The sequence below is a fragment of the Phaseolus vulgaris genome, chromosome 9 (assembly GCF_051622355.1).
Source record: "Phaseolus vulgaris cultivar YP4 chromosome 9, ASM5162235v1, whole genome shotgun sequence".
NCBI lineage: Eukaryota > Viridiplantae > Streptophyta > Magnoliopsida > Fabales > Fabaceae > Phaseolus > Phaseolus vulgaris.
This window is the reverse complement of record NC_143506.1, coordinates 37,832,985-37,974,593: the sequence shown is the minus strand read 5'-3', so window position 1 is coordinate 37,974,593 and position 141,609 is coordinate 37,832,985. Positions and strand designations below refer to the sequence as shown.

Below are 141,609 nucleotides of genomic sequence, written 5' to 3'. Positions count from 1 at the left end.
AAATTTTTCAGCAATGGCACCACCTGTCTTTGATGGAGACAGTTATCAAATGTGGGCTGTTCGTATGGAGACCTATCTAGAAGCATTGGATTTATGGGAAGCTGTAGAAGAGGACTATGAAATTCAGTCCCTTCCAGAAAACCCTACGGTGGCACAAATAAAATCACAGAAAGATAAAAAGATGAAGAGATCAAAGGCAAAAGCATGCCTATTTGCAGCTGTATCTCCTATGGTATTCACAAGGATAATGACCTTGAAGTCAGCAAAAGAAATCTGGGATTACCTCAAGGCAGAATATGAAGGTGATGAGAGGATTCGGGGAATGCAAGCCCTGAATCTAATCAGAGAGTTTGAATTGCAGAAAATGAAGGAGTCGGAATCCATAAAAGAGTACTCAGACAGACTTCTAACCATTGCCAACAAAGTGAGGTTGCTTGGATCTGTGTTTAAAGATTCAAAAATTGTGGAAAAACTGTTTGTAACAGTTCCAGAGAGGTTTGAAGCCACCATAACAACCCTGGAGAACACAAAGGACCTATCAAAGATTTCTCTTGCAGAGCTCTTAAATGCTTTACAAGCACAAGAACAAAGGAGAGCCATGAGACAAGATGGAGCAATAGAAGGAGCCTTACTAGTCAAACATGAAGGTGGCTGGAGAAACAAAGGTAGAAATTATCCTCCTTGTAAGCATTGCAACAAGTTAGGTCATCCACCGTTTAAGTGTTGGAGAAGACCCTGATACTAAGTGCAACAAGTGCAATCAACTTGGACATGAAGCAATTATTTGTAGAAACCAAAGTGAGCAACAAGATGTAGATGCTCAAATTGAAAATGAGGAGGAGGATGTGCTTTTCGTTGCAACTGGTTTTTGCAGCAATATTTCAAGTGCATCTTGGTTAATTGACAGTGGCTGCACCAACCACATGACACATGACAAGGAACTCTTCAAGGAATTGAGAACTACTGATGTTAAAAGGGTGAGGATTGGAAATGGTGAACACCTGGCAGTAAAAGGAAAAGGCACAATAGCTATCACAAGCTATAAAGGTATAAAAATCATTACAGATGTTCTTTTTGTGCCAGAGATTGATCAAAATCTTTTGAGTGTTGGTCAATTGTTGGAAAAAGGCAATAAGGTGATGTTTGAAAATAAACATTGTTTAATCAAAGATGTTGATGGCAGAGATTTGTTTAAAGTTGAAATGAAGGGAAAAAGTTTTGCTCTCAATCCAATGGAGGAGGAGCACATTGCCTTTAAATCCAAAGAAAATGTCACAGAAATTTATGTACCTGACTTGAAGAATAATATTCTCAGTATGGGAAAATTATTGGAGAGTGTTGAAGCAAAATTTGATAACTTGGAAAAAAGGTTTACAAAATTGGAAGAAAAATATGTTGATATGGAGAAAGACAAGGAAAGTAGAGTCAATCAAGTTGAAGAACTCCATTTGTTGCTTTTGGCACAAAAAGAAAAGGTGAATGAATTACAATTCAAATTAAAAGCCCCTTTTGGTTCATGTGTTTTACTTGAAAATAATGATTTTGACTTAGGAGAAGACCATAAATGGAATGGTGTTAAGACATCATCTGAAAGAGAAATATGGTATAATCATTATCTTCGAAGCTCATTGAAGTCAAAGTCTTTCTTAAATCCTTTTAATTCAAAGGGTGAAAGTGGAGAAGATTTTGTTTGGAAAATTAAAAGTAATTCAATTCAAAATTCTGCACGGATTGATGCAGTGAAAGAAAATATTGGAGGCAGTGTGAGCGATGACAATCAGAAAAGCAACAATCTGAGTGAATAATATGGAAGGTTTGAGTTTAAGGGGGAATTTGTTAGCATTAAACTCAAAGCCTTCAGCCGTCATCAGTTTTATTTTAGCATCTGAATAGACAATAATTATTATCTTTAATTCTAGTTTTGAAAATCATTTATACTATGATTTAAATGTAAATTATAGTATAGGTTTTATGAGAGAGAAGGTAGAATTTGAGAAGTCTATTGTAAGACTATTTAGAGATATTGTATTCTTATTTGAAAAAGAACAGTGAAATAAAATATATATTTTCTGTTCACAAATATCTTGCTCTGTTTTATTCCCTCAACACCAACAAGAAGAACTTGTGACAAAACTTGAATGCAAAGAGAAATATGGACAGATTGTGATCCCTGTGTTCTACAATGTAGAACTTACACGTGTGCGACATCAATCCACAGAGAGTTACAAAAATGCATTTGCTAAGTACAAAAAAGGAGACTAAGGTGCAATTCTGGAGAAACGCTATGAGAAAATCTGCTGGTATATCAGGAATTGAGTCATCAAAATTTCAAAACCAAAATGAAAATTCACACTCTAGCTAATCACCTAGGATGAATAGTATTTACCTAATTTCCTCAACGAGCAAATACACCAGCTCCATATGTACAAGAGATTGTATCAACAAGAAGAGGAAACTGTAAAAAGGCAAACAATATTGCTGGGATACATGCAACAAGGGTTATTGGAATGACAATCCATGCCAATTGATGGCCAAGTACGATGAAAAAGGTTGCACCAAAAGCTATGAGCATTGTAATGATGGAGAAGAAAAGGGTCGCAATGCCAACACTCAACCTTTTTGGCAGTGACACAAGGAAATCCTCCTGTGCATACCTTGAGGTGAGTATTGACAAAAACATCAATATAGATACTACTGAGGAGAATAATCCAAGAGCATCTGAGAGAGCAAAAACTTTGAAGGATGTAGTGCGCATAAAAATAGGATATCCATTACTGTTGTTGTTCCCACCTGGTACCGTAAATAATGCTGCAAACATCACAGTGGTAATAAGAGTTGAAACTAGCATGCATGATGACGCAGTGTTCTTCAGCCATTTTTCTCCTTCTTTGGCCAACCCCTTGTGTTCCTCGGTAAATAGCATTTGAGGCGTTCTACCTTCAGAATCCTTAATCTCCTTCAATAGAGGCTGTATGATCTTTTCCACCTCCTGAAAATTTAAGAAATGAAATGTTTCAAAACAACCTTAAGTACTCAATGAGCAACCAAACTGAGAAAGCAGAATCCAGAATGAGGATTCAACAATGACCTTGAACCACAATAATTCCCTTTGCATCTGCAGTGCTGCACCAGATACAACATGAAGTTGATCTGAAGGTGCCAATTTTCCAGCCAAATGCAGTATGTTGTGATTGTTATTGTCTCTATAAGAAGTTATCAGATCCCTATGTGCCCCTATGTTATAAATCAGGTTAAATATTTTTTCCTGGCGATACATGATTGCAATGTGAAAAAGACTTCTATTTTGGCTGTCAACTTTCCAAAGTAGATCGGGATATGAGTAAAGAAGCTCAGTTACAATCTCAGGTATTCCAAATTCAGCAGCAATAAATAGGGGCCGTGACAAAGGGCTTTTAATTAAGTCTCCATAGTGCATTTCGTCTGATGACTCTACTAGTTCCCAAAGATGTTGCACTAACTTTAAAGCCTGAGAGTTCAATATCTTTTTCTTCTGAACGGTTTCAAATCCTGGCACTATAAGTACAGCAAATTAGCTCAAGTAAAAACAACTATAGTGAGACAATCAGGCTGGCAGCATACCAAGATATTTTACAGCACGACAGAGTCCATTCACCAATAGGTCTGCAACTTCAATCCAATAATACATAGTTTAATAATGAATCACAAGACAAATATCCTGGTTACATAGACATAATGGAGAAGCAATATATCATTTATGTTGAATATTCATGTTTGTTGGTGACCACGGAAATACCATTGTTGATGTCTTTATATTGATCATATTAATCCATTCCCTGCAAGATTTTGGTTTTGTTTTTTAATGTCATTACTGAAAGAGGTTTGAGAATGATTGTGTCAGATCATTGTTAAATTAATGGGCTGCAAAAATCTTCTTTTTTTACTATTTTAATTATGTTTACTTATTTCAGTGAGTTTGTTTGTAAGTGGTAATGTTTTGGCATACATTTACTTTGATTTTGGACAGATTTGTACTCTAAATGCAGTGGGTATATGATATTTTGCTGACAGCATGTATGAGAATGATGATGGACTGTCATTTCTAATGTATGTGGCCTTAAATATAATTTAGAGTATGAAATACGATGTGGTTAGGCAGAAAATAAAAAAATTGTTTTGTTTCTCTTCATCACTCTTCTCTTTTCATGTTATGGTTTTTTTCTATGTTTATATGTTTTAAGCTATCTTAATTTAACAATCATCTTTCTAATGATGTATCATAAATGTGATAAAAAAAAACTTAACGAAGTCTAAAGCTTCCTCTGAATGTGAAAGCTCATTTCTTTATGGATGATGCTCCTTATATTTTGCAGCAGAAAAAATTAACATACCTTGAAAAGTTGAAGGAGCCTGGGATAGCGAGTTGTTTGACTGGCATTTGTACTCAGTTGCTAGTTTGACTTGGATCCCTTCAAAAAGAAATTTCAACAAGTCATCCTTTGAAAAAAAAAAATGAACTTCTTATTGGTCTCATTTTCTTTTATAGGTATTAACACTTCATCTAGATGTATAGTGTTTAGCCAGACCTAACAATCTTTCTATATAAGGACTTTATAAAGATGACATTCAAAGCATAAGGTAAGAAGATCTCATAAAATGTAACAATTTCACAATTTCATGCTGTGATACCTACATGGATAGATGCATCTTTCCCAGATGCCCAGTTGAGTGCCACTCCTAAATGATGAAGTCTTTTTTGCCAACACATGTAAAGCTGTCTCCCCATTCAAGCCATGATAAGTTGCTAATTGTGGTCGACACTCCAGAACATGTAAGGCAAAATCTGAGAAACCAAGTTCATGAATGACTAACTACAACTTCTAAGTCTCTTAAAAGGACTCATAACCAGTTTTCGAAATTTACCATATAAATCTGTGGATATAGCAGCAATTAGTAGACTAAAATAGTCTTCTGTTTTTAGAATCTCTTTATCGGTCACTGAATAGAGATACCAAACCATGTCCCTTTGGCCCAGCAATGTAGCTATATAAAGTGGTGTCACCCCTTCACTACCTCGTATTCTAGGTAAGTTTCCATTCCTTTCCACCATTAGCTTAGCTATCTTGGTAACCCCAGACGCAGCAGCAAAACAAAGTGCAGTGTTCTTATCTTTATTTTGAATTTCCAAGTCTCTAGTTTCCATTCTTTTGACAAGTTCCTCCACAAATTTGGTGCCTCGAGCCCCGGCTGAAATATGAAGAGCTGTTTCCCACCCTCTTGAAATCCTGGCATTCTCCGCACCAGGATGCAAATTTAGGAACTCATTGGCCTTCTCCCAGTCTCCTTTCAAAGCAGCTCTATATAAGGGCAAATACATCCGAAGACTCATTGGCATTTTATCTCCTGTCATGCAAACATTGAATATCAACACATTTTAACCACTAATTCCTTACCACAGCTGGCAGAGTTCTACAATATTCTTATAAATCTATACTAGAAACAATGAGTACCTAAGATGCTTAAGTAATGGATCATGGAGCACAAAACTTCTAATAATGTACAGCCAGCATGATGAACTTACGAAAGGCAGGAAATGAACTTGAGGGGGCTTCCGAAGAACAAATGTGGTCAATATCCAATTGGTAATCAACTTGATGAGATGAAATTGGTGAAGTAGCTGAGCGATCAACTAGTTGATGCATAGGTACAGTATGTTCAAGGGCATTGGAAACAGAAGATATGGAATTTCTGGGGCTAGGAGCCACATCTTTTAACAGAAGTGGTTTTGAACCATAGCATTGATGGGTTCTGGTTTCTTGCGTGTTACATTGATGATTGAAGGACTGACCAGAGCATATGACACATCCATTACTTTCCTCAAGATTTTGTGGTGGAAACAGCTGTCGAATGCTTGGTGCTCGATCGAACTTTTTACTTGAGATTTGCATTGTCATGATCTTCTTCAATGTCCAGGTAAGCTAAGCAGCAAAGCTAACATAAATCTAAAATAACATCAGTGACATTGTGTTTTCCTCTGTTACAAACAAATAGTATATTGTTTGTTAGCGCCATGGGGACCTAACTCAGTGGACTAGAAATAGTTAAACTTGATACATAAGTCAAGAACACAGTTGCAAAAGAAGATATATGAATAATGGATAAGAAAATAATTTCATTTTCATACTTCTTACAGAACATCTCAAACATACCTCCCATATCAATTGAAAAAAGAAAATCAGTTATGAAACTTTGCAGTACTATCATTCAGAAAATAAGGAATTGCTAAATAACTAGTAATGAAGCTGGATCCAAAAGCAGAAAAGGGGTTGACTAGTCTAGGCAAAAAATTAGTCTTTGACTTCTAAATACTCAAGGTTCCACATTCTTTGTACATTTTCAAGGGAAACAAAACAACAACTTTCACCCTCAGCACACGAGTTAAACAAGTTCCAGTAGCAAAGCAGATTGAGCATTAGAATATGCTCAAGAACACACTTAGTAAAGTTAGTTTATGTACTACTCAAGAACAAGAAAATTTGTATGTTGGAAATCCCACAATTAGAGATTAACATTTCATATTATATAATTCAATGCAAACCTCTCACCTTATAAGTTGGTTTTGGTTTTACGAGGTTGAATTAAGATTTGAAACAAGATAGTTTCTCCCAAAACAGTTTTGTTATCTTCATAATTGGTTATGTACTAAAAAGTATGAAAGTCATGTTTCTAATTATGCTTATCCAATAATTCATAACTTTTACTTTATCTTGGGAAATGAATCATATTTAAACAATTAAAATCAAAGTTTTTTTTTTTTGCAACAATGTAGAGTCTAACAACATCTGTTAAACCCTATGCAGAAAGGATTTAGGAAACTTACATGAACAAGTACCACAAAAGGGCCAGAGACCAAACGAACTTGCCAAATTGTGGAGTTCAGATGGCCCCTATTTCGTGATCCAGCAGATTACAGGAAATGTTGCCAAACACCGTTGAAAGGTCACTAAGTTTCTACTTTAGAAGTGGAAAATGAAAATAAAGTACCTTGATTTGAAGCAAATAGAAAAATAAAAATTGCACTTGGAAGTAAGCTAAGCTTCATGTTGAAAAAAAATCATTTGTGATCATGGTGATGAGGATCGTGAGACTCTTTTAGTGAGCAAACAGAAGATTCTAGACGTCTCAGGAGAAGCCTTTTGTAATTAGTTGCATGAGAAGTGATAGTGCTTGGCCACTTTTTTATGTGGAAATAGTAAAGGTGAATGAATGATGATGAAGAAGAAGAACGAGAAACAGTATTGTTGAGACAAGGAAAGAGGAAACTGCTTAAGCAGGTTGTAAAGTAAGACGCGGTTTCATGTGGCCAAAGTCTTGTCTATGCCACTGGTAATAATAATCTTGAGTCACAAAACATACTTGTAGGAAGAATGGGTTATAAATGAAAGGAAAAGATTTTGTTCACATCCAAAATTTAAAAGACATAAACTTGAGAAACCATTATAATAATATTTTAAATTAAAAAATAAATCAAATGTAATTAAAATGTTAATTTATTCGTTTGTCAACGGCAGGTAATAGGTAATAAAAAGTTTTTTGGAATTTTTTTCAAAAATTGGTACATTCAAAGAATTTTCTCTTGTATGATTTGTAAAATTTTGCTTTAATTTCTGCAAATTTATTCTAAATTTATATTACTTTAAAAAATTTCAAAAATAATATTTATACAAGTAATTTTATAAGTTGTTTGTGTCCAATTAAGAAAACACTTAAAATAAAAACACAAAAATATAAGTAAGAAAATGATATCAATAAAAAATAGAGTTTGATCTTTCTCATTGTCATACCTCTCTCTACATTATTTTATAAAATCAGAGAAAAAGAGGGGGTATAAGCTAAAAAAGAAGAGAAAGCGTAAGAAAGTAATATTTCTTTTTGAAAAGGTTATAACTAAAACTCTTAGATATCAAAGGAAAAAAATTCCATAATTTTTTTTCTATTTTTAAGGTTTAAATGCGAAGGTTTTCTTTAGAGTCAACAAAGCAAATATGAAAAAGTCATTCAGCGCGTTAGAATTTATTTTGAGAAAATTAATGATTGAAGAATTGATTTTCAGTCAGAAAAGGCAGCTAGCTGTTTTGAAAAATTGATTTTAAACCATTAGAATAAATATATATACAAAAACATAAAGTTCAGGTCTTTCTCAATAAAGTTAAGAAAGAATAACAATTTGGAAATGCCTTCATGTTGATAATAAAGTAACTGCACTTACTACTTTCTCACGGATCACCTCCCAAATTTCACAAACCATAACTAATTTTAACCATAAATTCTAAATTTATTTTTATACTTCATAATAACTTCACGTTAATTTCACAGTATTTGAGAACAACGAATAATAGGAACAAAAGAAAAATTACAAATATAGAGTAAATTAAAACCTTTTTATTAGAAGTTCCAAATTAAAAAATGCGACATGTATAGCACCAAAATTATTTTTAACTTAAAATTGTTTAAGAAAAAGTTTCCTACTTCAAAATGAGATTTCGAGACATAAAAAGGTTGGGTTTTCCTAGTAAAAACTAACGAGTATTTCACCATTTCTATTTAATTGCAGATAAGCTTCCGCTGAATAATCAGTTAACCAGAAACTGAAGGATTACTTGTTCCTATATTATTTATAAGTGGGTCAGAAATTACAACTCTAGGAGTAGAAATATCCAAGAGATTCATCAGAAATTTTCAAAGTTATAATTTACAAGAATTCAACCCGGTGGCCAATTCATCTGTCTCCCACCTAATACATGCAAGTGCAGATGATACACAGATTGACCTAATCAAAAAAAAAATGTGAGAAGAGGAAGTTAGTAGGTTGTTGCACCACTATAAGCAAGTGAAAATAATCAGACATTGTTAACCAGAAACTAGCTTACAGGCACTTGGACCATTGTTGATGACAACGCGAAATCCATCAACGATGCCTTCTTTCTCAGCTACTATTTTTGCAGCATAGAGAAGTTGACCCAATATTTCCCCGTGTCTACTATCAGCCTGTAAAAGGAGATTTTATATATCACGTAAAAAGAACTCAATTTTTCCTTGCTGCAAAGAGAGAGATCGGGAAATATCCTACAGTGGTGGAGTGGCCTTAAAGAAAAATTTGCTCCTTTGTTGGCATATAAACACTAGAGGTTCTTTAAAATCGTCAAATCAGATCATAAAAAAAACAGTGTAATATTGCCATCTAATGAGACATCCAAATAACTCAATGATCAAAATTAACCAAAAACCCGACAACCAGCAAGAAAATAATATTAATTAAAGATTGAAAATAAGAAAATTTGAATCAAAATGTAACTTTTAGGGGCTCTATAATGTGAAAGTATATTCAAAATTAGACTACCATGAGACAAATAGGAAAATAAGGCAATCTGGTCATTATGGATGAGATGCTTCACAAATTCAAAACCAACATATTCAGAGTACCTAAAATCAGTATTTGTTCTGTTTAAATTCATATTAGTTTTCCTCCTAGACAAGCATGTGAAATTACTGAATTTCAATTCATCAAGACTTGTCATGGGATCTCACTTATAAGTTCTATATTCAGCTATTTTCAATGATGCTTCTTATCTTCCATTTGCAAGTCTCCGCAAAAACATCTTAAAAGACATTACAATTTCAGTAAACTAACTTTCATGAGAAATTAGATTTTTTTCCAAAAATCTATTCACCTAAATACTATACAGGAAGTTATATATATAATAAATCCTTGTAATTTTTCTTGATGTTAGTAGCCAGAACAGGGGGAAAAGCAAAAGAACCACTGAAAAGAATAATCGTGTAAAACTTTTTGTCAGTGTACACATAGAAAAAGGGCGATTATTGACCTTCCCAAGTTGTGTTAATCCATCTCTAAATTTTGGAATGACTAGAACATGAACTGGAGCCTGTGGATTAATATCTCGAAATGCTAGAACCTTTTCATCCTCGTATACAATACTCGAAGGGATTTCCTTATTTATGATCTTATCAAATCTGGAAAGGAAATGGAGATCACAAAATTACACAAAAACAAGAAACACAACAAAAAGATTAAGCAATTATAAGTTTGCATGCATCTGTGCATGTATGTGTGCCAGTGAGTCCAGAAATATCAAGAAATGCAGATCTCGAATATAGTATGAAGCCCAAAAGGGTTCCAGCCATACTTCACTGATTATAATTACCAGTTCCTGAAATTCATATTGACTATCACAGTTATCATTTGCAAGGGAAACCTGCATTATTGAGATTTAAAATCTTTACATCCCAGTGAACTCCTTGAATGTAAAACCAATGTCATCTTTAACATGATTCTTAGAGTAAGACGAAGGGATAAAAGTTCAATATTAGTGGAATCTTTTTGGAAAATTAATATCATGCAGTGAAATTTGCATTCAGTTGTATTTGAGTTTAATCAATAATCATGACAATATAAACTATACATCCATGAATAAGGGGAAAACCATAATAAAAAAATTATGCTACAGGTGAAAAGGCTGTTACATTGTAGGAGCTTCACTGTCAAAATTAACAGCAGCTGCTTTTGCAGCAGCCTCTTCATTGTTCGTGGCATGAGTACTAAAGCCCAACCTGTAACAACTAAGCAAGATGTCAAAAAACACCTATAGATCACAGAGCAAGTACACACCCAGAGTACAGTCACTAATAAGATGAAATCGAGATTTTGCATAAGATGAAATCAAACATGTATATTTCAAATCAACAGAAACACTCGATTTTAAGTCTTACTAATAACAGATGAATCCCAAACATTTGTAACAATGCCAATCATAACATATATATATATATATCCTTTAAAAAAACTGTTAAGACTTAGTACAAGAGGAGAGTTCAACACAAATAACTAGTCCATTAGGTGGGAGAACCTCAACCCGTAAGTATCACATCACATCAAATACTTTATCCGACTCCACATATTCTTTTCTGTATTGCAAGAGTCATTCCAAAAAGTCTTAATTCTCTTTTTGTAGCTCTTATAATATCATATCATATTTAAGATCTCCTCGCAATTTTTAGCAAGAATCTTTAAGACTCAGACTTTTAATAATCTTATATTTGACTGTTGACAAAAATAAATATTTTTAAGGCAAAAAAAAAACTTTTTTAGGTTTTATAAGATCCAGATATTAAACTTATGATTATGGGGCTAAGAGGCTAGTCAAATTATAACAATAATTAGGTCCGTAGGCCTTCTTCTAAAGGTTTAGTTTCACAAAACATTTTTTAAACTTTTAATTCCTATTTTCATAAATGACTAATGCAGTCACATTCTTTCTCTGTTAAGATTTGAAAAAAATTGCAAACTACAATTTAAGATGGGTAAATGAGAAGTAGATAATTATAAAAATTGAAAGTTCGTTCAGCGATAAGCCTTTGCTGTCATTTCAGAAATTAAGAGAAGGTGCTTAAACGATCAGAAAAGTGAGGAAAGAAACTGAAACCTGCGTTGTTGAAGAGGGAGAAGGAGATTGAAGTTGGAGGCTTTGCGAGCGAAAGGTGTTGCTAGTTTCAGTGGCGCGCAGCTCCTGCAACGAATTCGAAGAGAAACCAAAGGGATTACACGAAAATGAGAGAAAATGAAAGCGAAAGAGGAAGCGTACCTTAGCAGAGAGAAAGAACTGGTCGCTGCCATGGCTTCGCTGAGATGAGGATTTTCTCCTCTCTTCTCTGTTCATGTAAACTCATTTTTTTAAATATTAAATTTAATTTTAATAATTTTATTCTTTTCAATAATTCATATTATTAATTTGATATGAAAAAAATTCAGAGAGTATTCATAACTTTTAAAATAGTTAAAGAATAAAATAGTCTAACAAATTGTTATAAAAGTAAAAATTACCATAATGAAAACTTAAAGGACAACCAATCTCTCATATATACTTACTATTATTCAATAAATAACTTTATATAACTTATATAATTATCAACATTAATAATTATACATTGATAATATTATTACTATATATTATATAATAGTCATGTAAGTTGTGAAAGTATAAGGTATTGTAATGGCTAGTTGTTTTAAATAAAAAAAATAAGATAAAGGAATAAGTTTTTACTTTAGGTATAAAAGCAATCTTGATAGTAAGACAAAAAAAAATAAATATATATATATATATTTAATAGTAGTTATTTAAGGTTTTTTCACTTAAATAAATTTATTCCTTTAGTTACAATAACCATTTCTAGTGCTCTCTTCATATTAATTAAATGAAGAATATAATTTTAAAATCATGTGATTTTAAAATTTAGAAAGAAAAAAAGTTAAATCAATAATTAAAACAAAATATAAGAAATATGATGGAGTCACTGCAAATTTTAAAATAAAACACTAAAAAAAAATCTGTACATATACACACTTTTACTTACATATACTATTAAGTTGATAAAATCAAAAATATATTTACCCACATATGATCATGTAAGTAAAATTCAAAACTTTTTATTTACATATTACTTGTTAGTGAAACCTATTAATATTAGTATCTACCTCTACTCTCACTTTTTTTCAGCAACCTACATCATCTACTTAATATAAGTAAAATTTCAAAAAGAAAAAGATACTTAAAATTATATAAATTTATTAAAACTATTAAATATTAAAATTATTGGGTGGATATTAATAATTTTTTTTCATAAAAAAAGTGTGATTTTTTTTATATTTTTTGTGTTTCTAATACATTTTATTTTCTTAAATGTTATATAAGCTTTTTTTAGTTCACTATTCATAGCAATATTTAAATTGCTTTTTGGAAAGGAAATGAATAAATTATTAAAAATGAAAAAACATTAAAAAAAATTACACTTCCGTACTTTTTTCTAGCTTTTACCATTTTTTAAATTTGAGTACTCTTATTCTTTCTTGAGTGGCAAAAATTTACTAAATTTAGTAAATTTGTAGTTTTTATTAGACGCTTAGAAATTTGATTTTTCTTAATTTTAATTAAAATATCTCCTAAAGTAGAATATTAATTTCGTATATCTTTATGGACGAGCAAGTACCAACGAAAGAAAATCAATTAATCAAGTTAAGAAAAAAGAAAATTTGAAAAATAATGAAAAAACATAGCAAGTTACTTTTTGCATGGTTACTGAAAAAATTGAATAATAAAATTCAATAATTATAAAAGAATTGAATATAAATTGAGAATAAAAAAAATTCTATTATATAAAACATTAAACCTCAATATTCTTTTCTTCTATTTCAATCAAACATAGTAAAACATCAAAAATTCAATTAAAATAAAATATCAAACATCAATTTTTGTCCATTTCAAAACTTATCCAAACATTAAACATCAATATTTGTCCATTTCAAAACCTATCCAAACATCAAACAACTACACCACTACATTAAACATAACCAATTCAAAAACATCAATACTTGGAAAATTGTGTTTGGAAATGCATGTGGATTTCTATTATTTGGGGAATTTGGAATCATAGGAATAGGATAATTTTCAATAATGCAGTGTTGGATCCTGTTGAAATTTTTGCTTTGGCCCAAGTAAAGGCGTGGGCATGGGTAAGTTATAAATTTCCAAAGTCAAATTTCTCTTATTCTGATTGGTGTATTAATGTATATGAATGTTTAAAATCAATACATTGATGATTAACACCCTTTCTTTGCTTTTTGTTGGATTCTTGATTTGCATGAGAGTAATGTTCTTGGGGTACAACTTTAATCATAATGGATGCTTGGAAAATGCAGTAGATAGCAAGGAGGCAAAGTCTTTCTTTTGAGCTGATACGCCTATAGTCTGGAATTGGATTAAGTTGCAGGATTCCTTGATAGCTATTTTGGTTTATGTATTGACATCTTGTTGTTTTTAAAGAGGTTAAGATTAGCAGATATATGTGTAGAATATGTCTATGTTTAGGCATGTTATCTCGAAACCTCCTTTCTCTAGTATAAGGAATTGTGTAAATGGGTTGGAGTACTCCTAGTACTTCTATTTATTAACTCTTTATTGCTGATTAAAAAAAAAAATTCTTCCATTTCAATAATATTGAATGCATACATGACTCATCCATTCCAATCCAATTTGCAAATTAAAATCCTTTAAAAAAATATAGTGTAAACATATTATTAAAATTAATGACTTGACCTGGTTATCATACCAAATAAGTGATCATCGTACAAAATAAAATATGATGCTACTCACATAATAAACAAGAAACTAGTTTAGAAAATAAAAATTATCCAAACAAATACTGTACAAAAGTTCACTGGTTCATGCACTTTGATTATTTGATAAATAACAATAAGATCACTTCTCAATTTCACATCTAAAGAGAAGAAAATTTTAGCCTTTTAACATTCAACTTGCTTCTAACGAAAATTTTGGCCTTTTAACATTCAACTTGCTTCTCATCTCTTATTGGAAATTGACCTTATGATTTAAAAATTTGTGTGGCATATGTTCTATGCCATGCCATGTGATATAAAGCGAGAAAAAAAAATGCATGATGCATCCAAAAAAGTGATAGGTATATATTGGAAGAAAGAATTTGGAAAAAGATAAAAATATATAAAACTAATTTTCTAATCTGAAAGCAAAGTGATTTCTAGTGTTGAAAAGAACATTTGTCATTCCTTTTAACATTTCAATGTCCTGCATTTCTATATTCATATCCTTCTTCGCTTTCTCAATTGTTGCTACACATCATCTCTTCTTTGAATTTGTTCAAATGCCTCATCTTTTTCTTTGACCAATTTTGTTATTATCTCATCTATTTCAAATTGGTGGATTATCTCACCTCTTTCTTGAAGTGCCTCATCTTTTTCTTAAAACAATTTTGTTATTATCTCACCTTTTTCTTCTCATTTTTTTCTTTGACCAAATAAACTTGTTTTCTCTACAACTTAACTGTATTAGTGTGTAGCTTATATAAGAAAATTGTAGGTAAGAAAATGGGAATAAAGAAGAATTTTTTATTCTCTTGTATATATTTGCATTACTTCATGTATAAGAAATATATAATAGTGTAGGAGACTTTCTCTTTCCAAATTACAATCTAATTAGGTAAATCATGAGATTCTATTTATTAAAATTTATTGCATATAATTGGATACAACATCGTACAATATTGCATACAATAATTGCGTATAATTTGATAATTATTATTTTCTTAATAACTTAACTAGTTCTGTTTGCAGACGAATACTCTCAGTTTTGATTTCAGTCTTGAGCTGTCATATTCGTGTTGCAGATTCTCTATTTCTCTTCTCACTGCTTACCTATTTCTCTTTTTTTATGAAGTTTCTCTATTAAAGAAATGTACTCCCCGTGCAAAATCCTTTCTGAAGTTATTCTATTATTGCTTCAAAATTCTCCATCTGAAGTTGAGGTTGCAGCAAAATTCCAATTAATGTTTAATTTATCACTACAACTTAAAACTTATATCATTACAACTTAAAAATCCAAAATTACAATCTAATTAGGTAAGAATCCACTAATCATGAGATTCTATTTATTAAATTTAATTGCATATAATTGGGTACAACATCGTACAATATTGTATATAATTTGATAATTATTATTTTCTAAATAGTTTAACTAGTTCTGTTTGCAGGCGAATACTCGCAACTTTGATTTCAGTCTTGAGCGTGCGTGTCATATTCGTGCTGCAGCTTCTCCATTTCTTCTCACTGCTTCCCTATTTTCTCCTTTTTGATCAAGTTTTTCTATTAAAGAAATGTGCTCCCGGTGCAAAATCACCAAATGATACCTTGAGTTCTTCTTTCGGTTTTTGTGGTAGATTTTGCGGAAGCAACCATGGATTGTGGTGGAATAAGGCTCACCTAAGAGTTGTGTAAGCCTTAGATGTGCAGGAACAGTGTGAGAGGTTCGGCCAACTCTCTTTGAGGTGCAGTTTGGAAGACTAAAAGACCTAAATCCTAAGAGATTTTAAGCGAGCATGAATGACACATTTTGGCAGCATTTCCATTTCCAGTCTCGAGCGTATCATATTCGTGATGCAGCTTCTCCATTTTCCCTTTGAAGTTTCTCTACTAAAGAAATGTGCTTCTGGTAAAAAATCTTTTATGCTAATAGAAGTTGTTCTAGTGTTGCTTCAAAATTCTCCATCTGAGGTTGAGGTTGAAGCAAAAATCCAATTAATGTTTAATTTATCATTACAACTTAAAATTTATATCATTACAACTTAAAAATCGAAAATTACAATCTAATTAGGTAAGGATCCACAAATAATGAGATTCTATTTATTAAATTAATTGCATATAATTGAGTACAACATCGTACAATATCGTACAATATTGCATACAGTAATGGCGTATAATTTAATAATTATTATTTCTTTAATAGTTTAACTAGTTATGTTTGCAGGCGAATACTCTCAACTTTGATTTCACTAGGTTGAGGTTGAAGCAAAAATCCAATTAATGTTTAATTTATCATTACAACTTAAAACTTATATCATTAAAACTTAAAAATTCAAAATTACAATCTAATTAGGTAATGATCCACAAATCATGAGATTGTATTTATTAAATTAATTGCATATAATGAGGTAATATCGTACAATATTGCATACAATAATTACGTATAATTTGATAATTATTATTTTCTTAATAGCTTAACTAGTTCTGTTTGCAGGCGAATACTCTCACCTTTGATTTCAGTATCGAGTGTGTCATATTCGTGTTGCAGCTTTGTGGAAGTGGTGTTCATCAGTGTACATAGTCGCCGTTTGTGGAAGTGGCATCACCGTTTGTGGAAGTGGCGTTCTGAAGTGTACATAGTCGTGTCGTTTGTGGAAGTGGCGTTCTGCAGTGTACATAGTCACCGTTTGTGGAAGTGGCGTTCTGCAGTATACATAATCGGTTGATGCCAGGTTGGTGTCATCGCCGTGTTAGATAACGGAAGATTAGGTGGTCTAGCTGTTGAAGCTGGAGGAAGCTTCTTCCCTACCAAGGCTTGATGTGTGTTTGATGAAGAAAATGGCTTGGGTGCTTTGAAGATTGTAATAGGTTTTTAGATTCATATGTAATTAGGCTTGTAAGTGTGTATGATTGCCTTTTGCTGTGTAACATATCCTAGATGCCTAACCAAGTCTAGATCAAGCACATGATGTGGTTAAATGGTTTTTGAAAAGCCTTTTGAAATGTTTTTAACAGTTTTAAAACAGTACACAAATAAATCTGTTTTATGGAGAAAGAATCTGTTTATTTCTTCTCTGTTAAAAAGGCTTTCGTTAAATAGTTTTTGAAAAGCTTTTTAAAATGTTTTTAACAGTTTTAAAACAGTACACAAATAAATCTGTTTTATGGAGAAAGAATCTGTTTATTTCTTCTCTGTTAAAAGGCTTTTCTAAATTTCTGTTAAGGCACCAAGGGAAAACTCAGTTCGTTATTTCAGTTAAGCTGAGCTAGCCTGTGTGTTATACTTTAATCTGTTTCACTGAGAAAGAACAGGTTTATTCCTTGGTGAGTTGAAAGGTTTTTCACAAGTTAGTTAGGGCTCCAAAGGTACCACTCAGACAGTTATTTCTGTTAAGCTGAGTTGGCAGTTTTTACAAAATAAATCTGTTAAGTTCAAAACTGAATCTGTTGTTTTCTTAACTGCTTTTCAACTGTTTTTTGAAAAGAAGTTAGAAACTGTTTTCTATATAAACAATGTCTCTCTCACATGAAAGAGTGCTGAGCAATTACACTTTTGACAGAGATCAAACAATTTCCATGTGAGAAGAAGGATTGAAAGGGTTTTTGAAAGGTTTTCCAAAGAGATTTTCAAGTGTGCTTGTTCTAGGAAACCTTGAATCTTGGTGAAGGTGCTGGTGCAGTTTCTGCAGCAAATTGAACTACTGGTTTTGAGTTTTTGCATCTTCTTTTCAGGTGTAATCTTTCCTTTATTCTGTTTTGTAAAGGTGTAAGTGTTAGTCACTCCTTGATAGGGTTTCTTGGAGTGCAAGGTGTGCTGAAATAGGGTTTTTCAGCATTGTGTGTGGTGTTCTTGTAGTGTTCAAGAACTACTGGTTTTGTAAGTGATTGACACTGTTTTTTAGTGAATTCCACCTTGGGGTAAGGTGAGACTGGATGTAGCTCTGTATGAGTGAACCAGTATAAAAACGTGTGTATCTTGCATTCTCATCCCTGCACTCTTTTCTGGTTTTTGCTTAATTCTGTCAAGAACTAAATCTGTTCTTTTTAAATTGAATCTGTTAATTCTGGGTTAAGTGAAAACTGTTCTTCCTGATTTGTTGAAGTTTTCTGATCATAAACAAGGTTGCTGCATATAATGGTTTAAGTGAATTGTGAACAAACTGACCATTCATTAAAACCTGAGAAAGGATCATACTTCTTGAAATCTTGTGTTGTGTAGCTTTTGATTGATTTCTAAGCATAGCTGTATCCTTCATCCTCATAATATTAAGCTGATCTGGTTCTGTTATATTTCTTGTTGAACACAATTTTACATTGAACAAAATTCAAATTGTGCCAAGACTGCTCTGAAGAATCAATCTGTTTCATGTAAAAACAATCTGTTCTTTTTGCCTCTGGAATACTGAAAAATTGTGTGTTCTTGCGAAAATTTTATAAGCTCAATTCACCCCTCCCCTCTTGAACTTAGACACTAATAGACCCAACACTAGCATCGCCGCAAGAAGCACATTGCCGGATTTCCCAGTAAACTCAGTTGAAGTTGTTGGGGTTTCAGGCGAGGAAGTTCAAGCGTGTGAGTTCAGTAATGATAATTCTTACGTCCAATATCTATATATATAATCCAATATTCTGCTTGAAATTTTATTTTATAACCTATTAATAATTCTTACAATTACAATTTATAATATTTTCAACCAGTAAAATCATTGGAAGAGAAGTGTTATAATAATGTGCACATATATGTTCACATATGCACCATACACTTTAATTATATTTGGTTTATTTTATTTAGATACGGTATAAAGGTGAATGGATATTTAACCACTAAAAAGTTTATTTATTCATGAGGGTGCATATTACAAATCATTGGAAGAAAAATGTTATAATAATGTGCACATATATGTTCACATATACAACATGCTCTTTAATTAGATTTGGTTTATTTTATTTAAACACTGGATAAAGGTGAATGGGTATTTAACCACTAAAAAATTTATTTATTCATGAGGGTGCATGTTACAAATCATGGAAAGATAAACATTATAATAATAATGTGCACATATATATTCACATATGCACCATGCTCTTTAATTAGATTTTGTTTATTTTATTTAGATACTGGATAAAGGTGAATGAATATTTAATTTCTTATCAAATTATTTATTCATGAGTGTGCATATTACATAACCTGGTGAAAAATTCTTGCTGTTAAGAGAAGTTGTTATAGTGTTGCTTCAAAATTCTCCATCTAATTTCGAGGTTGAAGCAAAAATCCAATTAATGTTTAATTTATTATTACAACTTAAAAATCCAAAATTACAATATAATTAGGTAAATATCCACTAATCATGAGATTCTATTTATTAAATTAATTGCATATAATTGAGTACAACATCGTACAATATTGCATGCAATAATTGCGTATAATTTGATAATGATTATTTTCTTAATAGCTTAACTAGTTTTGTTTGCAGGCGAATACTCCCAACTTTGATTTTTGTCTCGAGCGTGTCATATTCGTGATGTAGCTTCTCCATTTCTCTTCTCATTGCTTTCCTATTTTCTCCTTTTTGATCAAGTTTCTCTATTAAAGAAATGTGCTCATGATGAAAAATCTTTTATGCTAAGAGAAGTTGTTATAGTGTTGCTTCAAAATTCTCCATCTGAGGTTGAGGTTGAAGCCAAAATCAAATTAATGTTTAATTTATGATTACAACTTAAAACTTATATCATTACAACTTAAAAATACAAAATTACAATCTAATTAGGTAAGCATCCATAAATCATGAGATTTTATTTATTAAATTAATTGTATATAATTGGGTACTACATCGTATAATATCGTACAATATTGCATACAGTAATGACGTATAATTTGATAATTATTATTTCTTTAATAGCTTAACTAGTTTTGTGTGCATAATTTCAGTATTGAGCGTGTCATATTCGTGATGCAGCTTCTCCATTTCCCTTCTCACAGCTTCCTTATTTCCACTTTTTTTTATCAAACTTCTCTATTAAAGAAATATGGTGCTCTTGGTTAAAAATCTTTTATGCTAAGAGAAGTTGTTCTAGTGTTGTTTCAAAATTACCCATCTGTTGAGGTTGAAACAAAAATCCAATTAATGTTTAATTTAAAACTTGTATCATTACAACTTAAAAATACAAAATTACAATCTAATTAAGTAAGCATCCACAAATCATGAGATTTTATTTATTAAATTAATTGCATATAATTGGGTACAATATCATACAATATTGCATACAATATTGACGTATAATTTGATAATTATTATTTTCCGGTGCAAAATCCTTCATGCTAAGAGAAGTTGGTATAGTGTTGCTTCAAAATTCTCCATTTGAGTTTGAAGCAAAAATCCAATTAATGTTTAATTTATCATTACAACTTAAAACCTATATAACGGAACTTAAATTCTAAAAGAAATAAATGATAGTTAAACTAGTTCAGTTCAATTTGAAGAAACATTATTGATCTTTTTTTCTTTATATAGTTTGAATGTATTCAAACATAAGTGTTTGACCTAATTACTCCAATATTAATTTATTATCAATCATTCAATATGCAGTATCAAAATCTTTTGCATCATAAGGACATATTTCAATCTATTCAAACTCAAATTTGACATTAATTGAAAATAGTGTATTATATTACATAGAAAAATGAACAAAACTTAATAATATGGAAATAAATTTTTTTAACCTAAAAATTACATATAACACTGGTTTCTTATCCAACAAATGTTATATGTAGTGTCCATAGTCTCCATCAATTATTAAGTCTATTAAGATATATATGTGGATGATATCTAGACAACTACCTTAAGTTACAATTTTTTTTTTGAAGTATTGTGTATAAGTCGAGATATTAATATTAGTTTGTGCATTTTTGTTTGCAAAAGATATTGATCTAAATAAATTATCTTGCATAAAACAATTTCTTGAGAGATTTAGTGAAGAAATCAGGCTTGGTGGTAGTTTTGCTCAGAGGGTGCAAAGAAACTTATCTTCCACTAAATCAGTTCTTTCCAAATGAAGGAAGTGAAGGACACAGTACTTTATTGTACAAAATAAATTGTCATCGTACAAAATAAAATATGATCTTATTTTCAAAATAAATAGGAAAAAAATAATGTTCAACTAGTTCTGACTAATTTGAAAAAATATTATTGATTTGTTTCTCTTTTTATATATATATTTGAATGTATTCAAATATAGGGGATTTGACATGAGTACACAATTTGCCTTTTTTTTCTTCGAATTAGTGAACCAACATGTTGGTGTGTGGGTGTATGTGTTTATTTGAGAAATTAATTGTTCTTGTAATAGAACTTTTTAAGAAAGTTTTATAAATTAATGGATTCTTTTAGAATAAATTTTGGAACTCGATAACATTGAATAAATATATATATATATATATATATATAAATATATATATATATATATATATATTTATATATTTACAAATTGTGGAGATAGTTGAAATTTAATCTAAATACATAGAAAGTAAAGAAAAAATTGAAATTATTATAGAACTTATTTAACTCATGTTACCAGACACTACCTAAAACTTAATACAAACTCTCAAACATTTAGAAATAACTAACTCAACCTTTTTAAAACTTAATACAAACTCTTACACATTTAGAAATAACTAACTCAACCTTTTTTTTCTTGGGCAAGGGATTCTAAATTGCTTTAGTGAATCAACTTAACATAAAATTTAAACTTAAAGGAATAAAACTTAGTTTCTCATAAATTGTTTATTTTAAATTGATTCAACTATATTAAATATCCTTTACACACTCTCCTAAAAACTATTCTTTATTAACTACGTATATTAATAAGTTCTTTTCTTATCCCACTCTTCTATTTAGTACTTGATATTATGACTGTTTTTCCAAACTCACTATCACGTTACTACGATTATAATACTTTTAAAATTTAGTTTATCTAAATAATTAAAATACTTTCAATTTTGACACGTCGAGTTAAGATTTTTTTTTATCGGAGACGAATAAATAAATGGAGGTATTTTGGAGATACCTCAACCCTTATACAAAACCATCTAAACCAAACAACGAGATCCTAACACTAACCAAGCACATACCACTTATCATTCCTTAACAGATCTCATACTAATCAAAGGCTCAAGACATCAATCAGAATACGAAAAATTTATCCCACAAACTTTGCAAGTTACTCATGACCAAACCTTTAGTTGCACCATAGTAAAAATTTCAATATGGTTTATCCTACTACTATTAAAGATCTTCTTATTCTTGTGTTTCCACAACTTATCTACCACCGCAACCCACACAAAACCCCATATATGATTAACTCTTTTATTCATCCCACATACCTTAAAATTAATAAAGTGCTATTTTGGCTCACAATGCTTTGTCAAGGTTGTCCAACCATTCTTTACACTTTGACCACACTAGTCAGACAACTCTGCAAGTACAGAAGAGATGAGACATAGTTTCTTCTTCCTCCCCCACACAGACCGCAGAGGCTGCTAACCATGCCAATACCTCTTCTCACCAAATTTTCTTTTGTCGTTATCTTGTCCTCCAGAACCCTTCAGCTAGTGAAAAGGGTTGAAGGTTGGGCCTTTAGCTTCCACAAACCCGCATACAAGTCCCCCGCATCCTCCTGAATTTCTTCCTTGAGAATTTTGTATGCATATTTGACTGTAAATTCTTTAGTCTCACCAGCTTTCCAGACCCATGTATTATCTTTCTCGACGTTGACTCTCACCTTTTCCAGTTGACACAACAACTCTTGTTCCCAAGTCCTTTCCCATTCGAACAAATTCCTTCTCCAATCTATCTTCCAAACCCATCCTATATTTTCTTTCATCTCCCTACTTAAGGAAAGATTCCCTATCAACACAAATTTTGAACAACCTTGGAAATTTAGCCTTGAGACTCGTGTTACCCATCCATTTGTCCTCACATAACTTTATCTCCCTACCATTCCCAACCTCCCATGTACAGTTCTCCTTAAAGCTTCCTCTCCACCCCTCAAGCGCCCACACTTCCTTCAAATCCTTCCACCATAGAGAATTTAAGCTACAATGCCTTTGATTCCTAAGGTCCCTCCATCCACCATATTTTGATTCCAACACCTCTTTCAACATACCCTTCTTCTTGTAGCCCAACCATCATATCCACTTTCCTAACAAAGCAAAGTTAAACCGCCTGATCTCTATCATTCTCTATCCTCCCTCTTCCTTCGACTTACATACATCTTTCCACGAAGCCCGCACTATTTTCCTTCCCTCTGAGCCTCAACCCCACAAAAAGTTTCTCTGTAACTTCACCACTTCCTTTGTCACCATAGCTGGAATTTTGTACAAAGACAAATAGAACAAAGGTAAAGAAGATAGAACCAATTTTATCAGACAAAGTCTTCCGGCCATGGAGATAAACTTGTCTTTCCATTTGCCTAATTTGTTCCTCACTCTATCCACCACCCCTTCCCAGAACTTGCTTCTTTTGTAACATCCCCCTACAAGCATGCCCAAGTACTTAAATGGAGTCTTCATCACTACACAATTCAGAATAGACGCACAACGTTGCACCCTATGCTGATCACCTCCCACCATGTCGATACTGCTTTTCTCAAAATTAAATTTTAAACCAGAAGCTAATTCAAAGCAATTAAGAATTGCTTTGATTACAAACACGCTTTTCACTTTCGCTTTGCAGAAAAAAAAGAGTATCGTCCGCGTACTGAAGCATGTTTACCTTAATTGCCCTGTCCTCGACCTCAAGGCTTTCTAGCATCTCTTTCTCGACCGCCATCCTAACTACTCCGGCCAATCCTTCTACCACGATGAGAAAAAGAAAAGGGGCTAGAGGATCTTCTTGTCTCAACTCTTTCCTCAGTCTGAATTTTTTAGTAGAACTCTTGTTTACTAGTACATACACCGAGGAAGATTCTAGACATGCCCTAACCCATTCAATACATTTTCCCCAGAAGCCTAACTTGTTCATCATGTAATATATAAAGTCCCAGATGACCAAAACATATGTCTTTTCGTAGTCGACTTTGAGAAAAACACAACTGATCTTTCTCTTTTTCAATTCTTTCGGAGCTTCATTGCTACGAAAATGTTGTCCATCAACCCCTACCTTCCAAGAAAACTGACTACCTACATCAATGACTTTGTGCAAAATCTTTTTCAGACTCAAGGATAAAATTTTAGTCACAATTTTATATAGACAACCAACCAAAAAGATTTAATATTTAGATTAAATTAAATTTAAAATTAAGAATTAGAAGAATAATAAAATCAATGTTAAATGTCATAAAACATCTAACTTAATTTGAGTGAAAATAACTCTTCAAAACATTTTCAATAGTATAGTTCAGTCTAATACCAGCCAACCAATCGTAACCATTGGTTTCTGGCAGCAAATCTATAAATAAATTTGTGGTCAAAAGTGCAGCATTATTTGGCAGCACACAACCATAAACAATGTCTGTCTTATATCACAGATTCCACCATATAATAAAATGCTGATTTCATGGCTCAATAATGAGACTATATTTAAGCCATAACCCATTCATTACTCATTCGGTGGAAGCACTTATTTTCCCTTTCAACTACAATTAAGCATGCAAGTCTCTTCAATCTGTTTAGCAGCTAAGGTTCCTGTACGCGTGAAGTCACAGCACAAAAACCCAGCAACCATAAACGACCCTACTTCCATGCCCATGGTAGCTGCTCCTAAGTGGTCTCAAAAGACAATAGTATTGCCTCCCCTTAAACGTGGGTGTCATCTAGTAACTTCTAAGGTCTGTCAATTCTTTAACTTGTACATCATCATCTTTTTGTGCCTCCTTCTTTGTAGATCCTGTGTATGTTTTTGTTCCAGCAAAAAACCTTAAGTATCATGTCAAGTTTTCAAGTTAGAGCATTCAAGAGGAGTTCTTTGGTGATCAGATATTTATCTTATGAGCTTGTTAACTCTTTTGAGAATTGATTTGGTAGTTCGTAGAATCTCAACTATGTTTTATAGGTTAAGTATTTCCAAGTTAATTTTTGACTACTTTCTGTATAAAAGTTTTAATATTTTTTAAGTGTTTTTGTTAGGACTGAGACAATCCTTAAAAATTTATAAATCTTGAATACAATTATGAAAATTTCTAAAATTAAGAGACTAAAATGGTGAAAAAAAATTAAAATCATTAGTTGGGAGGAAAAAAAAATATTTTTTCTTTTTAATTCTTATTTATCGCGTGAATAGTCTGTTGTTTATTACATATAAATGCTTTCAAATCGTTTATTTTTTTAAACCAAGAGAAACCATTGGTTCAGATTGTGAAAGAAGTTGGGCAAGAATTGTCTGGATTCAAGTGTGGCCTGGCCCATCTCTTCTGTACGTAAGTTCATGTAAATGGGTACTTTTATATTGGGCTTTTGCTTCCTGCATCACCATAATTACTAAATGCAACCCCATACTAAAATAAAAATATTAAAATACCCTTCTTTGCCACACCACAGTGCTTATAGACCTCCAACTTACCTTCGTTCTCCATAGTCAATTTACTCTTTAGAGAGGAAGAAGGAAAAATAGAGAGAGGATTGTTGTGAAAAGCTTGTTTCAGAAAGTGTTATATATGTTTTGAAAATTCTATTTTAATCTCATATGTTTTGAAAAATTTATTGTAGAAAACAATTTTCAAACATCTTCAGAAATCTTGTTCGAGGAAATCTTGTTTCAAAAAATTTATTGTAAAAATTATGTTTTTAAAATTCTAGAAAGTTTGTTTTAGAGGATTGATTTGTAGAACACGGATAATTCGAAAGTCACCTCTTCAGGAAGAATATTTTGAAGATTATGGGAGTGCAGTTAGAAATTATGGAAGTGTAGGAAAAAAAGCATCATATTGTTATTATGTTCAATTGGGCTTCATAGAATGAACTGCTACCTGCAAATATAGTGCATCACACAAGTGCTTCTCTCACCATCAATGAAAATTATGACTATGATGTTCGTGATGATACAGAAACATTCCTCAATCAGATAGTTCCAGAGGTTAGTTTTCTATTTATTTCTCACATTAATATCTATAGCAATTTATTTTAATGTACAAAAAAACCTTCAAATGAATTTTTCAAATGTATATATTTTGCAGGGGCCATCTGCACCATGGAAGCACACTCTAGAGGGTTAGTATTTTTTTTCCTTTTACCAAACTAAGGGATAATCTAACTCTATGATATATATGTAATGTGTTAGGATGACCTAGTAAGACTAAAAAATATCTCAAAACCTGAAAGGCTAAACTATTTTTAGTAGATGTAGTTAAAAAGATTAGAATATTATGATATTATTTTAATGTTATTTGATATCTACCTTAATTTTCTAAAGTAAGATGATAATATATATTGGTAGAGTTATTATTTGATTGTTTGACACTGTTAGGTTAGGTTTTTATCCTCAATAAAAAAATTACAAATGTTTATTTTATTCTCTTTATAACTTTAATTTAATAGTATAGCACTTAGGTTATTTTGAATACTATATATTATCTCTCCAACATAATAACTTTCTCAACTATTTTTTATGTGATTTATTAATTCATTTATTGAATTTGTATATATATATGGTGATTTAGTAATGGTATGATGGAGAACTTGGAATGTTCAAATTGTTAGTTCTATCCCTAATTAATGGAAAAACATGGCATGAAAAGTGAGTATATATATATATATATATATATATATATATATATATATATATATATATATATATATATATATATATATATATATATATAAAATGAAGGATCGATTGTTAAACATCTGTTAACTTCAACAATTAGCACATATATATTTTTGCAGGAGCAGATGACATGCCAGCACATATAAAATCATCTATGTTTGGTTGTGCACTCACGTAAGATATTTTATATATTCTTCAAATTGATTCATTATGCTATCAGCAGTGGCAGATCACTGATATATATATATATATATATATATATATATATATATATATATATATATATATATATATATATATATATATTGTGGTTTTAGGATACCGATTACAAATGGAAAGCTTAATATGGGAACATGGCAGGTAACAAAATTACCTTCTCTAATCATATCCTGGTTAAGACTATAGTACTCATCATTTTTTCATTATTCTTAAAGGGTATATGGCTTTGTGAGCATCGAGATTATCCTACATCGCGAACGGTTGTCGTCACTCTTAATGGAATATGAGCTGCTCAACTCTATTTGCTCCACTTCATCAAATTATGAACAACACTTTTGTTTCAAAATGTATGAATAATCTGTATATTATTGTATCTTTTTCTTAGGTGAAGTGTGAGTACATTGCTATGAATGCAACTGTAAAATCTTTTATTCATTGTTCCTTTAATCTGATAAACTGTCCAAAGTTAGTTCAGAGAATAAACTCAATTTATTGTACCTTATCATTATATTCTCATCTCATAAATTCTATTCAAGAAGTTTCTCTGAATAAGACCTTAGTTATCTGAAGAATGATGCTGTAACTAGCTGTTCATTGAGTATGTATATGAAAGACTTAGGTTTTGAAGTAGTTAAGAATTGTACTGACATAGGACTGGGAGCTTATTTGAGTAGTTTTGGTTATATTGGATATGATTTAAGTTGTATGCAAGCAAAGAATATACTGTTTTAGTAGTTCCTGTAGCTGTAACTATTTTTTTCAATCTACAATAAATAAATAATTAAAAAAACACTTCAGAAGCGTTCTAACTCTTATATACATGGAGAAATTTATGTAGATAATAGTCTAAAACTGTATATTTGATTTGGTTAATTTATTTATTGTTGAAAAAAAAGGAATTGTACTTGCATCTTCCTACAATAGTGTGCCTTTTGCAGTAGAAGAACTTGCTTGATTTTTTTGGGTGAACAAACTTAAATAATGCAGACATTTGTACCTGATTTCAGTAGGCTAAATTATGTTGTATTGGTACTCTTCCACATCCACTATTGTTGACACAACACAAAGGAGAAAGAATGATTGAGAGGCTTAAGAGTTGAATCCCAGAAAAGGGATCTTACCATACTCAGATAGCAACCAGTAACTACCAGCGTTCTGGTTGGTGTGATCTACATTCACTTTCTTTTCCTTTTACCAGACCATCTTTAAAAATGGGTGGTTGCTGTTCTTTGGTAGCTCTTGTATTTCTTCCAAAGATTAAAAAGTAGTTCAAAGTGTATGATTGCATTCAATTAAAATTGAAAAAGTAAAAATATTTTACTTTGAAAGCAACATTTTTGTTCCATCTTCCTTCAATGCATTAGAATTCGTTTGTTTGAAAATGTGTGAAGTAGTTTCCAAACTTTAATTTAGACGTATAGCTGAAATCCTCTTGTACTGTCGTATGGTAGTTTTAAAACTTATGAAGTCAAATGTATTTTATTTTATCCAACCTTCCTTGGCATCAAACATTCTAAGTATGGATGATATGATCCACCTTCACAACAAATTCAAGTATATTTCTTCTACCATCAAGATGCTTTTCCTCTTTTCAAAGGATCGAAATGTCTTGGACCGGACATGAGGGTATCTAAAAAATAATATGATGTTCAAATCAATTAAAATAAAAATAAAACAATAAATATGTAATAACAAATTGTATGTGACAATCGAATAACCTTACGCATTACAAACATCCTTGTTTTCAATTAAAGAGGATATCAACATGTTATGTTGTAATAACAATTAGTTTTCTTTGGACGATGTTTGAATGTTAGTTATCTATTTAGTAGTTTTGGTGATTTGATGAATTACAATCACTTATTTATATATAAGTTATATTTTTTTTTATCAGCGATAAAGGAATATATATATATATATATATATATATATAAAAGTTGTTACTATAATAATTTTATGTTTTCTTTGAAATTTTTAGTTTTGGATGTGTTAAGAGTGGTTTAAGATTTTTACTGAATATATAAAAGTGGGTTGAAATAGGGAAGTTTGGTTTTAGGTATAACTAGAGGAAGACTAGGACGTCAAATTTCTCTTTTTTTTCCTATGTGTTTTAATTTTTTTTTTTAATGGCTGAAGTATCTCTAATATTCCTGTTTATTCTATTTTTTGTTCTCAATAAAAAAAATAATCTATTGTTGTCATATTCTGTTTGTAATGTATGCACTAAAAAAACCTTCATGTGTCTTGCAGATACACACATTTTTAGAAAGACATTAAACATGCTGATTACTTGTTCTGTTAGATAAGTTGGACATTCAATTCTCCATACAAAAACTTAAAAGAGTTATTAAGATATGTTGAGTTAATATTAACTTTATGGGATTGTCTATATAAATTATAATTGACCATGTTTCAAAGAATGACATTACACATACATTTAGAAGTAATGGAAGGAAGTGCACCAAACTGTCTTATTATTATCTACACACTATTAATGTTAGACACACAATAGGCCAGACTTAAACACAAATTTACCCGGTGACGAAGAAGTTTTAACCACTATACCAAACAAATTCTTTTGTTATATTATGATTTTTATTATACTTATTATTAATATGGGACACGTGAAATTTTTTTTAAATATGTAGCTTAAATATAATTTAATAAAAATTATATTAAGACTTTCAAAAATTTAATTCATTTTATTTTAAATTTATATAACAAATAAATAAATTTAATGTATAAAAACCTGTATATAATTTATAAAAAAAAATTCTTTAATTTATACAAAAACAATTAAATTCAATTATACAACAAAAATAATTCATTTCATTTATACAACAAAAAGTTATTTTAAAATATATAACAAATAATAATCTATATTGTTTAATTTATATATGATAATATATAAATAAAATAAATTTAAAATAAATAATATTTAAAATAATAAAATATTTTATATAACATTTAAATAATTTAAATACATCTTTTCTTTTACTCAATTAATTTTAAATCAAACACTTAATTAATTTAATAAATTTAATTTAACTAATTTATATTAAAAATTGATAAATTAAATAATTTATTATAATATTAAAGAAATAATTTTAAAATAAATACAATAAAGAATTAAATATTAAAATATTTGTTATACATTAAATAAATTTAAATAAATAATTTTAAAATCCTAAAATATAAACATGCGTGGGCCGTGGCGGACGCATATTCGTGGGTCGTGGCCGATGCAAGCCGACGCATATGTGTGGGCTGCGACCGATGCAGACTGGACTTTTAAAAAAAAAATTCATAAGTGCGTCCGTTTTGCGTCGAATGTCATGGTTACGTGGGTTTTTCGCCATTTTGGCCGACAATAGTAGTGTCCGTAAGTGGCCCACGCAAAAATTTGGAAGCTAATTGCTATAGGAATAAGAGGTTATTCAGAGGAGGCAGGGTAGATCACATTGAATTTTTCACTATGGCTCAAATGAAGACTTGGTCTTGGATTATGTCTAAAGCGCACGGTGTAAGTTTTTCATACTCAGATTGGTGTATTGAGCCTTTGTTTTGTATGAGGTCAATTAAAGTTCTTAAGGAGATAAGTTTTTGTTAAGAGGTTAGAAGATTAGATTCTCATATTTGTATAAGGGTTGAGGTATCCCTGAAATACCTCTTATTTATTCATTTATTTTTCGCTTAAAAAAAAGTGAGATTTGGAAACATAAGAATAAACACATCTTTAAAAATAGAGTGATTGATTATTCTGAAATTTCTCCATGACTCAACTAAAGGTCTGGTCTTGGGTAATATCTAAAGTCCATTTTACTTGTTTTCCCTTTTCTGACGGGTGTCTGAATCTCCTGATCTGTATGTATTCGATTAAATATAAGTGATTTATTTAGATTGACCAGACGGTATTTGTTCTAGTAGGAAGTTAGTGACAAACTTGTGAGAGGAGTGGTTGTTCGTTTCTATGCGATTTTGTACATGGTTTGAAAGTGGTTCTTATTTATTTATTTATTTATTATGGTTGATAAAAAAATGAAAAACATCATTGATTGTTTATATTGCCAATTTTCAGGATTTCTAAAGTAATTTTAGTTCCTTCAGTTTGAAATAATTAAGGAATGGTACCTCAGTCCAAGTGAATTGTGAAGGTTAAAAAAGGGGGGAGAAATTAAGAAAACTAAAATAACATGGTGTGTGAACAATTTCAATTTCATATGTTCCCGCGAGCTAATTAAGGAACTCTTATTAGTTGGCTTGAAAGTGACTTTTTTTCCCAATTTCCAAGACTATATGATCTAATATGCCTCACGGGTGTTGCTAGGTATTGCTGTATTTAGAAATGTAGTAATATGTTTCAGCTCGTGACTACACAATGAATTCAACCATATATGACTCATTGATAATTTGATATACAAATCATTTTCTATAATTTGATTTCAAATGTTTTATTCTATTAGTTACCATGTCTATCAAGCACCAAGATGTAAAATGAAACTATGAGAATGTGAATAACTTCTTGAAAAATTGTGAATACCATTGAACATTCATAAATAAATAAAAAACAAGAAAAAGAGAAGCATTTTATTAGAAGTGTTCACTAATGTGTTGTTCTGTGACCTTTAAATTGTTATAACATTCTATTTTTCACTCTATAAAAGTCTACAAATGTATTTCAGAAAGTAAAAGAAAAACAAAATAAATAAAGAGCAATTCGACCTCAAATTATCTTTATTTTATTCTAAACTTTTTTTATACAATTTGTTATGGCAATTGTTTATCACAAGCTTAGTTTCTTGAGTATTAGATACCAACATTGTTTGTGGAATACTAGTAATAAAGTTGTATCAAAATTGAAAATTCTTGTAGCAAAATAAATTACATAACTTATAAAAGTGTTTTGAGTTCTTTATTTGAATTAGAAAATTATGATATTTAAACGTTAAATAATGAAGATTTTGTTAGCCTTTTTTGGATGTTTTAGACCAACCAATAGAGTATGAAGATTACATCTATTGAAGGGTGGCAGTGTTGTTATGTAGGGTATTGAAAATGTTGTGAAACTATTAAACAAGAGATTTTTTTTTTGAAGGAAATTCAAAGGTGAAGACATTTTTATGATCACTCAAAGGGATACATATATAACACAAAACTCTACCAAAATTTCTGTATAATAACATTTAAAATATGAACTTTGAAAAATTTAAACAATTGAATTTTTTAGGGTTTTATAATTAAAATAATATCAGACACTCGTTTTATTAGTGATGAAAATTCACATTCTTATAATCTCTCACATTATATAACAATGGTATAATTAATAAAAATTATAATTTACCACTTGTATATGAACAAAATAATATATATGCAAACCCAAATCCTTAAAGTGAATAATTTTACTATATTCTCTCATACTCAATTCATCAAAATATAAGGCTTCCATCTTGTCTGATCTTAGAATTCTTTATGAATATGTATAGTTTACTTATGTATCGTTTTTGTTAACATATAGATTTTGGTCTAATTTTCCGTATTTTTGTATTTTTTTTTTTTTAATAATACTTTTTCATGGATAACAAATGTTTGTTGTTATTTGAGGTGTCAGCCTAACTGAGATCTTAAGTTGCATAGTGATACCTAACATGAAAACTTTTATTTTAAAAAAAAAAATCATCAAAATATAAAATAATATTGATAGATATTAATTTTAAATTCAACTCTACATTTCCACTAAATAAATAATATGTTGGTAAAAATAATAATAATTCGAAAAAGACCCCTCATCAAAATAAAAAACAACAACAATAATTTTAAAGTAGCTGTAAAAAAATATAATTGTCATCCCATCATATTCAACAACTATTCTTAATAAGTGCCATGAATGTTATATTTTGTATTATTGATAGTGGATGTATTCCTAACATAAAATTTTAAAGAAGCTCAAAACTTTATTAATAATCATAATAATATCCAAAAAAATAAAAAATAACAACAATAATATTTTAGATATATGGAAAAAAGTATTACACCATATTGGAAAGGTATAACTCAACTTCTTTGCCTTAAAATGAGAAATTAGAGAAAGGGCTATCATTAAGCAAGTGAATAATTTATTCAAAGGTCAAGAGGTGGGGGTTTAATTAATGTATTATATTAGGGTTAATGATGTGAGAACTTTTAGCCTTTGAGCATGTTCATGTCTTTTGGTGCATCCACTTGTCTCTGTATGCCATGCTTACTACTGCATCCAGACAAAATATTTTGGTGTGGTTTTATAAAAAAATATTATCTAAAAAGGATGTGTTTATAATAAATACACAGTTTACCAAAACCACCAAATCATTATCCAAAGTAATCGTTCATTATTCCTACATCTGTTATACATAAAGAAATTTATCTGTGAGAAGTTCAAAGTTCAAACAATTAATTAATTTCTAGTTTATAATAATTATTCAATAACATAAAATATTCATATAAGTTAAAGAGAGAGATTATCCCCACAGATGAGATAAACTATTTTGTTTTAATATCACAAGACTTTTCTTAGTGCCAATGATAAACTATGATAACACCTTTCTATGTGCATGCTTGCACTGAAGAAATAAATTATTTATAGATCATAGACTGTACAAATATATATATAACAAATCATTGATTACATAATTTATTCCATGATTATGCACTTTTGCAAGTTTTTCTTTTGCATGGACATTTTTAATATTTTTTTCTCCTTTAGTGTTTTCCCACACTGCTCTATTATTAGTCAATATATAATACCACTATCAACCATCTAAATTACATTTTTAATATGATACACTTCTCTTTTACAAACTCATATAAATAAATAAAAATTGAGAGGGCTAAAGCTTTTTTCTAATAATTACCACTCTTCTTAGGCACTAGTCAATAAAATAATATTAAAATATTTAATACAAGTAGTGTGTGTTATTCTAAATATATAAAATTGTATTTAGATAATTATGCATTGAATTTTTTAATTATAAATATTAATATGGTGTTTTTCAAAAGCTTACAAGTGTAGATAATTAATTTGGGTTTTGTGTAGATTCAGCATGAAACTGTTCCATGTGCTTCAGTCCAGATTCAGTTGAAACTTTAAGAACATATGACAAAACCTAACCAAATAATGCTGAATAAAAGCACTGTGAATATTTATTGTAGATAAAACAAACTACTTTTAAGACTAATCTTCCTCAAGAACAACTTCTGTTAAAAAATAAGAAACAATAAAACACACTTTTATATTAAAGTTAGTTTAAATATAATCTAAAAATTTAAAAAATATACGAGAAGCTTTTCAAATTAATTTATGCATGTAAATCTATGAGGAGGTTGAATCAATTTTATTTATTTATTTATTTGTTTCCTATCATTTTTTATGAAAAATTGTGAAATATGTCTTAATAAAATAAAATAAAAACTAGTGAAAAAAACATATGAAATAATACATGTAGAAGAAAATTAACTCATTGTCACTTTTTCCTAGACAGAATACAGAGAGACTCGCATTTACATCTCTAATAAATATGACACAGTTCACTAATGAAAATGAAAATTTGATACGAAAATGAAAATTTGATACGAAAATGAAGTTTCCCTCCAAATTATCCTTCCATTTTCTTTCTAAAAAACCATGAATATGAATTGAGATTTTGAAATTTGAAGTTAATGCTCAAAAAAGAGAAGAAGAAAAAGAAAAGCATAAAGAACTGAGTTTAAAGGTAAGAAAATTACATCACTAATTGATGAACTAATTAATGGAATAAGAATCTCTCACTTTTTTTACAAATCACAACTTTATTACCATATTTGCAGCAACATGGCTCTACTATCAGAAAATTTACCTTCTTAAGTTGGAGAAATTTATTTATATTCTTAAATCATTATGCTTAGCCATATATAAGTACGTAATCATAAATTAAAAGACAACAATTTCAGTTCTCAATGTTAGATTAAATTTTTAATAATTAAGCAATAAATGAATCTTTCTCCTCAAATAGAGAGAAACACGAAACTGGGCTCGTCATTATTCCCTAATGGAATCTGAACTCTGAAGAAAGTGCCATAGCACAGTTAAACGGATATAACATGAATATGTTATTTAGAAATATGTAAAAATGTTTACATAAAACGTGTTTTTGTTATAATAAAGTTACTTAACATGATACGTATTTCATATAGTAAAAAATTCAAAATATCTAATACTTTTTGCTTAAGTAAATAAGCTGAGTTATAAATATATTTTTTTAAATTGTATTAATGATAACACTAGTTAATAAAAAACAATGATACTATTACAATCAAATAAACTAAATGTCTTATTGCTTTCCTTGTAAACCCTTATTCCTTCCATCATAAAAGGATATTTAAGAAAAAAATTAAGGGAGAATTATATTAATTATTTGTGAGAGATATTTATTTTGAATAAATGTAGTTTTTCTTTGTAATGTATAAAACTTTTCAAAATTAATAAACTTTTTTCTTTCAATCTTATTTTTGTATTTTTTTATTGAAGGATAGAGTGAAAGATTAGTCCATTATGAGAACATGTAGAACCTATCACTATTAATAAAAATATTTTATTTATTTTCTTACTTGTTATTTTTGTTAATCCCATAATTTTTTTTTTCAATTTGAGAAATAAAAGAAGAATCATAAAAAGAAATTGGCAAGTGGCAAAGAAATTATTATTATTTGGTTAGTTTTATTTCTTAATAATTAATTTCTTAAAATACTCATAGACAAATTAATAAATATCAAATATTTTATTAAAAATTACAGTTAAAATAAGTTTGAAGTAATGGGTCGAGTAATAATAATAATTAATAAGTCAAATATGATCAAAGTGTATACATTTTATACTGATAAATTTAGTATTTACTTTTGGGTATTTTTAATTTATAAATAATCAAATAGAAATTACATAAACATAGTTTTGAAAATTGAAAATAAAATTTATTGATATAATAAATAGTAATCTTGACTTAGATTGCCTAAAATATTTAAGAACATATTTTTATAATTTTTGATTTTTTAAGAATACCTAGTAGCAGTTGTTTTTGTTGGGTGTAGCAATATTGTTTGTTTTGTTCTAATGTGTCAGATCTGTTAGTTTCTGCTGCCATATACGTCATGAAAAAGAAAAAAAAAGCTCTGTCATTCCCTGTTTATCCGAGACAGCGCATTTAGTAGTAGCTAACGAACTCCATATTACACATGCACTGCACTTATTCTCTCTTCCAAGCAATTTTTCATTCTCTCTTCACTCTCAGAACCCTACGTTGTTCTTCTCTTTCACGTCACAACAACAAAAACTTGTGCTCCCTGTTTCTGCTCTGCGTGAAAACAGAGTCCCCTGTTTGGTGCTTATTGCAATGAAGTATATTGGGAGCCACAGCTTGAAGAGGCTTTTCTCGTTTGGAAAACGCGGGTTTGGGGAAGAAAACGATGTGGGGTTGGTGGTTCCTTCATGTGAAGAGCACCCTCCAAGACCCTCTTGGAAATGCTTCTCCTTTAAAGAGTTGTTTGATGCCACCAATGGTTTTAGCTCAGGTACTTTCAGTTAGTCTCCCTCAAGGTTTCAAGTTGCAGGTGCAGTTAAGCTACGGTTACATTTTCATCACTGATATCATGGAAATTGTAAACATGTTGGGGTAAAGTAACTCTGAAAGCCTTGATGTCTTGTGGCCTTACGATATTGTGTGGACTATGTCCATTGGAAAAAAAGTATTATGAAAAATTGCAGACATGTTGCAATCTTAGAAACTCTAAAATCTAAAAGCCTTGAAGTTGGCTAAATGAAGACCTTTGTTTAAAGCTTTGATCTCAGTCTATCTTTTTTGTTTGATATACTAAGCTTCTTTGTTTTGACTTTTTTTTTCTTGTTTTGTAGGGAATTTGGTTGGGAGAGGAGGGTATGCAGAGGTTTATAAGGGCACGTTGCGTGGTGGTGAGGAAGTTGCGGTGAAGAGGCTCACCAGAACTTCAACTGACGAGAGGAAGGAGAAGGAGTTTCTGATAGAGATTGGAACAATTGGTCACGTGCGCCATGCCAACGTGTTGCCTCTTCTGGGGTGTTGTATTGACAATGGACTTTACCTCGTTTTTGAGCTATCCACCGTTGGCTCTGTTGCTTCTGTTATTCACGGTACATTACTAACATCTGTGTTTTGGGCTGCAGAAAAGAAAAAAAGAAAGGATCTTATTAATTAGTGTGTGGATTTTCCATGTAGATGAGAACTTGCCTCCTTTAGATTGGAAAACAAGGTATAAGATAGCTCTTGGGACTGCACGTGGTCTTCATTATTTGCACAAAGGCTGCAAGAGGAGGATAATTCACAGGGACATCAAGTCCTCAAACGTTTTGTTAACAGCAGATTTTGAACCAAAGGTTCTTCAATTTGTACTCTACTTGTGTTCATTACTTCAATCTGTGTCTCACCAATTTTGATAGCTTTACTCTTCCTTTTAAATTTAATTGTGGTAGATATCTGATTTTGGACTAGCAAGGTGGCTTCCATCTCAGTGGACTCACCATTCAATAGCCCCAATAGAAGGGACATTTGGGTACCCTTCTTTTCTATTTCCCTTCTGTGATTGCCAATTTCCCATCATATAAATATAGTATTATATCTATGTATGTAGTTGGTTTTTAAATGGGAATTTGTTATTATGTTTTGTAGGCATTTGGCACCAGAGTACTATATGCATGGAGTTGTGGATGAGAAGACAGATGTATTTGCCTTTGGTGTGTTCTTGCTTGAAATCCTCTCTGGAAGGAAACCAGTGGATGGGTCTCACCAAAGTGTGCACAGCTGGGTATCATCCCTATTGACCTTTGATGTTGAAACTCTTTCTATTTAAGCACTTAATTCTAACTGCTGTGTTTTATGCAAAACCCCACATTTGGTTTGGTTGGTCTAGATTTAGGCTAGACCAATGGCGACCTTGTTTAGTGTTACAATGTTTAAACATTTTGGGAGCAAATAAGTATGTGCTATTATGACTTGATATGTAGGCTAAACCAATACTAAACAAAGGGGAGATAGAAAAGGTGGTAGATCCAAGGCTTGGAGGGGCTTATGATGTGACACAGTTTAATAGAGTTGCCTTTGCAGCCTCCCTGTGCATTCGGGCATCTGCAACTTGCAGACCTACCATGAGTGAGGTACCTCAAACACATTTGTTGCTCAACTTTGGTATCACTTTATGATTATGAAGCCAAACAAATTTTAATAGGTTGCATATGGTTTAGTCTTTGTAAAGGTCATTTTAATCCTAAAACTAAATTCCCTTTTGTTTCTCATCATTGAAAATTTGTTAAAGGTTGTTTGCATGCATTCAGGCTTTTACAACTTTCTATGAAGTTGAATGTAACTAGAAAAAATATTAGAGGATTCAAGTAGAATGAATGCTAGTTTCAACTTAAAAATAAATACACTATTAGATGTATGCTGTTTTGCTTCCATTTTTATGAAAATAAGTATATGTTCTTTGTTTTATAAATGCAGACTAAAAATGAATATCAGTGTATTCTAATTATATTTTTTTATTTATCTGGTTAGAGTTGGATTATCTTTGTCTTTTGGCATAGAGTGTTCAAGTCAATGGAAAGATTTGGCTCTGATTCTCAATTTCAACGTTATAATGTGACAATTACTGGTGTCTGGGGCTGATAACATTTTAATATTGATTTCTTTTCTTAGTCACTCTTATTCATGAGACTAACTTGTTGTTTAACAGGTAATCACCATTATTTTTTTTCTATGGAAACTAATCAATAACTTTGTTTAGTTCAGACTAGGATAATAACTGCAACTGGTGTAACCACCACGGCATTGTATAAGTAACACTATTAAATGTTTATAAAACTATATAATTGTTATGTATTATGTAATGCTTTATAGGTAGAATAGTCTGTGTCTGTGACTGTGACTGGTCCCCCCCTCCTTTTTACAACAAAATTTATCTAAGTCTCTTTCTGCAATTAAAACTTTGAACAAATAACTGCTCCATAGCAGCTTACTTTCATGCATTAATTTCCAGAAATTAATTTTGTTACTACTCAAATTAATACAACTGCTATCCCATTACAAATCTCATGTAGTGGTACTGCAAGTCTGCAACTGCACCTTTTCTTTGTTCGCGTGATTCCCAAAATTGTAGTTATTCTCTTGAATATTTGAAGGCCTCAGTGTAAGTTGTCTGGAGCTAGAATGAATTTTCGGACATGTTAGCAATGATCTCATTCTACAATAGCTCTAAAGAGTTCAAACTCAGATAGATCACTATTTAACCCAAAAGATAGAGATCGATTTCATGAGTCCACTCGTGTTGTGATGATTGATTCTTAAGACAGTAAGATGAAGAACACAGAAGAAGTTCCATTAGGTAGCTTTTAACATTTAGATATATGATTTATTAAGTTGGATATCCTTCTTCCACTAAAAATTAAAACATTTCATAATATCTGAACTCCACTAAAAAATCAAAACATTTCATAATACTATATAAATAAACACAAATCTCGTTGAGTTAGATTTAAAATTCATTTAAATTCTGATGCCACCAGCAGGATATGTTAGGATATGTTTATGTGATGATATAACTATTTTGATTGTTGGGTGTGTGACAGGTACTGGAGGTAATGGAGGAGTGGGAGATGGATAAAGAGAAGTGGGAAATGGCAGAGGAGAAAGAAGAAGAGGTGGAGCTATGGGGTCTTGAGGATCTGGAATATGCATATGACAGTTCCTTTTCAATGTCACTACCTGACTCAGTTGGAAGTACTTAGGGTTAACGAGTTATATTATAGGTACAACTTTGAACTATCTGTAGATATATGCATATACTGTTACATAAATATAAAGGTGCAGATAACCCTCTCTTGGGCCTCTTCTGTTCTTTTTTAATCAATCTATATAACTTCTTAGTCTTTCTTTCTTTTCTGTTGTGGATGTCAAATATTTATCATTATCCAACTTAATTACTTGGCTTAATTTTGACCCTGCACCTTCTTCCTTGTAAATAAAATAATAAATACAATATGAATGTCAGATGCAGAAACATGTCATTGCATGGTCATTAAAAAAGAAATAACAACGAAGCATTTAACCAAAAGATAACAATTGTTATTAAAGAAAATATTCAAGTATTATCAACAAGTCCTTACATTGAATACATTGAAAAAGTGATATTTTTTTTTAATATAACATGTCACACACAAATTTCATAATTTATTTAAAGCTGATTTATGTGTTTTTTTTTATCTTAGAATCACATTTATGTATGTTTTCCATTAAAAAATATTTTTAAAACGGCGGAATGGTGTCTATTTTATTTTTTAGGGAGCTTTTGAAGCAGTTGGATGAAGTAGGACTTTGCTATTTGGTTTTGTCAATAATAATACCGAGGTTTTATGTATGGTTTGATGTGTTCGGAGAATGAAGTGTTTTTCTTTATATTCTGTATAAAAGTTAGACCACATTTTAAGAATGTCACATTTATTTTTTTTTTTCTTGATAAAAAATAAAATTATATATATAAACATTTTATACCAAAAACTCTCTATATATATAAAGATATATAAAGAGATAGAACATAATTTGAGTGGATCCAACATGTACTATATGCCAACAAATATACAACTCAACCTGGAAGTTTGATATAATAGTGCATGGGCCAGTGATTCATATGGTGAATGGCCCAGCCACCTGCAATTCCTAACCTATTTATGTTTGTTCTTAAGTAAGAAACAAGTTTATAATGGAGTGGGAGGAAGAAGATGATCTTTTATTTTATATTGGAGTTGCAACAATCACTCAGATGTTATTTATAAATAATAAAAAATGGATGATGATTGAAAATAAAATAATAATTGCAAATAATAAGACTTTTTTAATAACTTTTTTTGTATATTTTTTCAGTATTGGTTGTTATTTTGAGAGGTTTATAAAGAAATATCATTAAGATAAAAAAAACACTATTTCACACTATCTAATTACTTGGATACACATAATTTTCTCACAGCTTAAAAAAAGGGAAAAAATATAAAAGAAATTGTGGACGTAAATTACTTCTAAAGTATTTGGTGAAACTTCTTTCTAAATATTTTATGAAACTTTTATAATTCACATTAAAATTAGTAGAAAATTTATTTTCTTTCCAATTTTCATAAAAAATTCATAAAATATAATTTTTTTATTAATAAATAAAATATATGAAAAATAAATTCAGGTTTGTAATAATGTTTTTTCATACATATTTCTTTGCTCACAGCTGGAGGTTCATAAAAAGGTTAGGTAGTGTGGTCTAGCAACATCACATCCCAGTGAAAACCAAACAACATGTACAATAAATTTATAATACTATAATAAATAATATAATTTATAATAAATATTATCCAATAAATGAATCTGGTACAGACATATGCATCCAAGGAATAAATTATGACAGTCAGGAACAAAGATTCTGTTCAAAAATTATATTGGCTGGTATATTTATATAAGTACTAATCATCACAAAAAAACTATTTAAGCATCAATAATTTCCAAAAGCTTATATATTAAAACTATTTAATATTTTTTACCAAAAAAATTATTATATCTTCCACTTTACATTTGAACAGCAAATATAATATAGGTTGAAAGTGGAGTTGCTTAATAAAATATTGCATGCATAATAATATGTGGTTGTTTAACTTGCCCCCAAACATGCCTCTATTATGTGGTTGTTTAACTTGCCCCAAACATGCCTCTAATTTGTTTATTGTTTAACTTGTCCCCAAACATGCCTTTAATTTGTTTAGAAAGTAAGAGAATTTTAAACAAAAATATCACAACGTAAACCTTTCAAGTTTTGTTTAAAATAATTGTATTAAATTGAGTTGATTTTTATTTTGTCAAAAAAAAAAATTAAAACATTCAAGAGATACTCCAATAAAAAAAAAAATGAGGATATAGAACCTTAAAAAACTACAAAGCATACCATCCCAGCTAAGACTACCTCCAGATCAGAATTAAAAAGAATTAACAGAAAATACATAATGATATCCTTATTTAATTTCCTCCTACTGCTATATAAGATGTGAAGATATAACATAGACTCTTGCAAGAAGGGCCATGATATGCTCTAGGTATTTACTGATGTGAGCAGATCCAAATCCAACAAGGTTTGTATGAGGCAAATTCCGTCATGATCGCCGAAGTTATACAAGGTCAACATGATCGCCGTTCGATGAACCGACGATCTCCACGCGGGCGTAGTCGGTGGTCGTCGAAGGTATGCAAGGGTCAACATGAAACGGCGATCTCCATGTGTGCATAGTCGGTGGTCGTCGAAAAAGGCGATCTCCATGCGTGTGTAGTCGGTGGTCGCCTAAGGTATGCAAAGGTCAACATGATCGCCGGTTGATGAAGCGGCGTTCTGTCAACATGATCGCCGATCGAAGAAGCGGCGTTCTCCATATGTGTGTAGTCGGAGGTTGCTGAAGTTATACAAGGTCAACATGATCGCCGATCGATGAAACGACGATCTCCATGTGCGTAGTCGGTGGTCGCTGTAGGTATGCAAAGATCAACATGATCGCCGGTTGATGAAGCGGTGATCTCCATAGGTCAACATGATCGTCGATCGATGAAGCGGCGTCCACCATATGTGTAATCGGTGGTCGCCGATGTTGGTTATTTTTTTGGGTAGGGTTTTCTCACTTTAAGGTTGTTCTGCTCCAACCATAAAGGTGAGTTTCGCTTGTGGATGATATAGGAAGTCCACTTCTGGTTACTGTATATGGGTTGGGATACCCCTGAAGTATCCCCTTTAATTTTATTTATTCATTGCTGATAAAAAAAAAAAAAAAATAACATAGACTCTGCATCATTTTACTATAGCGTAGATCTTCAACATTGAAAAAAATATCAGGATAACTGGCTGGTGAATCCAGAAAATTCATCAATTGGATTGAAGTATCCTTTAAATTTATTTTTTATTTAAGTTTTTTTTTTAGTGGTAAGAGTCGAAAGGTAAAAATCATGTCCCGACTTCCATAATTAGGCCGACCGAAGGATCCACGCCGCTTTGGTCCAATTACGTTTAATCAAGGTCACTGAAGCTAATCCGTCATTAAAAGTTTGGCAATACAAGTGCGATACACCTTACTAATCCGGCCCAACAAGTAGGCCCATTAAAATAATAGAAATAGCACACAATTCAAGAATCAGGTACGTCATTTGTTACTGTGCTTTGAGAACTGAGTGTCGAACCCTCTTTGTTGACTTGAGCGTCGAAGTGTCTTCTGCAGATACTCACATTCAGAATTTACAAGGAGACCGAGTGACTAAGCAACTGAGATTGGAAGGAGCAGTGAGAAGTACAAGAAAGGAAGCTGAAGCACAAATCATCAACCGTCCGATAGAAAGGAAGAAGACAAAGACTTTCAATAGCTTTCTAGGTTCATCTCCATAAAGAGAACATTTTTCAAAAAAAAAAATGAAATATGATTGCATGGGTCTAGTTGACGTTTTAAAAAAATCCTAAATAGTAAAATTTACCATAGACATAAACAATTTATCGTCAGAGTGAATGATGAGTTAAAAGTACATGAGAAATTTTTTTGTACATAATGTGAATGAACCTGACTTGTACAAGCAGAAGTGTTACTAATTTATCATTCCATTCATCATGATGCTGCATTAACTTTACTCTGTCCTTCAACTTTGCAGCCCTTTCACCAACTAAGTTAACTCTTTCAGTTAGTACATCTATTTTTTCATTTGCTTGTTGAACTTGCTGCCAAGTTCATTTACTCTGATAAGTTCTACAAGCTAGTTGTACCTGAGTGGAGAGATGGGGCCCAGGCACGGTCGGTTGACGTGGTGTAATTGCTGACGTGTTGATCTTCTTCTCCTCTGGTCGATTGTCCTTTCTTGCCGTCTCCTTTGGTCGGTCGTCCCTTCGTGCTATCAACTTCGGTCGGGCGGGGGAGGGTACCTGCGAAGGCACTCCGACGCTCAAGTAAGTATGAGATTCTAAGCGCAGTTTCGTAAGTGAATGAAAACGTACCTTTCTCTGGCTTGAGCACAGTATTTATAGGATTGCCTAATGGGCTTTCTATCCCTTGGGCTCAGGGTGGTTATGGATATGTCTTGTCAGTCGTGCTCCGGAATACCCGGGGAACATATCTTCTCTAAACGCATATTCCTTATTCTTCGGAGGTGTATCTTAACCACCTTAGCTTGTCACATAAATGCCCTTACATTTAGTGTGTATACGGCCGGTCGGCCACGTGCGTTCGTTTCCATTTAGTGTATAAGGCCGGTCGGCCACGCGCGTTCGTCCGGTGCCTACCAGTACACTTGCCCCCCAGGCTCGAGGTGAATAAAAGCCGAAGAGTCGTAATAATTGTTGTGCCTTTCGAGTTGTCAGACATTAAATTTAACGGAATGACGGGACGTGCGCATTAGCGAAGGATATTTTCGGTTAGGCATCGGACAAGCGGCCTGCCTGCATGGAGCACCCCTGGAGGACGACCATTACGACAGAAAAAATAATAGTTGATGGAAAGCTGGTGCCGATCAACCCCGATGATAATTTAAATGAGGAGGCCGAGGGGGAGACCCCTGGCCCACAGCCTGACGCCTCTTTTGAAGAGTTAATGAACAATGTGGCATAGAAAATTGCTGGACCCGACATGTGGGTAATGCACACTTGCATAAATAATTCTGATTACATTAAAGTAATAAGATAATTCTGATGCCGGACGAGGCATAAATAATTCTGATTACATTAGTAATAAGATAATTCTGATGCCGAACGAGGCATAAATAAGTGAATAATTCTGATGCCGAACGAGGCATAAATAAGTGAATAATTCTGATGCCGAACGTGGCATAAAAAAGTCTGATTACGTTAAGGTAATAATTCAGATGCCGAACGAGGCATAAGATTGAGTAAATAATTCGGATGCCGAACGTGGCATAATAATTATGATTACGTTGAGGTAATAATATAATTCTGATGCCGAACGAGGCATAAATAAGTGAATAATTCTGATGCCGAACGAGGCATAAATGAGTGAATAATTCTGATGCCGAACGTGGCAGAAAAAAGTCTGATTACGTTAAGGTAATAATTCAAATGCCGAACGAGGCATAAGATTGAGTAAATAATTCGGATGCCGAACGTGGCATAATAATTCTGATTACGTTAAGGTAATAATTCAGATGTCGAACGAGGCATAAGATTGAGTAAATAATTCTGATGCCGAACGTGGCATGTTAAGGTAATAATTCAGATGCCGAACGAGGCATAAGATTGAGTAAATAATTCGGATGCCGAACGTGGCATAATAATTCTGATTACGTTAAGGTAATAATTCAGATGTCGAACGAGGCATAAGATTGAGTAAATAATTCTGATGCCGAACGTGGCATGTTAAGGTAATAATTCAGATGTCGAACGAGGCATAAGATTGAGTAAATAATTCTGATGCCGAACGTGGCATAATAATTCTGATTACGTTGAGGTAATAATTCAGATGCCGAACGAGGCATCAGATTGAGTAAATAATTCTGATGCCGAACGTGGCATAATAATTCTGATTACGTTAAGGTAATAATTCAGATGTCGAACGAGGCATAAGATTGAGTAAATAATTCTGATGCCGAACGTGGCATAATAATTCTGATTACGTTAAGGTAATAATTCAGATGTCGAACGAGGCATAAGATTGAGTAAATAATTCTGATGCCGAACGTGGCATAAATAATTCTGATTACGTTGAGGTAATAATTCAGATGCCGAACGAGATATGAATTGAGTAAAGGACTAGGAGATTTGGATTTTAATTTAGTGCCTCGTTAAAACCTTCCTGGTCGTAAACCCTCCTTAGGGAAAAACCGACTGAGCGAGGAAAGAGTGCACTTTTATTATTAAAGTTCAACTGTAATAAAATTTGAGATGTGTGACATTCCACGTTCTCGGTATTTCCTTCCCAGATAAATATTCTAAATAATAGGCTCCACCGGCTGCCGTATCAGCTATGCGGAAAGGTCCTTCCCAATTGTTGGAGAACTTGCCTCCTTCCTTCCGTGCGCTGCTCCGCATTCGCCATACTAAGTCGCCTTTGTGGAACAATCTTGGTTTAACTTTGGAGTTGTATCGTCTGGCCGCCCGAATTTTGCATGCTTCTTCTCTAATTCTACACTTGTTCCGGAGTTCGTTGATGAGATCGAGACCGACCGAGAGGCTTTCCTTGTTTAGATCGAGATCAAGGGTTTGCCGGCGGAGAGAGGGTTCGCCAATCTCGACGGGGATCATAGCTTCGGTGCCATACGTTAGGCTGTACGGCGTTTCTTGTGTAGTCGTCTGAGGAGTACAGCGATATGCCCATAATACTTCTAAGAGTTCTTCAGTCCAGTTGCCCTTTGCTGGGCCGAGACGTTTCTTCAGTTCGTTCAAAATAACTTTGTTTCCAGCTTCTGCCTGTCCGTTTGTTTGCGGATGTTCGACTGAACTAGCGATGTGTTTGATGTGGAGCTTCTCGTAAAATTCAGCTAACGTTCGGTCGGTGAATTGCCGACCGTTATCGGTGATGATGATTTGTGGAAGCCCGAAGCGGCAAACGATATTTTTCCATACGAAATTTTGAACATTGCGGGCGGTGATTGCAGTCAGGGGCTCGGCTTCGATCCACTTGGTGAAGTAATCAATGCCAACTAGTAAGAATTTACACTGGTCTTTACCGGGGGCGAAAGGACCAATGATGTCCATACCCCATTGGACGAACGGCCAAGGTGATAACATAAAATGGAGTTCCTCAGGCTTTTGATGGGACAAAGTGCCAAACTCTTGGCATTTAAGACATTTTTGTACGAAATTGGTGCAGTCACCCTGGACGGTCGGCCAGTAGTATCCAGCCCGGAATACTTTGGCAGCCATTGTCCGTGCGCCGGAGTGAGTTCCGCAAATTCCTTCGTGCAACTCTTGGATGACATAGGAAGCTTGGTCTGGTGTCAAACATTTAAGGAGTGGTTGGGTATAACCTCGGCGATAAAGGTCGTCGCCGATTAAGACAAAACGGGCGGCCTGCAGCTTCATGGTTTTTTCGCCGAGAGGACTACATGTGCCGTCGAGTAAATATTGCTTGATTGGGGTAATCCAAGTAGATTCCGTGTCGGTCGTCAGGCATTCCTGTAGGTCGATGCTTGGGCGTGGAAGCGTAACATGGATGACCGACCGATGCATTCCTTTACACTTCGTGGTTGCTAACCGGGACAAGGCGTCCGCGCGGGTATTGTGATCGCGTCGAACGTGCTGCATAGAAATTTCAGAAAAGGTGCTCATCGACTGTTTGACTAAGTGATAGTATCGCTGTAAAAAGCTTTCTCGGACTTCATATTCGTCGTTAAGCTGACCGATGACAAGCCGGGAATCACTTTTGCAAATTAACTTAGTGATTTCTAATTCTTGAGCGAGACGTAGACCGGCTAATATGGCTTCATATTCGGCCTGATTGTTTGAAGCTTTGAAGTCGAATTTGAGGGCTTGCTCGATGACAATCTCGCCGGGGCCTTCCAAAACAACTCCAGCGCCGCACGACCTCTCGTTCGAGGAGCCATCGACATATAAGATCCATGATGAATGTTCGGTCTCGGCTGAAGAAGTAGTGAGTTCAGCTGCGAAGTCGGCGAGAGCTTGCGACTTGATCGCTCCGCGTGGTTGGTACTGAATATGGAATTCGGATAGTTCGATCGTCCAACCGATCATTCGTCCGGCTAAATCTGGCTTAGTGAGGATCTTTACAATAGGGTAATTTGTCCGAACAATAATCCGATGATTCTGAAAATACATACGCATTCGTCGGGCGGTAATGATGAGGGCCATGGCTACCTTTTCGATCGTCTGGTATCGGATTTCGGCGCCATGAAGGGCGCGGCTGACGAAGTAAACCGGCCGTTCTTCAAAATTAATTTCTTGCACTAAGACTGAGCTGACGGCTTCGTGTGAAACGGCGAGGTAGACTATGATGGGTTCTCGTGCGTCCGGTTTCTGGATGACCGGCGGGGTTGATAAAAAAGTTTTCAAATTGAGGAAAATTTCCTCACATTCGGTCGACCACTCGAAGCGGAATGCTTTTTTCAGTAGTCGGACGATTGGCCTCGTTCGTTCGGCGAGTTTAGGAACAAATCTGGATAGTGCGGTGAGTCGGCCGATAAGTCTCTGAATTTCCTGAATGGAGTTGGGACTTCGCATTTCGGAGATAGCTTTGCACTTCTCGGGGTTAGCTTCTATGCCTCTATGAGTTAGCATAAAACCTAAGAACTTCCCCCCTTCGACGCCGAACGCACACTTGTCCGGATTGAGTCGCATCTGGTGTTGGCGGAGGGCCTGAAAAACTTCTTTTAGGTCGGCAATATGTTGTTTGCATGAGTCGGACTTGACGACGATGTCATCGACATAGACTTCAACATTCCTACCAATCATGTCGTGGAATACGTGGTCCATTAGTCTTTGATAAGTGGCTCCGGCATTTTTTAGTCCGAAGGGCATTACTTCGTAGTAGAAATTGCCGGAATCAGTCATGAAGGCCGTCTTCTTCCGGTCGGCCGGGTGCATTTGGATTTGATTATAGCCAGAGTAGGCATCAAGGAAGCTGAGGATGTGATGCCCGGCTGCACCGTCGACGAGACGATCAATGGTAGGCAGAGGATACGAGTCTTTTGGGCAAGCTTTATTGAGGTCTGTGTAGTCAACACACATACGCCATTTTCCGTTCGCTTTCTTCACCATAACCACGTTGGCTAGCCATGTGGTGTAATGGGCCTTCCGAATGAATCCAGCCTGTAACAATTTGTCGGCTTCCTCACGTGCGGCTTGACGTCGTTCCTCGCCTATATGTCTTTTCTTTTGAGCTATTGGTTTAGCTTCTCTATACAGTGATAATCGGTGAGTGATAACCTGTGGGTCTACGCCAGGCATATCAGCGGCCGTCCAGGCGAAAAGATCGGAATTTTTAAAAAGTGTCGTCCCGATGGCCATTCGGTCGTCCGGTTTCAGCGAAGTACCGATGTGCGTAGTGTGGCGATCATCGCGAAGCGGGAATGGATGCAAGTCTTCTCCTGCTTCCATACGGGGATCGTCCATGCGAGGGTCGAGGTCAACAAGGGCTATCATTTGACGACGGGACATGTGTCGTCCGGAACGCCGTGTGGGGGAACGTCCTCGTTTTTGCGTCCGTATTGGTTGTATAGAGTCGTCGAGTTGGCTCACTTTTCAAACTTGCTACATAGCATTCCCTAGCGGTTTTTTGATCGACATGGATGGTTGCAATGTCGTTGTTAGCCGAGGGGAATTTCATGGCTAAGTGTGGAGTGGACACAATGGCTTTTAATCTGTTAATGGACGGACGACCGAGCAGGATGTTGTAGGAAGTTTGTGCGTTAACCAGGAGGTATCGTACGTTTATTGTTTTATGGAGGCCGTCTTCCTCACCAAAGGTTGTGTACAAGTCTATGTACCCCTTAGTATCGACCCGTTCACCTGAGAACCCTACAATTTGTTCGTTATAGGGCTGAATATGTGCTTCTGGGATGCGCATTTTCTTGAAAATATCCCAATACAGTATGTCGACCGAGCTACCCTGATCTACCAAAGTCTTGGCAATTGCGAACTTGTCAATTTCTACAGTGATGACCATGGGGTCGTCCTGGGCTGGATCTATGGCTGTAAAGTCTTCGTCAGTGAAAGTAATCGGAGGTATATGTGGACGCCTCCTCGTGGTAGCATGAGCGGACTGGATGTCACGAAGATGTTTCTTTCGGGCGGAATTTGAGCACCCGCCACCGGCAAATCCTCCAGCTATATAATTTGTTTCGTGGTTCGGTTCGCCCAAGTTAACGGGTCCAGCAATCATGTTGATGACTTCGCGGACTCGTTGGCGAGGTCGGGCGTTTCGGTCGGGACTTGTGCTACGGGGGCGTATACGCCGAACGGGGCTTTCGCTGCGTTTTCGCGAAGTCTGGCTACGGTCAGTGTGGCGTTTGTAATCGTTACGGTACGACCGGTCGACACCACGGGAAGGACGGTCAGTATTCCGTGGTGGGGATCTTGAACTCCTTGTCCTCTTGACGAACTGCCGTAAATGGCCAGCTTGGATGAGTTCTTCAATTTTATCCTTCAAAGCTTGACATCCTTCGGTCGTGTGACCGAAATTCTGATGGTATTGACAACGCTTAGCAGTATCTGCATTCGGTGGTGTTTGATACTGCTTCAATGTCGGGATTAGGTCCGTTTGTAGTGCTTCATCTAGGGCTCGTCCCCTCGGCACAGTTAAAGGGGTGTAACTGTTAAACCTGGGGATTCGGCCTCCCCTATTCCGGTCGGACCTCAGAGTGGTTCGGACGGTTCGTTCGGTTTCGACTTCTCTTTCTTTACTTTGGGTTTGGTCTTTAAGGGCTCCGAATCCGACAGCTTTGAACCGTTGATGGTAATCAATGTGTTCTTCGATTTGCATGAATTTGGTTGCTCGAGTTCGAAGGTCCTCCATGTCTTGAGGTGGTTTCTTGATGAGACTTTCAGTGAAACGGCTCGGTCGGATGGCCGAGACCAAATGGTGCAATGCAACCTCTTGTTTGAGCCCTCGGATGTTCATGCATGCTTTGTTGAACCTATCTAGAAAGGTTCTAAGAGATTCACCTTTTTCTTGTTGTACCGCTAGGAGAGACATGGAGGACATGTGATGCGGTCGGCTAGTGGCATATTGAGTGGAGAATTTTGCGGCTAGGGTGTCAAAATCGTTAATGGAGTTTGGAGGCAGCTCTGTGAACCAGGTAAGAGGTTCTCCCTGGAGCGACGTGGGAAATACTTTACACCACACATTGTTATCTGTGGTATACAAAGTCATTTGCGTCTTGTAGACATTTAAGTGTTCGTCCGGGTCGGTCGAGCCGTCATAGAGTTTAATGACGAGGCCTCTCCATTTGTCAGGAAGTGGAGTGGTGATAATTTCGTCTGTAAAAGGATGACCCCTTTTCCTTGACTTTCTTTCGACTGTTTCAGCTCTGGAAGCAGGATTGGTATTGGCAGGTGTAGGTATGCGAGAGGCGGTTCGGTCGGCCATATGGGATTGGCCTTCTCGTTCGGGATTATCGACCTGTTGTTGGAGTCGTGCATTCTGCGCTCTTAATAAGGCGATTTCTTCTTCTTGGCGGCGTCTATCTTCTTCTTGGAGGCGTCTATCTTCTTCATGTTGACGATGGTCTTCCATCCCCTTTTGTCGCAGTTCCTCCATCTGAGCTTGGAGGATTTGAATCATAGTCATCTGTTCTGCCATAGCGTCGCAACCATTATAGCTTCAAAAATTGAAGATTTGCCTCGGCCCCACGGTGGGCGCCAATTGTACCTGAGTGGAGAGATGGGGCCCAGGCACGGTCGGTTGACGTGGTGTAATTGCTGACGTGTTGATCTTCTTCTCCTCTGGTCGATTGTCCTTTCTTGCCGTCTCCTTTGGTCGGTCGTCCCTTCGTGCTATCAACTTCGGTCGGGCGGGGGAGGGTACCTGCGAAGGCACTCCGACGCTCAAGTAAGTATGAGATTCTAAGCGCAGTTTCGTAAGTGAATGAAAACGTACCTTTCTCTGGCTTGAGCACAGTATTTATAGGATTGCCTAATGGGCTTTCTATCCCTTGGGCTCAGGGTGGTTATGGATATGTCTTGTCAGTCGTGCTCCGGAATACCCGGGGAACATATCTTCTCTAAACGCATATTCCTTATTCTTCGGAGGTGTATCTTAACCACCTTAGCTTGTCACATAAATGCCCTTACATTTAGTGTGTATACGGCCGGTCGGCCACGTGCGTTCGTTTCCATTTAGTGTATAAGGCCGGTCGGCCACGCGCGTTCGTCCGGTGCCTACCAGTACACTAGTAAAACAAAATTTATGCAACAATGTCCTTATTCCATAATAGAATTTCCACAATCATAACATTCATAATGAATAGGATATATATTAGGGAGATTAATGATGCTGTAATTTAAAATTATTTCAACTATGGATTCCGTTTTATTTCACCTAAATATAAGTTAAATTATTATTGAAGTAACTAATCCTTGTTTTGATGCCATAGAAAAAAGGTGGTAAGGTGTCAGTGATGCCAATTGATCTTCGCGTGTACAGAAGCATCCAAACTTGAGAAAAATAAATTTCCCTCTTTTTCCCTGATATCTGAGAAATTTTATGAGAACTTTCTTCTTCTTTTATTGACTTATATGATCACATCATAACTTAGTGAGAGTTTCAATTTGGAACAACAATTGAATTTAATGAAAGAATAAGCTACTTTGTAATAATAACCACTAATGTTATCTCGTACCTGCTAAAGTGATGCATGAAAACATAAAAAAGAAGCCAAGAATGTAAATTATTGGTGAAGAAGAACAACTCTAATGACTCTGGTGGGGGATTTCTTGCTGATGCAGACCCATTTAGTAAAATCAGTAAGTACCAGCTTTCATGACCGTGCAGACTCGAACAAATCCAAAAGGGTGTCCTCCAACTTTAAATATGACATCACACTCTTTATTATTCCCATCATTCTTCTCTCTTCCTTCTTTCTTGCAATCACAATCATCATCTCCAATCCACTACAGCCAAAAAAAAAAAACATTGTTGTTGGGCTAATTCAATTTACTTTGGTTGTCCATTGTCGCTGGGATGGGCATGGATTTGATGAATTGGATTTAAAATTCATATTCACTTTAACTAGATCAAATATATTTGGATTTTTTAAAAATCTATTTAAAGTGGATTGAATACATATTAAATCCACTTTGTTAATTATATTAAATTCACTTTGTCAATTACATTAAATCTATTTTGATATGGATAGAGACTAACTTGGCTCGAACTGGGCCTAAGTCGACTCAACCTGGACGCATACCAACTCGACTCTACATTGACCCCGGCCCAGACGACTCGACATCGGTCCGGGCCCGGACGACTCGACATCGGCCCAGGTCCGACATCGGCCCGGGTCCGAACGACTATACATCGGCTTGGGCCCGAACGACTCAACATCGGCTCGGGCCCGTTGACATCGACTCGGGCCCGTTGACATCGACTCAAGCCCGTTTGGCTCGACATCAGCTTGAGCCCGCTCGGCTCGACATTGGCCTGGGCCCGGTCGGCTCAAAATCGGCCCGGGACCGGTCGACTCAAAATCGACCCGGGCTCGGTCGACTCGACAGTGGTCCGGGCCCCGCTCGCCTTGACATCGGCCTGGGCCCGCTCGCCTCGACATCGGTCCGGCGATCGTCTCGACATCGGTCCGGCGATCGTCTCGACATCGACCGGGCCCACTCGCTTCGACATCGATTTGGGTTTGCTCAGCTCAACATCGGCCTGGGCCCAAACGACTAGACATCAACCTGGGCCGAACGGCTCGACATCGGTCGAGCCCAGTCTGCTCGACACCGGCCCGGGCCTGATCGACTTGACAACGGCCTCAGCCCGCTCGTTTCGACATCGATTTGGATTCGCTCGACTCGACACCGGCCCGGGCTTGAACGACTCAAAATCGGCCTGAGCCCGCACGACTAGACATCGACCCGGGCCCGCACGACTCGACATCGGTCCCGGCCCGCACGACTCAACATTGGCCCAAGCTCGAATGACTAGATATCGGCCCTGGCCCCCTCGGCTCGACATCGGCTTGGACCCGCTTGGCTCGACATCATTCCGGACCCGCTCGGCTTGACATCGGCCTGGGCCCGCTCGGCTCGACGTGGACTTGGGTCAACTTTGCTCAACCTGCGCCTGAATTGTCTTGGCTTAAACTCGATCGGACCAAGTCAAAATCTAACCCAAAATACAATTTGGATAATCCAAAAATGTATCCAATTCATATCTAATCCATATCCAATTAAATGGATTGAATTTAAAATTCAAAAATATGAATTTAAATTTGAAATAAATCCATTTAAATGGGTCAAAATTAATATGAATTTAGATAATTATGTATTAAATTATATAATTTAAATTTTTTTCCACCCTTAGTCGCAGTTACTGTGTACTATAGTTTATTTATTTACAATAAAACAGAACTAGGACCACATCTATTATCTTGTAATAAACCTCGAAGACAGAGAATGTCCAAGTATATGTATTAAATGCTCTACCACAAAATGGAGGCATCCACGTCACTAACTGATCTTGAATTCACTCTTTCAGAAATAGGCATTTTCGTTTTGGGGATGGGATATAATTTAATTGATTGTTTTGGATACTCATCTAGAATCAAAACAACAACAAAACTTTGAAGAATATGGTCATTCTTCAGTTGAAGGATTAGATCCATGCTCTAATGGGAGGTGCAGTGTTTACATTGTTTTGAATATATTTTCAGTTTTCACTCTCTATAGTTATAAAACACACTACATCTCACTACAAGAAAATCATGAAATAGAAACCAATTTTTAGATACCAAAATAATTAGTTGCAATAGTAACTAAATTAGAGACCATTTTGGAAACTAAAACAAAAATTGGTTTCTAAATTAGTTTCTATTATTGTTAAATAGTTTCTAAATTGGTCTCTAATTAGCAACCAAGGTTTTAGAGACTAAATTTATAAACTAAATAATTGATAGATAAAACCTTGGTTGCTAATTAGATACCAATTTAGAAACTATTTAACAATAATAGAAAATAATAGAAACTAATTTAGAAATCAATTTTTGTTTTAGTTTCTAAAATGGTTTCTAATTTAGTTACTATTGCAACTAATTATTTTGGTTTCTAAAAATTGTTTCTATTTGATCATTTTCTTGTAGTGTCTACTCCTAAGTTAGTCAGTGATTCTATTCAATGGAACCTCCAACTAGTAAGAGAAGGAAACCTTCTGCTTGGCTCAAATTTCAAAGCCTCTTTCACTGATGTTTCTATGTGATTTGGAATATGGTGTACTAATTAACAGTATAATTAAAAAAATTATTAAATAAAAATTAATTTTAGATACTAAAATAATTAATTATTATTTGATTAAATTATAGATTATTTTATAAACACTAAATTGATATTTAAAGTAGTTTTTATTATTAATAAAAATTTATAAAATAATTTTAAAATATTAGCTACCAATGTTTTGGGTGACACGATAAGTCCAACAAACATTCGTTAGGATAGATTTTAAATGACTCTGATACCATATTAAAAAAATGAACTATAAGCCTAACTCAACCTCATAAAATCAGCTTATGAGGTGAGGTTTGCACCACTTATATACAATGAAATATTCTCATCTCTAGTTGATGTGAGATCTCCAACAGTTTTAGCTACTTACTACTATATATATTCTAAATCTGTCTTTTAGAGATTAATTTAGAATATAGAATATTAGTCGCTAAAAATTAAGTAGTTAATTTAGATACAAATTTATAAACTATTTTATATTTTTTATTAATAATACAAACCACTTTAGATATAAATAATTTTATAATATTTAAATTAATATCTAATTTAGTTAATATAATGATATTATTTTTTGTTCTAAATTTGATTACTATTTAGGATTTTCTTTTAGTGTAATAACTTTGAGGTTTTTGAATAAAATTGAATTCTTCCACTAAGAAAACTGCAATAATGAATAAATTATAATTATATAAATTTAGAATATTGAATCAAATAAACTGAATGTATCTTAATAATTCAAAACAAAGTTGAATAGGAGATAGAGACAATATCCATCCCTGCAGCACCTGATTTAAAAAGTTGAACATTATTTATGAAGATATTGGTATCTTCATACTGTATAAGAATGATGATAAGTACAACTTTTTTATTGGTCCATAAAAGACTTATAATAATTTATTAGTTACAAAAGGTCATCCAATATTTTTGTAACCCGCAAAGTCAACCCTTATTTTCTTAAGTTCTAATGCACAACCATAAATAGACCTAAATGTATGTTTAGTAACTGTTAGGCCATTAACATGCACATAAGTTGGATATTGAGTTGGGTAATTATGTGAAAGTCTAGTTAAATAACAAGAAAATTATTATATATAAATTTTTTATAAACTAAAAATAATTAATTACTATATTGATAAAATTAGATATTATTTTATAGATTAAAATATTATTAGTATTTAAATTAGTTTTTATTATTAATAAATAATTTTTAAATTGATATCTAATTAGATACCAAAGTTTTTAGATACTAACTTTAGAATTTAAATAATTGGTAGCTAAAACTTAGGTAACTAATTAAATAACAATTTAGTAAACAATTTAGATATTAATAATTTATTTTTTAGTCTTTAAAATTAAAATAATATCTAATTTGGTCATTATAAAAATTAATAATTTTTTTCTTTAAATTAATTTCTATTTTATTATTTTCTATTAGTGTAATAACTAGAAATTTAAACACACAAGAAAGTTGAAGGTTGCATCTCCATCTAAAACAAAGTATAGGGTATAATCAAATTTTTTATTCACATGTCTTAAATTCATACGCTACTTAATTTATTCAAAACTTTAAATAGACCTATATATTATCCTATTAAACAATTTGATCAGAAAGCATGTTGTTAAATAAATTTTAAATTCAGATTAAACTTTTAAAGGTGTTATAATATCAATATCCATGTACTTGGTCAAGAAGTTACGTACTTATATATTTTAGAAGTAAGAGTTTACTCGTTCTGTGAAATAAACTAGAGAGACTCAACTACTTGGGAAGGCACGAACTACTTTTGTGTTTTACTCTTTTTGTTCTTCATTTTGAAACGCTTAGTGAAGAAGAAGATGGCAGAAAATATGAAGAGAAGCAGCTTCGAAGTGTTGGGATTGTGCTGTGCTACAGAAGCAACACTGGTTGAAAGAATTCTGAAGCCTCTTCATGGAGTCAAACATGTTTCAGTGATAGTCCCTACACGAACAGTCACTGTGGTCCATGATGTTCTCTTCATTTCTGAGTCACAAATAGGTGATTTTTGTACCCTTTTCTCTTCACTTTTCTTTGGTTCTAACAAAAATTGGTGTATCAGAGGTGGATCACCGATTTAGATATTTATGATGATCGTGAGTGAAGTTGACTGCTTCTTTAATCTTTATGTGATATAGTTCATAGCTTCCTTTATTGCTTGGATTCATGGGGTGTGTTACTATATGCTAATGCTGCCATAATCTGATCAAAGGGAATTACTACTGTTGATGTATCATATATGGACAACGCTTTATTGCTTTGTTCAAACTTGATCGCAGTTACCAGAAATTCAGTTCATAGGAACACGTGATTTGGGGGGGTTTCAATCAGTTATTGTTTGCAATTATATGACAAATCTTTTGTTATGGTGAATTGGGTTTGAAGTTTAAAGTTGAACGAGTCCTGGTAGATATGGTCAGAACCTCCCAGGATTCTCAGAACCTGTATTGGTGGGAACCATATGAACATGAACTGAACCATTTTAATTGGAGAAGCTTTCTATCTTCCTAGTATTTATAATGATTGTAAATACTTGTATTACAACTTATCAAATAAAACTTTCATTGGTTATTATTCAAATGCATGGCGTTTTACTTGTAACTTCAACTACTTTTTAGCTGAGGTTATGTATGATTGGCATTGGCATTCACTAAAATACGTTTTTGCTTCAGTCTATTTTCTGTTCCTAAATATCCGAAATGAGGGAAAAATCTTATAGAACAGAAAGTCATTACTTTATTTTCCTCAAATAGACACAAGAATTTACCTATCTTTGTTGTTTGATTGTGTCAGCTGATGCACTAAATGCTGCAAGGCTTGAAGCTAGTTTGAGACTACAGGGAGAGACTGATAATGAAAAGAAATGGCCAGATTTAACTACAATGGTGTGTGGCTTGCTTCTGGCACTTTCTTTCTTGAAATATGTATATCAACCTTTGGAATGGTTGGCACTTGGTTCTGTTGTCATTGGCTTCCCTAAGGTTCTACTCAGGGCCATTGCATCCATTAAGGCTCTGACTCTTAATATCAACATTCTGGTCCTATTGGCAGGTACTTTGGTTTGAATTGTAATTTTTCTGATTCCTCACTCAAAAATGGTAGGCTTTACTACTGTAGTTTACTTTCCAAAGAAAATAACAACACTTGATAGTTTATATGGAAAAAATGTACACGTGTGACATAAGACAGAATGTCCTGTTTGTTATGTTTGTTTCCTTTTTATACCTTGCAGTGTGTGGTACTGCTGCTTTAAGAGATTTTTGGGAGGCTGGTGTCATCATCTTCTTATTCTCCATTGCTCAATGGCTTGAGACAAGAGCAACTCACAAGGTTTGGGACATCATTAAGTAACTCTTCCTACTTGATTAATGCCAAATTGTGTGCCTTTAATGTGCTTATCTGTATACTTTCTAGCTTCCTTCTATGAGGCTTAAATGTAGATTTGATTTTTTAATGTTCTTACAACTTTGGCAATGACTAATCATGGTTGAGTATTCCCCCAACAAACGTGCAGTACCAGGTTACATGCAAAGTAGGAGTAATTTCTTAAAACATTGTACGGATTTGTTAGAGGCATAACCAAATTCCAAGTTTATCATCTTGCTTTGCTCTTAATCGAAGGTGACTACATCTGGATTCTTGTCTGTCTATACTCTTATTATGAGATAGTGACAAATTTCTGTTTTCTTCTCTCTCAAACGCATTAATCACTGTTAAGTTGTATAACACACACCTAGTACTTCAAGAAAAATTGCTATTCAATATGTTATGATGTGCTTTATAAGTTTAAGCTTATATCTACAAAGTGATAGAGAAATAAGGTACATGATTATAATTATCCTTTTCATATTGATGTCTTCTTCATCCTTTGATTGGTATGTTTTCAATTAAAAACAAGTGATTTATCTTAAATTGGGTAGGTGATTTTTTCTGCTGTTTGGAAAGGACTATTGTTTTTGCTTGGAATATTGCGAACTAATTGTCAAGGTGTATAAGAGTTGGATCACTCCTGAAGTGGTTCATATTTATTTATTTTTTCTTGCTGATAAAAAAAATGATAGTTAACTCAAAGCTTATTCTATTTGTATATTATCTTATTATATTTAAAACTAATTATTATTTCTTCACACTCATAAAAACTGATTATTGCTTAGTGCTATAACTATGCAAGTATTGAACAGACACTATAAGACCTATTTTATATTAACGTGTGACATTTTAAACCTGTACTTTAGGCAAAGGTTGCAATGTCCTCTTTGACTAGCATGGCTCCTCAAAAGGCTGTTATTGCTGAAACTGGGGAACGTGTTGACGTCAATGATGTTAAGATAGACACCATACTTGCAGTGAGGCCGGGTGACGCTATTCCTCTTGATGGAATCGTGGTGGAAGGAAAGTGTGAAGTTGATGAAAAGATGTTAACAGGAGAATCATTACCTGTTATCAAAGAGTTTGATTCAGTAGTATGGGCTGGAACTATTAATGTGAATGGTTAAGTATCTTGCTATTCTTTGTCTCTCAACTTTTTTTTACCAAAACAATGCTTTTTCAATAATTCCGGTTGTATATCATTCCAGGATATATAAGTGTAAAAACTACTGTGCTGGCAAAAGACACAGTGGTGGCTAGAATGTCAAAACTTGTTGAAGAGGCCTCTAGCAGAAAATCTCGAACACAAAGATTCATAGATAATTTTGCTAAGTACTATATTCCTGGTAAGTATTAAGTACATACTTCAGAAACCTTTTTCCTTTGTTTGAAGATTTTGATGGATGAATATGCTTTAGACCGACATTCTGAAAGCAAATACTGATATTTTTATTATCTTGCAGCTGTTGTTTTGATTTCAGCTAGCATTGCTGTGGTTCCAGCTGCAATAGAAGTTCCTGATATAAAACCTTGGCTCCATCTTGCAATTGTGGTTTTGTTAAGTGCATGCCCCTGTGCTCTCATCCTCTCCACTCCCGTTGCAATCTTTTGTGCTCTCACAAAAGCTGCAACAAGTGGGTTACTACTGAAAGGTGGAGATTATGTTGAAACACTTTCTGGAATTAAGACAGTGGCTTTTGATAAAACTGGCACAATAACAAGAGGAGAGTTCACAGTGACAGATTTTTCATTTGTTGATGACATTAGCATTGAAACTTTACTCTATTGGTAACTTTTATTAATTAAACAAAAGAATGTCAATACACTCTGTTTGGAGGGTTCATAATTGTTTTATGAATAAATTGATTTGTTTAATGAAAACTTTTCAGGGTTTCAAGTATTGAGAGTAAATCAAGTCATCCTATGGCAGCTTCACTAGTGGAATACGGAATGTCTCATTCTGTCAGGCCAATCCCTGAAAATGTGGAGAATTTTGAAAACTTTGCTGGGGAAGGAGTTTTCGGTACTATAGATGGGAAGGATATCTATATTGGCAATAGAAGAATTGGTGCTAGAGCTGACTCCGCAAGAGGTGATTATAAAACCATGTGTTTGGTTTCAGAAGTAGTTCTTGTAGTCTTTCTAATCTTGAATATCTGAATGTGGTTGTGTGACTTTTTATTAATTTTCATGTTATGCATGCAACTTGATATTTTAATTAGGTTAACACTTCAAGTGACAACAATCATCTGCTATCACATGAAAAATTATTATTAAGAAAAAAATACAAAAAAATATGAGAGACTAGATCAAAACCTATATACATAGATAGACTATACATATTTATAAATAATTCTAAGAACATACTAGATGAAAGCCTATTTTACTAATGTTGTTTCTTTGCTATTTTGCCACCTCTTACTAGATACAACACAACCACTCCAATAATTTTCCAAATATTTCCAACATTTTCTTACAGTTCTTCAAAATCTGGCACTTAAACAGTAGCCATTAGCCTTTAGTTCGCATCCTTTATTCATTGGTTTATCACTTCAATAGAGACTCAAAAACTCAAAAGCACACTGTAACTTGAAGTACTCTTTGGGTAACAATTTAGGATTATTTCAATTCTATTTGTGCTTCATTATTCATATTTATCTCTTGTGATAGTTTTATGCACTGAAGTATTGTATCGTCTTTTTAGTTGATTGCCACTTGCAATTGCAAAGCCATGAAATTTCTACCCCGAAAGAACACTGTGGACCGACTCTGGTTGGAGTCTTCAGCTTAGTTGATACTTGCAGATCAGGTGCTTTGGAGGCAATAGAAGAGCTAAAGTTGTTAGGCGTGAGATCTGTCATGCTAACAGGAGATAGCAGTCAAGCTGCTATGTATGTTCAAAGTCAGGTATGCTCATAGCAATATAATAATATGCACTCTATTTAACCAACAATGTTATGAAAAAACGAAAAAGGGGCTTCAGTTTTGGCCATTAATGCTGCTTCTTATGATCCATATTAAAATTTACAAAAATTAGCTTATTCTCTGCAGTTGAACCATGGTCTAGACCTTGTACACGCAGAGCTTCTACCTGCGGAAAAGGCAGTGATCATTGAGAATTTGAAGAAAGATGGGCTAATAGCCATGATTGGAGATGGCATAAATGATGCTCCTGCATTAGCCACAGCTGACATTGGTATCTCAATGGGAATATCTGGTTCAGCTCTTGCAAATGAGACAGGCAATGCAATTCTTATGTCGAATGACATCCAAAAGATACCTGAAGCCATTCGGCTTGCAAGGAAAACTACTAGAAAGCTCATTGAGAATGTCATTATTTCAGTTGGCTTCAAGAGTGCTATACTTGCATTGGCAATTGCTGGATACCCTATTGTTTGGCTTGCTGTGTTGACTGATGTTGGGACCTGTTTACTTGTGATTTTCAATAGCATGTTAATTTTACAAGAGACACCAAAATCTGCAAGAAAATCTGCAAGTTCTAAATATGGCACCTTCTTGGAAGATTTGACCACGAATCTACTTGACAATGAAAGTAACAACATTAAGAACCAAGGGTCTGAAAAATGTGGTAAAGATTGTTGTAAAGACGGCCACATAGAAACTACAAGAAGGAATGAATCTTCTGGACTTTTGAAGTTGAGCTCACTCAAGGGAAACCACAGTGGAAACTCAGTCGCTATTGAAGTGCATATAGTGAAACCATGCAATGGTTGGTGTCTAAGCAAAGTAAAAATGTATGAGGACTCTGCATGCAGAACAAAGAATGGTTCTGGTTGTTGCCAAGAACAATCTAAGACTGAAAAATGTGCCATTGATTCTGGTTGTTGCCAAGAACAATCTAAGACTGAAAAATGTGTCATTGGTTCTGTTGCTAGAGAAGCTGCCAGCATTGTTTCCTTGGAGTCTGATTGCCTTAAGGACAAGTCTGTGGATATTCCAGAGGTTTCTGGGACAGAAGGTATTCCGAAGTGCTGCAAAAAGACATGCTGTAATGATAGTTTTAACAATATGACTAGCCTTAGCCATCCAGAAATTATTATAGAGTGATGTAAATGGTAGTGATAGAAAAACGTTTTCTCTATTTGATTTATTTAAACTAGGAAGACATTAGACTTAAAACTGTTGAATAATGTGTTGTATAAGTGCTTAGTGGAGATTGAATACTTACTGAATGTCTTTTAAGAGTAATTAGTAGTATTCAAGAGACTCTTTATGTATATCACATTTAGAACGTTATCAACAAAATCCTAAGAATGCATAAGCGGAGCCAAGATTTTGACTGATCTAATTTAAAAAAGTTGAATACGTTTTAAGAATGGAGTAAAATAATAAATTCAAACTAAAAAAATAATTAATATTTGTTCTCAACATAGAAGTGGATGCGAGAGTAGATTGAAGTTGGCACAACTCAATGCAAGAAAATCATGAAATATAAAATAATTTTTAAAAACTAAAATAATTAGTTACAATAGTAATTAAATTAGAGATCATCTTATAAACTAAAAGAAAAAATTGGTTTCTAAACTAATTTTTATTATTGTTAAATAATTTATAAATTGATATCTAATTTGCAACTAAAGTTTATGCTACCAAATTTAGAAACTAAATAATTGGTAGTTAAAACCTTGGTTGCTAATTAGATACCAATTTAGAAACTATTTAACAATAATAGAAACTAATTTAGAAACCAAATATGACTTCACAGAAACTCTATTATTTTCAATAGGAATGTGGTCGACGCGTCTGAAGTGTGTACCCTGATGCAAGCAAAGGTTTGATCTTGGATTTCTGCAAAATCCCAATCTATTCCGGTCCCCATTTCCAGCTGGTGTTTGGAACCTATGAAATGTATGCGTATGATTGTTTGATGTTTTTTGAGTTGTTAGTATGTGCAGTGTATTTGTTCGTTGGTATGGTGGTTACTGGTAGATGTTGGACTTTGTATGTATAAGGGTTGATCTACCCCCGAAGTGATTCATATTTATATATTCATGTCATTGCTAAAAAAATAAAAATAAAAATTTAGAAACCAAATTTTTTTAGTTTCTAAAATGGTCTCTAATTTAGTTACTATTGCAACTAATTATCTTGGTCTCTAAAAATTGATTTCTAGCATATCTTATCGCCATATCTTATCCGCATGAAGAGTATCATAATCCACTATGACATCAAACGAGGAAATATTCTCTTTAACAGGAACTTCTGCCATAAAGTTGCTGATTTTGGTTTGGCCAAGCTTTGCAACAGGGACAATACTCGTATAACCCTGACTGTAAAATGAATAAGTGTTAAGACTCCTATGGATCTACTCTAAAACTGTAGATCTATAACTGTTGTAATACTGTTGCTGCAGCTGTTCCACGAATCTGAATTTACTAGTTTGTAGAATTAAATACATTTGGTTCTGATAAACGGAAGATAGTTTATTAATTTGGAAGATTTTTTATGTTTTATGTTGTTATTTTAGGTATGACATTACTTTTAATAGTCACTTTATCCTTTTAGAAGGCAGATGCATGATATTTGATTAGAGATGATTATGCTCTCTTTCATCGTATATTGTGTGTATATGATTGGAACATTCTTAAATACTCCAAAAAATATGCTAAGACTCCTCAAGCAGAGCAAATTCTTGCCAAGTTCAATTTCAGGTTGAAAAATGTGGCAGTGGTTCTATTGTGTGACACAAGATGCCACTGAATTTATGGCAGAAGATGAGTCTATTGATATTTCAGAGTTTTTTGAGACAATTGGCGTTCCCAAGTGCTGTAACTGATGCTGTCATAGTAGTACTGTCATCAACTACAACTCGAGATTCTTTTTAAGTCTTTAAGCATGTAGAAATAAAAAAAAAGTACGATAAATTACCTTAATCTTAATAAAATAATAGGTTTCCTATTTTATGATTTTGACTTTTGTGTTACAATACATATATAGGTTTTTTGACCATGGGGTTATTTTTTTTTTAAATTTTACTAAAATGGAGTCCGTTTAAAAAAAATTATAAATTTAGGCAAGTCGTGCTTAATTGGGACGACTTCATATGCAGAAGTCGTCCTAATTAGGCACGACTTCTGCTATGTCATACTAAAGTCGTGCCAACTTGGTACGACTTCTGTCCTGTCATACTGAAGTCGTGCCAACTTGGCATGACTTCTACTCTGTCATATTGAAGTCGTGCCAACTTGACACGACTTTTGTTCTGTCATACTGAAGTCGTGCCAACTTGGCTGGCACGACTTCTGCCACGTCATAATTTTTTATTTTATTTTTAATTTTATTGTTTATATATTGGGTATTAAGTTATGTAATGTTTAAAATTAATTTCTTCTCATTATTACGTGTTCTGTAAAATCATTACTTCTCAAGCTATTTATTTTGCAAATTTACAACAATAATTTTCTATTTATTTTTCAAATACAATAATTTTTCATTTATCTATTTATTTCCAAATTCAATAACAATTTTTTTCATTTTTTAATTAATCAAATAATCAAGTTATTGTATTACATTACCGTCAAACATGATCCATACACGATTATCCAATTTTTTGTTCCTTAAAACTAACACTCTTAGAAAATTATGTATCAAATTAATTTTTAAAATTACATAACTTACTACCCAATATATAAACAATAAATTAAAAAAAATAAAAATATGATGTGGCAGAAGTCATACCAAGTTGGCACAACTTCTGTATGACAGGGCAGAAGTCGTGCCAAGTTGGCACGACTTCAATATGACATGACAAAAATCGTGCCTAATTGGAACGATTTCTGCATATGAAGTCGTGCCGAATTGGCACGACTTACCTAAATTTGTAAATTTTTTTAAACGGACTCCATTTTGGTAAAAACCAAAAAAATAACTCCATCATGATAAAAAAAAACCTACATATATATATTAAATAAAAGTGGATGAAAGAATGACACTGAGTGTGTTTCAATAATACCATTTCAATAAAATATAGATTCAAACTACTCATTGCTGTAGTAAGTACAAGGGTAGATCTGGCATTTCATGATGCTATTTTTGTCCTACTTGTCCAAACCACATTAGAAAAACATTTAAACGAAAAGGATTGAAGGAAGAAACAAACGATTGCAAATGTAGAACCAGTCTACGTAGAAAGAAGGAACAAGGATAGCACGTCACAACATGTGTAAATCAAAAAGAAAAACACATGTTGTCCTATCTGCTGTTAATAAACGTGTTAATAATATTTAATTAAAAATAGTTAAATTTATAAGAAAATAGAAACTTAACTAAGTCTTATAAAGATATTTTTATAGCAACAAGCCAAGATAAAGAATTAACTTGAACTAGTATTGTACCAGTATAGTGATAATAATAATAAATGATTTCGGTTTCATTTCCCTTAAAGTTTTATGAAAATATTCAATTTTTCCTGATTTATATCACTGGCTAATATAAAAGTATAAACTGAAATTTATTGGAAGATTAAAACTTTTTAAAGGTTAAATTGTTCAAAATTAAATAATTAAATAAAATGAGTATAAAAACTTAGTAAATAATCATTTATATGCTTCACTGCATGGTATATCTTGAAGTTGTAAATAAATAAATTTCTTTCTCTTAAGAATTTAACCTTTAACCATTCCTTTTTATGACAATATTTTTTTTTTATCATTCAATTGTGTAATATTTGGACTTGTAAAGAATGGTACAGCAGTGAAGAATGGTACAACATTTATGATCTACTGATATTCTTTTAATGAATAACTTTTTGGGAGAAATGCGAGCATTATATTTGATAGTGTTGTTAAGATTAATGATAATTAAAGTTAATACGAAGGTTAAAGAAAAAAAAAGTGTATAAAACACTCTTAAGTTAGTAGAATGATGAAATATTGTTGCTTAATGACAAGTAAAGTTTTTTTATCATAAATAAAAGATATAATAAATGTGATTTATTTTAGGGTGGTTCAACTCTCTTACAAAACAAAAGAGACAGTACACTTCAAGACAATTCTGATTGCCTATTCTGTTACCACTCTAACTAAAAAACGACTTAAAATTCAAATACTAATCACGTCTTATCAGCAACTATTAATTTAATACATACATATCAGGAGTTTTAGACACCAATTAGAGAATAAGAAACTCGTTGAAGATACATTTGACGAAATCTAAGACCAAACCTTAATTTGTGGTAAAGAGAAGACTTCAGAATAGTCTACCACTCCTCCGTTGAATAAACAATTATTCTTATGTATTAAAAAATCTCTCTTACGAATAACAAGTAAAAGTTGGTGTCTCAAAATTATAAATTATATTTGATTCTGAAAAACAGATAAAAATGACATAGAAGGAAGACTTCACTACAGCCACAACTTCTTCAGTCACATTATCATTTAATGAACTCCAAAATTAATTTCTAGATATAAAACGACGAAAGAGAAGACTTAGGAAAATGAGTTTAATATATAGTTCCAAACTTCACTGCCCCACACGACTCCATAATTTTCTAACCTTTTGAACGGGAAATTTCCTGTGAAATAATTCAGAAATTAAATAAAAAAAACGCGTTTTGAGGCACTTTATAAGTGAGTAGCATAACAAGTAAACTGCAACCTTGCACAGTGTTCTTTACAATCAACTGCAGTGACTTGAATTATTATTATATTTTTTCCAATGTCCTACACCAGCTCTAACAGCAACAATTCGGGAACTGTAATTCCTCCCATTGTCATAGGTAGGATTTAAACTGTCATATTTGTTGTTTTCATTTTCTGTTTTCTATTGATTTATTTGCAAGACCTTTTTGCTATGACTGAATAATGCTCTAATGATCTTAATGCAGGTGCCGTTATTGTGAAGGTTGCTATAATCTGTTTCATATGGCGTAGATGCCAAAGAAGAAATAAGGTTAAGGGTGATGGTGTTAATGGTGGTATTGCGGTATTGGATACTTCAAACACAGAGGAAGAAGAACCCCATGCAATCATGATGACTTTTACGGAAAGTGCACCGCGTAGTCAGAAGTAATAATGTGTGTCTAAGAACAGATATCAAACCCACAAGAAACAGTTGTATAATCAAGTAAAATATTCACTAAATATAAAATAGAATAATAAAACTGTATTGAAAGTTGTTGAGATAACAATGATTAATAAGAAAACAAGTCAAATAATTTGTTGCTTTAGTTGGAAAAATAGGGATTGAGTTTCATCTCTCCCACTCTCTTGTATTTTGATAAACATGATAATATTGTGTCATTTGATTGATATTGATGCTTGTATAAAAAATATTTATAACGATTTCTCGCATATAAAATTATTAAGATGTTTCCTAAATATTGATTTACGCATATTTATAAAAACAACTTATCATTAAGACTATATGTTGATAGCAATTAACACTTCAAATATGTTAAGCATTATCATTTGGGTTAGAAACTTAAAAGTACTTTCCAGTCAAATCTAAATTTTGAGATAAACATTATTAACAAAATGATAATACCAATCATCAATCAAGAATAAAATATTATGTTTATATATCACCTTTATACATAAGAGTTTGAACAAATTACTCCCAATTTCAAAGGATAGAATTAATCATACATAATGATTGTTACACGCAAGGAGAGCATGAAAAGAAGATCCATGATATTTCTCCTTGACGACTGCCTTCTCTAATGTTTCTCACACTTCCTATTCTCCCAATTGGGTTACAAGTCACTTAATGGTGTTTTCTCTTGATCTTGCACACTAGGGTTGTGCCTCAAGCCCCCTATTTAACCTAATTTTTTTGGGCTTAAGTGACTTGAGTGAACAAAACGTCATCCAACCCAACTTCACTGGTGCTATCTCGCTTGAGCGAGCTCCCCTAGTGGTGACATGGTTCTTTTGCACGTTTTGGGCAAATTTGGTGAGTGTTGATGCATTATAACTTTCTCTTTTTAGTTTTGTATATTTTCCTTTTGCCCAATTATCTCCATTTTTTCCTATAAACTTGAAATTTACACAAATTTGGGAATAAATCATTTTTATTTAAATTAAAATCATAAAATATCTAAAAAAGTGTAAATTCATAAATTAGAGGTTATTTTATACTTATTTTAACAATTAATACTCATAAATGTCTATATTTCAATATGAAATATTATTTAAATTTGACACTTATAAGACACTCACTATGGATAAATTTCCTAATGATATGGGAAGGGAGAAGCCAACACTACAACAAAATCATCAAATATTCTAAATTTGGTAGCAAAAGCCTTGGTTGCTAATTAGATACCAATTTAGAAATCATCTAACAATAATAGAAACTAATTTAGAAATAAAAAAAAGTCTCTAAAATAATTTCCAATTTAGTCACATAGTAACTAATTATTTTTTTTGTTCTAAAATTAATTTCCATTTTATAATTTTCTTGTAGTGTAATAAGGTTCACTGATTAACAACTAAGGATTGCAACTGATAATTACTGTTATCACTTCGGGTCAGGAGGTTTTGGGTCTATTTACAAAGGAAGTTTTAGTAATGGAACACGAACTTGTAAGAGTATTATTTTTAAATTCGAACTACAATTCATCTCTAAATATTTGTTCTCTTAGTAACATATATCATAGACAACTCAAACAAGAATTAACACAACAAACATATAATTATAAATAACTAACTGCAAAATAAAACTTAATAATATTCACAATACTAGTGTTTGTACCATTCACATCTTGAGCACTTTCTAGTGGATTTTCGAGTGTGCCCAGATTTGGTAGGAAGTTTTATAGGATTTGCTTTCCTCATGTGCTTCAAGCAAAACTTACATAGTATCTTATATGTATCTTTGAACAATAAGAAGTGATACTAATTATTCACATATACTTTCAAAATATTCGTATAATGCTCAATTAGATACACTTATCTTTGATAAATTAATCCATACCATCTAATTTCAAAGGAAAAACGTATTTAATTGACACAAAATAATAACAATATATTCTGTGTTCATCCAACTTTCTAAGTGTTAATGATTTGTGGGAAGATGTTTTAGAGTCTTGTTGGATGTATATTGTATTTTTTAACTGCATATAAATGCACATAAGTGCACGTGATATTTTATTCTTCTGTTTTAATTGCTCATTTAATATTTACAGGTAACTGCTCATAAAATCATTTAAGAGTCAATTACTGCAAGTACTATAAATGTAATTATTGTTAGTAAAGAAAATAAAATAGCTTCATTTGATTTATTCTAGAAAAACCAACAATTGGTATCAGAGCTATCTTCTTGAGGGATCTGTGAGGTTAGTAAAGTGCATCAATGGAAGGAGGTTCCAATTTTTCAGCAATGGCACCACCTGTCTTTGATGGAGACAATTATCAAATGTGGGTTGTTCGTATGGAGACCTACCTAGAAGCATTAGATTTATGGGAAGCTGTAGACTATGAAATTCAGTCCCTTCCAAAAAACCCTACTATGGCACAAATAAAATCACGGAAGGAAAAGAAGATGAAAAGATCAAAGGCAAAAGCATGTCTATTTGCAGTTGTATTTCCTATGGTATTCACAAGGATAATGTCCTTGAAGTTAGCAAAAGCAATCTGGGATTACCTCAAGGCAGAATATGAAGGTGATGAGAGGATTCGTGGAATGCAAGTGTTGAATCTAATCAGGGAGTTTGAACTGCAGAGAATGAAGGAGTCAGTGTTAGAATGAGTGCCTTTAAACTAGAGGGGGGTGAATGGTTTAAAGAGGGTTTTCACAAACTTTTAAGTCTAGAATGAAATTATTTCAAGAAAACTTGAATCAGAATTCAGTTTGCCAAAAACACAAAGCAAATAAGCACAACATCAGAAAAACAAAAACAATCGGTTGTTTCACATAAACAATCGGTTGTTTATAGCAGTTCACAAAGATAAAACTGAATTTAAAGAGTTCAAGGGATAGAGAGATTGAACACATAGGTTTATACTGGTTCACTCTTAACCAAGAGCTACATCTAGTCTTCCCAGAAACCACTGGGGAATCCACTAAGCAATCAACCCTAGATTACTTACAACACCACCAAAGAAGTGACCTTGATCCCCCCAAGACACACAATTCCTTTGGCTCAGCACAACACCACTAAGAATGCTGATCTTGACAACCTCAAGAACACACAACACTTCTTAGCTTCACACACAGAGTTTCTTCAAAGGTACAAAGGATTACACTTGTTACAGAAATACAAGATGAAAATCCTATATCACACTCTCTTTGATCCAAGCAATCTCAAAAGCAATCTTCAACTCTTCAAAAGCAAAATCAGTGAAAAACTCAAATATGTTTTTCTTTGATTAAATCTAAGTTGTTGTTTGTTGCATAATCTGAACAAACTATTTATTGCATTCAAAGACTGGTCAAAGCATTTAAAATTGGAGTGTATTCAGTTATAAAATCATTTAATGCTCAGTCAAAGCACAAAACAGTTTTCTGTTATGGTCCCAAAACAAACAATCGGTTGAATGCTCAAATCAATTGGTTATTTTGGTTTGACAGCAAGTCAACCATCAAAAACAGTTTTCAACCTTTCTAAAAACACCTAAGTATAAAACAATCAGTTGTTTCGACAAAACAACAGGTTGTTTTTCACTTAGTTTGAAAAACACTTTTCTTTTAAAAGATTTAAGAATGCTTTAGCTTTGGATTCAATCAAGAGTGGATTTAACACATAAAATATACCCCAGATCCTATCTAAAGACAACTCAGCAACATCAAGCACATTCATCCTTCCATCAACCTTCAAAGGATTTGGATTCTTCAAAGCTTGAACACACTTGATTCAACAGCAGTCAGGATCCGTAAAAGAGTACTCTTACAAACTTCTAAGCATTGCCAACAAAGTGAGGTTGCTTGGATTTGTGTTAAAAGATTCAAGAATTGTGGAAGAATTGCTTGTAACAGTTCCAGAGAGGTTTGAAGCCACCTTAACAACCCTAGAGAACACAAAGAACCTATAAAAAATTTCTCTTGCAGAGCTCTTAAATGCTTTACAAGCATAAGAACAAAGAAGAGCCATGAGACAAGATGGAGCAATAGAAGGAGCCTTAACAGCCAAACATGAAGGTGGCTGGAGAAACAAAGGTAGCAAGATCAAGCAGAACCAGCAAGAAAATGGAGAAGTTGCTGCACACAATAACGACAAAAGGAGAAATTACCCTCCTTGTAAGCATTGCAACAAGTTAGGTCATCCACCGTTTAAGTGCTGGAGAAGACCTGATGCTAAGTGAACCAAGTGCAATCAATTTGGGCATGAAGCAGTCATTTGTAGAAACCAAAGTGAGCAACAAGATGTAAATGCTCAATTGCAAATGAGGAGGAAGATGTACTTTTCGTTGCAACTGGTTTCTCCAGCAATATTTCAAGTGCATCTTGGCTAATTGATAGTGGATGCACAAATCACATGACTTATGACAAAAACCTTTTCAAGGAGTTGAAGCCTTCAAAATTTTCAAAGGTCAAGATAGGCCATGGGGGTCACATTTCAGTAAAAGGAATAGGAACCATTGTTGTAGCAACACATTCAGGTACTAAAACTATTACTGATGTGTTATATAGACCAAAAATTTATTGAGTGTTGGTCAGTTGCTGCAAAAAGGCTTCAAGGTGTTTTTTTGAAGATAACCATTGTTTGATCAAGGATACTACATGACAAGATTTGTTCAAGGTACAAATGAGAGGCAAAAGTTTCTCATTAGATCTATTTCAGGAGGAGCTGACTAGTCAAGGGCTTCTCAAGATTCAAAAATCTGAAATGGAAGATGATCCACCAATTAAAGGCAATCAATTACTCTTTGACATATATCATAGATGTAGCGTTGCAATATGTGAACCTGCTGATCACAAAGAAGTTATCAATGACCCAAAGTCGAAAAAGGAAATGGAGGAGGAGGTGTATATGATTGAGAAGAACAAAACTCGGGAGCTTGTTGACATACCTCGAGATAGAAAGGTATATCAAATGGATGTCAAGTTAACAGTCCTAAATGGATTTCTTGAAGAAGAAATTTCTGTTGAGCAACCTAAAGGTTTCTTGTGGAAGGAAAAGAAGACGAAGTTTATAAGTTGTCTAAAGCTATTTATGGCTTAAAAGATGTTCCCAGAACATGGTATAACCGAATTGATGATTATCTTATCAGCTTAGGCTTTGACAAAAGTCTTTTGAAATCTGCACCTTATGTCAAATCAAAAGGTTTTGAATGGAGATTAAGCAAAGCGAGGATGAAAAAAATAAAAATTGCAGATTTGTTTACCAAGCTACTTCTAGCCAACAAGTTTGAGTTCTCAAGACTGAAGATTGTGATTTGCAATTCAAAAAATCAAGGAGCGTTGGATATTATGTTTTTTAACTGCATATAAATGCACATAAGTGCACATGATATTTTATGCTTATGTTTTAATTGCTGATTTAATATTTCTAGGTAACTGCTCATAAAATCATTTAAGAGTCAGTTACTGCAAGTACTATAAATGTAATTGTTAGCAAAGATAATAAAATATCTTCCTCTGGTTTATTCTAAAAAAACCAACAAGTCTAAACATGGGGTGGATCTAAAGATCAAACAAAAAACAAGAAATCTATGTGGTGGAGGGATTTGAAGAGGATCTAGATGTTGGAAGAATGGGGGAATGAGTTTGAAGATAATATTAGGTGGGATGTTAGGAAAGGAAAAAACATTTCCTTCTCGAAAGATAAGTATGGTTAAATGATATGACACTTAGTATAAAGTACCCAAGATTATTCCTTTTAACTAATGTCAAAGATGTCAAACTAAATCAACAGGGTAGATGGTCCAATAATGAATGGAAATGGAGTTTAAAATGGAGGAGAAGGTTGTTTGAGTGAGAATTGAACCTTCTATCTCAGCAGATGGACCAGTTAGTGAATATAGGACTGACTAAGGGTGAGGATAAGTGGTTATGGAAAGGGGAGTCTATGGAATATTCAATTAAATTTGCTTATAAAATTCCTAGAAATTTTTTGAGTGTAGAACATAGGGATGTTTATGTTTTTTTTTCTGAAAAATTAAGGCTTTACCTATGTAAGTAATAGCATGGGAGAGTGTTGCTTATTAGAGTTGCAACCAGAGAAAAAATGACTAGGAGAGTGATGTTTTTGGAAACAAAGGTTTATATTATATGTGGATAGACACAAAATCTCATATGTTTTCACTTATAGAGTGACTTGGATGGTGTGGACACAGTGCTATAGGGGATAGGAGAGGTGTCTGTGAGTCACTATAATAAAATATCAAACCTCTAGACCTTTTCACTAATAAGATTACTAAAATATATAAACTTAGTGTGGACAAGCATGTAGATGGTAATAATAGGTGAATTGTGGAAATATATAAATAATATTATTTTTAAGGAACGAAAGTGGACTTTTAAAAATTTTCATGATAACTCAATTAAAAGTTTGATATTGGATTACAAATAAAGAGATTAGCTAATTTACATACTCTTTCAATTGTGTATGAACCTATGTTAAGACAAAAACAAATAAAAAAGAAATGGTTTTAGTAGGAGCTAGTTTTTTTTGAAAAGTTTTTGGTAGGTATAAAATATCAAAGATATGAATTACCAAATTAGATATGAAGAAATGAAAAAAAATTCTGTTATTGAACTCAATAAGTTTATACAAATCTGCACTGTACTGGAAAAGGTATTTGGGTATCTATTTTACAGGGTTTGGTGTGTTCATGAGTATGCAGTTCAACAATAAATACAGAGGGAGAGGAAATAGGAGATTTATCTTCGGATAAAAATTTTACAGTAGAGACAAAAAGGATTTACTCTAAATCTTTTTTCTCTTATTTTAATTGGTGTTTGAATCATTTGGTTTGTATGGATTGATTTGTTGATGTTTCTCGAAGATTTTGTTTATCTTAGTTTTTTTTATTTTGTTTGTTTGGTAGGTATTTCTTAAGGGGTGGAGGAGGTTAAAGTACAATTATATAAGGGTTATATCACTTGATAAAAAAAATTAGCAAAGCATAGTAAAGGTTGGAAGGGATACTGTTGTCGTGTAATGGAAAGTGGAAAGCACTTAAGCAATGCCTGGCTCTGGTGTTGTGTGGGATTCAATTCAAATCTCTATTACTATGTAAAGGTTTTGTTTGTTTTCATATGGTGTTCCACTTATATTTTAGTTTGGATTCTTAGTCAAGTCTCTTTTTACAACCCAACTAATTCTTAGGGTATATACATTATTTATAACTTCTCTTTAGAGTTCTTATACAATTGACTTTCTTCCACTTTAGTTAAAAGCTGTGTTGACTTTTTTTATATATAGATTGGAACATCTCAATTTATTTATTATCGATTCAAAAAATAAGTCAAAGTTCATGTTTCAAAATTTATATATTATAATTAGATTCAAAAACGACAGATTTGGTTTATGAAATAAATCCCCACACTATAAAACGAAAAGGATCCAGAGTTAGAGAGCTAGAAAGGAGTTGAGTTAGAAAGCTTTATATTAGTGTAAAATTATTATAATTAATTAAATACAAATTTAAAAATTAGATTATAAATTTTATTAATAATAAAAATAAATATCAATAATTTTTTTAATTTCTAAAGATTTCACTACTACCACAACTTCAAAATCTTCAACTACATTATCATTTAATAAGAGTCTTCCAATAAAATGCATTTAATATAGTTCCAAACTTCACTGTCCCACACCATTCCATAATTTTCAAATCTTTTGTACCACAAATTTACTGTGAAATAACTAAGAAATTCAAGAAACAAAAAACGCGTTTTGAGGCACTTTATAAGTGAGTAGCATAACAGGTCAACTGCAACCTTGTATGGTGTTCTTTGCAATCAACTGCAGTGATTTGAATTATTATTATATTTTTTCCAATGTCCTACACCGGCTCTACAACCACAGATAACAGCAACGATTCTGACAATTCGGGAATTGTAATTGCCACTGTCATAGGTAGGATTTAAACTGTCATATTTGTTGTTTTCATTTTCTGTTTTTATGTTGATTTATTTGCAAGACCTTTGTTCTGACTGAATAATGCTCTGATGATCTTAATGCAGTTGTCATTCTTGTGAAGCTTGGTATTTTCTTTTGCATATTGCGAATATGCATAAGAAGAAATCAGGTTAATGGTGTTAATGGTGGTATTGGATACTTTAAACAAAAAGGAAGACCAGATAAACAATTTATGACACTCACTATGGATAAATTTCTGAACGATATGGAAAGGGAGAAGCCAATCAGGTTCACTGATCAGCAGCTAAGGATTGCAACTGATAATTACTCTTACCACTTGGGATCAGGAGGTTTTGGGTCTGTTTACAAAGGAAGTTTTAGTAATGGAACCATTATAGCTGTGAAAGTTCTACTTGGGAGTTCTGACAAAATAATTGATCAACAGTTTATGGCAGAAGTGGGTACCATTGGTAAAGTACATCATTTCAATCTAGTTCGTCTATATGGGTTTTGCTTTGAAAGAAACCTGAGAGCACTGGTTTATGAGTACATGGTGAATGGGTCGCTTGAAAAGTACCTTTTTCATGAAAGCACAATCTTATCATTTGAAAAGCTCCATGAGATTGCAATTGGTACAGCAAGAGGCATTGCTTACTTGCATGAAGAGTGTCAGCAGAGAATAATCCACTATGATATTAAACCAGGAAATATTCTGTTGGATAGGAACTTTTGTCCTAAAGTTGCTGATTTTGGTTTGGCCAAGCTTTGCAACAGGGATCATACTCACATAAGCATGACTGGGGGTAGGGGGACTCCTGGTTATGCTGCACCTGAACTTTGGATGCCATTTCCTGTTACTCACAAGTGTGATGTTTACAGCTTTGGCATGCTGTTATTTGAAATCATTGGCAGGAGAAAAAACCATAACCTTAACGTTCCAGAAAGTCAGGTTTGGTTTCCAATGTGGGCTTGGGAAAAATTTGGTGCTGGAGAAGTGGGGGAGTTGATAACTTGCTGTGGAATAGAGGACAAAGATAGGGAGATTGCAGAAAGAATTGTTAATATAGCTTTGTTATGTGTTCAACACAGGCCAGAAGCAAGACCTATAATGAGTGTTGTGGTGAAAATGTTGGAAGGTTCTTTTGATGTTCCAAAGCCTCCAAACCCATTTCAATACCTGATTGGTTGGGTTCCACCCACTCCTGACACTGCCACAAGTATCAGTTCTGACTCTTCAGCATTGGTAACCAAATCTGTCCCTGTACTTCCCACTCATGATACGACCTACGAGATTGAATTAGCGTCTGCGTAAAATTTGTTTTGTTAATCCTTCTGTACTCCTAATATGTGACAAATTTATTTTTGTTCATTTTACATTTTTGAGTTCATCAAATGTATCTACCAAGTGAATTGTATCTCTGTATTTCAAATAAGTAACTGAATAATTATTTTACTTTTAGAATTAGTGTTAATATATTGAACCCAAAGATGAACATATGAAAAGGGGGGCAGAATCTACGAGGGTACAAAGGATAACTTGGTAATGATGACACTGCAGCAGTGACCATTGTTCTTGCGGTGGTTGTGGTGGTAGCCACCTGTAACTTGGATGGTGTTCATAAGGGTCATGGCAAGGTGACCATTAGATTTGTTGTTATGAAGGTGAGGAAGAAATTTGATATCTTGTATGTATCTTATCTTTGATAAACTGACCCGTACAATCTAATTTCTCTTAACAAATTAATTAACAAGCACAACCTGACGTAAAAAAAAATGGAAAAACATCTTCAATTGACAGAAAATAATAATAATACATTTTTCGAGTTCATCCCACTTTCAAAGTCTCAATGACTTTACTATCACACAATTGAGTTATAGTATGTGTAAGTTTTTTGTTAAAAACTTTAAGAATAGCCAATGACAGTAATTCTTATATATCAATCATGAGACTTTAGGATAGCTAGTTTCAAAGTAAACTTGTATTATTTTCACACCTCCAAGACATATATTGACAGAAATTTGTTATCTCATTTTATTTTTGAAAAAGTGTAACATGGGCAAATATGTGCCTACTTCCCCTGGTGCCAACTCTTCATTTACTTCCTTTTAAAAGTAAACATTCACACCATCCTTCATTTTTCCTTTGGTATTTAGAAGTGTTCCGATCAAGTGATCACATATATTTTACTCCATTTGTATTGCATCTAAAATAGTATTTCACATGTAACATTGACTAATATGAAAAAAAATATGGATTTCTTTTTCTATATGTCTATCATAGTTCCTCTTTTCATTTTTCGGAAACACATTGATGTCATTCACTTTTTCTAATGAAGTGGGGAAATCCTATTCACTTTCCTCCGTTAATCCAATCAGACGTTTTTTAATAATAAAATCGTGATGGAGTTTCAAACTCAAAAGAGAATAATAATTCAGATGTGGTGATTGATCCTAGAGATATTATCTCAATGAACTTAAGGTCAAAATATTAACGTTGATAAGAATAAAAATGTGTTTCAAACTCCTCGATTAAAATTGTTCATATGATGTATCTTCTTCAAATATGAATGTTTTATGATCCTTAATACTTAAACCTGATATATGTAAACAAGTAATTGATAATACAAAACAAATTACACGAACATAGGAAGAATCACCAACAATAGCATCAAACTTCAACCTCAAATATTCAATATGAATGGAATTAGATAATTATATGTGTTGAAAGACATTCAAATTTTACAATAGTGTAGTGTGGAGGTCGGTTGACAATTTATCCTTCATTTTTTATTTTTTTAAATCACTACAAGAAAAATTATGAAATAGAAACTAATTCTAGAGACAAAGATAATTAGTTAGTGTAGTGACTAAATTAGAGACCATTTTATTTTAGAGACTAAAAAAATGTTTGATTTTTAAATTAGTTTTTATTAATTTTAAATAGTTTCTAAATTGGTATCTAATTAGATACCAAAGTTTTACCTACCGATTATTTAGATTCTAAATTTGGTAGCAAAAATTTTCGTAGCTAATTAGATACAAATTTATAAACCGCTTAAAAATAATAAACTAATTTAGAAACCAAAATTTGTTTTAGTCTCTAAAATGTCTTTAATTTAGTCTTTTTTTTTTCAGCAAATAGCAATGAAATTAAATGAGACCACTTCAGGAGTGGTCCAACCCTTATACAGCAAAATGATTCTCCCAAAGAACTTTTCCATCTACATATCAACCAAAAGACCTCTTACTGTCTATCTCATCTCTACCAATAATAAAAGAAACCTAAGAATCAACCTTTTACATAAAACTAAACTGCATGTATACATACCAAGGGTTGAAGACACCAATCAGAGAATGAGAAATTACCTGACAGTATATTTGATGAGATCCAGGACCAAACCTCAATGTGTGTCAGAGAGAAAACTTCAGTATGATCAACCACTCTATCTTTAAATAAACAGTGATTCATGTGCCTCCATATCTCTGCCACCTTTAATTTAGTCAATATAGTAACTAATTATTTTTTATCTTTAAAATTAGTTTTTATTTAATATTTTTTTTTTCAGAAATACATGGAGGTTAAGGGAAAATAGTATATAAAAAATTGTTGAGTAAAATGATGAGACATAATTGTTACTTTTATATACTGTTAGATTCAGAAAGAGCAGGTTTGGTTTATGAAGTCAACACACTAAGAAACAAAAAAGGGAGAGTTAGAGCTAGAAAGGTTTACGTTGTCGGCAGTGTGAAGGCACATAAAAGGAAGAGTTGAGTACTACCACAACTTCAAAATCTTCAACATCATTATCATTTAATGATTAATTAATATAGTCCCACACCATTCCAGACATTAACTTCTACATATTAAACGACAAAAGAGAACACTTCACTGACTCTTCCATGTAATGCATTCACATTATTCAGAGTGTTAATTGGCATGGGAGTTTTCTGTCGAAATTTCTTCGAAATTCACTAAAACGGTGTTTCTTTTGACCTATATGATGCATCACTAATATATATTAGAAGGTACTCAGTTTCACTAAGCAAATAAACTGGGAATTGCAGTAGTCTACTAAGTTTATCTTTTGTTCCACTTTTTCACTTACTATAACATTCAATTCTTATCTATTGCCTAATGTCAGAAACTACTATAATTATCATCATCTTCGCAGGTATGATTTTAACCAACCCTTTTGGTTTGAATTCATCTTCCGTCATGATTTTGTTGTTTTTATGGTTTAGTGATCAAGATTTGAGTTTGACTGACATATGCTAATGTATTGCAGGTGTATTTTTTGTGATATTTTGTACTTTTATATGGCTACAACCCAAATTTAATTATGGTAAAGACTCACAATTTATGACACTCACCATGGATAAATTTCTGAACGAGATTGAAAAGGAGAAGGTGATCAGGTTCACTGAACAGCACCTAAGAATTGCAACTGATAACTATTCTTACTTGATGGGGTCAGGAGGTTTTGGAAAAGTCTATAAGGGAATTTTTAGTGATGGAACCATTGTAGCTGTGAAAGTTCTGCATGCCCTTTCTGAAGAGAGAATTGAGGAGCAGTTTATGGCCGAAGTGGGAACAATTGGAAAAATTCATCATTTCAATCTGGTTCGACTCTATGGTTTTTGTTTGGAAAGAAACTTCACAGCACTGGTTTATGAGTACATGGTGAATGGTTCTCTTGACAAGTTTTTGTTTAATTCAGACAAGGCCATAGGTTTTGAAAAGCTTTATGAGATTGCAGTTGGAACAGCCAAAGGCATTTCTTACTTGCATGAAGAGTGTCAACAAAGAATTATCCACTACGACATAAAACCAGGAAATATTCTCTTGGACAGAAACTTGAATGCTAAAGTTGCTGATTTTGGTTTAGCCAAACTATGCAATAGAGAGAATACTCATATTACCTTGACTAGGGGTAGAGGAACTCCTGGTTATGCTGCACCTGAGCTTTGGTTGCCAAATTTTCCCGTAACTCAGAAGTGTGATGTTTACAGCTTTGGAATGCTGTTATTTGAAATCCTTGGAAGGAGAAGAAACTTTAACATTGAGCTTGGTGAAAGCCAGGAGTGGTTTCCAATGTGGATTTGGAAAAAGTTTGAGGGTGAAGAAGCAGAAGAATTGATGGTAGCATGTGGGATAGAGGATGAAAAAGAGAGTGCAGAAAGAATGGTGAAGGTAGCTCTGTCATGTGTTCAGTATAAGCAAGAATCAAGACCTATAATGAGTGTTGTGGTGAAGATGTTAGAAGGTTCAGTTGAAATTCCAAAACCTCTAAACCCTTTTCCGCACCTTGTTTATGAGATTCTTCCACTGCCACCATCACCTGGCAACACTTCAGAGATGGTAACAGAATCCAGCCTTGAACCTTCTACCTAAATTTTATTCAATGACACCAAAGATCAATCACTACAAGCTGTTCATAACTGTACTTATTTCCTCTGTGAATGATAACAAAGCATTCATATATTTCTGTAACACCACCAAGTAATTTTACTTTTCTGTTCCTGAGTTAGCATCATGCATCAAAAGCATAATTATGTGTTTATGTGTTTGAGTTAGTGGTTATGTGTTTGTGGGTTAGGTGACAAATTTTGTTGTTTGAAACATAGAAAACGACGTCGTTTTGAAATGTTTTCTTGCATCCATGATAGAATGACATGGTGTTTTTTTTCTTGCATCCATATAACAGGGGAAGTAAGTGTGATGGATTAGGAGTGGGATGTGAAAGAGATGTTCTATATTCAAATCACAAAAGTTATAATAGTATTGGATGTCCACATGAGAATGTTATGGTAGGCATCTAAACTCAGTCTAGAAAGAGACTAAATTGTATTAAAGATGTACTCGTTTTTGTAGAAGATGTGAAAGGAGCTTATGAGTGGAGTGTACGTGGATCATTTACTTGATGTATAGTGGAAAAATATTCTAGTAATAATTAAAATAAAGGTAAGAAGGTTATTGATAATGAAGATGGTATTGGAGAACATATAATTTCTATTTTTAATTTTTGGTAAGAATAAAATTTGCATCTTCTAAAAATATATAAATTAAACAGAATATAATATCATGAAGAATTGAATTTAAAAAAGACACATAAATAATTTAAAATGGAAAGAGTATAAATCAAAGTGCTATACTCATGTTTCTATTTTTGTTTGGTACATGAATTCCTGGTTAGTAATGATTAGAATATAGTCATTCCTATGATTACCAAAAACGTAGAAAGCTTTCACTCCCTTCCTCCTCTGGTTTAGTGAACTCACAAAGTTCTTGTTGCAGAAACCACTGAATGTGCCCTGTAATTGTAGATTCAACAAAGCTCAAAACAATATCTATAGTGTTATGATACAATCAGTACACTCATTCTAGATCTAGGTAAAGAGAAAAAGAATCAATCAATACTAGAATTATAACAGATAAAAAAAACAAAATAAAGATTATCCACCTCTATAAAGAGAAACAATTAAGAATTAAAAAAGATACAATTAATATTAGCATCATTCTATAACTCTTTTATATATATCCTTTAATAAACAAAATTCTTGTTGCAGAATTGTTGCCAAGGTGTACCGCAGAATGTGCACTGTAATTGTAGATTCAACAAAGCTCAAAACGACTCATTGAATGCACAACAATATCTGTAGTGTTATATGATACAACTAAGTTCGTTCTTCGATCTCAAATACATTGCGCTTGATTTTGGAGCCAGATTTGGAGTTTGATGTTGTTTCCCATGACTCAGAAGCATCTGAATCTGCAGCACTGCTTCCTTTCTGAGTCAAGTTTGGCTTAACAGAGTGCAGGTTTTGGAAGGGAAATGGAGGTGGAGAAATTTGAATCTCACCCTCAAGCATCTTCACCACAGTACTCATAAGAGGTCTATCATCAGGTGAATACTGAACACACCACAGAGCCACCTTTGACATTCTCTCACCTTTCTCCTTGTCTTTCTCTTCAATTCCACAAAGTGAAAGCATTAACAACAACTCATTATTCTCATACATATCCCATGTCCACTGTGGAAGCCATTGTTGAGATTCTCTGTACTTATCATCAAAATGCCTTCTCCTCCCAACCATTTCAAAGAGGAGAATACCAAAACTATAAACATCACACTTGTGAGTCACTGGAAAAGGCTTCCACATCTCAGGTGCAGCATATCCCCTTGTTCCTCTAAAGTGTGTGTTCACTGAAACGTTACTTTCTCTGCTGCAAAGCTTAGCAAGGCCAAAATCTGCCACCTTGGGTTCCAAGTTCATGTCAAGAAGAACATTCTCTGGTTTAATATCATAATGAATTATTCTCTTTTGACACCCTTCATGCAAATAAGCAATTCCTTTTGCTGTTCCAATTGCAATCTCAAGAAGCTTCCCCAACTCTATGTCTTGGTTCTGGCTGCCAAACAAGTGCTTGTCCAAAGACCCATTTTCCACATACTCATAAACAAGAGCTCGCTTCTCACGGTGGAAGCAGAAGCCATATAATTTGACTAGATTGACATGGTAAGTTCTTCCAAGGGTGCCAACTTCTGCTTTTAGTTGCTCTTCCATTCCCATGTCTAAACTGTTGATAACTTTGACAGCCACATCATCTCCATTGGACAATTCTCCTTTGTAGACAACCCCAAAAGCACCTGAACCCAATATGGTTGAGTAGTTCCATGTGATCATATCCAGTTCCTCAGGAGAGAATCTGATGGGTTTCTCCTTGTTGATATTGCTTATGAATCTTTCCATTGTTTCAAACTCAGTTTTGGAACCTTGAACTGTGGAAGCTGGTGTTATTACTACTTCAACTTCTCCAGTTGAAGGAAACGAATTTGATGCTTTATTAGGACCCTTCTCTGTGCTCGGAAGCTGGGCATATGCAGGAATTGCTTCTCCTGCCTTCTTTAAGCATTCAACAATGGCATATACTATTGCTAGAATAGCTACCAGTCCCACCACTCCAGAAGCTGAAAATTGAAACAGAACACAAAAAGTTTACTCTTCTAATCAACCACAGGTGGATTCAGTGGTATATATAACATGCTTTCTGTATAAGCTATCTACTTTTCATTTTACCTGCACAATTTGCCACAGTATTTGACTTTTTAGATTCTTTTTATATACAGAAATTAAAACTCCATTATCAAGAATTAAAGATTGAAAGTAGAAAAATTGAAGATATCACACTAAGAATTTAATGGAGATGAACTTGAACAGAATTATTAGTGGGTTGAATCTCATTTCACAGCCAAAAACAAAAGAGAATAATTTCTCAACCCATCATGATCCGTTTCAACATCTCTAGTTATTAAAATGAGTACTTTGAGAGTAGAACAAATGTGATAGGATATTTGAAGATAATAAGGATGCATGTGAAGCACTTATAATTCCTAGAGTGCATAATCCAAATCTGTAAAAGCACAACAAAACCAGTTCTTTTTCAATTAACATAAACTGATATCTTGATTTAGATTTCAGACACTTTTTATTTTATCAGTAAAGAATTATATAAATAAAATGGATCATTTCAGATACTCCAACCTTTGTACAGAATCCAAACTCAAACTGTTACTACTTTACCAAATACATATTCCTGTTAAAGCTTAAGCCTTTTAGCTAAATCTAAAATTAAACTTATACTTCAAATTGGGAGAGAAGTAAATTTAAGACTGATGATAAGAGATAGATGCATATATACCAAGTTGGATGATATTGTGATGTGATTTGCTTACCAATGGAGGCTATTACTGTCCATTCCATAAAATGGTCAAACTGGTTCTGCGCCTGAGTCTGAAAATCGTCAGGAGGAGAAGAAAATCGAAAACTCATGTTTATTCTCTATGTAATGACCCTGGAGACAAAACTTAACAATGAAATTTGGATCAGCAGAAGCCTCCAACACCATGCAAATTTAATACAAAAGAAGGATAGAAAGAGAGAAAGAAGAAGAAACAGTGTTTCTCAGACCAAGTCTAATGTACATAAGACATTTCTAATACCACAGTACATATTTCGTTTACGACACGTTATGTCCCTTGTAATTCACCTTATATGCCACAAAACGCGTTTTTTTTTCTTCTATATAATTAATTTCGGGGACTTTCACTGTGAGAACAAGGCAACATATAACAATCAGATTGGTCACATTTTATTGGATAGAAGTTAAAAAGAAATATTGAAAAAGTCTTAATTTTGATAGAAAGTATTGGTGTGTTTGAATTGACTTACTTGTGTGATTCGTAAAACCATGCATTTTCCAACTAACACTAATAATTGGATGCTTGGGACACAATTTTAATGACACGCAACTAACACTATTAATTGGATGCATGGCAGACAATATTAATAACAAGGTATATGCCGGAGAAATTTTGAATATATAATACTATTTTAGAAAAAAAAAATTCTAAATTAGTTTCTATTATTATTAAATGATTTTTAAATTGGTATATAATTAGTAACCTAGGTTTTAACTACCAGTTATCTAGTTTCTAAATTTGTTAGCAAAAACTTTGGTTATAATTAGATACCAATTTAGAAATCATTTAACAATAATAGAAACTAATTTAAAAACCAATTTTTTTAGTCTCTAATTTAGTTACTATAATAATTAATTATTTTTTGTCACTAAAGATTAGTTTTTATTTCATGATTTTCTTTTTAGTGTTAAGTTATATGTATGTATTAAATTAAGTTATATGTATATGTATGTAAGTGTTTCCTAAACATAAAATAAACAATCATTTATATAAATGTGATTTAATGATTACTAAAGACTATATATATAAAATTATTGATTATTTATACAACATTTTTAAAGTATTGTTAGGATGTGTTATAGAATTAAAATCTAAAAGTAGTTATAGACATATAAATGTGTTTTAAAAATATAAAAAATCACAGTTTTATAAATATAACTTATAAATCACGTTTTTGGATAATTGATGTTTAAACTGGCTCAATTCCCTATCTAGCACCATTTACATCTTTATTTTCCTATCTAGCACCCTTTTGTTTTTATTTCCCTATATAGCACCATTTTGTTTTTATTTCCCTATCTAGCACTCTTTTATTTTTTATTTCCCTATCTAGCACCATTTTAAAAATAAATAAATAAATAATAAATTATTATTTTTTAATAATTTTAATTTTGAATGCATTAAAAATAAATATTTTTAATGTTTAAAATAATTAGAAATATAATTAATGAATAAATAAATGAGTTTTTACAAAATAAAAACAAAAAAGTAATAAATTAAAAATGTTTAGTTTAAAATTATTATTTTTAAAAATGAAGAAAATAAAAAATTAAACTCTACAACAACAGTTGAATTTATAAACATACATTAGTATTTATTTTTATTATTATTGATGATGTAATCATGTTAATTTCAAGTAAAAAATACAGGACATATTTATAAAAAAAAAACAAAGTCAATTAGTATTAATTAACCGTGGACACATAAATAATATTGAAGTGTTTACCTAAATGCAAAATTCTAAAAAAAACTAATACACATGTTACACTTAATGCTTAAAAATGAGACAAAAAAATAAGTATATAAAATAAAAACAACAACAATAAAATAAAAACAAAAAATAGATATAAATAAAGAATGACAGAAAAAAAAATAACAACTAAAAACATAAAAGATATAAAATAAAGGCAAAACAAAATAAGATAAAGATAAAAGATATAAAAAAAATTCAAACAAGATAAAGATAAGAGATATAAAACGATATTAAATAAGTATATGTTGATCATAAAAAGGGAAATAAATAAAAGATGATCATTCATTTGTTATTTTCTTCAGCGGTACATTAAATAGTTTGTGCAAAATGAAACATAATTAATGACTAGAATTGCACAATCCAGAAATTTTTTTTATAATTTTAATTTTGAATGCATTAAAAAAATATATTTTTAGTATTTAAAATAGTTAGAAATATAATTAATGAATAAAAACATAAATAGAAATAAATAAAGAATGGCAAAAAAAATAATAATAACTAGAAACATATTAAATGAATGATCATCTCTCATTTATTTTCCTTGTTATGATGAACAAATACTTATTTAGTATCGTCTTATATCTCTTATATTTATCTTGTTTTGATTTATTTGATTTTTTTTATATCTTTTATCTTTATCTTATTTTGTTTTTTCTTTATTTTATACCTTTTATGTTTTTAGTTATTATTTTTAATTCTGCAATCTTTATTTATTTATGGTTTTTGTTTTTATTTTATTGTTGTTTTTTTATTTTCTAGACTTATTTATTTTTGCATTTTTTTCTTCTCATTTTTAAGCATTAAGTGTAACATGTGTATTAGTTTTTTTTTAGAATTTTGCATTTAGGTAAACACTTCAATATTATTTATGTATCCACTATTAATTAATACTAATTGACTTTGTTTTTTTTTTATAAATATGTCCTGTATTTTTTACTTGAAATTAACATGATTACATCATCAATAATAATAAAAATAAATACTAATGTATGTTTATAGATTCAACTTTTATGTTGTTGTAGAGTTTAATTTTTTATTTTCTTCATTTTAAAAAAAAATAATTTTAAACTAAACATTTTTAATTTATTACTTTTTTGTTTTTATTTTGTAAAAACTCATTTATTTATTCATTAATTATATTTCTAATTATTTTAAACATTAAAAATATTTATTTTTTAATGCATTCAAAATTAAAATTATTAAAAAATAATAATTTATTATTTATTTATTTATTTTTAAAATGGTGCTAGATAGGAGTGCTAGATAGAGAAATAAAAACAAAAGGGTGCTAGATAGGGAATTAAAAACAAAAGGGTGCTAGATAGGGAAATAAAGATGTGAATGGTGCTAGATAAGGAATTGAGCCGTTTAAACTAGAATTTTGTGTCTATGTCATTTAAAAAAGAATAAACCGTTCTCGAAGTGGCACTACAGGGAAAGGTAGAGGAAGGACGTAAACAATGTGACAATTGAATGTTACTATTCACATTCTCTTTAACTAAAAAAAAATAAACTAACTTGCCAAATCTTTATTATACTAAGAAAGAGGAAAAGGTGTAATTTATTGTTATCAATAAAACGTATTATTAATTTAAGTCAATAACTACATCTACAAGAAAATTATTAAATAATTGATAATTAAAACTTTATAACTAACTAGATATAAATTTAAAAACTAATTTAAATATTAATATTTTTTTAATCTTTAAAATAATATCTAATTTATTTATTATAACAATTAATTATTTTTTATCTCTAAAATTGGTTTCTATTTCATATTTTTTCTATTTTTTCTATCAGAACAAATCAAATCTAGCTAGTTCCAATATTAGAATTTTTGAGTTAGGTTTTCAAAATAGCTTTTTATGCTCTTTAAATACATTTGGTTTTAGATTTGGGCTTAGTTAGGATGAATAATGATTTGTTATCCGTTTTTATGTTGAGAGGTAGAGTAAGGACCTGAATGTCAATGTTTGAGTTTTGTATAACGTTCAGAACTTTGTTTTTAGAAGGTTATGTTGGAATATTTTTAAAATACTTCACTTTTTATAGGAAAATATGAATGCTTTGTTATCATTCACAAAAGAAATAGGTACACTTATCAATGCTTTGTTTTTTTTCTCACAGCTAGAAATAAATAAAATTAAAGAGAACACTTAGAGGTGTTATAATTTTTATTTTTTTATCAGAAAATATAAATAAATAAATAAAAAATATTTCATACACGTCTCAATCCTTATAAAAAACCAAAATAATTTCAGAATTCCTAACTAATCTGTATAGTTATGCAGGACATATTACACATATTTTGCTCTTATGAAGGCCTGCTTACAAAACATATCTAACTATCATAATAAATCAAATTCAATGGCTCATAAATCAATATAAGCATGCTTGCTCCTTCTATATTGCTCCTTCTATATGTAATATTTGGTGACCCATCTCTTATGAGTGGTTCAACACGAACATCACTTCTCAATCCTGCAGCATGCTCTTTAATGAATGCTTTGTAATGATTGATCTTTGGTGTCATTGATAAAATTTAGGTAGAGCCTGATTCAATCTCCAACTTAATTAGGTTCAAGGCTGGATTCTGTTATCATCCCTGAAGAACCTGGAACAGTACTTGTACTTGTGTAAGTGTTACCAGGTGATGGTGGCAGTGGAAGAATCTCATAAACAAGGTGCGGAAATGGGTTTAGAGGTTTTGGAATTTCAACTGAACCTTCTAACATCTTCACCACAACACTCATTATAGGTCTTGATTCTTGCTTATACTGAACACATGACAGAGCTACCTTCACCATTCTTTCTGCACTCTCTTTTTCATCCTCTATCCCACATGCTACCATCAATTCTTCTGCTTCTTCACCCTCAAACTTTTTCCAAATCCACATTGGAAACCACTCCTGGCTTTCACCAAGCTCAATGTTAAAGTTTCTTCTCCTTCCAAGGATTTCAAATAACAGCATTCCAAAGCTGTAAACATCACACTTCTGAGTTACGGGAAAATTTGGCAACCAAAGCTCAGGTGCAGCATAACCAGGAGTTCCTCTACCCCTAGTCAAGGTAATATGAGTATTCTCTCTATTGCATAGTTTGGCTAAACCAAAATCAGCAACTTTAGCATTCAAGTTTCTGTCCAAGAGAATATTTCCTGGTTTTATGTCGTAGTGGATAATTCTTTGTTGACACTCTTCATGCAAGTAAGAAATGCCTTTGGCTGTTCCAACTGCAATCTCATAAAGCTTTTCAAAACCTATGGCCTTGTCTGAATTAAACAAAAACTTGTCAAGAGAACCATTCACCATGTACTCATAAACCAGTGCTGTGAAGTTTCTTTCCAAACAAAAACCATAGAGTCGAACCAGATTGAAATGATGAATTTTTCCAATTGTTCCCACTTCGGCCATAAACTGCTCCTCAATTCTCTCTTCAGAAAGGGCATGCAGAACTTTCACAGCTACAATGGTTCCATCACTAAAAATTCCCTTATAGACTTTTCCAAAACCTCCTGACCCCATCAAGTAAGAATAGTTATCAGTTGCAATTCTTAGGTGCTGTTCAGTGAACCTGATCACCTTCTCCTTTTCAATCTCGTTCAGAAATTTATCCATGGTGAGTGTCATAAATTGTGAGTCTTTACCATAATTAAATTTGGGTTGTAGCCATATAAAAGTACAAAATATCACAAAAAATACACCTGCAATACATTAGCATATGTCAGTCAAACTCAAATCTTGATCACTAAACCATAAAAACAACAAAATCATGACGGAAGATGAATTCAAACCAAAAGGGTTGGTTAAAATCATACCTGCGAAGATGATGATAATTATAGTAGTTTCTGACATTAGGCAATAGATAAGAATTGAATGTTATAGTAAGTGAAAAAGTGGAACAAAAGATAAACTTAGTAGACTACTGCAATTCCCAGTTTATTTGCTTAGTGAAACTGAGTACCTTCTAATATATATTAGTGATGCATCATATAGGTCAAAAGAAACACCGTTTTAGTGAATTTCGAAGAAATTTCGACAGAAAACTCCCATGCCAATTAACACTCTGAATAATGTGAATGCATTACATGGAAGAGTCAGTGAAGTGTTCTCTTTTGTCGTTTAATATGTAGAAGTTAATGTCTGGAATGGTGTGGGACTATATTAATTAATCATTAAATGATAATGATGTTGAAGATTTTGAAGTTGTGGTAGTACTCATCTCTTCCTTTTATGTGCCTTCACACTGCAGACAACGTAAACCTTTTCTCTAACTCTCCCTTTTTCGTTTCGTAGTGTGTGGACTTCATAAACCAAACCTGCGCTCTCTGAATCTAATAATATATAAAAGTAACAATATTGTCTCATCATTCTACTCAACAATTTTTTATATACTATTTTCCCTTAACCTCCCTTATCAATATAGCTCATGTATCTGTGCCGGCGGAAGGTTCTACAAAAGAATAAAAAATGAAGGATAAGTTATCAACATACCTCCACATTTCACTATTGTGTCATATTAACATATATATTTATCTTATTCCATTGATTGAATATTTGATATTGTTGTTTGTAAGATTAAAGGGTTGAAGTTTGATAGGATTGTTACTGAGTCTTCCAATATTCATGTAATTTATTTTGTATTATCAATTATTTTTTGACAGATAAAAACTTATCAGGTTTTAGTGTTAAGGGTTCTAATGATGAAGAAGACACATCATTTCAACAATTAAAACTAAGAAGGAAGATAATATATTTTTGACATAAGAAGCTTTTAAACAAGTTCCATAACCACACTTCACATTGAAAAAATGTTTTAATGGACATCAATACGATAGGATTTCCCCCACTCCATTAGAAAAGGTGAAGCCCATCAATGTGTTTTTCGAAAAATAAAAAAAGGAAACTATGATAGACATATAGAAAAAGAAATCCATCTTTTTTTCATATTGGTCCACGTTACATGTCAAATACTATTTTAGATATAATACAAATGGAGTAAAATATATGTGATCACTTGATTGGAACACTTCTTAATATCAAAGGCAAAACGAAGAATTGTGTGAATGTTCATTTGAATTATATTGAAATGAAGATACATGAAGAGTTGGCATAGGGGAAGTAAATACATATTTTCCTGGAACATGTTACACTTTTTCAGAAGGATTAACAAAACAAATTTATGCAGACGCTAATTGAATCTCGTTGGTCATACCATGAGTGGCAAGTACAGGGACAGATTTGGTTACCAATGATGAAGAGTCAGTGCTGATATTTGTGTCAGTGTCAGGAGTGGGTGGAACCCAACCAATCAGGTATTGAAATGGGTTTGGAGGCTTTGGAACATCAAAAGAACCTTCCAACATTTTCACCACAACACTCATTATAGGTCTTGCTTCTGGCCTGTGTTGAACGCATAACAAAGCTACATTAACAATTCTTTCTGCAATCTCCCTATCTTTGTCCTCTATTCCACAGCAAGTTATCAACTCCCCCACATCTCCAGCTGCAAATTTTTCCCAAGCCCACATTGGAAACCAAACCTGACTCTCTGGAACGTTGATGTTATGGTTTTTTCTCCTGCCAATGATTTCAAATAACAGCATGCCAAAGCTGTAAACATCACACTTGTGAGTTACAGGAAATGGCATCCAAAGTTCAGGTGCAGCATAACCAGGAGTCCCCCTACCCCCAGTCATGCTTATGTGAGTATGATCCCTGTTGCAAAGCTTGGCCAAACCAAAATCAGCAACTTTAGGACAAAAGTTCCTATCCAACAGAATATTTCCTGGTTTAATATCATAGTGGATTATTCTCTGCTGACACTCTTCATGCAAGTAAGCAATGCCTCTTGCTGTACCAATTGCAATCTCATGGAGCTTTTCAAATGATAAGATTGTGCTTTCATGAAAAAGGTACTTTTCAAGCGACCCATTCACCATGTACTCGTAAACCAGTGCTCTCAGGTTTCTTTCAAAGCAAAACCCATATAGACGAACTAGATTGAAATGATGTACTTTACCAATGGTACCCACTTCTGCCATAAACTGTTGATCAATTATTTTGTCAGAACTCCCAAGTAGAACTTTCACAGCTATAATGGTTCCATTACTAAAACTTCCTTTGTAAACAGACCCAAAACCTCCTGAGCCCAAGTGATAAGAGTAATTATCAGTTGCAATCCTTAGCTGCTGATCAGTGAACCTGATTGGCTTCTCCCTTTCCATATCATTCAGAAATTTATCCATAGTGAGTGTCATAAATTGTTTATCTGGTGTTCCTCTTTGTTGAAATGATCCAATACCACCATTAGCCCGATATCTTTTTAGGCATTCAGGCAATACCCAAAAGAAAATACTAATCTTCACAATAATGACAACTGCATCAAGAACATTAGAGCATTCAGTCATAACAAAAAGGTCTTGCAAATAAACCAATATAAAACAGAAAATGAAAACAACAAATATGACAGTTTAAATCCTACCTACTACGACAATGGCAATTGCAGTTCCCGAACCCGCTTCAGAGCTGGTGTCGTCGGACATTGGAAAAAATATAATAATAATTCAAATTACTGCAGTTGATTGTAAAGAACACCATACAAGGTTGCAGTTTACCTGTTATGCTACTCACTTATAAAGTGCCTCGACGCGTTTTTAATTCTTGAATTTCATAGTTATTTCACAGTAAATTTCTCATACAAAAGATTTGAAAATTATGGAATGGTGTGGGACAGTGAAATTGGAACTATATTAAATGCATTTTAATGGAAGACTGAGTGAAGTTTCCTCTTCTAGTGATTAAATGATAATGTGGTTGAAGACTTTGAAGTTGTGGTTGTAGTGAAATCTTCCCTTTATGTCATTGCATAGTGTGTACGCAAAGACTAATACAAGCACACCATCTCTTTGGAGACGAACCAGGTTAATTAGCCTCTCAGCCATTATCTGATAATATTTCAGATTCAAATATTTACGCTAGTGACTTCAGTAAATCTTATCTCTCCTATTTCACATTTCGAGTAGTTTAAAATTCTTGATGCGAACATTTCAGTTAATCTTATTTTGAATAATGTTTGGATTGCGTTGATAAGTGTGATTTGGAGACATATAGGAATAATTGTTTATTCAACGGAGGAGTGGTAGACTATTTATGAAGTCTTCTCCTTGACACAGGTTAAGGTTTGGTCTTGGATCTTGTCAAAGGTACCATCAACGAGTTTCTTGTTCTCTGATTGTTGACTAGAACCCCTAGTATGTATGTACTCCATTAATAGTTGCTGATAGGGTGGTGGGGTTGGTCTTTGAATTGTAAGTCGTTTTTTAACTAGTTGTGACAGGATAGGCAGTCAGGGTTTTCCCGAGATGTATGTCTCTTTTGCTTTGTAAAAGGGTTGAACTACCCCTAAAGTGGGTCACATTTATTATATATTTTCTTGTTGATAAAAAACATTAGATTCAAATATTTCAAATTATAATAGGTTTATTTTTTTGGAATAGACATGATAGTTGGATCGAGTGGAAATTTGGACAGTAGAAAAATAATTAGATATGATGTATTTATGTTATTACAAGAAAATTATGAAATAAAATTAATTTTATTGAATTACATAGCTTTACGCTGTAGAGAATATAAACCTTTCTAACTCTAACTCCCGTTTTATAGTGTGGGGACTCAAACAAACCAGTCTTTTTTAATCTAATTATAATATATAAATTTTGAAACACGAAATTGACTTATATTTTTTATTAATAATATATAAATTAAATTAAATTAAACAAAGTATTTGAGATATGCTTCAACTCATATACACAAAAACGAGTCAACATACCTCCTAATCAAGCCTAAAAAAGTCAATTGAATAGAAACTCTAAACAGAAGTTATAAATAATCTATATACCCCGGTAGAGGTTGGAGTATAGGAAAGGTCCCTATGGAGGAGGTGCTAAGGTGGAGAAGGGAGAGGTTGTGTGAGAATGCATATAAGAGGAAGAATTGTATAGGATTATCTCTACGGATACTATTAAGAGGGAGGAATAGGACATGCAAATATGGAAAGGTGATTCCACAATGGGTTTTCAGTGAAATCAGCCTATGAATGCCTAGGCAACTATGGCGCAGGGCAAGTTAATGGTATTTTTAATCAGATTTGGAAAGTTAAAGCTTTTCCCAATATTTTAACCATTGCTTGAAAGATTTTTTTGATAAAATGCCAATTCGTAGCAGCCTTAGTATGAGAGGAGTGTTAGTGAGGCTTGCTGGTTGTGAGATGTGTAAGGCTACAGAAGAGACAACTCAACACTTGTTCTTTGATTGTTTTATTGCACAGCGGGTTTGGTCTCTTTGCTATAGGTGGATAGGTAGCATGTGTGTTCAACATAAGGATTTAAAGATTCATTTTGAGAGCTTTCATTTGGTTCATTTGAATTTCAAGCAAAACCTAGTGTGGAAGGGTATATGGGCAATAATAGTAAGGGGTATCTGGAATCAAAGGAACATGGTCTTTTTTAAGCAAGGTGTACCTGATGCGGAAGAAGTTTTCCAGATGACTCAACTTAGTTCGTGGCTATGGTTAAAACACAAGGTCAATGCCTTTAATTATTCGTTTTCGGATTGACACTTGAATCTTGTTTTGTGCATTAAAAGTTGTAGGTAATTGGGAAGGGTAGTATCATTATGATAATGGTTTCAACTCGGACAAGCAGGACTCATGTTTAAGGCTTGGACATCCAAGACTCACTCAAACTCGTTCAAGCCAACTCAAATTCGCTCAAGATTCATCGAGACGAGTCAATCTCGCCCAACCGAGAATGATCTAGAGGCAAGAAGGACTCATGTTTAGGCTTGTAATGGTTATCACGAATGACTAATTTCTTTTCTTTTGGGATTGTTTCAAACTATGATGAATTATGGTAATATTTAATCTTGAATTAGATCCTTGGATTTGACTGGAAAGTACTTATGAGAATCTGACCTAAATGAAAATATTTGATATATAAGAATAAATTTTAATATATCAAATGCTTTATAACATCTTTTCTTAATGATAAGAAGTTGGTTAAATAGTTGAGGAATCAATATTTAAGAGATGAACTTAATAATTTCATATTAAAGAAATCAATATAAATAATTATTTTTCTTGTCAATATTAATTAATTCAAAATATTATGTTTTTATTTGTCTATAATTTAGAAGAGTGAAAAAGATTAACTTTCATTCTGATTTTATTACTTGAATTTCTATAATCATTTATCTTGTTATTATTTATTTATATAAGCAAATTTTAATTAAACAATGCCATCATATCATGAATCAATCAAAGTATTGTAGTTAGTGAGTGTTACAAAGTAGGACATTAAGAAAAATTGTTCCTTGTAGGTTGATGCCCTAACGCTGCCATATATATACAAATATTACAACATTATTTGGCTAAACTTTCTTCCAATTGATGCTATTGTGCCCCTTCCAACATTATTACATCATAATTAGTAATGTAAGTCACTTTAAGATAAAATAACCCTTCATTTAATTCTACATCAGGAGTTTGAATAATAACCAAAATAATAATGTGACATTTGATGAACCAGGAGTTCCCTTTCTCCAATCATGGTTATCAGTAGTAAACAGTTTATATACATGGTTCAAACATTCCAAAAATGGTTTCTTTAATACAATTTTTTTGCTCATAAAAAAAATGGAGCTGAAGATAATCTTGCCACTTGTGACACAATTCGGTTCTTTGGATTGTGGGAGATATGCAGCCTCATGCTTGTGTTCTATTATATTATGACTAAAAACAAAATCAAAAGGACAATTAAACATATACCATATTAGAAAAAGAAGTATGTGATCAGTTACTGAAGAAATGCAGAAGTTCCATTCTGTTAAATGCCAATTCAATGTCCTCATTCCCCTGATGATGAATGTCATAAACAATGCCTGGTTGGTTTTTTTTATCCATAAAAAAATAAATAAACTAGAATAAAATATTTTAGAGATTGTTTCAATCTTTATACGAAAAGTAGTCAAGGTCAATCTGTTCAACACCTGATCTATATACAAACTTCAGACTCTACGAACCATCAAACTAATACTAAAGATTTTGGATTACCTTAAAAGAAGAGCTGGAATTGATACTTGTATTAACATCAGTTTGGGATGCATGGACAGAATGAGTCTGGAAAGTTCCACCTATGATATGCTGAAATGGGTTAGAGGGTTTAGAAATTTCTACTGAACCTTCCAACATTTTCACCACATCACTCATAATTGGCCTTGATTCTGGCCTATATTGAACACAAGACAAAGCTACCTTCACCATTCTTTCAGCCATTTTCATATACCTCTCCTCAATCTTACAAGCATTTATCAACACTTCCAATTCTCCACCATCAAATCTTTTCCAAGCCCATACTGGAAACCACTCTTCACTTTGGGGAAGGTTAATGTCAAGGTTTCTTCTCCTTCCTATGATTTCAAATAACAGCATTCCAAAGCTGTAAACATCACACTTGTGAGTCACAGGAAATGGCATCCAAAGCTCAGGTGCAGCATAACCAGGAGTCCCCCTACCTCCTGTCATGGTTATATGAGAATGGTCCCTGTTGCAGAGTTTAGCTAATCCAAAATCAGCAACTTTAGGATTGAAGTTGTTGTCCAAGAGAATATTTCCTGGTTTGATGTCACAGTGGACTATTCTTTGTTCACAATCTTCATGCAAGTATGAAATTCCTCTGGCTGTTCCAACTGCAATCTCATGAAGCTTTTCATATCCAAGGGTCTTGTTTTCATGAAACAGATACTTGTCAAGAGATCCATTCTTCATGTACTCATAAACCAGTGCTCTCAGCTCTTTTTCAAAGCAAAATCCATACAACTTTACTAGGTTGAAATGATGAACTTTTCCAATTGTACCCACTTCTGCCATGAACTGTTCCTCAATTCTCTTGTAAGAATTTGCTCGTAGAACCTTCACAGCCACAGTTGTTCCATCACTTAAACTTCCTTTGTAAACTTCTCCAAAACCTCCTGACCCCAACGATACAGAGTAATTATCTGTTGCAATCCTAAGCAGCTCCCCAGTAAACCTCATTGGCTTTTCTCTTTCCATGTTCCTCAAAATATTGTCAATGTGGACAAAATTCCTTTCTGACAACCCATCAGTTTCTCTTTTCGATGCTTTACAGAAACAAAACAGGCAGAGAATCACGAACCACACTAACAGAACTGCAACACCAACACGTCAGAAATTTAGTGAAAAACAATTAAAAGCCTACATACTAGAACAAGAAGAACAATATACATACAAACATACATTTTTCTTTTAAGTTCAAATAAATGTGAATCGAGATGATCCAACCTTTATACAGAACGATAACATATCGATAACAAAACAAAAACCAAAGACACCTAACAACGACAAAGAACACAACAGCCAACATCAAACCTATCAACTAAAAAAAACCAACACTCAAAAGCAACACTAAATAAATCCTACCAGCTATGACTATGAGACCCCCAGTGTCCATCCTTGACATTATTCGTTGAGAAGAATTCAAAATTAGGTAGTGGATATAAGGGATCGATGAGGATTTATATCCAAAATCAAATTTGAAAATGAATATATGCATCTTTGGAAGTTTCAAGTTCCAAATATCAAATGATTGTTATCATTCTTCATTACAGGGGGCCCCAGTATTCTTGATTGAATAAACTGGCTACCAATCCTACAAGCCGGCTCAAAACAAATATTTGAGTTCAATAACGACAAATACTAAGTTTAGCATTTCCATGTTCCTAGTACCATCCTCCTAGGGTATTGTTGATTAAATATAAAAAGTCAAAGTCTGAGGAAGTTCATGTCATGTATAGAGTAAACCACTTTTTGTTATCTATTCGATGGAGTAATTGACAAGGAACTCCATGACGGAGAAACCAAAAACATGACAACGACCAATAAGAGAGTTTTTCTTCCTAGTTTCTTATTTAACATCAATCTGTTGGAAAAATCTACTTCATCTGTTTGCAACCCACTTTCCTGAGAAACTCCTTACCATTTCTTGCGTATTATAAAAAACAAGAATCAATAGGAAGCTTTATGATTTAAATTTCTTGTCTTCAAAACGTGTTTAGAGGCAAGATATACTATTCCTTCCCTCAATATACAATTTTTCAATTCCAAATCGTTTAGAGGCAAAAAAGAAAATGAAAAGAAAAAGCACACATACATACATGGATACATTTGAATCTAATTAGCACAAGAAAACTATTTTACAACTTATTTCATCAACTAGCTATAATCTCCTGTTGGAGATCCCACATCGACTAGAGATAAGAATCTTTTCATTGTATATAAGTGGGTGTAAACCTCAACCTCATGAGCCGGTTTTATGGGATTGAGTTAGGCCTAAAGTCCACTTCGTGATATCTCCATCACTCATTGGTAGAGGCTAATTCAATGTCGTACTTCCTCATAATAGGAGTACCACATCCAATGCTGGAGTTTGTTACCATAACAGAAGAACCAGATGAAAAACTTGTATTATAGGTTTGTGACACTGGTACTGGATGAGCAATGGTAACCCCACCCATGAAGTGCTGAAACGGGTTGTCAGGTCCTGGAATTTCCACTGAACCTTCCAGCATTTTCACCACAACACTCATTATAGGCCTTAATTCTGGCCTATACTGAACACACCAAAAAGCTATCTTAATCATTCTTTCTGCAATCTCCTTAGCTTTCTCCTCCTCTATCCCACACACTATCATCAACTCCCCCAGTTGTGCAGAATCAAATTTTTCCCAAACCCATATTGGAAACCACTCTTGGCTTCCAGCAAGTTTGATATCAATGTTTCTTCTTCTGCCTACGATTTCAAATAGCAGCATGCCAAAACTATAAACATCACACTTGGGAGTTATGGGAAAGGGCATCCAAAGCTCAGGTGCTGCATAACCTGGAGTTCCCCTGCCTCCAGTCATGGTTATGTGAGTATTGTCCCTGTTGCAAAGTTTGGCTAAACCGAAATCAGCAACTTTAGGATTGTAATTCCTGTCCAAGAGAATGTTTCCTGGTTTTATGTCGTAATGGATTATTCTGTGTTGGCACTCCTCATGCAAATAAGCAATGCTTCTAGCTGTTCCCACTGCAATCTCATGAAGCTTTTCATATCCTATGGTCTTCTTTTCATGGAACAAATACCTATCAAGAGAGCCATTACTCATGTACTCATACACCAGTGCTATCAGCTTTTCTTCAAAGCAAAATCCATAGAGTCTAACAAGATTAAAATGATGAATTCTGCCAATGGTACCCACTTCTGCCATAAACTGCTCCTCGATTTTCTTGTCTGAATTCCCTCGAAGAACCTTCACAGCAACAATGGTCCCATTGCTAAAAATTCCCTTATAAACTGTTCCAAAACCTCCTGATCCCAACAAGTGAGAGTAGTTGTCAGTGGCAATCCTTAGTTGTTGACCAGTGAATCTGATTGGTTTCTCCCTTTCCATGTCATTGAGAAATTTATCCATAGTCCGAGTCAGAAATTTTGAACCTGAAACTACTGATCTATCATTCTTCTGATTTCTTTTTCTGCACACACAAATCAAAATACCTATCTTCAAGAAAATCCCCACTGCAAAATATTAATGTATAATTAGAAATCTTGTGACAAAACAAAACATCAAAAACCACTGAACAGAATTGAATTGGTTGAAAAAAAATAGCACAGGTTATAAAATCTTACCAACAACCACTGTTGCCCCAATTGCTGCAGCACTTGACATTAGACAAGATTAACAATTCAAACTGCTAAAGTGATGTGGAGGAATTGTGTGAAGGAAAGAAACATAGTTCTTAAATTTATACAAAATATACATGCATTTATCCACTATAAGACAATTAACTTTCAAAAATTAATAACGGATGCATGTCACCTGAATTTTATTTTTTATATGAAGAAAATTACATCATATTTACATTAATGGCAGTGAAGCTGACATTGCATATTATATATTTTTTCTTTTACTATTTTAAAAAATTATTACATATGATAAGCTGACCTCAAGAAAAATGTTATAAATTAAATATATCACTACAAAAAATTTATTAAATAATAACCAAAATTAGATATAAAAATAGTTAATCACTAAATTAACTAAATTAAATATTATTTTAAAAATTAAAAAATTATTTATATCTAAAATAGTTTCTATTATTAATAAATAATTTCTAATATATATATATATATATAAATATAAATATAGAAGAACTATACCAAAATTTATGTTAACAAAATTCATACATAGGTAGATTATATTTATTAATAAAAAATTCTAATAACAGACTAGATGAAAATCTATCATTCCAATGAAAAGATTTTTTATAAATTTTAAATTATCCAATTTATCACGCATCTTTTTCACGAAAAATATGAATAACCTAAAATAGTAATTAAATATAATTTTTTGCAGGACCTGTTTATATTGCTAGTACTTTTTGTCTCTTCTTTTGACGTCATCATCATCTCCAAGTTCTTCTTGTTGCATTGCCAATGTCAATGCCATGCCAACATGTTGTTGTTGTCATTCTTTCCTCTACTTGTTGCTTCTATCATCTTCCTCATGCGAGATGGGGAGAATATTTCGAATATGTTCATTTCCAGCAGAACAAATAACGGATGAGGTATTAAAAAAAATCATTAAATAAAAATTAATTTTAAAGATAAAAATAATTAATCACTATGTTAACTAAATTATATATTATTTTATACGATAAAAAATTATTTATATCCAAATTAATTTTTATTATTAATAAATAATTTTTAAATTAGTATTTAATTAGTTACTTGGATAAGTTATACACATGACACTTATTCGAATAAATTCACCAATCGTCTCATCGTGTGCTAACAAACAATTCTAATACATTTTTCACTGAGTAACCTTGTTAAAAAACCCTCATAAAAAAAACATGTCTCCTTAATTATTTGCATCGTTCATAAACATTAATAAAATATCTCAACTGAAATAAAATTTAAGATTTGTCATATTCCATATCCGAAGTATAACTCCCTTCGAGGGTTTTAAAAAAATATAATGAATTATATAAACGTAAACTTAAATTAAAATTAAAAAATAAAACACAATAGAATGGATTAAGCCTACTCTAATTGATGGAAAAAGTAAATTAACAGTAGTAGTTTTAAAGTATGAACTGCACCAAACTGTATTTAATTTTGACCTTATCAAATAGACACTAATAAATTATGATCCAGGAAGTTAGAGTTGACTGTTGATTGGCGAATACTAAGGCTTTATAGAATCAACTTTGTACAAAAATTATAGTACAAACAAAATCTGGGTAAGACAAAATCCAATTTCTTAGTATACCATTATCCTAGGCTATCTTCTCTTCTTATACATGATACTGTGTAATATTCATTTGATGTTTGAGGATCTACTTCACGTAATAACGACATATTAACATTAATATATGATAAATTATAATTGGCTTGAGAGTGACTAATGAAGTGAGTGAGAATTTGTTGGAAAATCATAACTAATTTTCCCCTTGGTTCTAATACAAGATGGAAGGTTGTTGGAAAAATCAGAACTAATTCTCCCTCTTTGGTTTAGATACAAATTAGACACTTGCAAGAGCAATAAGCAGATAATAGATAATAAAACAAGAGAGAAAAGACATCAAGAATTTTTAACATGAGAAAACTTCATCAACATAAGAAGTAAAACCCGAGAGACCTAGTCCAGAAAATATCTCTAATATGAAAATAGTCTCTCACTCTGTGGGAATAACACTCAATCTTATCCAACAAGGATGAAATATAACGTCTCTTTATCATCACACTAGGATTTATAATCTCACCATTATATTGGTTATCTATTCTCTCATTTACTCTTTAATCTCACCCAAGAAGGATAGAATACAAAGTCTCTCTAGCATCTCACTAGGATTTCTAATCTCAGCATCACAATGGATATCTATTCTCTCAATTTTCTCTATGGTGTTCTTCCTACTTGCTTGCATTTCTCTTCCTCAGAAATTTTCTTTATATAGAGAATGAGAGAAAGGCTTATCACAGAAAGATAGTGAATAAGTAATGCTCATCACATTTTTCAGAGAGAGTTACAATTTCAAGACTTTTGAAATGGTCATCATTAAATATATTCAATGGATCAATTACCAGTCATGGTCTCCCATTAAATTAAGGAGGGATTCCCAACAATTCTCCCCCTTCCCGACTTAATTGAAGGTTATTAATAATTCAACTCCCCTGCAACCGTCTGTTACTCCTTAACATAACATTGACTTTGTCAACATGTCGGACCAGCTCTCATGAGTAATGACTTATTTCATCTTGTATAAAAAAAAAACCAAGCTCTGACACCATTGTTGGAAAAATCAGAACTAATTCTCCCTCTTTGGTGGTGTAGATACAAAATGGAAACTTGCGAAAGCAATAAGCAGATAATAGAAAATAGAGCAAAAGAGAAAATGACACCGAAAACTTCCTCAACATGAGAAGTAAAATCCATGGGACCTAGTCCAAAAAAATTTTCTACTATGAAAATAGAATTACAAATTTTGCTTTTTTTATTCTGTAAGGAAAACACTCAATCTCACTGTTCTCGCCGGCTCGACGTCGGTCGGAGTAAGGATGAGCTCTCTTCGAATTTCCTTCTGTTGTTCAGTCGCCTAATGGATGAGGCGCTTGGTGAATGGCCTCTGGACTTCAGCAAACCGATCTCCTGGGGATGAGGAGGGCTCCACCTACGATTGCACTCTGACGCTCAAGTCAGTGAAAGCACTAAATATAAGTTGTATGATAAAACATACGACAAAGATGCAAGTTGAGATACTCCTTGTGGGTGGTCGTCTACTTATAAGCGTCTACGGGCTTGGATTTCAGACCTGGGTCTTTCCAGGCATTAATGTGTCATTTCTCGGTAACTCTCTATAAAATCTAGATATAAATCTGCTTTATCAGAGATAATAAGGATAACATTTATTACGTTATCGGGGATATGAGCATTTATATTTATTACACAATCGGGAATATGTCTGTGCAGAAAAACATTATACTTTTCTTTAATGAAATTCGTTCCTTGCTAGCATCGCGTGATATTGGGCCAAGGCCAAAACAGGTCGTGTTTTTGGACCTGTTCATTCGGTTTCTCACATCGTCATTTTCCCCATATGGGTCTTTAGTGAGCTCGGTCAAATACCTACCCGATTCGAGACAGGACACCCACCAAACAGAATTTTCATTTAAAAATTATTATTTGGTAGAATACTCATTTTTCTTCCTCTTAATACAGACTCAGATGCGTAAAAAGCAAATATAATTTTCTTAAAACGTTTATATGCTTTTAGAGTAAACAAGTACACAAAAATTTCTTCACTGTGTATTTAAAAATTTTATGATTGGTATTTTTGGCAAATGTTTAGGTTCAACCATTTAGATACCAGTTTTGTTAAGTTGGTTCAATTTTTAATGATATGGTTAGGTTAAAACCTATAAAATTTTTAACAATGAAAAAATGATGAAAACAAAAACAAATTGTGGCATAGTACTTCGAAACTAGCTAGCTAGATATCCACTTAGAAAAAAAATCTTCAGAGACCATGCATATAAAAGATTGAGTTAGAGACCATGCATATAAAAGATTGAGTTTAAAGGATGCTGAGAGATGTTAAGACTAAAAATGAGTTTCATAGCTATTCATGTTATTTGATCGATGTGTTCTGGTAATTTTTTTGTTCCTTTTGTGAATCTTGTTCCTGTCGGTTGACTTAAGGGTCTTCGTACAACTCACGATACTCCCACGCCCGATTCTCTGTGCCTTCGTTCGTGCCTTTCTTTTGATCAAACACCTGAAATCACAAAGACAAAGGGCGCCCTAGAGGCCGTTTGCACTTCGACGCTCAAGTCAATCTTAGGGCTAGGAAACACCAAAATTGTTAAGCGTAAAAGCTCTGTGTAAACTGTGTGAAGCGGCGCAAATGAATAGCATACCTTACTAGGTTTGTTACTTTCCTTTATATAGTCTAAGGTTTCTACTGTTTCCACTACCCAAAATAGGCTTTCTGAGGGTGGGCCCCAACACCACTATTACTCACTCTTAGGACAACCTAGCACGTAGGGCTCCCTAACTATAGTGCAACCTCTAACAGGATGACAACCTGGATGCCACCTCGTGCACCTGATCTCTGGCGTCACCCGCCCTGGGAGCGCTCTAACCTTCACGTGTCATGCATGCAGCGTGACTTTCTCAAGTTGTATCTTTTCCAGTGACTTTTTACTTGTGTTACGCCTGAGTGTGTCATACACACCACACGCATGAACTCTCGTGACCTAAGCTTCTCCCTAACTGATAACTGGTGAGTGGTCTGGGATCCACCTCTCGTGATCCAGCTCTGCTATTCGACTTGCCGAGGTCCAAGGTCAGTAGTCCTGATGACCGATGTCTGACCACTCCTCGAACCCTTGGGCGTACTGTCTACGTGACACTCTAGGCCTTCCGCTAGTGGGACCCACCTCACACTGTCTACGTGACACTCTAGGCCTTCCGCTAGTGGGACCCACCTCACATGACTGATGTCTGACTAGGCACTAGCCCCTACTGCTTGTGGGACCCAACTTACGTGGTCCCGCGCCCACTAGCAATCAACTACGTCCGAGTACTGGTCGGTACAAATCTAAGTATATTTTACAAAATATACTGATGAATTAATATATCATTTTTATGGTTTACTTGTGTTGATTCTATTATTGGTTCAAATATGGGTATTGGCATATTCTTATGTTTCTGTGTTCTTGCATGAGTTATATGATCCAATTGGTCGAAGTAAGACTATTCCAAGACAACCTATGGAGAGAGGTAAAGTTTTCTATGAGGTTGACCCTTTGAGGAGTTTCGATGAGACTGTAAAAGAGGATCCTTCAAAGATGAAGGAGGACCCTTCAAGACCAAATCATGAAGAGAGGGACAGTATACAACATGAGATGAATGCCATTGCAAAACGATTTTTTTTTATCGATCTGCTATGTTCATGTTGAAGTAGCTAAAAGATCCACATTAGATGACAACTGAAATTAGAACTTTCCAAGACTATGTTGCAAGCTCCATAGCTTATAAACTGTACAATCTCAAGTCAAAGTAGATTGTGATCAACATGGATATTTAATTTGATGAGAATACACATTGATATTGGGAAAATAATCAAATTCAAAGAAGTATAAAGTCTATAAAAACAACAAACTCCAAAGAAATGAAAATCAGATTGCTAAATCTGATTCTCCAATGCTTAAAACCAGGTCTTCGGTTGAAATTTGTGAAAAATACAGCTATGTGGTTCATGAACCTTTTTGTTTTGAAGAAAATTCAATGCAAAAAGAATGGAATGGTGTAAGGAAGAGCTAGCTATTATTTACAAAAATGGTAGGGGGAACTCAGTACCAGGCCCAAGGACAAGCAAGCGATTACTGTAACATGATTTATGTGACAAAAATATGAACCAAATAAATCCTTAGTGTGAACAATGCTTACTAATTTTAACTCATCTAAGTAAAGATCGTTAACCTAAAAAATATTGAGATTTGTTTGGTTCACTAGCAGCAGCATCAAAGACACAATAGTTTTGTAGAACATACGAGAAGAAAAATAATACAGCATACAACTGTTACCATACTCCATATTATCACGACAAAGGAAAATAAGTACAAACTGCAGGGTTCCCTACCTTATACACCTGTTTGCAGTGTCACAGACCATTACAACAAATTATGACCATGTCAGCAGACCTGTTCAAAAGCATAAAACAGAAGTAGAAACTTCCATTACATACACAGACCTAATTATATTACTATAAACATGACATTTCTTTTTTTTTCTATCCTTTGTCATGGTTCAAATTACATACTTTGAACATAGCAACAGATGGGAAAATCAAGAGAGCTACAACCTAATATATTACCTACTTGTAATCAGACACTAACAATCTATTCAGGAAGAATAATCATTGTGCATACTGAAGGGCAAAGTCTCACACAACCTCAAAAAAACCAAATATGGTATCGTGTCACTCATTGAAAAGTTCTCAAGCCAGAACCAACCATAAAATAAAATGCGATGTAGAAACAACTTAATACACATGTTCTGACCAGAGCAGTGCTTGTCAAGAGTTTTCAGTGACCAACACAAACATTTTCCGCCTTTAAATGATTTCAAGATTTTAGCATTCCCCTCACAGCAGCATGCCCGTTTATTAACTGAATTTAGATGACAGAACTAGCCAAGGAAAGTTCATGGAGCTCACTTAGCATCCATTCCTCCCCAGTTTGACCACCTAGTACAATAGCTCTTGTCCCTCCAACAACACATGTACTATGTCCCCAAGCAAATCTTGGAGGGCGTCCGGGTACATTCAGGATTCTCCATGTAGGCTTCTCATCAGTCGGGTCTAGTATGTAAAGCTGGGAAGCAGAATGAAGGCCTGCAACAGACCCACCAAATATCAGAATTCTCCCACCTGGAAGGCTCACAGCCACATGATCAAGTCTAGGAGGAGGAGCTATGCCTCCTGGATTTCCAGCACCTGGCATTCCACTCCCCGTTACACACCTCCAACATGGCTCCTCTTCACTTAAATCCATAGTGAATACATCACTAGAGCGAAAACGCAAGGGCCCACTCTTGGCCAGACCCCCAAACATCAGTATTTTCCTACCACCATAAACGGACAGTGTGTGACCCAAACGTGAAGGTGGAGTCCAGGCTACTGGTATCTCTCTCCAGACAGGTTTCTCCATCGAGAGATCAAGGAGGAAAGTATCACTCAAGAGTACACCAGAATCAGCGCAGCCACCAGAAACTATAAGCTTAGTACCATCAAGTGTACAGGAGCTATGCCAAGATCTCGGAAGTGGAGGTGCCAGTCCAGAGATTTCACGCCATGTTGGAGGCTTTGCATCCAGGTCCAGAACAAACACATCATTGAGCAAGCCCTGCCTTCCACAGCCTCCAAATACAACCAAACGAGAACCATTAACACAAGAAAGTGTGTGGCCCCACCGACCAGGGGGAGGAGAACTCACCTGGACATGTTGCCACTCAGGATTACTAGAATTGAGATCCAGTACAAAGGTATCATTCATAGGTTGCATGTTAACCCCTTCACCACCAAATAGGACAACTCTATTACCAACAGCACAAGCACTAAAATTACATCTTGAAGGTTCAACAGCACCTCCAACAGTCATTTTTCTCCATGCTGCTGCTTCAAGAGTGGTCAGTTCTCTTGCCAGCCGACCCCATCCAAGTCTCCTTGCACCGGGCACGGTCTCTAAAACACGTGTAGTCCCACTGCCCCATGCATTTTGACACACCATTCTCCAAAGATCTTCATTTTTTGTTAGCTCATACAATCGCCTACAAACAGAGCCAACTGATGCAATATCTCTTGGAGTTAAGAGAGCAAGTATCTTGAGAGACAATACCTCGTCACTTATTTGCAATATCCCACAAAGTCCACGAGTAACATTACGGTCCCCTACTGGAAGAGGACTTAATGAGGAAAGCACAGAATGAAATCGATCTGATGATTTGGTAGATTCCTTAAGCGTAGAACCCGGAAGGGGACCAAGATCAATGTTTGCTTCTGTGAAGAACTGGATTCCAATGACATGAGTTATCTCATCATCTCCATATATAGGCGTCAGACGCAATTTGTTCATAAGTGGAGATCCATCTTTCCTAAAGTTCAGCAACTCACCTTGGAATTCAACCCCTTCATCAAGGCATCTTCTAATCTCTGAAACAACAATCGAGTCCACCAATGGATGCCTTCTCTTAGCAAATGGACCTCGACACTGCAAGAATCGGCTGCAAAATACTTTAAATTATTAGAACAAAGCCACATTGAATTAGAAAACTTAGCAGTAGAGACTCAGCAAAGACATGTCATAAAGGGCCAGCATTTATTGCTTATTTGCTTATATTGCATGATCTTTTTCTCCCTGTGTAGTGCACTTACTCATTCTAGTTCCTCAAGAAAATTGCTTCAAATTTAATACAATAAAGATACAGGTTATAAGCCAAGTCTGTCAACACGAGATGCCAATCCAAATGGGAATTAAGTGCCCAGAGTAGAGTCAATAAAGAGATTTTTTTAACACCCCAGCTTAGCCTTAGCATGTCTATAAAAACACAACAAACAATACTTGCTGGGACAATAAGGGTGTGCAAATCAATCTCCCAATAATTACTATCGAGAAACTACATCCATTTCTTAGCTTTGAATCTTGAGATTCACCTTAATGATAAAGCATAAGACAAGATAAACCCAACAGTAGATATCCACATCCTTGTTACAATAAAAACACTAAAAAGCAAAAGACACCATAATATATCCTTTAGAACCGATATTTGCAATTCACACAATCAAACACATCATGCAATACCTAAACTAACATTCTTAGCAAAACTCTAATATGACTTCTGTTATCTTGAAGCCTAGCCCCCAAATCGCGCATTGAAAGAAATTCTAAAATAAAAAGCCAAAATACGCTCTTCTAGCAATTTATCATAATTATCATTATACCATAAAGCTATATTTGCATAACTGCTCTCACCTGACCAGACCAGAAGTCGGTTCAGAGTCTAGACTAGTAATCCATCCTTACATAAACCGTTTCCATTTTCAAACTAAGCCATCAAAGCATCAAATTTAAGTGCTTTCCTACTCATCATTAAGCCTATCAAGCACTCTAGATTCTCTAGGAGTTAGCCAGTCATATAAGCTCAAACGGAGACACTTCTGTCCTACACTACCTCATTGGAAATAACAATGTTCGTTGATCAACACACACTTCCCACATCTAAAACAACTATTGACAAGTGGCTGTCAACATCAAAATGTCAAACAAAAAAATTAAAGACAGAAAGAATTCACTCTAGAAGTGACAATGAATATAATTGTCCAATTTACTCTTACAAATGCTGCTGAAATAATTTAACAGAAATTTATAATACTTGGTATAATACATGATAAATCTTTCATTTATCTCGAAAAAAACTTATTCTATAATGTGTCGAGCAAAAAGATCTTCTACTATATATAGGTAAGCAAGCATCATAACAGTATACTAGATAGGAAGATAAGCAATTCATAATGATATAAACTGCATATTTCACAAATTTTAACTTCCAAAAGCATTTGATCTTTAACATTAATAACATATTTAAGCTACCATTGCTATAAGCACTGGGCACTGGAAGTTGGGAAACCAAAGCCATGAAAGGCCTCCAATTTTGACAATTTTAGCTAAAAACACTTCAAAGAGAGAAATGAGGGAAACAAGTGTGGATAAGACACCATCCTATACAGAAGTAGAAATTACAATGGAGATTGTTAAAGTCTAGGGATGAAAGGAACATTGAGCTGAAATAGTGTCTTTCTGAGACAACACACAGATGCTATATTCATATTGAGAAAAAAAAATCAATACAATAAATAGAGAAGGCTTGTATTGAGAAAAATGATATGGGGATAAATACAAATATTCCTAATAACACATAATCTACATCTTCCTTGTTACATAGGATAAACACCTTATTTCTATTATAGTTATAACAATATTCCTTATTATATAGGATCAGCTCATTATTTCTATAATTATAACAATATTCCTTATTGTATAGAATCAGCTCATTATTTCAATAATTATAACACTTCCCCTCAAACTGGAGAATATAGGTCGTATCTGCTCAGCTTATTGCAAATATAATCAATCCTCAGTCCTCTAAGAGATTTGGTGAATGTCAGCCAAATGTTTATTAGAGTTGACAGATCTAGTGGTGATGGCTCCAGACTCCAAATATTTTCTTATGAAATGACAATCCACCTCAATATGTTTGGTCATCTCATGAAAGAAAAGATTAGAGGAAATGTGTAAATGTCTTTGACAAGATTAGGTGCATTTGCGAATTTTCTTTGAAGAGTTGTTTTACCATATAAGCCTCACAAATTACTAGTGTCATTGCCTTGTCTTTTGCTTTTGCACTTGACCTTGCCACAACATTTTGTTTCTTACTTTCCACGATATTTAATTATCTCCAACTAGAACACAATGCCTTGTAGTGGAACGTCTATCACTTAGTGACCCTACCCAGTCAGCATTAGAATACCAACAATTTAAGTATTTCCCTTATCTTCATAAATAAGGTGTTTTCCAAAAGCCTTCTTAATATACTTTAAGATTTGTACGACTACATCCCAAAGGTATTGACAAAGAGAATTTAAAAATTGATTTACTATGCTCACTGTAAAGGCATTGTCAGGAGGGGTCACAGTGAGGTAATTTAACTTACCAACTAACCTTTTGTATCTCCCAGGATCAAAATAAGGTTCTCCTTGGTCATGTACCAGATGTGCATCAATGTGCAGCGGCACATGAGAGAAACCCTTATGTTCTCTCTTTTCTTATTCTTTTGTTGGGTTATCAACTCAAATGTTAATTTTGCTAAAAGGAGTTGGGTCATACTCGGCCCAATGCAAACATTATAATTTAACCTGATACCCTGCCCATATTAGAGCAGCCTCTCTTTCTTTGTTGTTCAATCCTGTTGCTGCTTGCCGCTGATGTTGCCGTCCACTGCCACTAATGCTGCTGCTAGCCACCATTGACACTTCCATCCACCACCACTGACGCTTTTTTCGTCGCTAACATTGCACTTGTATTCCTTTTGACTGCAATGCTTCCACCCTAACCCGTTAAGGTTTCTGTTATAATTTCACAAAGGATTTTTGGGGTCCCCGATATTTTCTGTTATTTGCTATCGATAACACTGGACAAAATTTGTGGCTCCAATCCAGTTTTGGTTCCTCTTGTTCCATCTGTTAAACCATAATTGCGCTTTTTTCTGAAAATAATTTCTCAAGATTATATTCCAATCAGGTCTACCCTTTACAAGGCTACAAAGATATTCCTAATAAATAGGATCATGACTAACAATTATCCTAATTAATAAAACCTTTAAAAGACATTGAAAGCTTTAACTATAGAAATTGAACACAGACCCGAATTTGAACAAGTATCTCCTGTTTAAGGCCCTTTCGCATCCATATACAGAGGTAACACTTACTCAGCACTTCACGAATCAGATTTACATATACATGATCAGATTTTTCATCCCATTTGAAGTTCAAGACCCTTGAGGGTAAGACTCCCGTTTTCTTAGAGGAGAGGTAATTCTTATATAAACATAAATAGGAAAAGAATGTTAGTTGGTTAGTTAGTCCAATACTCTTAATTAGGATTTTTGTTGGGAAGAAGATGACTATGAATGAAGATGATTGTTGTATATTTTAACCATTGGAATGATATAATAATAAAAGGACTTTTGATCTCTCAGTTTCTCTATCCTCTCTGTTCTGTTCTTCATCCCTCTTCCCCTCTTTCTTTCTCTCTATTTCTGTTTCTTTCTCTTTCCAACCTAAATCCCATATCAGCTACCTTCATGCTGTTTAGGTTTTATACAATTCAAACTACTTTTTTCATATCACAGCCTACTTAAGCAATATAACATATCCGATCAAAGAACGGTGGCATCAAACAAGCCTTTAGCAAGAACAATTCTCAATAGCATAAGAGCATCTAGAAAACTGGCATTTCAGCAGTCAGTTTCAATTTCCCAATTCAAAGTAATATATCAGAATAAATTGCATAACCATATTCCTGAACATATGCATTTAAGATACTGCTACAAAATATATGACTGATTATATCAATAATTATAGACAAAATTTTATATATGAGAGAAGTTCCAGTAAAAATCAACTAACTCCTATTCTTAGCTAAGTGAATGCTTTCAATCCTACAGAATCAGAATCCCAGCACTAATAACTCCAATTCAAACTACGGGAAATAAAAATAAATAAAACCAGCAGTGGCACTTTTTTGGAGAACCACTTATTCTTCAACCTTTCCTCAGGTTGTGCTTCTTTATTTTCTCCAGTGGAATTTATTTCCCATAAAAAGGGAGAAAATTTCAAGAGAATAAATGTCCAGACTTTCTTTTCATGATAAATTTTAGAAGGAAACACCTCTCTTTATGTTGAGAAAAATTTGGAAAAGTCGGCATCGGAGACACTCATGTTATACACTATAATCTTAAAGAAAAGGAATAATAAATTTTAGGCTGGTCCTAGGAATGTTTGACACACTTTGTTCCTCATATAGCAAATTAACCAAAACACATGTTCCCTAGCCTGAATTGATTGTCGATTTATGTTTTAACAACTATGATATGTGGTATAATGACTTCTCTTATTGAGACCATATAATTTGAAGCTCATCACTTTCAATACCAATTTAATTTCCCAATCCCTTACCCGAACCAGTTCTTCACTGTAGAACAACGCAATGCAGCACTCAACACAATACAAACACAAACACGTTCACTCCATGATTAAATTACCATTTCACGACAAACAAATGAAAACCCCTTCATAAAACCAAACACGCACAACACAATTCCAAATTCGAGCGACTACAAGCATTCAGTACGGCGAGCATCACGTTACACCCCACCGTAACATCCATCCATTTAAGTTCTAACGATTTCCTAGGGTTTCGAATGCAAACCGAAAACCTAAACCTAAGGAGGAGAAATCTCGAGAGAGAGAGGCACTAACCAGTTGCGACCGAGCACTTCTTCTGCGCGGTAGCCGGTGACCATCTCGAAGACGGCGTTGACGTATATGATAGGGTGGTCGGGCTCAAGCGCGTCGGTGACGACGAAGCCGCAGGGAGCGGTTTGGAGGACGGGAAAGAGGAGGGGGCCGACGACGTCGTCATCGTCGTCGTTGAGGAGATAGGAAACGGCGTCGTCGTCGCCGCTGAGATCGGAATTGCTGTCCCACTCCATTGAAGGGAAACGGAATCGCGGCGGACGTTGAAGTTCATCCCATGGGGCGCGCGTGGAGAAGGGAGCGGTGGGAATCGGAGGGAGAGTTTGTGAGAAGTGAGGCTTTGAAGCTTTGAAGCTTTGAAGGAACGTTGTGTTGCGTTGTGTTGTGTTGCGTTTGTTTGTGTTGGTTAGTCTGTGTTGTTGAGAGGGTGGAAGAGTGGAATTCGATGATGAGATTGAGAAGGCATAAAACGAGTGGCGAGCAATTTAGCTAGGAAAGGGGTGAGTTGAGGTTGTTCCAGAATAAGAAAGTAGATGACGCTGTTCCTTTTATTTTCTGGTTTAATTACATTTTTCTAGCATTATGTATTCGATTAAGTTTAAAACAATGTTCATCATTGTCCAAAAAATTAAATTCGTATAAAAATCTTGTCGGTTTTCAGGAAATAATATAAAAATATTTTAGGTTTTTATGCTGTCAATTTTCAGATTTTAATAGATTTATATACTTAGAAATTAAAATATTTAAAATCATTTATAAGATTTGAAAAAAAAAATTATAAAAGTCAATAAAATTGTAAAGTTTAGATAAGAAGAAAGTAAACTCAATACTTTTACAGTTAATGGGTTGATTTTCAAGTCTTCTTGTATATTAAATTTATATGCTTAGGTATCTTATTCTTTATGTTATTGGTTTCGAATAACCAATTCAAAATTATTATTTCATTGCATGATAATATTCACGATATCTATTGGTCGAGCTAAAAATTCATGAGAACTATACTCTACATGAATAAGTTATAAATATTACACATGAATATTTTTAGAGAATAAATAGTTTTACAAGTAGCAATTAAAGAAAGATAATTTGGAAAGTCTCCTTGAAAAGTTCAAGTGATATTTATACATCATACTATAAATGTCTCATTGAAATTTGTATATTTTTTTTAATTAGAGACTCATTATAAATTATGGAAAATGTTAACTGAAAACTATCAATTGTTCAATTTGATTCAATATTTGTATAAATTTGTTTGTTTGTGGGTTGGTTATCTTCTTTTTTACTAAAACCAGTAGAGATTTGATTAAGTTTTGAAGTTCCAATGGTCATATTGCTGCTACCTTTGACTTAAAGAGAATCTAGGAGTGATTCTCATTCATTATGTCTCAATTGAATCGAGTCAAATACTAGAAAGGAATTTTACATCGAATTCTTCAAAAAGACAAAAGACTTGGTTGAATTTTAGTTGTTTCAACGTCGCTGCTATAAAATATCCACACTCTACATCTTATAAGAATTTACATCCATTTCTAAACAATCGAAATATCACTCATAGACTGATATAGAATATACGCTTTCACCAATAACTATTATATATGATATAACATTATTGAATTATAAAATAAATTAAAAAATGATACACAAAATTTATGTCAGATATAGTGATAATTAATATAGAATATTTGCTATAATCAGCAGAAAAAGTGCTCCTTTTAGAACACTTTGCTCCGTCTTTTTAACAATCCTGCTGATTTTTTAACTCGTATCTAAGTAGGGAAAGAATAGGTTTGGTTCATATTAACTCGTACCTAAGTAAGGATCGTTTATCATGACTGCATATATTCACAGCAATTCTATCAAAACACAAATATGGCAAGAAAAAGAACAATAAACCATACAAAGGTTACCACATTCCATATTATAACAAAATAAAGGAACATATGTACAGACTACAGGGTTCCCTACCTTATACACACCTGTTTTGCAGTGTCACTTCATTACAACCAATTTATGACCATGTAAGCTGACTTGTTCAAAGCAGAAGTAGAGACTTTCGTTACAAACAATAGACCTAAATGTATTAGTATAAACATGACATTTTTTTTTTTTCTATCCTGTCATTGTTCAATAACATACAAAGCAACGGACGAAGAAATCAAATGAGCTACAACCCTAATATATAACCTACTAGTTACCAGACACTAATAATCTAATCCAGGAAGAACAATTCATAGTGTATACTGGAGGGCAGACTCTCACAACCACGTAAAAACCAGGCAAGGTATTGTGTTACTCAATGAGAAGTTCTAAGGCCAGAACTAACCTTAAAATAAAATGCAACCTTGAATCGACCTAAGACACCAATGTTCTGACCAGACAAGAACTTGGGAAGAGTTATCAGTGACCAACACAAACCTTTACAGCCTTAAAATGATTTCAAGATTAACATTACCCTCGCTATAGCATTCCTTTTTTAACAGGATTTAGATAACAGAACATGCCAAGGACAGTTCATGGAGATCACTTAGCATCCATTCCTCCCCAGTTTGACCACCTAGTACAATAGCTCTTGTCCCTCCAACAACACATGTACTATGTCCCCAAGCAAATCTAGGAGGGCACCCAGGTACATTTAGGACTCTCCATGTAGGCTTCTCATCAGTCGGATCTAGTATGTAAAGCTGGGAAGCAGAATGAAGGCCGGCAACAGACCCACCAAATATCAGAATTCTCCCACCTGGAAGGCTCACAGCCACATGATCAAGTCTAGGAGGAGGAGCTATGCCTCCTGGATTTCCAGCACCTGGCATTCCACTCCCCGTTACACACCTCCAACATGGCTCGTCCTCACTTAAATCCATCATGAATACATCACTGGAGCGAAAACGCAGGGGCCCACTCTTGGCCAGACCCCCAAACATCAGTATTTTCCTACCACCATAAACTGATAGTGTGTGACCCAGACGCGAAGGTGGAGTCCATGTTACTGGTATCTCTCTCCAGATAGGTTTCTCCATCGAGAGATCAAGGAGGAAAGTATCACTCAAGAGTACACCAGAATCAGCACAGCCACCAGAAACTATCAACTTAGTACCATCAAGTGTACAGGAGCTATGCCAAGATCTCGGAAGTGGAGGTGCCAATCCAGAGATTTCACGCCAAGTTGGAGGCTTTGCATCCAGGTCCAGAACAAACACATCATTGAGCAAGCCCTGCGTTCCACAGCCTCCAAATACAACCAAATGAGAACCATTAACACAAGAAAGTGTGTGGCCCCACCGACCAGGGGGAGGAGAACTCACCTGGACATGTTGCCACTCGGGATTACTAGAATTGAGATCCAGTACAAAGGTATCATTCATAGGTTGCATGTTAACCCCTTCACCCCCAAATAGGACAACTCTATTACCAACAGCACAAGCACTAAAATTACATCGTGAAGGTTCGACAGCACCTCCAACAGTCAGTTTCCTCCATGCTGCTGCTTCAAGAGTGGTCAGTTCTCTTGCCAGCCGACCCCATCCAAGTCTCCTAGCACCAGGCACAGTCTCCAAAACACGTGTAGTCTCACTGCCCCAAGCATTTTGGCAAACCATTCTCCAAAGGCTTTCATTTTTTGTTATCTCATACAACTGCCTACAAACAGAACCAACAGATGCAATATCTCTTGGAGTCAAGCGAGAAAGTATCTTGAGAGACAATACTTCGTCACTTAATTGCAAAATTCCACAAACTCCACGATTAACATTACGGTCGCCAACATGAAGAGGACTCAATGAGGAAAGCACTGAAAGAAACTGATCTGATGGTTTAGTATATTCCTTAATCTTAGAACCCGGAAGGGGACCAAGATCAATGTTTGTCTCTGTGAAGAACTGGATTCCAATGACATGAGTTATCTCATCATCTCCATAAATAGGTGTTAGATGCAATCGGTTCATAAGTGGAGATCCATCTTTCCTAAAGTTCAGCAACTCACCTTGGAATTCAACCCCTTCATCAAGGGATCTTCTAATGTTTGAAACAACAGTGGAGTCCACCAATGGATGCCTTCTCTTAGCAAATGGACCTCGACACTGCAAGAAACGGCTGCAAAATATTCTAAATGATTAGAACAAAACCAATTTCAATTAGAAAAACTCAGCAGTAGAGACTTGAGGAAGAAAGAAACATCATAAAGGACCAGCATGAATTACTCATTTGCTTATAGGATACTGTTTTGCCTTCTTTTATTTCTTTTTCTACCTAGTGCAGTTCACAGGTTTCTTATTCTACTTCCTCAAGAAAATTGCATCAAATTTATTACAGCCCTGAGTTATAAGCTAAGACCTTCGATAAGCTTCTTCATAAGTACGTTAAAGAGAGAACAAATAAGATGAAATAATAAACTTATCCATAAGCTAAAATTAGTTTATAAGTTGAAAATCATCTTTAAGAAAAGATGAAATGGGAGAGCGTCTAAAAATTAATTTATGCCATAAGATAACTTTAGTTTATGGAGGAATTTATTTTAATTTGTTCTTCTTATTTCCTCTTTTAAAAAGTTATTATGAAAAAAGTTATCCAAACAGACACCTAAGTTTGTCAACATGAGACACAAATGCACCTCAATCCCAACAATCTACAAGCCAAGAGTAGTAGAGTTAATGAAGTAATTTTTTAACACCACAGCTTAGTCATTCTTAGAAAGCAAATGCAAACACAGATACAACAATTGCAGGACGAATAAGAGAGAGAAAATGAATATCCAAACAAATTACTGTCAAGAAACTACAACCATTTCTTATATTTGAATCTTGAGGATCACATTAATTGTAAAGCATAAGACAAGATAAATACAACAATCATAATATCCACATCCTCATCATCATATAAACACTAAGAAAAAATAAAAGTCACCATCATAAATGCTTTTTAGAACTGGTATTTACATTTCATACGACTCAACTTATCATGCAATACTTAAGCTAATTCTTTCCTTAGCAAAACTCCAAATTTTAGAGAAAATAAATAGCCAGTCTTTCTCTTCATGATAAATCTTAGAAGGCAACCTAATTACGTTGAGAAATATTAGAAAAAGTTTGAAGCAGAGACACTCTTTATATAAACTATAATCTAAAAAAATGAAGTAATAAATTTTAGTCTGGTCTAATATATAACTTTAATCTAAAAGAAAAGGAGTAATAAATTTTAGTCTGGTCCTAAACTTGATTGAGACACTATTTGCTCCTCGTATAGCAAATTAACCACAACACATGTTCCCAAGATGATTTGATTGTTTGTGCATGTTTTAACAACTATGATTTGTGGTATAATGATTTCTCTTACTGAGGCCATATAATTTGGAACTCGGTATTCACGTTGCCGAGCACATCATATGATTAAGTACAATGGGACAGAATCTGTGTTTTACAACATACCATGTCTATAATTAGTAATTACTAAGACTGTCGTTGCCACACTATACTCTAATTAATTCATGTTGTCTCTCTACTTCTGCTCATTTCAACAAATTTCATATAATTTTAGTTCAAACGGTAAGTTCAACAAACCCAGAAAAAGAAACAAAAAAATTCAGAAAAAAGAGGTGCACATAATGAATATTTAATCGAAAGACATTAAATAGACCTGGATCTAATAAAAACCAATTCCATTTCCTCGCACCAACCAGGCAGACAAGTTCATTATACAGAACTGGATTCCTAAACCCCTTCAATCAAAGGACCAAAAGAATAATGAGAATCTGAGTACTTAAAACAAAGTAAAATCCTTTACACGGGACGCCAATCTGGAAACTACCATTTCACAATATGTTCTTAGTCAGTACCCAAAATCATTCACAGGTTCCAAACAGTGGAGTTCGTTCGGGGTTTATTGCTATTCAAAAAACAGAAAAAAGATAATCGAACACCCTCCCCGAAAAATCTTCTTACTAATTCCCCTACTTACTAAATAAATAATTCATTGAGCGCTTTTGAAGTTTCTAATAAATTAAAAATGCATTTACCTTTTCGTTCATCACTTTTAACAATCCTTAATACCCGACCCAGTTTTGCACCACAGAACCCAAAAAAAATGCACCACTCAACACAGAGACAACAAAACCACCACATACCATTTCAAGACACACAACTAAAAACCGGAACCCCTCCACAAAACCCCAAACACACACAACACAATTCCAAATCCAATCACTAGCAGCATTCAGTGCCACGAGCATCACATTAAAATCCCTCCATTAAAATTCCAACGGTTTCCTAGGGTTTCGAGGCATGGCGAAAATGCAAACCGAAAACCTAAACCTAAGGAGGCGAAACCGCGATACAGGCACTAACCAGTTGCGACCGAGCACTTCTTCCGCGCGGTAACCGGTGATCATCTCGAAAACGGCGTTGACGTATATGATTGGGTGGTCCGGGTCAAGCACGTCGGTGACGACGAAGCCGCAGGGGGCGGTCTGGAGGACGGGGAAGGGGATGGGACCGGCGACCTCGTCATCGTCGTGGTTGAGGAGAAAGGAGGCGGCGTCGTCGTCGGCGCTGAGATCGGAATCGCTGTCCCACTCCATTAAAAAAAAAATAACAGAATCGCGGCGGCGGTTGAAGGTCAGAGCATGGAGGGAGGCGCGTGGAAACGAGAGCGGCGGTGATCGGAGAGAAGGTGGCGGCGGAAGAGTCGGTGGTGTTGAGAGAGTTGAAAAATGGAATGGGATTATGAGAATGAGAAAGGCATAAAAGGAGTGGTGAGAAGCGAGTTGAGGAACTTCCAGAAAAAGAAACTGGATCACGCTCATCTCGACTTCCCACACACCCATCTGCTGGGGCCCACTTTTCAACTTCTTCTGATCAGTTAAAAAAACTACCACATAAAAAAAATATCAAAATAAAAGTTAAAATTATCTTTATATTTTCTAATTCCTTTTTCTGCTGTGTGATCTACTTCTAGAAACTGCATAATTTGGAAAGTGTTTGGTTGTGCCCACTTACTCCTTTTCTTTCTTTTCATTCTGGTGTTTTCATGCAATCACTTTTTTGTACCACGTGAATGCGTTTTATAACTTCTGCCAACTTTCTAAAGATATTGTCATGAATTCAACATTCATGAAAATTCAATCTCATTATTATAAATTGTCATACTTTTTCACTATCTTTACTAATAGACACTCATCCAACAACACCGAATACTATAATCTTTAAAATATAATATATACAGACACAAATTTATTTATATAATTATAAATTGACAAGATTTATGTTCATAATCATGTTATCAGATTTCTTTAGCATAAATCATACTAAAAATTATCCAATAAATTTGAGTTTTTAGAAAATTAGTGTATTTTTTCTTTTTAAAATTGTGTTAGAATTGTCAAAAATCCAAAAAATATTTTTTAAATTAGACACTTCATCGATACGTGTCCTACGAGTGTCATACAAATATCAGTGTCTGACACGTGTGTCCAACACGGACACGTCATTTAAGATAAGTGTCCAAGCCTCATTACTCAATAAATTCACCTTCTTTCACGATGATAGAAATTTACAAAGAAAATTTTATACAAAATTTTCATTTCTTCTTTGTTTCTTGATTTTTTACGCACAGATTTCACATTGTATGTGCACTTTTATATCAAAATAATTTTGGATAGATCGAAATTAAAAATAAGATATAACATATAAAAAAAAGATAAGGACAACAGTGTGTTTTCTATTTCTTTCTTTTTTATCTTCTTCTTATTTTAAAAAAAAATACATCTCTCATAAAAGTTGTAACATATATTAGATACTTAAAATAAAGAATTAAAGAAAGAATAAGCTTATAAAAAATAAGAGGTTGTTTTATGTATAAAAATTGTCTTTTTAATATTAAAAAAATTAAAAATTATTTGATTTTGAAGTGATTTATATAAAATAACTCATAATTTTAAAATGTACAAGATGAAATAATAAAATAAAATATATTTATGAAGATAAAATTGAAAAAAAATTATAAAAAACCATAAGAGAGAATGTTGTTCAAATATAGGTATAAATAATAATAATGAACTTTTACTGATTACATTTTCACCCTTAGTACATTTTGTTGAGAATTATTTGCATGGTTACTATTAGATTAGGTATAATTTCCCTAATGGGAATTTCAGCGTTTTTAGTGTTTGTATTTTAAGAATGTGAAGATGTTTCTTTCAATAAAGCAATAGAAACATGTCAAATTGACGTTTAACTAATAATTTAATGTCAAGGTGAAAGATCAAACTTGATGTGATATATGTGCAACGTCATGTCACTTCATTCATCAAATTTATAGTCTATGTATAATAAAGATACTTTAAATTTATGTGATTTTAAAATATAAGATCAAAAATTTAAAATAGTTCAAATATATAACTAATTTGGCAATACTTTTAATATATTAATTATAAATGTCATATATACTCGCAAGTTCACCTTAATTTTTGGAAATGTATTTTAAGAAAAAATCACTCTAAACAAATCATTTTTTAATTTAATATATGATCTAAAATATTCTATAGAAAAGGTAAAAATTGAGAGTGTATTTCATTATATAATGTATTTTTCAATTTAAGAATAAAAAACAATTTTAAAATTTTAAAAATTGATTAAATGCAGGTAAAAAAATCATTGAGTGCAATAGAATTTAACGGTTTACTTCACTTTACTTCCGTCACTTCATTCTTAAGTGTTCATTAAAATTTTGTACAAAGGAATATATAATAATGAAAGAAAAAAAAAGGAAAATAAAATAAATAAAATCATAACGTTGATGTAATAAAAAATACAGAAAATTAAAATTATTGTATAAAATCATTATGGATATAAGACTATTTTCAACACATATATCTTCCTAAGAATCCATATTATTTATACAAGCGACGCGTTTGTGTATTCGCATTTTTTATTTATTTATATATATTTATGTTTAATATTAAAATTTGAATAAATAATATTATTATTTGCACATTTATCTTAATAATATAAATTTATAGTATATTATAAATAAAAAATGACATTATCATTATTATGTAAAATTATTATACTTTGTGTAAATTGGCTTAACCAATGCGAGTAATTGATCATCATTCTAAGTGTTTTATTCTTTACAAATTTTATTTCCTAAGAATGTTACACACATTAACCACTTTTGCAATTCAAAACCGTTCATCTTCTCCAGTATTTCCACTAATATTTTTCTTTCTCTCAAATTTGAAGAGACATTCTTCTTTCTATGCAACTGTTTGAAAAGTAACCACTTTTTCAATTCAAAAAAGTCTCCAACCTCTATTTCAATTTAAAATTGTTCCTCCACATATATTACATATTTTAGAGAAAATAAGAAATGACAACAATGTCCATAATATAATCAAATATTTATATAAGGATAAAATAGAGAAAAAATTAAGAGCGGTTAAAAAGGATAATCCCTTTATATATAGGTATAGATATATATATTTTTAATTAAATATGTTTAAAATAATTAAATAATTATATTTTTTATCACAATAAATCAAATGTTGTTGGAGATCCCACATCGACTAGAGATTAGAGCCTTTCATTGTATATAAGTGGTGCAAACCTCAACCCTATGAGCCGGTTTTATGGGGTTGAGTTGGGCTTAAAGTCCACTTCGTAATAAATGTAATATTATTTTAATAATGTGATTCTTAATGAGTAAAGAAATTGAAGTTATTAATTTATAAAATAAACTAAACATCTCTATTGGAAAAAAAATAAAATGTATACATTAAAGAAATAGGAAAAGAAAAATAAGATAAATAAAAGAGATTAAATATGAAGAAAATTAGCAATACACATTTCAGAATCTAAAAATTAGAGTTTTTGAAGCATTAAGGAGACGGAATACATGGTCAGAATCTCAAAATTAGAATTTTGAGGAGGCGGGAGACATAGTGGCAGCCAAGGAAGACTGTGTGCGGTTGCATTTAGATGTTAGAAGGGTCAACAATGAAGGCGTTTGCTCACGCTGAGCATCACAGTTTGGAACTTCTCGATTTCTTCTTCTCTATCTCCTTCTTCCTCTTGTATTTGAGAAATATGAAAGAAAACGCACCAAAATTGAATTTGTTGAAAGAATACCAAAATTGAATTTGCGCGCACTTGGGACTCGTGGAAAGAATATCAAATAGCATCAGACAATAGTTTTTAAGATGTTTCTATATTCTTCCTCTCTCATAGTTTTCTTATATATAATTTTTTTTGCCTAAAAAAAGTAACCGTGCATAAACCCATATTTCACCCCTCTCTCTCCACTCTTCTCTAATAAAACATATCAATCTCTCCACTCTCCTGCCCATTAAGTGAGAACAAATAAAATAAAATAAAATTATAAAATGCTTATTTAATAAAGAAAAATATTAGTTTTAAAACAGAAAAGTAACCAATTTCTCCACTCACCTGCCCATGAGAACAAATAAAATAAAATTTTAAAATTAAAAAACGTTTATTTAATAAAGAAGAATATTAGTTTAAAATAAAAAAGTAACTCATTTATCCACTTACGAAGTTTGCACCCACTTACATACAAGTGAAATGCTCTAATCTCTAGTCGATGTGAGATCTCCAACACACCCCCTCACGCCGAGACTGTCAACTCGTGCGTGGGACTATATATTTTGGGTGGTTCGATAGCGGCCCGATAGCGGGTGGCACGATAGGCCCAACACAAACACTCGCTAGGATAGGCTCGAACCTGGCTCTGATACCAGGTTACGAAGTGGACTTTAAGCCTAACTCAACCCCATAAAACCGGCTCATAGGGTTGAGGTTTGCACCCACTTATATACAATGAAATGCTCTAATCTCTAGTCGATGTGGGATCTCCAACACTTAAGTGAGAACAAAAATAAATTAACGTACCAATCTCTCCACTTTCCTGTCAGTTAAGTAGTGAGAACAAATAAAATAAAATTAAAAACTGTGTTATTAACTTCTAAAATTATAAAATGTCCAAATAACCAAAATAAATTGATAAAACAAAATATTAAGTAAGGATAAAATAGGAAAACAATTTAGAGCAGTTAAAGTGGAGAATCCAAAATGTCCAAATAACCAAAATAAATTGATAAAACAAAATATTAAGCAAGGATAAAGTAGGAAAACAATTTAGAGCAGTTAAAGTGAAGAATCCCTTTTATATATAGGTATAGATTAACGATAATCATATTTGTGTATTTGATATAATATTATTATATTATAAATTTATAATAATTTTTAATTAATATATGATAAAATACATTCAAGGCACTCAGTAAATGACATTTATGACAGTTAAGGAAACCCCTACGAAACAAGGTTATATCCCATCAAATCCAGGCGACATCCTGATAAATAAACTGACACTTATTTATTGAAGATATTATCCAAATATACCTCCCTATAAATCAATTAACACTAATATTTGATACATCGGTTCATCACAACAAAGGGTCCATGACTAAACACTATAAATAAATTCTCTACAAAGGAGTAAGCACTTGCTCTAAGACCGGCTACCACTAATAGTCGTCTTTGTAGACCAAGCGCTTTGGTCTAGAACAACAGATTTACCTCACAGTCACCGTTTTACACTCATTTTATTACCCTAATTCGTAGCACGCCACTTACGCTTTCGTATTTTCTTTATCTTCTCGTGCTTTGTCTTCCTTCTTTGCCTCGTGCTCTCTCTGCTTCTTTGATCTCTTTGCCATTGTGTAAGTTTTTTCATTCGCTCACCATTGCTTATTTGTTTTTTTTTTAGTTTCTCTTATTCGTTTCTATCCTCCATTATTGGTGAAGGTTTTCATTACCTACTATTTCATTGTCTTCCACCATTGTTGTCTTCATTGGTTGTTTTCTATGACTCCATTGGTTCTTTGCCACTGCTAGCCACTGTTGTTTGTCGTTGCTACTCTTCATCACCACTGTTGCTAAGATTAGGGCACCATGTGTGCTGAGATTAGGACACCATGTTTTTTCTCATTCAAAAAACATGAATAATTGTAATTTTTTGTAAAGGTTATTAATTAAAGGGAATAAAACGACGACTTTTACCATAGTCGTTGTTTTAAACTAAATTTAACATGACGACTAAATAGTCGTCTTCTTTGCTAAAAGAGAATAAACTATACACTGAAAAACAACGGTTAGAAAATTATCGTTTTAAGACTAAAATAACCGTCATCTTTATATATTATTATTTTATAACTATTATATTATAAGATAATTAAAAGTAAAATAAAATTATTAAATGTACATTCTCTCAATATACACTAAGAGAAACACACATGTATGTCCCTCTTTTATTAATAGCAACAAATTAAAAAAAGTTATTAAATTTTATAAAAAATATACGTTCACAAAAATAATTATAAAATGAATAATTTTATTATAGGTATTTTTTTTATAAATAGTTAATTGAATTAAAAAAACAGTTAATTGTTAAAGATAAAATAATAGATAAATTATACTGATAAAGGTATAATTAATAAGGTACACACAACATTTATAAAATGAATTTTCTTTTAATAGTTATAGATAAACAATTAATTAATTATTTATTAGAATATTATTAAGTTGAACAGTTGGGTGGGTATGTAGGGTTTTCAAACCATTATTTTCCTTTGTTGTTCCGTAACGTTTAAAAGAATGTCATGACGTGGCTTTCTACTAAGTTGTGTTGTGCTTAGCGCAAAAGCACTTTTTTTGAGCTTTTCCCTTGTCTCAGTATAAGTGGGTTGGTTTGGAGAAAATTCAGTGAAGAAAGTAACAGCTGAGTCTATGATGATGGATACTGAAGATGTGGTGAGTTCAACATTTACTACTCTTTTGAGTTTTGCTTTCAATGCTTAGATTTTTTTTGGTACTTTTTCTCTTAAAATGAGAATCACGTTAACATCTTTCTACTGTCCATTGTTTCAGTGCTTATAAAGGAAAAGCCATTTTGAAGAAGCAATGTTCTTGGTAGAATGTGTACTTTTTGGTGAAGTGGAAAGTTTCTTAGTACTTATGAAAAAGATAGCACCATCAAGAGACCTAATTTCAATTTTAGATACACATTTATATCACTTTTTTTTTCAAAAACTTTTGTCTATATTATTTCAGTGTTAACATTTTTTTAATATTAGATAAGTTAATATGGTGATGTGATATATGGATAATTTAATAACTTGTTATCTTATTTAAGAATGTGTATTTTATCTTATAAACAATGTTTTATTTTGTCCCATGATTTTATAAATTCATATGTACAAATACATAATTTTAAATACAATTTATGAAATAATATGTTGGAGATTCCATATCAACTAGATATCAGAACATTTCATAGTATATAAGTGGAAGGAAACCTTACCTTATAAGCTAGTTTTATGATTTTAAGTTAAACTTAAAATCCACTTCTTAACATGGTATCAAAATCATTTTCGAACATATCCTAACGAGTGTTTGTTGAGTCTATTGTGTCAAAGTCTACTTCCTAATAGTATACGACATGATATTGCATTGTAGATGGTTAGATCATTTAAAATATGGTTTTTGATCATGCTTGATGCCCATGTGGTGAATGAAATGGTAAGCAACCTCTACAAAAAGAGGCTAAATAGACCATGATAGAATATATGTTTCCATTTTATTAGGCTTCATATAAGAGATTTATTTGTTAAGGTATATTAATTTATATATGTAAAAAAGAGATGTTACAAATATTTAGGGTTTATAAATATTCATTCAAATATAATAAGCATAAGTACAAAAATTTTAGTGTCCAAAGATGTTTCAAACAAATGATTAATTTGAGTAATCTTATCTCATTTAAGGATTATTTTTTTTAAAAGAAGATCAATCATGTTTCAATATTTTCTTCATTAATTGTGTATTACCTTATATTGTCTAATGCTTGTTTTATGTATAGAAGGTTTTAATTAGGCACAATTTCTATTAACAATTAACACAATTACATATATGGACACACACATATAAAAATATCTAATATAAAATAATCAATTCATTATTTGCAGAGAAAAATGGTAGACTTCCATTTGCATTTCCTTATCTCTGGTTATTAATTATCTGTCATCAATCACCACAAACAACACTCTTTATATTCAAGATTTAATTCCAAATTTGCATATTCTTCAAATTCACCACTTTCAAAAATTTATTAGATTTTAAATGAGAAATTAACAGCTGAACAATAATATTTCTTTTGGTTTTGAACAAAAAAGAGAAAAGGGTCTCAAAGACACCCTTGTAATCTAAGAAATTTTCTTGGAAAAAAAATCCACAACAGCAAGCATATGACTGATTCAGAAAACTTTCTTGCATCAAAAGTTAGAACTTGCAGTTATTTAATCAAGCAAGAGGACTTACTCCCGGTAGGTAGATTTAGTATACTTATAACTTTATGCATTGACAAAGCTATTAAGCTTATAGAACTACTTGACTAGATGTGATCCATGCTAAAGAATTGCAACAATTGATAGCAGGGGAACTAACTATACATATAAAAAATTAAAGAAAAAGGAAGCCCAAAAGGATAGTTCACAAAACAGACCCCATTCTCTCCCTAATACAAGAATCTAGTCTTTTAACAGAACGATCATCAAAAGAGATATCAATCTCCTTAATCTTAGAGACAAAGTCCATCGCTTGCTCATGCTTCCCTGCTTTGCAATAACCATCAACTACAATCTTGTAAGTTAGTTCATTGGGCCTGCAATTGTGCTCAATCATAAATCTAATGACTTCAATTGCTTCATCAAACAACTGCATCCCTGCATAGCCTGACAAGAAAGTATTGTATGAAACTACTGTTGGTTGAATCCCCTTAGTGGTCATCTCTGAGAGAACTCTTATAGCCTCCTGCATTAGCCCTTTTCTACAAAACCCCTTGATAACAGTATTATAAGACACAGCATCTGGCTCTGGACCAGAGTTTTGAATTCCCTTGAGTATTTCTTCTGCTTTCCAACACTCATCCTCTCGGACATACAAATCCATCAAGCAGTTATAGGTAAAAAGATTTGGCTGCAATCCATTTTCATGGATAAAATGCATCATTTCGTGGGCTTTCGAAAACATCTTGTTCCGGGAAAACATGGAAAGCATGGAGTTAATGACAACCAAATCAGGTTTGTATCCATACTTTTGCAATTGATCAAATGCCCTTTCCATTCCCTTAACGTGTCTGCACTTGTGGTTTGATAGGACAAGGGTTCTCAAAAGAATCCAACTAGGAAAGACATGACCCTCATAAATTTCTTTCTCAATCGCCTCTATCCCCTTGACATTCCCAGCCTTGGAATAACAATGGAGTAACAGTGAGTATGAAGTCTCATTAGGCTTGAAGCCCTTACTCCGCATGTCTATAATCACTGATTCTGCTGCTTTCCAATTGCCTAGCCGAGCAAGGGCATTTAGAAGAGAATTATAAGTTGTTACACATGGTGTAAAGCCTGCTTTAATCATTTCCCCATACATTTTTGCAGAATCAACTTCAGATCCACACCGAGCATATGCACTAATCAATGTATTGAATGTGTCTTTGTCAGGCTCAAATCCACAGTTTTTCATTTCCCTTAAGACCCTATTAACATAACTGTGCTTCCCCTCCTCACTGCATACAGCAAGCATTGTGTTCCATGTAGCGCGATTAGGAGCACATCCACTCAATTTCATCTCAGAGAGAACCTTAATAACATCTTCTGTTCTTGACTTCTTGCCTAGCATGGCAAGAACAGAGTTGTAAGTGTATACATTGGGAGCACAACCCAAATCCTTCATCTGGCTGAACAACCTTAAAGCCTCATCCTCCCTTCCAGCCTTACCATAAGCATCTATTACAGTTGTATAAGTAATAGCATTTGGCATTACCCCCTTGCTTGTCATTGTATCTATCACAGCCTTCCCTTGGTCGAGAAACCCAGCTCTTACATATGTTGCCGCGAGCTCATTGTAGGTGACAGAATCAGCAGGGCAGTTATTATCCTCCATTTCTTTCAAGATGCTCAAAGCCTCAGTGTATACTCCAGCCTTTCCAAAAACCTGCAGCATAGAATTATACGTAACAGTTCCTGGTTTATAGCCCTTCAATTTCAATTCAGCGAAAAACTTCCTAGCTTCATCTAGCATACCCTCTCTCCCACAAGCAGAAATCACAGTGCTGCAGGTAAACTCATCAAACTCAAGCCCTTTACTCCTCATCTCATCCAACAACTCCAAGATTCTACTCCAAGAACGACCCATTTTGCCATAAACATCAAGCATAACATTGTAAGTGACCAAAGTTGGACCGAGACCGAACTCATTCATCTTTTCAAACAACTCAATAGCACGTTTATGCTTGCCAGTGCGAGCATAAGCATGAAGAACAGTGGTGTAAGCCCGGACATCAAGTGAGTATTGCTCAACAGGAATTAAATCAAACAACTTGGACGCAATAGTATGCTGTGACTCTCGCCCCAATATCCGAATCATCAATTCAACAACCTGATTGTCCAACCTCAAATTTTGCTCACTCCCAAAATGCAACCAACCCCATTCAAACAGCAAAAGAGCCCTCTCCCAGTTTCCAGAAAGGTCCAAAGCTTTCAACAGGCTGAGAAAATCAACCTCAAGCAATTCAAACTCAACAGAGTTGAAAAAACCATTCAATTCATGCAAAGGTGACCCAACAATTGAATTGAGCAGCAACTTACCCTTGTCGGATAAAAATCCAAACTTTGCATCATGAACCCGGTCCTGGTCAACTACGGGGCCAGAAGCTAAAGAGGGGTGCTTTGAATGAAGGGAGTTGTTAAAATGGATGCTGTTATCCTCAGAAAGAGGCACAAGGGTGAGCGTGGGAGTGGTGATGGGAACTGAAGAGAGATGCTGAAGATGTTGGAGAAGGGAATCCAATTGGAAAGAAGGAGGAGGTGGTGGTGGAGATTGTGGAGGTAAAAAAGTTGGCTTGAATTTTGAAGGTTGCTGGGTTGATTTTGGTGCAGGTGCAGGAGCAGGTAAAACTGGGCGATTGGGGAAGAGGGTACCCTCCATTGGCAGCAGCAAGTGCAATGGCAAGAGAAGAAGAGTTTTGAGGGTTTAGAGTTTGAAGTTTTGGCATAAGGATGAGAATGAGGGATTGGTTGATTTTGAGTGCAGAGAATGGAATGTGTGGAGAAAATGAAGATAGAGAAGATGAGTTGTAGGGAAAGGAGTGACTCCTATGCTCTCATCTCATCCCTCTTGTGAAACACCAAATCATAAATCTTTTCATCTAGTTATTATATGCACATGATTCTAATTAAAGAATATAATAGTTTTATTTTTTATTATATATTTCATACAATTTTAATGTTATTACCATGAAATAAATATCACGCTATATAGTTTAAAAGTTTGTTTGTATTTATAACAATATATAAAGAGATTTTTTTTTGCATGTTTTATTTTTTAAATTTATTATACAACTTGTAACAATATCTCCCTCAATAATTAGGAATGAAATTCGTGACCTCAATCATCATACTAATTATTAGGATCAAAGTAATAGAAAAATTGAGAGAGAAAATAATAGAAGAAGTTAATGTGGTTTGACAAAGTACTTTATTTTTATGTAATGCTCCTCATAATCAAATTGTCCTATAGGTATTAAATTTTTCTTTTAAGTTATGGGTATGTCTCAAAATGCAAAATAGTATTGTCAAACTTTCCGTAAACATAGTTAGATAATAGTTCTAAGGAAGGTGTAGTGTGAAAATACGCACGTGAGTTCATAACACATGAGTGGACAAGCTTATCTAAACTACAAGTTAATGTATCTACAATTTGATAAGTTGTTGCATTTGTTGATTCATAATTAATTTGCTTCTTATTTTTGTTGCTTTTCTTTTTTGAAATCTTACATTGATTGGCAAAATGATCCTTTGTTTTGACAATTCCAACAACTAATATCCTTCAAAACTTTTATCTGTGTTCTCCCTCTAGATTTTGATATGTTTCGACCATGATTTTGACTTTTCTGCTACTTCTTTCTCTATCTTCAATACTCAACATTGAGCTAGAATCAAAACTCTCATGTGAACATCTTCGTTTAAGATCAAGTCAAATGCCATCAAGCTTCAACCTCATCATCAAAATTGATCTACACCAATGACAGTTGGACAATAATTGTGTTAAATTCATTAACGTGATTAGTAATCAAATTACCTATGGTCATTATGAGATTTACTAGCCTACGTATCAAATACACTTTGTTGGTTGTAGATGATTTTGTGTACATATTTGATAACACTAGAGTTGTCTTCTTGTTCAAAACATTGAATGTAACATTCTTGACCAATGTGAATAGAATAATACTGAGCGTGTACTGACTTAGAAACTCCCAATCTAACTGCTCGTTTAGCTTATGCCTAGTTAAGGGATGATACAACTTATTTTGATACAAAAGGTCCTTCATATGGAGCTTCCAACATGCAAAGTCTTTGTCATCAAACTTCTCAACCTTCACCTTCCTTTCTTCCGACGTCATTACGCTTGCCTGTTGATTTTGGCTTAATCCCAAGTCCCACATCGGTGGGTTCATTGTTTGGGAAGGAGGTTTGAGAGTTATAAATTAAACTCTCCTTCTTCACTGTCATATATCCCAATTTGTAATATCTTCTTCCATAATAATAAAAGTGAACTGTTTTTGCTGTGCTCAGAGATTAGGCTAAATTGGCCGAACTCTGTTAACAATTTTCTAGTTTTTTCTCTTTATCTCTTTTATTATTCCGCTTTATTTATTCAATATTATTTGTCGGGTAGCTCTGTTAGGGTTCTGTTTTAGTGGGAAAATTACCCGTTTTTCCCAACAAGTGGTATCAAGAGCCGAAGGTTCGCCCTTGGGTTGTTTGAAATTATTTGTAATATTGAATATTATATTTTGAGTTTGTAATGGCAAATCAAGAAGAAGAAGCGAAGGATGTATCTAGAGTGTCGGGCTCCTCGTCATCATGGTCGAGGTTCCCATGTCCACCTTGAAATTGGCGATGGAAATATTTGATGGCACTGGACATTTTGGCATGTGGAAAGGAGAGATCTTGGACTCTCTTTTTCAGCAGGGTCTTGATATTGCTATTGAAGGAGAGAAACCAAAAGAGGTAGAGGAGAAAGATTGTCCAAAACTGCAGAAGAAAGGGAAGGTTCCGCAAGATGCAAATGTTGCAGAATGCAAAAGTGATGTGGAATCAGATATCTCTTTAATTGTCTTGCTTTCAGCATCATCGTATCCAAATGAGTGGATATTGGATTCAGGTTGTACCTATCATATGTGTCCCATTCGGGAATGGTTCTTTGAATTTCAAGAACGTGATGGCGGGATTGTTTACATGGGTAATGATAATCCATGTAAGACAGCTGGGATAGGTTCAATCAAGTTGCGGAATCATGATGGATCCACCATAATTTTGCGGGATGTACGGTATGTGCCAAAGTTGAAGAAGAATCTTATCTCATTGGGGGCTTTAGAATCTAAAGGCCTAGTTGTGACGATGCGAGATGGAATTCTTAAAGCAACTTCAGGAGCATTGGTGATGTTGAAAGGCGTGATGAAGAACAATTTGTATTACTACCAAGGTAGTACAGTGGTGGGGACAGTAGTGACAACAACTTCTAGCTCTAAGAAGGATGTTGAGGCAACGAAGTTGTGGCATATGAGGTTGGGACATGCTGGAGAGAAATCCTTGCAAATTCTTACCAAGCAGGGATTGTTGAAAGGTACGAAGGCTTGCAAACTTGAATTTTGTGAGCATTGTGTTCTGGGAAAACAACGAAGAGTGAAGTTTGGCACTGCAATTCACAATACCAAGGGTATTCTGGATTATGTGCATTCAGATGTGTGGGGACTTGCCAAGACTCTGTCAATCGGAGGTAGGCATTATTTTGTCACTTTTGTTGATGATATTTCCAGGAGAGTTTGGGTGTTTACTATGAAAAACAAAAATGATGTGCTTGAAATTTTCCTTAAGTGGAAAGCTCAAGTTGAAAATCAGACAGGAAGGAAGATTAAGGTTCTCCGAACAGACAATGGAGGAGAATACAAGAGTGATCCGTTCCTGAAGGTATGCCAAGATTGTGGCATAGTTCGACACTTCACTGTTAGAAAAACACCACAACAGAATGGGGTTTCAGAGCATATGAACAAGACACTTGTGGAGAAAGTTTGTCGTATGTTGTCTAATGCTGAGTTAGGCAGAGAGTTTTGGGCTGAGGCTGTGACATACGCTCAACATCTCGTCAATCGTTTGCCATCATCTGCTATAAATGGCAAAACCCTGTTAGAGGTATGGTCTGGAAAACCTGCAACTGATTATGATTCTTTGCATGTTTTTGGTTCTATTGCATATTATCATGTGATTGAATCAAAGTTGGATCCACGGGCAAAGAAGGCTCTTTTCATGGGCTTTAGTCCTGGAGTGAAGGGATACCGTTTGTGGTGTCTAGAGGCAAAGAAGACGATTATCAGCAGAGATGTTACCTTTGATGAATCTGCCATGTTAAAGAAGGTAAATCCAGAAGGAGCTGATAGTACTCCACAACAGGTGGAGTGTGCCCGGAAGCAGGTGGAGTTTGAGCCGACAGTGGTGATCTCAACACGAAATACCACAAGTGACTCTCCTATGGCAGAAGAAGAGTCAGATGAGGAAGCGGTTCCTACCCAAGAATCTCTACAGCAATCAGTGCCAATTGCAGTTAGAAGACAAAGACGAGATATTCAGAAGCCTGCTCGTTTCATGGATATGGTTGCCTATGCACTTCTAGTTGTTGATGACATTCCATCCACTTACCCAGAAGCCATTCTGAGTTCAGAGAGTGGTAATTGGGCAGGTGCGATGGAAGAGGAGATGCAGTCTTTGAAGAAGAACAAAACGTGGAAGCTGGCACAATTACCAAAAGGTAAGAAGGCAATTGGGTGCAAATGGGTATTTGCAAAGAAAGAAGGATTTCCTAATAAAAAAGATGTTCGCTACAAGGCAAGGTTGGTTGCTAAAGGCTTTGCTCAGAGGGAGGGAATTGATTATAATGAGGTATTTTCCCCAGTTGTTAAACATTCCTCCATTCGAATTTTGTTGGCCTTGGTAGCACAGTTGAATCTGGAGCTTGCTCAACTTGATGTAAAGACCGCGTTCCTACACGGTGATTTGAATGAGGAAATCTATACGACTCAACCAGAAGGATACAAGGTTGATGGTAAAGAAGATTGGGTTTGTAAACTTAGCAAATCGTTGTATGGACTAAAACAATCTCCAAGACAGTGGTACAAACGATTTGATAAGTTCATGAAGGATCAAAAGTACAAGAGAAGCAAATATGATCACTGTGTGTATTTGCGCAGACTTGAAGATGGTTCCTACATTTACTTACTCTTATATGTTGATGATATGTTGATTGCAGCAAAGAGCCAAGTTGAGATTGACAGGTTAAAGGCTCAGTTGAGTAAAGAGTTCGAGATGAAGGATTTGGGGGAAGCCAAGAAGATTCTCGGCATGGAGATAAACAGGGACAGAGAGAGGGGAAAACTTTGGTTGTCACAGAAGCAGTATTTGCAGAAGGTACTACAACGTTTTGGTATATACGAAGATACAAAACTTGTAAGTACCCCACTTGCTCCTCATTTGAAATTGAGTAGTCGTTTATCTCCGACGACTGATGAAGAACGAGAATACATGGCCAAAGTCCCATATGCAAATGTAGTTGGAAGCTTGATGTATGCAATGGTGTGTACAAGACCAGATATTTCACAGGCTGTGAGTGTTGTTAGCAGGTACATGCATGATCTGGGCAAGGGTCATTGGCAAGCTGTGAGATGGATTCTACGGTACCTCCAAAATACCTTAGATGTTGGACTGACATTTGAGCAAGATGAATCACTTGGTCAATGCATAGTTGGATATTGTGATTCTGATTATGCAGGTGATTTGGATAAGCGACGGTCTACAACTGGCTATTTGTTCACTTTAGCAAAAGCGCCAGTTAGTTGGAAGTCTACCTTACAGTCTATGGTGGCTTTGTCTACGACAGAGGCAGAGTATATGGCGATTACAGAGGTTGTGAAGGAAACAATTTGGCTTCATGGGTTGCTTAAAGACTTGGGAGTTGGTCAGAAACAACTTGAGTTATATTCTGACAGTCAGAGTGCTATTCATTTAGCAAAGAATCAAGTCTTTCATGCACGGACGAAGCACATTGATGTTCGCTATCACTTTGTGCGTGAGATTCTCGAAGAAGAGGAGATTGTTCTCCAGAAGATTCACACTACGGAGAATCCTGCAGATATGCTCACCAAGGTGGTTACAAGGACCAAGTTTGAACACTGTTTAGACTTGGTTAATATCTTGCACATTTGAAGTTGGCGCCCGGAGGCGCAAATTTGAAGCACGGCAAAGTTTGTTTTTGTTATGTTTTGAGAAAATTTGTTTTAGGTGAGACTTGAAATTAAGCCAAGGTGGAGATTTGTTGATTTTGGCTTAATCCCAAGTCCCACATCGGTGGGTTCACTGTTTGGGAAGGAAGTTTGAGGGTTATAAATTAAACTCTCCTCCTTCACTGTTATATATTCCAATTTGTAATATCTTCTCCCATAATAATAAAAGTAAGCTGTTTTTGCTGTACTCGGAGATTAGGCTAAATTGGCCGAACTCCGTTAACAATTTTCTGGTGTGTTTTTTTTCTCTTTATCTCTTTTATTATTCCGCTTTATTTATTCAATATTATTTGTCGGGTAGCTCTCTTAGGATTCTGATTTAGTGGAAAAATTACCCATTTTTCCCAACATTACCAATCTCATGAAAACTCACACTACTCCTCTAAACAAAGATTCTTGAAAAAAAATTAATTTAATGTGGAAGTTCATACAAAACTCTAATCACAACTCAACTTTTTTTAGGTAAGAGTGTAATAACATAAGCCTAATACAATTATGACTTGATTTTTTTTTTAACTTAGATCACGAGATAAATGATGCATCCTAACACAATTTCATTTTAACAATTATCACACTAAGAATTAATCTGCTTATAAGTATGACATTTTTTTTATATATAAAGGAAAATTAAAAATACAAAGTTGCATAATTTTTTTCCTAACATAACATATAATTAACTTAAGACTCATGTGCTAATTAGTAGAAAAGTTTAATTTATAAAAACAACACAAAACAGTAACAAAAAAAAAGATGTGCATTAAAAATAAAATATTAAACTCATATTTATACATCACGACTTACGTCAATTTTTTTATTTAAACAAAGTATTAAATAATTTTATATCAATAGAATTTTGTATATATAATCTATATAAAACCTTTAATATGATAAAACCTTTAATATGAGAAAAACATAATCCAATAAAAAAATATTAAATAACATGATATAATATAGACTTAATTATCTTTTTATCCATACATTAAAGATTAAATTTTTTTTTTTATAAAAATATGCAATTTTATCTCTTATATTAAATTCTTCTAAACTATCTTAATTGATGATATTGTAACACAACATTATTAAGCAATGTTTTCACATGTAATCCATAATATATTTCAACATCCTTCCATACTAGTTAATCCAATTAATTTTTATATGTATAGTGTTAGATAAATGTCACTATTTTTATGTAATTTTTTTACTATATAATGGATTTCTCTTTGGATTATGATCTTTATTAAATCTTATCGTAGTCATTTTATATTAGATCAATTCAACTTTCTTGTTCTTGATATGCAAGTAAAAGCATAAGAATAAAATAAAAATGACGACTTTGACTGGTTTTAGAACCTTCATGTCCAAGCAAAGGAATAAAAAACGAAACCTAGAAATTAAAACCTATAAATAACACTCACTCACACCACAAATAGCACAAATAAGCAGCTATTTGTTCCAATCATCTTCAAATATCACCACTTTTAATTTAGGTAAATATTTATATTTTTTAATTTAAAGTTCATTACAGGTTTAGAGTTAATTTTTCTATTGATGTAATTTTAATTTGGTGTTCTCTTATTTACATGAGAAAATAATATATTATAACAGACTAAAATATTTTTACGATGATAAATTTATCATTATTTTTATAATATAGTAACTTAAAAGTTCTTTCTAATTTAATATATGATTTGTGATTGGTTAATATATAATACAAAAAATTATGTATACTTTGATACAAGTCTACTTATAATAGAAACATTCAAATGCAAGTTCTATTTTTTTACTTCAAAATCAATATTTGAAGCAAGAGTAACAATATACAAATTATTCTCCATTTTTCATTTTTTTAATATTTTATTGCATCACACATGTTATTTTATTCTTGTTTCCTCTTTCTTTTATGTTAGATACTAATTCTAATGTTCTTCAATTATTTAAACTTTTCTTATCCAGATTCTAAACTAAAAAAATAATCCACAATAAGGTTTTTGATAGTGGAAATCTTCTTTAATTAAATCTATAATTATTTTAAAAAGTCATAAATTATATTTTTATTTATTTTTAAGTCATCGCGGAGTGAAAGAAAATAAGGGAAGAGTTTGTAATTGATTTATCCGATATAAAAAAATTAAAGAAATATGTAATATAATGACATTACATATATTTAATAATATTTATATCATTTAATTATTATTATTATTATTATTATATTAAAATTTGCTAAAACCTGCTTTGAATTATTAGTTTGGTTCAACTAATAATGAAAATTGAAAATATATAATATATAATCCAAAATAATTATTATTTTCATTCAGTATCTACCTCAGTTTTAACAAAAGTTGTTCTCACTCTTTCGCCGCCCATGGAAGTTTCGCCGGAGCCGCCGTCTAACGGCGCCGGCGAAACCATAAGCAACTCGAAGTGCAAATTTCAAATTGCCAGAATTGATTATTTTTTGTTCTTTTGTTTTCACAGTGCACTGAAGCGAGAACTGAAGAACAAACAGAGAGAAGAAGAAAGGAAGCAAAGCCAAAATGGTACTTCTTTTTCAGCTATTCCCAATGCTATTACCAATTCTCTATGCAATGTAGCTATCCATCAGCAGCGATAGATTTTTCTTTTATTACTGTTAATTGTATGTTTTCCACTTACGTATCATCATTTTGCATTTCGCAATCTAATTTTTGTCTTTTCGCGCATTGTACAATCTTATAAAATTTTGCATGTATCACTTATGTGTTAAATTTCTGAAGGAGATGTCGCGTGATTAAAAAAACACAGCAAAACATCACTGTTTTGCTACCATTTTTTTGTACGATGTTGCCTTGACTTCGTTTTGTTTATTTATTTTTCATGCCATTTTATAACCTTGTTAGAAATTTAACGGATCATTAATGTACGTGAAGAATGAAAAGTTTGACTGTAAAATGTGCAGAAAAGATGATGATTGAGTGGTAATATATGCAGTTAAGCCTTTCTTTTTCTATACTAATTCAAGTTATTGTATGTTTTGGTAAGATTTTGTGGAATTTCATTTATCCTCTGCTTTTGGATTTCAATTTCTTGTCATAGATGAAGTTTTATTTTTTATTTCTAATGTATTGAATTTTATGTATTTTATTTTATTCTTTTAGGCAACTGAAATGCAGTGGGCTAAGAATAACAAATCTGCTCCTGTTGTTGATGAGGATAGCATGGACCCGACTGTATGGCTCCTTTTTTGTCTCTGAAGTGGAATATGGTGAATTGCATTCTATGTTTGTTTCATCCTTTTGGTAATTTTTGGGGTGATTTCGTTCCATTGCAGCAATACCTTGAGAATAGGCTGAAGTATCTTGCAGTTCAAAAGGCAGAAGGCAGAAATCCATATCCCCACAAATTCTTTGTCACTATGTCCCTTGATGAATACATTAAGGAATATGGAGGTTTAAGTGAAGGGCAGCACCTTGAGGATGTTTCTGCGTCTTTGTCTGGTAGTCAGCAGTTTCTGCATAGATAGTTTGTTGTCTGTTGCTGCTTCTGTGGCTGTATGTTGATTCATTAATGTTTCTGCATTTCAGGTCGGATCATGCACAAGCGCACATCTGGTTCTAAGCTTGTCTTTTATGACCTGCATGGTGGTGGTTTCAAGGTCCAGGTTATGGCTGATGCGAGGTACCCAATTTTGTTGTTCTACTTTGTTCATATTAATAAAATTGAAATATAAGACTTCTTGAACATGTAGGGTTGTTCTTGAATCGGGTGAAAGAGCCGTTTAGTATTGACCATAATTAATCATTTTTGTTAAATGTTTAAATTAGAGGAATAATCTGAAATAATATGCATGACATATAGTCTGTAATAATCTTTACTGGAAGTCCAGTCATGCAAATTTTTACACTCTTTAGCGTATGTTCTTTATACTGAATTTGTAGGTGCTACAGTGCTAGTGTTATAAAGGATAAATATTTAGTAGTAACTAACAATTCAAAAACGGAACTTTAACTTTAGGAGGTTGTTACTTTATACTATGTTTGGTATGGTTATGAATTGCAAAGTCATGTTCTGTGGCATTCCTTGCTACCTTGATGTTTGACTAACTTAGATGTAGCTGTTTGTACTTTCATTTTACGAAGGTAGTTTTTAGTATTTGAAATTCTTTCATGATTATATAGTATCGTTTTCTTTTACCTTGTTTTATTTCAGTAGGACAGATGAAACAGCTGATATTTCTTTAATGCAGTAAATCAGACTTGAATGAGGCTGACTTTTCCAAATTCCATTCTAATGTGAAGCGTGGTGACATAGTCGGTATCACTGGATTTCCCGGTTCGTGATGCCAAACTTTTAAATAAATATATATATATAAATAGATAGATGATTCATATGCATAAGGTCTGTCTCGATTTCTATGACCTTAACAATAAATACATATAAATGAAATTATGATTCTAAGAATTTCATTAAATGAATTAAGTCGAGGTAAATAAGAATAAGCAAAGATATAATTCCTGTTTCGATTATTTGCATTTTATTAGATTATTTCTGTCTCGAGACTAGGAAAGTGGTGTCTCATTTTGAGCAATTGGGAACCATTTTAAGCCCAAGAGTCAGTCTGTAAATATTTGCTAATTGGAAAAATTTAGAATGTTGTACACTTTCACTTTTTATTCATTATAAAGGGCTAATTCTTGCTAATCGAGCATACATTTTTCTATTCTGATTCCCCATAGTTATGATGCATTCTACACTATTATTATATTGTGATGTAAGTTCTTTAACTCTATAATCTACAACTTTCTCAGTTTTCCATTTTGTAACTATCCAGGAAAAAGTAAGAAGGGTGAACTTAGTATTTTTCCGAAGACTTTTGTGGTGCTGTCTCATTGTTTGCATATGATGCCAAGGCAAAAGTCTGCTGCTGCTGCTGATAATGCGAATTTGAAGGTCAGGAACTTTTATTTTATTTTATTTTTAATGTTGTTTGATGACCATATGCAATGACATTGTTACATCTTTAATGATCTACAGAGAAATCCATGGGTACCAGGAAGTACCAGGAATCCTGAAATATATGTTTTGAAGGATCAGGTATCATTGGCGTGAAATGTTTACTTTTATAGATACTTTCAATGTTTTTAATCTTTTAAAACATTTGTACCGTATACTCTCCTGTTGGAACCACTTTGGGACAACAGTAATAGGCTGGATGCACCTGTTTAAGTGAAAAAAATATTCACGATTTACCTTACCCTTGGGGGGTTAAGGTTAAGGTTAGGAATATAAATGAGTTAGAGGCTTGTGATTATTATTCATGTGTTTTTGTCTTTTCATCTTGCAACGTTTAGTTGTTGTTAAGTACGTCTGTATGTCTATCTATTTATTTATTCCATTTTTGTCATTTTTATTATCCTCCTTATGTACTAACTTAATTGCAGCTTAAAGGCCCTTGGTCACGAATGGATTGATTATCTTGATTTCTGTGGGAATATTGATTTTCAGGAAGTTCTCTAATTATCTTGCAAAAATGAAAATATTTTTTACCTAAGAGGGTCTTTGTCTATGATGAGGTTCCTTTTACATACTTGAGGGAGAATAATTGTTTCTCCTTTCACTTTTTGAATTTTTAATAAAAAATAACAATAATGTGTAATAGTCTGAACCATTAGTGTTTCAATAATTAAAATTGTTTCTCAGGTTAGAAGAGCCTGGTCCATGATTGTACAATTAAGCAGTAAATTGCAATTTTGATGCATATTTTTTTTAGTATCCTATCAGCTGTGTTTTTTTCTTTGTATCATAGACATGTTTTGATGACTTATATCTATATCTGTAGAGAAAATTTCTTTTGTATCTTCTTTTTGTTTCATTCTGTCAATATTTATGTACCGACTCTATGTTTTACCCAATTAATGGTTGATTTCGTAGGAGACTAGATATCGCTTACGCCATTTGGATTTGATGCTTAATCCAGAGGTTCGAGAAATATTTAAGACCAGATCTAAAATCATTTCTTACATTAGGAGCTTCCTTGATGACCTTGATTTCTTGGAGGTTTGTTCTGTGTCTCCGTATTTTGATATTGGATCCTGTGGTTTCTTTTCTTCCATTCACCTACTTATTGCATCACTTTCAGGTTGAAACACCTATGATGAACATGGTTGCTGGTGGAGCTGCAGCACGCCCATTTGTAACCCATCACAATGACCTTAACATGAGGCTATTCATGAGGATTGCTCCAGAACTGTATCTCAAGGAGTTGGTTGTTGGTGGGCTGGACCGTGTTTATGAAATTGGCAAACAATTTAGGAACGAGGGTATAGATTTGACTCATAATCCAGAGTTTACTACTTGTGAGTTCTATATGGCTTATAAGGACTACAATGACTTAATGGATATAACAGAGCAAATGTTGAGTGGTAAGAATATAATATATGTTTTT

The 141,609-nt window shown here is 33.4% G+C and overlaps 15 protein-coding genes, 1 long non-coding RNA gene and 2 pseudogenes across 37 annotated transcripts in view; 8 read left to right on the top strand and 10 right to left on the bottom strand.

The window, feature by feature from the left end:
* LOC150025303 (uncharacterized) overlaps positions 1-1,805 on the top strand; it is a 2,015-nt pseudogene extending 210 nt beyond the window's left edge.
* Positions 1,806-2,285: 480 nt separating this feature from the next.
* On the bottom strand, positions 2,286-7,386 carry LOC137821452 (uncharacterized). 11 transcript variants are annotated; one of them, XM_068626053.2, is made up of 8 exons: positions 6,860-7,386; positions 5,561-5,981; positions 4,903-5,382; positions 4,673-4,822; positions 4,371-4,448; positions 3,601-3,642; positions 3,089-3,534; positions 2,286-2,989 (listed from the first exon to the last, which is right to left on the bottom strand). In XM_068626053.2, the coding sequence occupies exons 2-8, from the start codon at positions 5,931-5,933 to the stop codon at positions 2,396-2,398; spliced, it is 2,163 nt and encodes a 720-aa protein (XP_068482154.2). In that variant the 5' UTR covers positions 5,934-5,981; positions 6,860-7,386; the 3' UTR covers positions 2,286-2,395. The 11 variants fall into 11 exon arrangements, with proteins under 11 accessions (XP_068482154.2, XP_090151896.1, XP_068482151.2 ...); XM_090295770.1 differs by having other exon boundaries at positions 3,601-3,648; positions 5,561-5,970; positions 7,024-7,384; XM_068626050.2 differs by having other exon boundaries at positions 3,601-3,648; positions 5,561-6,013; positions 6,860-7,370.
* A 1,230-nt stretch (positions 7,387-8,616) lies between these two features.
* On the bottom strand, positions 8,617-11,725 carry LOC137821342 (HISTIDINE TRIAD NUCLEOTIDE-BINDING 2). 2 transcript variants are annotated; one of them, XM_068625890.2, is made up of 6 exons: positions 11,643-11,725; positions 11,484-11,567; positions 10,525-10,620; positions 9,867-10,014; positions 8,910-9,027; positions 8,617-8,809 (listed from the first exon to the last, which is right to left on the bottom strand). In XM_068625890.2, exons 1-6 carry the CDS (start codon positions 11,672-11,674, stop codon positions 8,742-8,744), a joined length of 546 nt encoding a protein of 181 aa, XP_068481991.1. In that variant the 5' UTR covers positions 11,675-11,725; the 3' UTR covers positions 8,617-8,741. The 2 variants fall into 2 exon arrangements, with proteins under 2 accessions (XP_068481991.1, XP_068481992.1); XM_068625891.2 differs by having other exon boundaries at positions 10,525-10,611.
* Positions 11,726-24,643: 12,918 nt separating this feature from the next.
* Positions 24,644-27,693, top strand: LOC137820851 (UPF0047 protein C4A8.02c). 2 transcript variants are annotated; one of them, XM_068625137.2, is made up of 7 exons: positions 24,644-24,991; positions 25,515-25,575; positions 26,141-26,235; positions 26,336-26,369; positions 27,045-27,099; positions 27,243-27,285; positions 27,360-27,693. In XM_068625137.2, exons 1-7 carry the CDS (start codon positions 24,812-24,814, stop codon positions 27,429-27,431), a joined length of 540 nt encoding a protein of 179 aa, XP_068481238.2. In that variant the 5' UTR covers positions 24,644-24,811; the 3' UTR covers positions 27,432-27,693. The 2 variants fall into 2 exon arrangements, with proteins under 2 accessions (XP_068481238.2, XP_068481236.2); XM_068625135.2 differs by lacking the exon at positions 27,243-27,285.
* Positions 27,694-36,271: 8,578 nt separating this feature from the next.
* Positions 36,272-40,111, top strand: LOC137821442 (putative receptor-like serine/threonine-protein kinase At5g57670). 2 transcript variants are annotated; one of them, XM_068626037.2, is made up of 7 exons: positions 36,272-36,720; positions 37,061-37,315; positions 37,401-37,558; positions 37,655-37,734; positions 37,851-37,986; positions 38,186-38,339; positions 39,807-40,111. In XM_068626037.2, the coding sequence occupies exons 1-7, from the start codon at positions 36,543-36,545 to the stop codon at positions 39,959-39,961; spliced, it is 1,116 nt and encodes a 371-aa protein (XP_068482138.1). In that variant the 5' UTR covers positions 36,272-36,542; the 3' UTR covers positions 39,962-40,111. The 2 variants fall into 2 exon arrangements, with proteins under 2 accessions (XP_068482138.1, XP_068482137.1); XM_068626036.2 differs by having other exon boundaries at positions 36,300-36,720; positions 38,186-38,335; positions 39,803-40,111.
* A 16,711-nt stretch (positions 40,112-56,822) lies between these two features.
* LOC137821441 (putative inactive cadmium/zinc-transporting ATPase HMA3) lies at positions 56,823-62,722 on the top strand. 2 transcript variants are annotated; one of them, XM_090295541.1, is made up of 10 exons: positions 56,862-57,148; positions 57,941-58,198; positions 58,380-58,477; positions 58,662-58,768; positions 59,383-59,638; positions 59,725-59,862; positions 59,980-60,304; positions 60,406-60,608; positions 61,221-61,423; positions 61,568-62,722. In XM_090295541.1, exons 5-10 carry the CDS (start codon positions 59,395-59,397, stop codon positions 62,582-62,584), a joined length of 2,130 nt encoding a protein of 709 aa, XP_090151667.1. In that variant the 5' UTR covers positions 56,862-57,148; positions 57,941-58,198; positions 58,380-58,477; positions 58,662-58,768; positions 59,383-59,394; the 3' UTR covers positions 62,585-62,722. The 2 variants fall into 2 exon arrangements, with proteins under 2 accessions (XP_068482136.2, XP_090151667.1); XM_068626035.2 differs by lacking the exon at positions 58,662-58,768 and having other exon boundaries at positions 56,823-57,148.
* Positions 62,723-67,128: 4,406 nt separating this feature from the next.
* On the top strand, positions 67,129-67,812 carry LOC137821674 (uncharacterized). Its single transcript, XR_011082860.2, has 2 exons — positions 67,129-67,253; positions 67,362-67,812. It is a non-coding gene; the product is annotated as an uncharacterized LOC137821674 (long non-coding RNA).
* Positions 67,813-75,285: 7,473 nt separating this feature from the next.
* On the top strand, positions 75,286-76,974 carry LOC137821137 (rust resistance kinase Lr10-like). Its single transcript, XM_090295350.1, has 2 exons — positions 75,286-75,500; positions 75,608-76,974. Exons 1-2 carry the CDS (start codon positions 75,422-75,424, stop codon positions 76,813-76,815), a joined length of 1,287 nt encoding a protein of 428 aa, XP_090151476.1. The 5' UTR covers positions 75,286-75,421; the 3' UTR covers positions 76,816-76,974.
* A 2,420-nt stretch (positions 76,975-79,394) lies between these two features.
* Positions 79,395-81,427, top strand: LOC137821136 (G-type lectin S-receptor-like serine/threonine-protein kinase At1g34300). The gene is made up of 2 exons (XM_068625583.2): positions 79,395-79,675; positions 79,790-81,427. The coding sequence occupies exons 1-2, from the start codon at positions 79,639-79,641 to the stop codon at positions 80,893-80,895; spliced, it is 1,143 nt and encodes a 380-aa protein (XP_068481684.1). The 5' UTR covers positions 79,395-79,638; the 3' UTR covers positions 80,896-81,427.
* A 469-nt stretch (positions 81,428-81,896) lies between these two features.
* LOC137821134 (LEAF RUST 10 DISEASE-RESISTANCE LOCUS RECEPTOR-LIKE PROTEIN KINASE-like 2.2) lies at positions 81,897-84,529 on the bottom strand. Of its 2 annotated transcripts, none has more exons than XM_068625582.2 (2): positions 84,239-84,529; positions 81,897-83,473 (listed from the first exon to the last, which is right to left on the bottom strand). In XM_068625582.2, the coding sequence occupies exons 1-2, from the start codon at positions 84,333-84,335 to the stop codon at positions 82,179-82,181; spliced, it is 1,392 nt and encodes a 463-aa protein (XP_068481683.1). In that variant the 5' UTR covers positions 84,336-84,529; the 3' UTR covers positions 81,897-82,178. The 2 variants fall into 2 exon arrangements, with proteins under 2 accessions (XP_068481683.1, XP_090151475.1); XM_090295349.1 differs by having other exon boundaries at positions 81,897-83,582; positions 84,239-84,469.
* A 3,724-nt stretch (positions 84,530-88,253) lies between these two features.
* On the bottom strand, positions 88,254-90,312 carry LOC137823106 (G-type lectin S-receptor-like serine/threonine-protein kinase At1g34300; annotated as a pseudogene). The gene is made up of 2 exons (XR_016515594.1): positions 89,836-90,312; positions 88,254-89,721 (listed from the first exon to the last, which is right to left on the bottom strand). The product of XR_016515594.1 is annotated as a G-type lectin S-receptor-like serine/threonine-protein kinase At1g34300 (transcript).
* A 767-nt stretch (positions 90,313-91,079) lies between these two features.
* On the bottom strand, positions 91,080-92,655 carry LOC137822720 (rust resistance kinase Lr10). The gene is made up of 2 exons (XM_068627671.2): positions 92,502-92,655; positions 91,080-92,396 (listed from the first exon to the last, which is right to left on the bottom strand). The coding sequence occupies exons 1-2, from the start codon at positions 92,560-92,562 to the stop codon at positions 91,198-91,200; spliced, it is 1,260 nt and encodes a 419-aa protein (XP_068483772.1). The 5' UTR covers positions 92,563-92,655; the 3' UTR covers positions 91,080-91,197.
* Positions 92,656-95,597: 2,942 nt separating this feature from the next.
* Positions 95,598-97,237, bottom strand: LOC137822448 (G-type lectin S-receptor-like serine/threonine-protein kinase At5g24080). Its single transcript, XM_068627335.2, has one exon. The coding sequence runs from the start codon at positions 97,125-97,127 to the stop codon at positions 96,111-96,113; it is 1,017 nt and encodes a 338-aa protein (XP_068483436.1). The 5' UTR covers positions 97,128-97,237; the 3' UTR covers positions 95,598-96,110.
* Positions 97,238-97,982: 745 nt separating this feature from the next.
* LOC137821510 (G-type lectin S-receptor-like serine/threonine-protein kinase At1g34300) lies at positions 97,983-99,842 on the bottom strand. Its single transcript, XM_068626135.2, has 2 exons — positions 99,763-99,842; positions 97,983-99,651 (listed from the first exon to the last, which is right to left on the bottom strand). The coding sequence occupies exons 1-2, from the start codon at positions 99,800-99,802 to the stop codon at positions 98,450-98,452; spliced, it is 1,242 nt and encodes a 413-aa protein (XP_068482236.1). The 5' UTR covers positions 99,803-99,842; the 3' UTR covers positions 97,983-98,449.
* A 5,859-nt stretch (positions 99,843-105,701) lies between these two features.
* LOC137820095 (adagio protein 1) lies at positions 105,702-113,305 on the bottom strand. Of its 2 annotated transcripts, XM_068623900.2 has the most exons (3): positions 112,734-113,253; positions 107,811-107,920; positions 105,702-107,706 (listed from the first exon to the last, which is right to left on the bottom strand). In XM_068623900.2, exons 1-3 carry the CDS (start codon positions 113,002-113,004, stop codon positions 106,315-106,317), a joined length of 1,773 nt encoding a protein of 590 aa, XP_068480001.2. In that variant the 5' UTR covers positions 113,005-113,253; the 3' UTR covers positions 105,702-106,314. The 2 variants fall into 2 exon arrangements, with proteins under 2 accessions (XP_068480001.2, XP_068480000.2); XM_068623899.2 differs by having other exon boundaries at positions 105,702-107,920; positions 112,734-113,305.
* A 1,313-nt stretch (positions 113,306-114,618) lies between these two features.
* Positions 114,619-119,589, bottom strand: LOC137820180 (adagio protein 1). Of its 2 annotated transcripts, XM_068624093.2 has the most exons (3): positions 119,066-119,589; positions 116,033-116,819; positions 114,619-115,942 (listed from the first exon to the last, which is right to left on the bottom strand). In XM_068624093.2, the coding sequence occupies exons 1-3, from the start codon at positions 119,542-119,544 to the stop codon at positions 115,214-115,216; spliced, it is 1,995 nt and encodes a 664-aa protein (XP_068480194.1). In that variant the 5' UTR covers positions 119,545-119,589; the 3' UTR covers positions 114,619-115,213. The 2 variants fall into 2 exon arrangements, with proteins under 2 accessions (XP_068480194.1, XP_068480193.2); XM_068624092.2 differs by having other exon boundaries at positions 114,619-116,819; positions 119,066-119,533.
* A 7,635-nt stretch (positions 119,590-127,224) lies between these two features.
* On the bottom strand, positions 127,225-130,004 carry LOC137820688 (Tetratricopeptide repeat (TPR)-like superfamily protein). Of its 2 annotated transcripts, XM_090295583.1 has the most exons (2): positions 129,442-129,984; positions 127,225-129,341 (listed from the first exon to the last, which is right to left on the bottom strand). In XM_090295583.1, exon 2 carries the CDS (start codon positions 129,218-129,220, stop codon positions 127,286-127,288), a length of 1,935 nt encoding a protein of 644 aa, XP_090151709.1. In that variant the 5' UTR covers positions 129,221-129,341; positions 129,442-129,984; the 3' UTR covers positions 127,225-127,285. The 2 variants fall into 2 exon arrangements, with proteins under 2 accessions (XP_090151709.1, XP_068480973.1); XM_068624872.2 differs by having other exon boundaries at positions 127,225-130,004.
* A 6,615-nt stretch (positions 130,005-136,619) lies between these two features.
* LOC137822031 (lysine--tRNA ligase, cytoplasmic) overlaps positions 136,620-141,609 on the top strand; it is an 8,273-nt gene continuing 3,283 nt past the window's right edge. The window contains exons 1-10 of one of the 3 annotated variants that reach the window (XM_068626911.2): positions 136,620-136,675; positions 137,664-137,725; positions 138,323-138,394; positions 138,496-138,661; positions 138,749-138,842; positions 139,411-139,496; positions 139,996-140,114; positions 140,199-140,258; positions 141,096-141,221; positions 141,304-141,586. In XM_068626911.2, the coding sequence (XP_068483012.2) occupies positions 137,723-137,725; positions 138,323-138,394; positions 138,496-138,661; positions 138,749-138,842; positions 139,411-139,496; positions 139,996-140,114; positions 140,199-140,258; positions 141,096-141,221; positions 141,304-141,586 (1,009 nt within the window). In that variant the 5' untranslated portion in view covers positions 136,620-136,675; positions 137,664-137,722. Of the gene's footprint in view, positions 136,676-137,491; positions 137,740-138,322; positions 138,395-138,495; positions 138,662-138,748; positions 138,843-139,410; positions 139,497-139,995; positions 140,115-140,198; positions 140,259-141,095; positions 141,222-141,303; positions 141,587-141,609 lie in introns of those variants that run through there. The other 2 variants (XM_068626914.2, XM_068626915.2) reach the window with 2 other exon arrangements.

What these genes read in the sequence shown, in the direction of transcription:
- LOC137821452 (XM_090295770.1), bottom strand. Translation starts at nt 5,933, where the DNA reads ATGACAATGCAAATCTCAAGTAAAAAGTTCGATCGAGCACCAAGCATT. An exon ending in GGAAAGATGCATCTATCCAT is followed by an intron (nt 4,449 to 4,672) that starts GTAGGTATCACA and finishes TTCTTTTTGAAG; the next exon opens with GGATCCAAGTCAAACTAGCA. An exon ending in GGGAATTATTGTGGTTCAAG is followed by an intron (nt 2,990 to 3,088) that starts GTCATTGTTGAA and finishes TTAAATTTTCAG; the next exon opens with GAGGTGGAAAAGATCATACA.
- LOC137821342 (XM_068625890.2), bottom strand. Translation starts at nt 11,674, where the DNA reads ATGGCAGCGACCAGTTCTTTCTCTCTGCTAAG. An exon ending in GACAGTGAAGCTCCTACAAT is followed by an intron (nt 10,015 to 10,524) that starts GTAACAGCCTTT and finishes TTTCCTTTCCAG; the next exon opens with ATTTGATAAGATCATAAATA. An exon ending in CAACAATGGTCCAAGTGCCT is followed by an intron (nt 8,810 to 8,909) that starts GTAAGCTAGTTT and finishes TTTTTTGATTAG; the next exon opens with GTCAATCTGTGTATCATCTG.
- LOC137820851 (XM_068625135.2), top strand. Translation starts at nt 24,812, where the DNA reads ATGCAAGTCTCTTCAATCTGTTTAGCAGCTAAGGTTCCTGTACGCGTG. An exon ending in TCAATCAGATAGTTCCAGAG is followed by an intron (nt 26,236 to 26,335) that starts GTTAGTTTTCTA and finishes TATATTTTGCAG; the next exon opens with GGGCCATCTGCACCATGGAA. An exon ending in ATGTTTGGTTGTGCACTCAC is followed by an intron (nt 27,100 to 27,359) that starts GTAAGATATTTT and finishes TTATTCTTAAAG; the next exon opens with GGTATATGGCTTTGTGAGCA.
- LOC137821442 (XM_068626037.2), top strand. Translation starts at nt 36,543, where the DNA reads ATGAAGTATATTGGGAGCCACAGCTTGAAGAGGCTTTTCTCGTTTGGA. An exon ending in CACCAATGGTTTTAGCTCAG is followed by an intron (nt 36,721 to 37,060) that starts GTACTTTCAGTT and finishes CTTGTTTTGTAG; the next exon opens with GGAATTTGGTTGGGAGAGGA. An exon ending in ACCTACCATGAGTGAGGTAC is followed by an intron (nt 38,340 to 39,806) that starts CTCAAACACATT and finishes TGTGACAGGTAC; the next exon opens with TGGAGGTAATGGAGGAGTGG.
- LOC137821441 (XM_068626035.2), top strand. Translation starts at nt 56,968, where the DNA reads ATGGCAGAAAATATGAAGAGAAGCAGCTTCGAAGTGTTGGGATTGTGC. An exon ending in CATTTCTGAGTCACAAATAG is followed by an intron (nt 57,149 to 57,940) that starts GTGATTTTTGTA and finishes TGATTGTGTCAG; the next exon opens with CTGATGCACTAAATGCTGCA. An exon ending in AGACAAGAGCAACTCACAAG is followed by an intron (nt 58,478 to 59,382) that starts GTTTGGGACATC and finishes CCTGTACTTTAG; the next exon opens with GCAAAGGTTGCAATGTCCTC.
- LOC137821137 (XM_090295350.1), top strand. Translation starts at nt 75,422, where the DNA reads ATGTCCTACACCGGCTCTACAACCACAGATAACAGCAACGATTCTGAC. An exon ending in TGTAATTGCCACTGTCATAG is followed by an intron (nt 75,501 to 75,607) that starts GTAGGATTTAAA and finishes ATCTTAATGCAG; the next exon opens with TTGTCATTCTTGTGAAGCTT.
- LOC137821136 (XM_068625583.2), top strand. Translation starts at nt 79,639, where the DNA reads ATGTCAGAAACTACTATAATTATCATCATCTTCGCAG. An exon ending in AATTATCATCATCTTCGCAG is followed by an intron (nt 79,676 to 79,789) that starts GTATGATTTTAA and finishes AATGTATTGCAG; the next exon opens with GTGTATTTTTTGTGATATTT.
- LOC137821134 (XM_068625582.2), bottom strand. Translation starts at nt 84,335, where the DNA reads ATGAGTTTTCGATTTTCTTCTCCTCCTGACGATTTTCAGACTCAGGCG. An exon ending in GACAGTAATAGCCTCCATTG is followed by an intron (nt 83,474 to 84,238) that starts GTAAGCAAATCA and finishes TTCAATTTTCAG; the next exon opens with CTTCTGGAGTGGTGGGACTG.
- LOC137822720 (XM_068627671.2), bottom strand. Translation starts at nt 92,562, where the DNA reads ATGTCCGACGACACCAGCTCTGAAGCGGGTTCGGGAACTGCAATTGCC. An exon ending in AATTGCCATTGTCGTAGTAG is followed by an intron (nt 92,397 to 92,501) that starts GTAGGATTTAAA and finishes TTCTTGATGCAG; the next exon opens with TTGTCATTATTGTGAAGATT.
- LOC137822448 (XM_068627335.2), bottom strand. Translation starts at nt 97,127, where the DNA reads ATGGAAAGAGAAAAGCCAATGAGGTTTACTGGGGAGCTGCTTAGGATT.
- LOC137821510 (XM_068626135.2), bottom strand. Translation starts at nt 99,802, where the DNA reads ATGTCAAGTGCTGCAGCAATTGGGGCAACAGTGGTTGTTG. An exon ending in TGGGGCAACAGTGGTTGTTG is followed by an intron (nt 99,652 to 99,762) that starts GTAAGATTTTAT and finishes AATATTTTGCAG; the next exon opens with TGGGGATTTTCTTGAAGATA.
- LOC137820095 (XM_068623899.2), bottom strand. Translation starts at nt 112,966, where the DNA reads ATGGAGTGGGACAGCAATTCCGATCTCAGCGGCGACGACGACGCCGTT. An exon ending in GAAGTGCTCGGTCGCAACTG is followed by an intron (nt 107,921 to 112,733) that starts GTTAGTGCCTCT and finishes AGTATTTTGCAG; the next exon opens with CCGATTCTTGCAGTGTCGAG.
- LOC137820180 (XM_068624092.2), bottom strand. Translation starts at nt 119,523, where the DNA reads ATGAGCGTGATCCAGTTTCTTTTTCTGGAAGTTCCTCAACTCGCTTCT. An exon ending in GAAGTGCTCGGTCGCAACTG is followed by an intron (nt 116,820 to 119,065) that starts GTTAGTGCCTGT and finishes AATATTTTGCAG; the next exon opens with CCGTTTCTTGCAGTGTCGAG.
- LOC137820688 (XM_068624872.2), bottom strand. Translation starts at nt 129,781, where the DNA reads ATGGAGGGTACCCTCTTCCCCAATCGCCCAGTTTTACCTGCTCCTGCA.